Source organism: Lytechinus variegatus, chromosome 2 (assembly GCF_018143015.1).
Source record: "Lytechinus variegatus isolate NC3 chromosome 2, Lvar_3.0, whole genome shotgun sequence".
NCBI lineage: Eukaryota > Metazoa > Echinodermata > Echinoidea > Temnopleuroida > Toxopneustidae > Lytechinus > Lytechinus variegatus.
In genome coordinates this window covers 8,143,696-8,262,672 of record NC_054741.1, presented here as the reverse complement: position 1 = coordinate 8,262,672, position 118,977 = coordinate 8,143,696, and the positions used below count along the sequence as shown (strand labels likewise).

At 36.7% G+C, this 118,977-nt stretch overlaps 5 protein-coding genes across 9 annotated transcripts; 3 read left to right on the top strand and 2 right to left on the bottom strand.

The window, feature by feature from the left end:
* Positions 1-4,679: 4,679 nt before the first annotated feature.
* LOC121409425 (muscarinic acetylcholine receptor M3-like) lies at positions 4,680-7,013 on the top strand. Its single transcript, XM_041601360.1, has 2 exons — positions 4,680-5,985; positions 7,006-7,013. Exons 1-2 carry the CDS (start codon positions 4,680-4,682, stop codon positions 7,011-7,013), a joined length of 1,314 nt encoding a protein of 437 aa, XP_041457294.1.
* A 3,788-nt stretch (positions 7,014-10,801) lies between these two features.
* Positions 10,802-55,217, bottom strand: LOC121407220 (enhancer of mRNA-decapping protein 4-like). Of its 2 annotated transcripts, XM_041598186.1 has the most exons (25): positions 54,876-55,217; positions 52,439-52,460; positions 48,687-48,732; positions 48,014-48,081; positions 40,096-40,207; positions 38,993-39,092; positions 38,287-38,470; positions 37,281-37,428; positions 36,698-36,802; positions 35,862-36,058; positions 35,145-35,334; positions 33,837-34,011; positions 33,068-33,164; positions 32,177-32,277; positions 30,444-31,341; positions 29,408-29,530; positions 28,476-28,563; positions 23,762-23,957; positions 21,945-22,100; positions 21,075-21,190; positions 20,293-20,458; positions 16,654-16,840; positions 14,013-14,229; positions 13,414-13,577; positions 10,802-12,488 (listed from the first exon to the last, which is right to left on the bottom strand). In XM_041598186.1, exons 1-25 carry the CDS (start codon positions 55,033-55,035, stop codon positions 12,311-12,313), a joined length of 4,194 nt encoding a protein of 1,397 aa, XP_041454120.1. In that variant the 5' UTR covers positions 55,036-55,217; the 3' UTR covers positions 10,802-12,310. The 2 variants fall into 2 exon arrangements, with proteins under 2 accessions (XP_041454120.1, XP_041454121.1); XM_041598187.1 differs by lacking the exon at positions 29,408-29,530.
* An 8,877-nt stretch (positions 55,218-64,094) lies between these two features.
* LOC121407219 (phenylalanine--tRNA ligase, mitochondrial-like) lies at positions 64,095-78,017 on the top strand. Of its 3 annotated transcripts, none has more exons than XM_041598185.1 (6): positions 64,095-64,117; positions 71,802-72,446; positions 73,950-74,115; positions 75,691-75,822; positions 76,337-76,494; positions 76,902-78,017. In XM_041598185.1, exons 2-6 carry the CDS (start codon positions 71,829-71,831, stop codon positions 77,187-77,189), a joined length of 1,362 nt encoding a protein of 453 aa, XP_041454119.1. In that variant the 5' UTR covers positions 64,095-64,117; positions 71,802-71,828; the 3' UTR covers positions 77,190-78,017. The 3 variants fall into 3 exon arrangements, with proteins under 3 accessions (XP_041454119.1, XP_041454117.1, XP_041454118.1); XM_041598183.1 differs by lacking the exon at positions 64,095-64,117 and adding an exon at positions 64,153-64,406; XM_041598184.1 differs by lacking the exon at positions 64,095-64,117 and adding an exon at positions 70,637-70,668.
* A 2,332-nt stretch (positions 78,018-80,349) lies between these two features.
* Positions 80,350-99,284, bottom strand: LOC121407218 (zinc finger protein 37-like). 2 transcript variants are annotated; one of them, XM_041598181.1, is made up of 3 exons: positions 98,880-99,284; positions 84,606-84,770; positions 80,350-84,231 (listed from the first exon to the last, which is right to left on the bottom strand). In XM_041598181.1, the coding sequence occupies exons 1-3, from the start codon at positions 98,890-98,892 to the stop codon at positions 81,431-81,433; spliced, it is 2,979 nt and encodes a 992-aa protein (XP_041454115.1). In that variant the 5' UTR covers positions 98,893-99,284; the 3' UTR covers positions 80,350-81,430. The 2 variants fall into 2 exon arrangements, with proteins under 2 accessions (XP_041454115.1, XP_041454116.1); XM_041598182.1 differs by lacking the exon at positions 98,880-99,284 and adding an exon at positions 89,142-89,245.
* Positions 98,749-116,715, top strand: LOC121407217 (zinc finger protein 507-like). Its single transcript, XM_041598180.1, is given in 4 exon segments — positions 98,749-98,899; positions 109,889-109,965; positions 112,768-114,613; positions 114,615-116,715. Coding segments are annotated over 2 exon segments (3,060 nt in total). The 5' UTR covers positions 98,749-98,899; positions 109,889-109,965; positions 112,768-112,810; the 3' UTR covers positions 115,872-116,715.
* The last annotated feature ends 2,262 nt before the right edge of the window (positions 116,716-118,977 follow it).

Genomic DNA, 118,977 nt, shown 5'->3' with positions numbered 1-118,977 from the left:
ATGCTGCTATTAATGTTATTGGTTGTCGTAAACTGATAATGTGGTATTTTCTGTGTAATATCAAGGCCTTGGGTCTTTTCATAAAGAGCTTATGAACATGGTGACTCTGCCAAATGTTAAGTACCATGGTAACATGTTGTTGCAGACAATCACAATCAAGATTGATATTTTGATAAGCCTTATATTTATACTTTGATAAGCCTTAGAATTTAAATCTATACCAGCCAGAGTGTGTCTGGTAACCATGTACATTCGACCTAGATTCAATTATATTCAATTATATTACAGACGTAAACATATCATGTCGACTTATATACCTCAAATCAAATATCGTTAAATGATTTTACCTGAAAAATGTTTTTATTAAAAAAAACATCTGAAATTAGTGATCGGATTTATATACTTATATTTGCTTGTAACAGAATATGTAATGTAACATGATGAAGCTAGAATTTATTCCCCCGATGAATTTTGTATGTCATTGCCATTACCGTATAAATATATATATGAATATTTATTTCTTTATAATTTTCAACGAAAATTTGCTAAAAATTTATTTGGATGAGAAGCAAATAAAATTTGTACCGTTTCAGTAGAATCTTATTTCCAATTTATTGGTGTTCCTTATCGTCTTCGAAGAGATATGTTGAATATAAACTGAGTGGGTGAAGGAATATGAAGATGTTGATTACCAATCGGAGTGTACGAGAGATATCATGTTTCGGCATTTTTTGTCATTTTTTTTTTGTCATTTGCGAATTGTGATTTACCAAATTAAAAAAACTCAAAAGTTGTTTTTTCTGACTTATGCCCTGATGGCACTTTTTTTTACTCATTCATTTATCAAATTTTATTTTCATTTAGTACAAGAAGGAGGCAGAGATCTTTTTAATTATTTCTTGAACTGTTGTTACCAAAGAGGCCGTACGATAAACATACATGTACCTGTTCCGGGGCGGTCGGTGAGCCAGAAGAGACAAGGGTGTCGAACAGACTCGATTCGAATTGTGGTTTGTGCATTTAAGAACAACGATCACGATGATCCAGCGTAATGTTTCCCGATTCCATGGATACGTCATAAATATGGCCTAAAGTTCCATTATAATTTTCATTTCATAAAATGTTAATGCTTGTTTGGATAAGCCAGGCGATGGCAGAACTTAGCAACCACCAAATGCAAAAATAGAATGAGATCGATCGAAGAACAATACTACATCAAAATGAGAACCATTACAATCATTAGACATGTCAAGGGTAAAACAAAATAGACGCTTCATAAGTAATTGCCAATCACATTCACATCTAATGGACCGAAAGGCCTTATTTTTTGGTTCAAGGTTTGCACCGAACGACGGACTCGAGAGTCTCGCCCATCGATCTCCATGCTATGTGCTTTGTTTTTTTTTTCATTGATCTCCTTGTCTTCTTTTTCTCCCCTTCAAATTACTATTTTCTCATTCTCCTCATCATGCTCACCATGACCACCATCATCAGCATCATCATCCACATCATATTGTTCTCATCATCTTCACCTTCATCATCATCATCATTATCATCTTCACCATCATCATCTTCATCATTATCATCATTATCATTGTCATTAGCATCATTATCATCATCATCATCTTCATACGATTATAATCACGGTAATGATTATTTTGATACCATTCCTCATCTTCTCCCCGCTCCTCCTCGTCCTTGATAAAGAAAAATAATGCATGAAACAGAGTATGAAATTAAGATATATTCGCAATCTCGCCCTACTCATCCACCCTTCTTCATATCAAAATCTCGGTATCACCCGCAGATATCACCCTCCTCTGTTACGCACGCTGTCATTATAAATCCCATCTCAAATAGTCAACGATTTGATTGACTCGGATCGGATTTCATATCTCCCCTTTATAAATTGCAATATTATTAAGATCCGTTTCCACCAAGCACAGGCTGGCACCTATGTAGGGGGTCTTGATTTCTTTTGATACGCCTTTCTTTTTTATTTGTTGGAAAATAGGTCGAATTACTCTAGAAAAGCAAATCATATCTTATTTTTTAATAAAGTACGTTCGTCAAGAAAGCAGTTATAATAGTATCATTTACGTTATCTGAAAAAAAAAGAAAAGAAAATTGTAAGCTTTTCCTATTTTAAATTAATTTGAAGATAGAAAACTGTGCACTTGCAACAACGACAAACCTAGTGTACTAAGTTTCTTTAATAAAATGTTTAGCAACTATTGCGACATAAGAAAAGACTTTTCATTCGACTTAGTATCATTTACGTTATCTGAAAAAAGAAAATTGTAAGCTTTACCTCTTTCAAAATCATTGAAGATTGAAAACTGTGCACTTGCAACAACGATAAACCTATTGTACTAAGTTTCTTTTAAAAGATGTTTAGCAACTATTGCTATATAAGAAAAGACTTCTCATTCAACTTCACTGAAATTTCCTTTTCTTCTGTCCAAAAGAGCTGTTTAAGAACATTATCCCTGACATTTTGTTTTTGTTAGTTTTGTTCTCCACCCCCGTCTGACCTCATTCTCTTTATTTCCTTTGCTTTCCTCCTATAATATTGCGCGATTTTTTTTTCCAAATAGAAGGGTAATATTATGCCAGTCCAAGATCCGATTGCTTCATGTTAGATGGGGTTCCCTCCCATTAATGTATGGATAATAAATTCATGAAATATGACAAGAGGAATTTAATAATGTTGAGTTGAATGAAAGGGGAAGAATGTCAATCTCAATAAAATACATTTTAATGACTCTATCACTGTATTGATTGACATTTTTTTTATAATGTTATCAAGGGCAATATCCATTTTTTTAAATCTCTTTTGACAATGCTCACGCAACATCCTCTATTATCTGATTATATATTTCCAGAAAGTTCCACATGAACATCAGTCCACCGAAAGACACCCGATTATTGACCAAAAATAGAGGTAACGTGACTATTGTATCAAATACACAGCGAAAGATCGACAAAGGATGAACAATAAGGCGGGAAAAGTCAATGTCACCATTTACAAATGATGAAAATATTGGCAGATGAATCGAGATGATATAAGCTGAAACCTTTGCGATTGCTTCACAATATGCTCCAGTGATAGCGCCGGGTAGTACCGTTAATAATAATACTTATTTCATACTGACAAAAACATTTGAGATTGACTTTGAAAATTCTGTTGAGTTACGCGAGGGAAGATAGTTAATCACCTTGAAAGCAGAGGGTTGGTAAGCTACGATGCACACTGTATTTATTTAAACATTATTTTGTATACAATATATATTTGGTATTTCCCTTGTCTATTGAAAGAATTGACTAAGTGTCTATTACTTTATTTTCTTATAAAAGTATTATCATTTGGATAGATCTATGAATCATTCAGATATTATAAACCCAATATTAAAAGTAAATACATTTTTATTGTAGTTTTACTCACGAATGTTAGATTTAAGAATATATATATATATATATATCACTCAATATTTAGTTAACGAATAATCATTTAACCATAAAAACATGGAAGAGAATTCGTTTTTAAAAAATTGAGTCAAAGATACAATCTAAAATCTAATACGAGTTCAATCAAAATGTCTTTATACTTTCGGTTTTTCCCCCTTTTCTCCTTTATTCGTTTTTTTTCTTTTAGGTATAAAACCATTTCTCAAGGATACAATCGTCCAATATATCATTCTGATACAATAGTCAACATGGTTAAAGGTTATTGTATCAAGTGAAATTAAAATTGCCAAAGGTTTATGCTGAAACTGTTTAAATTTCGCAATCACATTTCCAAAGGACCAATAAGTGGAAAAGGGACGTTAGATTGACGGTCCAATGTATTTCATATTTGAGCCTCTACCACATGGAGCCTTGGGTTACGGCTGCTCTGCGACCGGGCGGCGAGAATTTAGCCAATTTTGCTCGGGCACCGAGCGGCGGCTGTCCGGTTACCACTGTTTTTTTTTTGGGGGGGGATCGCTCGGTCGCCATTCAAGATTTAGCGCGGAGTTCGAATTCTGGCGGCGTCTGCTCACTTTTCAATCGCCGCCCGAAATACGCCCGGGTGGTCACCGTCCAAGCGCCGGCGTAATCGAGCGGCCGCCGAACGATTTAGGTCAAAAATTGAACTCATGGGTCAAAGGCTTTCGAGTGGTCACCGGCTGCTTAGAGATCGGTCGATGATCTTCCGGCGAGTTCAAGATCGCCGGGCGCCAAACAGAAAAGTTAACCCGATTTGGCTTGACTTAATTGGTAATCGACAGGGCACTGCTATAGGCCACCGATAAGTCCGCTCGACTTCTACAAAAATCGTTGGGCGATGCCTAAATTCAGGCGGTGCCCCGAGCAGGCTACTAATCGGCCGGTCGCCACTCGTGAGTTTTGACTGAAGCCTTATCACACAAATTTTATATTCCAGTTCTGCAGAACATCTCATAAAGTCGCAAAATTTTTAGAATATTGGATCGCTGCCAAAGGCGTTCTGTGGAACTTATTTAACATTTGAACATTAGCATTTAGGCCTATAATATGACAGGTATATGAACTTGGTACATTTTGATTCAAGGCTCATAGGCCCTTATGATCATATTTTCCCGCATGCAGTTCGAATTTAATTTCTTTCTATTCTCATTTCAATTCCATTGTAGATCCGCCGTAAAATATTGATCAGAATGGATAGCACAACGTTTACATCGAATACAGATCATGGTCGACAAAACGTGACGATGACTACCCAAACAACGCCCGCCACAACGACGAGAGCAACGATACTGTTCAGTATCGAACTCTCCTTGTCAATCATGACAGTGCTCCTTAACGCCTTGATTTTACGAGCATACCACATCGAGAAGAAACTGCAGACCTACCCCAACCGATACATCCTTAATATCACCGTTTCTGACATGCTGGTTGGATTCATCATGGCGATTCGCAGTACTACCGTCCTCTACAACCAATGGATATTCGGACATGACCTCTACCACGTGTTTATCGGAGTACAGAACACGCTTCTTGGGATGTCTGTCCTCGGTATCATCGCCATATGCGTGGACCGTTACCTAGCAACAACGTATCCACTACAGCACTTTCAACGACGGAAAAGGAGCATTGCGGATATCGTCAATGTCATCACTTGGTTGGTGTCCTCGGCTTTCTGGATACCTCTGGTGATAGTCTGGAATTTAGTGAAGCCCACGGAGTTTACACCTAACGGCAGATACAAAATGAATTATAATGACAATATTTATATTGTGGGTGCTATCAGCGTCGCCAGGATAGGTATACCAGTGGTTCTCATCATTACCTTTTACGTGAGGATTCACTTCCGAATCAAAGCTGCTCGTAGCCAACGTCTCTCTGGTATGTTTGGCAGAAGGGCAAGAAATACTGGAGACATGCACACCAGTCAGAGCGATGACTTGGACAACTGCACCTCTTCAGCAGTTCGACAAGGAAAGAAGCACGAAGATGGACGTAATGAAACAACTCTATCACAGTTTGATTTGTCTTTAAGTGATCTGAAGGGAATGGAGTTTGATGAGAAGAGTCACCAGGATACAGATGGTCAAGAGAATGCCATCAATAGCCAAGATGTTGACTCAGATTCAAATCAAGGCAACATCAAGTATCATCACGATGGAATTGAAGATGGTGAACAATATCAGGATTCTAGTGATAGCCAAGTGGACATCGATACTGAACAACAAAACACCAAGCAACATCAATCTGATGATGTCCTTGAAGATGAAGACTATAAAAACAAGGATTTTGATGTTGAACAACCGGAATTTAGTGGTGGTCACCTGGACATTGATACTGACCAAGAAAACACCAAACAGCGCCTTGAAAATGAGGAAGTTGTTCTTGCAGACTTTTCAAAGAATTTGCCAAAGCAAAAAAAGGAGAATGTTCCTTCACGTCGAGACATATCGACTCGAACCATACCTTCAAAGCACTTGCAACCCAAAGGTAACAAGGGTAAGCTAAGACACCTAGAATCGTCCAATAACAATAAAGTAATACGAACTTTGACCTTTATCATACTAGCCTTCTTTGTGACCTGGCTACCAGGGACTATCAACTTGATCTTTTTTAAAAACAAGATATTTTCTGAAGTTTCCTTTTGGTTGACTTATAGCAACAGCCTCATCAACCCAATAGCATATGCCATAGCACAACCTTTATTCCGCTCGTCCATGTTAAAGATCATAAAATGCAAATAATGAACAAATAGGGGCATCACCTATTTAATACAAGGCAAATCATTTTCACCTGTGCTTCTTCGTACAATGAAGAGCATATGTTTTTGCTGATAATGAGGATTTATCTAAGGAAATTTGGCATCCCTCTGGCAATCATAATATTAAGTAGTTTTCCCCATATACAGAATTAATTTTCATGAATTAAACCTTCAGGAAAGTAATACTTGTATTTTGAAATTAAGGTTCCTAGAGTGAATCACTGAATCAATGTTTGATGAAACTGTCACAAGTTCAAAGACATGACTAAAGACATAGTTGCCATTGACAAACCCTTGCCTTTCAATGGAATTAATTTTTGTTTCTTTTAAATATACATAGCCATAATCAGCCCAAGTGCATAATTTGCAATGGACAGGATGGACAATCTAAGCAATATTAGATCTATGAAAGTCTTTGTTTACATGGTAATTCAGATGAGTCACTTTTCTCAGTCCAACTCAAAGATCTTATGCGTGATGTTTTGTGTATTATTGTGAAAAACTTAGTCTTTAGTCTCTACTAAATTTTCTAATACCATGAAAACTTCAGTATAATTCACAGGGAAATTGAAAAATCACCCCATATCAAATTAGTGTTGCTATGTCAGTGATTTATATTCAATTTTATCCAAGAAAACAATGATTATATTCTACGTTTTCATAGTATGCTAGCTTTCATCTTCTTTGTGCAATATCCATGACAACGATGTTTATAAAGATATAGAAATTAAACTCATATTTGTCTTCTTCTTTCATAGCAAAGTAAATTTCTGGGCATACCAATGACTAATTTTATTAGTCCTCTTGTGTTTTTCTTTCTCTCCTTCCATTTCCTGTTCTCCTTCTCGTATTTTATTTAACACGGATATTCAAATAATTATGTGAATGAAAAATAGGGTTATTCGATGTCCTAGAGATAAATGAAATAAAAATGTAATTGGGTAAAACAAATTTGTTGTGGATGCCAATATCAAATTGCCCTGCATTTCTTATACATTTTGTCCATATTATGCTGTATTTTGTAGAGTGCCTAGGATAAAGTTTTAAGCACTATATAATCTTCATTGTTACGTTTTTTTAATTATTATTATTATTAGTAGTAGTAGTAGTATTGATTTTTAAAGTGATAGCAGACAACTTGATTGGAATATGTTCATGTCTTTGGTAGATTTTAAAGGATAATTTACGATTCTTCACTGTCACAGGACCCCATCTCACAAAGGAATGTGATTGATTGATTGATTGAGTCAGTCCATCTCAAATATGGAGAGCAGGTATTACTATCATCTAGAATGGACATTCCCTTTCAATCATATCTTCTTAATGTGACTAATACTCATGCAATGTTATAATGGGGCTTTGCAAAAAAAAAACAAGTGGAATGCCTCTGGCCGTCTCACCTGCATCACGCAGTTTAATATAGCAGCAGTGCTGACTCTGTAAACTACTCTAACTTGCACAAGATGTTCAGTGATACATGGTTACTCTTATGTCCACTTTTTATGAACTAGACCAATAAACTTACAGAGATATGATGGTTATTCAACAAAAAAAACCAACATGGTCAAAGTTCATTGACCTTACATGACCTTTGACCTCGATCATGTGACTTGAAACTCGCACAGGATGTTCAGTGACACTTGATTACTCTTATGTCCAAGATTCATGAATCAGATCCATAAGCTTTCAAAGTTATGATGGTAATTCAACAGATACACCCAATTCGGCTAAAGTTCATTGACCTTTGACCTTGGTCATGTGACCTGAAATGCGCACAGGATGTTGAGTGATCCTTGATTACTCTAATGTCCAAGTCTAACGAACTAGACCAATAAACTTTCAAAGTTATGATGGTAATTCAACAGATACCCCCAATTCGGCCAAAGTTCATTGACCCTAAATGACCTTTGACCTTAATCATGAGACCTGAAACTTGCACAAAATGTTCAGTGATGCTTGATTACTATTATGTCCATGTTTCATGAATCAGATCCATAAACTTTCAAAGTTATGATGAGAATTCAACAGATACCCCCAATTCGGCCAAAGTTCACTGACCCTAAATGACCTTTGACCTTGGTCATGTGACATAAAACTCAGGCAGGATGTTCAGTGATAATTGATTAACCTTATGTCCAAGTTTCATGAACTAGGTCCATATACTTTCTAAGTTATGATGTCATTTCAAAAACTTAACCTCAGGTTAAGATTTCGATGTTGATTCCTCCAACATGGTCTAAGTTCATTGACCCTGAATGACCTTTGACCTTGGTCATGTGACATGAAACTCTAATAGGATGTTCAGTAATACGTGATTAACCTTATGGCCAAGTTTCATGAACTAGGTCCATATACTTTCTAAGTTATGTCATTTCAAAAACTTAACCTCAGGTTAAGATTTGATGTTGACGCCGCCGCCGTCACCGTCGGAAAAGCGGCGCCTTTAGTCTCACTCTGCTATGCAGGTGAGACAAAAACGAATGTTCAATTGTAAACCTCTGTGAATGAAAAATTGTATTCTGCTGTTCTTTTTTAACAGAAATTATTTCATAAAACAAAAAATCTACAATGCTATGCAGCGTGAAAAAAAATATTGGTCATAACACTCTGCCTACTCAGGGTGATTGGCAGTAACATGGGGAAAAAAGGTATCAAGACAGAGGAATGTTGTATGCTAGTATTTTGATCTTAAGATTGATAAAAAGAAGGTTAAAATTGTACTAGTTGATGGGTCTGACTTTGTCTAGTAATATAAAATATTGTCCACGGTGAAATTAGGAACAGTAACCAAACATTTTACAAATCAATAAAAGAAGATGACAACACCACATTTACATCATTGCCTTACCACTTTCCATAACTGAATCTCGAGCAGAAAATAAGAGAACTCTGAATACAGTACGAATAGTAATATTCTCAATATAAACATGTTTATTAAAAAAGAACACAAGTTTAGCAATGAACAAACAAAACTGTCAAGTCATTACATCAGAGCTTGGCCTGAACAACTAAACATAACTTGTATCAGCAATAACCAAATCGTGTATTGCTGAAACAACTAAACAATATGATAATATTCTGCTTATACAAAACACTTTACCTGAACTATAACGGTCTCTAAAGTGCTTTACAGATATATTATAACGACGGTCACTGGATTTAACTGAAGTTAAAATGATACAGCTTGCACACATTCTATGGGACGTAATGTACTGGTTAGTGTTAACCCAAGATTAATTAAAAACACTGAATTTGTAATTCACTGATCTCAACTATCAAATAAAACAAAGGTAATTTACATTTAATCAAAACATACCATGAGACTGTATTCAAGAATACCTTATATAAGAATGTGCAGGCCAGATGCCAACTATCAGTTTTAAGTTTTTCATACATATGCCTGCTTTTTAAATGGAGCAGTGCACATACAATAATATTGTTATCTATTGTATCATGTAGCAGCTTCAAAGGTATATATAATATTGCCATGATTTCTATCACATTGTATTAATTTTCTTGAAAAATAATCATGCTATCAAGATTTTTTTTTTAAGAATGAGAAAACCCTCTCATAAGCTCTGAGAAGAGAATGAGCAAGAGAAAAAACACGATTTGATTTCTCTGACTCTGTTCATCCAAAATACTAAGCCCAGCCCAAACAAAATGTACGGAATATTGGCAGCTTATCAGCATACATCCAAGATATTAGATTTATAACCTATTTTGCATGAACTCTTCATTTTCCACAAAAACCTTCAATTCTATGATTTTTTCAAAACATTCTCCTCATAGCTACCAGTAGTATAGATCGATACGGAAATGCATTGTGGGTAATGGCTGAAATAGAGCTTCTTTCACAAATCACAATTAAAGGCCCATCAGGTTGGTGACTGCATTTAGACAAGCTGTTTTGCTACTGTTACTTGATAAGGCACTTCAGAGCATAATGAATAATAAAAGAACAGGGTCTAGTGACAGTGATTGATCATACGCTTGATTTTCATGATTGATTGAACATAGTAGTCAATGGAATCAATCGTAAGAATATTCTTCTACGAAGATATGTGATACAGGCCCCCACGCTCTCAATATTCATTAGACCTTAATGTCCCGAATTCACAAATGTGGTTTTGAAAACCCATGTTCGATTCCATGGTTTATGGAGATTTCCTGTACAAATTAGGCATAATTCAGCTCATATCGGGCGCGTGTATAAAAAATGTCCAATGCTGATGCGCGCTTTTGTCACAGTGCGCCAAACCGACGCCTGCTACCATGGTTAGATAAGCTATTTTATTCATTAGTCCACTGTTTTGAGTAACGAGTCCACTCTTCAAATAGTGGATTCATGAATAAAATAGCGTGGATAACCACAACAGGCGTAAATTTGGCGCACTGTGACAAAAGCGCGTATCAGCATTGGACATTTTTATATACGCGGTAAAATAAGGGTAATTTATACAGGAAATCTGCATAAATCATGGACTCGACCGTGGGTTTTCAAAACCACCTTTGTGAGTTCGGGCCAATGTGTCTAGTAATCACCTGATTGTGTTAGATGTGATTAGACTTATTCAGCTTCATAAATATGGGCCCCGATAATAAAAAAAAAAGAATTAAAAAAAATAGATTAAAAATACTTAATGGGTGTAAAAAACATGCTTAAAAATATATATTTTTGCTTCTAAGCGCATGAATAAAAATTATCACACAATGCCATATACTCTTTCATGATTTATCAAGTGCTTTGTGAAGAATGCAGGACAATGCTTTGATACGTGATAATGGCACAACTAGATACGTATTATGTGGAAGCCTGAAGCAAAGCATACGGGCAATTCTCTAAAATATTGAACCTTTTTTTTTTAATACTTTCTGACCCCTACTTTCCTCAATATTTACTTATTTCATGAACTGGTCAAGCCATGATGATTGAAGAGCATGAAACCTATTCATATGACAAGTGGAGGTGAAACAATTCAGGAATGTTCCACATATAAGGGTAAGATGTTTGTATTATATGAAATTGCCCAAATGCAGATAGGATCGTAATAAATCATGCCTCACTCCAACAGCATTGTCTCCCTTACATTTCATTATAAGAGAATGAAACCCTGGGAACAAATTAGTTTGTGTGAAAAAAAATTAAAGAAACACCAACGAAAGTTTGAGAAAAAAAATGAACAAACAATAAGAAAGTTATAAGAATTTTAATGTTGACATCACTAATGATGTTGACATCCTCCCAAGGGCAATGTGACCAATGTGAGTTATATTCAATTTGTTGTACAAATCCTCAATTTCTTTTCTACATATTTCAATTAAAATTGCAATATTCATGAATTCCATCTACAGATCACAGGTTGCTTTTTTTTCACAGGAGATGTTAAAGAGATTCCATGAAATTATTGAAAAAGGGTTTGTAATATAAAAATGAGCAATTTGTCTGTTTGAAGGTATATTATCAGTGTTAAAAGGGGGTGACATCACAAATCTTGGTTGCATTGCCAAGGGGAGGATCTCCATAGCAGTCATGATTTTGACATTCAAGTGCTTATAACTTTCTTATTGTTTGTCCCATTGTTCTCAAACTTTCATTGATCTTATTCTTTGATCTTCCGTTTTCATACAAGCAAACTTGATCCAAGGGTTTCAGTCTCCTTAATAAAAATAAAGATCAGTGACAGTTTTGATAAAAACAGAAAATAAGCATGGAACTAAATGATTAGTCTTAAAAAAAAAACACATATTAGATGCATGCATCAGGTAGATATGTGTGATTGTTAGTGTTGTCTGTCCAAAATATAAAGCCACTTTGCAATATACCAGATACAGAGAGGAAAATGTGCATTACAGCTATACCATCACAAATCTTTTGAAATCCAATTTTCTTGCTATATGTTTTTATGTATTGGTGTGATAAAACAATTTATGTCTGGGGATAGGCACGTATCAGATGACTCCATTTTGAAATCAATAGTTCAAACATCCATTTTATAGCAGGGTTGCACAACTTTGTCTCAACTTCTAATTCACAGGACTATAAAGTAACAGTTTTACATCCTATTTGAGGGACTGGGCCTGCATGAGGACCCTCTTGAGCTGCTTAGTCTGGGGATGGTTTGGCTGTGTCTGTAGGACCATGGTGATCTGACGACAGAGTTCTGTGATGATACCAGATAGATGTTCTCTTGTTACTGGGAAGGTGGTGTCTACGGCAAGCAATGCCTCATCAATGTATCTGCGGGGAAGAGAAATATCAGAGGTAAATAGCTTGGGCCTGTTTCATAAAACTTTTTATAACAAATTTACAAAAACACTTCAAGGACAAGTCCACCCCAACAAAAACCTAAATTGAATAAAAAGAGAAAAATTTAACAGCATAATACTGAAAATGTCATCAAAATCTGATGTAAAATAAGAAAGTTATGACATTTTAAAGTTTCGCTTCATTTAACAAAACAGTTATATGCACATCTAGGTCGGTATGCAAATGAGGAAACTTATGACATCACTCACTCACTATTTCTTTTGTATTTTATTATATGAAATATGAAATATTTTTATATTCTCGTCATTGTCATGTGAAATGAAGTTTCATTCCTCAGCCTGAACACGTGGAATTCCATCATTTTAACATTTTGTGCTTCAGGCAAGGAGGTCCTAATCATCAAATTCGTAAAAATTGAAATAATGTATAATTCAAACAATAAAAAACAAAAGAAATAGTGAGTGAGTTACATCATTGACTCTCTCATTTGGATGTAACTGGCTCGTTCATACAACTAATTTGTTAAAAATAAGCGAAACTTTAAAATGTCATAACTTTCTTATTTTACATCCGATTTTGATGAAATTTTCAGAATTGTGCTTGTCTGATTTTTCTCTATTGATTCAAATCAACATTTTTCTGAGGTGGACTTGACCTTTAAAGTCTATTGAAATCCTTCAGTCTGATTTGCTGATAGTATATTTGTTATAGAAATTGTGCATTGTATCATAACAAGTTTTTATAAAAGCGGACCCTGGTATTCACAAGGATGTACAAACTTGAAATCACTCCCTACATGAACACAAAGTCACACAAAAGGATTCACCAGTCATTCGTAAAGTCGCGTGGAACTTACGAACAGCTTTGTGAAACACCCAGCAAGTGAGATACTTACGTGCACTTGATCTTGGTCTGTGAACCCAAGTCCTGAGAAAGCTGTTGGATGAGAGAGAGAAGCACAGGCTGCTCCAGCAGACATCCGTCGTCAGTGAAGATGGTGTCAGGGGTCACCTCGTTACAAGTGAACACCACCACTCGAAGGTCTGATGCGTTCAGAGCCTGGGATGAAACATTCGTCAAAAGGAAGTTGGCATGAAATGATGACAAAAGACAATCGAAGCATGACGAAATTAGTATCAAGCAGTTAAAATATGACAATAAACTTGAATACTCCTCCCCAATCTTAAATTCCCAACATCTCTCCTCTCCTTGGATCTCAAAATGGTGATATCTTCTTCTCCTCTTCTGCTCCCCTTTCTTTGTCCCATCCCTCCTTCTCCTCCTCAACCAACTCCTACTTCTCATTCTTCTTCTCATCCTTCTTAACCTTCTTCTCCTCCTCAACCTCCTTCTCATTCTACTTCTCCTCCTTCTTGACCTTCTCCTTATTCTTCTCCTATTTCCCCAGCTTATTCTCATATCTTGTCAATCTCCTGCTCCCCTTCCCCCTCTCTCCTTCCCCTCTATCTTATACTCATCCCCAGCATTACTCACATGTTGGAAAGCTGCATTGATGAGCTTCTGTTCTATCAACTGTTTAATCTTGGCCTGTATGTGTTGTACGTCCTGTGCCTGCGGTATGGGTGTGGCTGCCTGCGACCTGATGGCAGCCATCATATCCTGCTGGAGGGTTGCCTGATGAGCCTTGAGTGCCGTCCCGATCTCCTCCTGGACGATCACTTGAACCCTGTCCAGCACGTCTCTCTTTAACCTGTCAATGGGTAAAGTTCTTCCAATAGTTAATCAATTGTCTACTCACTGGAACCAGGCGGTCCCTGTACAAATTTGCAGAATTCAGTAGAGGGTATGTCAGGTGTTTGCTTTTTTCATCCAACAGTTACAGATTTCATGCTTACAAACATATGCGCTGTTTCATAAACGGTAAACCTGTTCATAAAGGCAGGAATGCCATGTAGGTTTGATTAAAAAGTTCTGAAAATCATCTAGAATGACCCCTTACCTGGATGAAAGAGGTGTTTCAATGGCTAGAAATATGTTGAAAAAGGCTGAATTAAGACTTTTGTCTGAGAAGTGGCATCTATGCATAAAGGTTACATATTCTCTTACCACCAACTGAGAAATGAATAGCCAAAATCTGACCCAAAATGCTTTTAACAATATATCAATGTCTCAATGCAAAAGAAAAATAATAAATAATAATTTGCCCTGCCATCAAGAGAAACAACATTTAATCAATATAGATCTGCAAACTGTAACTTCAGCTATCAAGACACAAACTTGGATGTATTCCATTCATTTGTAATGTTGTGCTTACTTTTTTGAAAAACAAACCATCTCTCACATAGTTAGGTCAAAGACCTAAGTAATGATGAGTAATGTCTCACTACCGGATACTAATACATAGTCCTGATTTGCCAGATTACAAATCTATGATAATCATAGTTTTGGGGTAATTTGATACAGGAAAAATTGAACAAAGAGAGGAAACCATAGAGCAAGGTAGAGGCATGATGAGAGAGCAGAAAAGCGCTTAAAGGACAAGTCCACCCCAACAAAAACTTGATTTGAACAAGTGGAATGCCTCTGGCCGTCTCACCTGCATCACGCGGTTCAATATAGCAGCAGTGCTGACTTTGAATACTACTCTAACTCGCATAAGATGTTCAGTGATACATGGTTACTCTTATGACCACTTTTTTATGAACTAGACCAATAAACTTACAGAGATATGATGGTTATTCAATAAAAAAAAACCAACATGGCCAAAGTTCATTGACCTTACATGACCTTTGACCTTGATCATGTGACCTGTAACTCGAACAGGATGTTAAGTGATACTTGATTACTCTTATGTACAAGTTTCATGAATCAGATCCATAAACTTTCAAAGTTATGATGGTAATTCAACAGATACACCCAATTCGGCCAAAGTTCATTGACCTTTGACCTTTATCATGTGACCTGAAATGCGCACAGGATGTTCAGTGATACTTAATTACTCTAATGTCCAAGTTTAATAAACTAGACCAATAAACTTTCAAAGTTATGATGGTAATTCAACAGATACCCCCGATTCGGCCAAAGTTCATTGACCCTAAATGACCTTTGACCTTAATCATGAGACCTGAAACTTGCACAAAATGTTCAGTGATGCTTGATTACTATTATGTCCAAGTTTCATGAATCAGATCCATAAACTTTCAAAGCTATGATGGGAATTCAACAGATATCCCCAATTCGGCCAAAGTTCATTGACCCTAAATGACCTTTGACCTCGGTCATGTGACGTGAAACTCATGCAGGATGTTCAGTGATACTTGATTAACCTTATGTCCAAGTTTCATGAACTAGGTCCATATATTTTCTAAGTTATGATGACATTTCAAAAACTTAACCTCAGGTTAAGATTTGATGTTGACGCCGCCGCCGTCGGAAAAGCGGCGCCTATAGTCTCACTTTGCTTCGCAGGTGAGACAATAAAAAGAGAAAAATTCAACAAACATTACACTGAAAATTACATCAAAATCGGATTTAAAATAAGAAAGTCATGGCTTTTTAAAGTTTCGCTTCATTTCACAAAACAGTTATATGTACATCTCGGTCGGTATGCAAATGAGGAATGATCATTCACTATTTCTTTTGTATTTTAATATATGAAATATTTTCATTATCTCATCATTGTCATGTGAAATGAAGTTTCATTCCTCCCTGAACACATGGAATTCCATTATTTTAGCATTTTGTGCTTTAGGCAAGGAGGTCCTAATCGTCAAATTCATAAAAATTGAAATATTGTATAATTCAAACAATAAAAAACAAAAGAAATAGTGAGTTACATCATCGACTCTCTCATTTGGATGTAACTGGCTTGTTCATATAACTATTTTGTTAAAAATAAGCTAAACTTTGAAATGTCATAACTTTTTTTATTTTACATCCAATTTGGATGAAATTTTCAGTATTGTGCTTGTCTGATTTTTCTCTATTGATTCGAATCAACATTTTTCTGAGGTGGACTTGACCTTTTAAGGAGCAAGAGATGTAAGTGGATGGAGGATATGATAAACTGAGGTATTTATGTGCGAGTGGATGAAATTGGATATCATAGACCCAATATTCTGTCTTGGTTTTGACTATCCATCCATTTTTTAAATGTCATTGTCCCTAAACTCACTTTTCTGTGGTTGTATGCAGCTGTTCAGAGATCTCTCCCTGTACATTCTGGAAGATAGATGCTTTGAGTTCATCCATGCTTGTCCTTTGCGTTTCAACCATTGATTTCAGTTCCTTCATGATGGGCTCCTGTCCCTCCCTCTGTTTCTGCTTCGTCTTGGCCAGATTTGCTTCAAGCTGATTCACATCTGACAAATAAAACGTAAAACAAAACGTGATACAAAAAAGGAAAGGAGCAAGTAAATGTAAACAAGTGGAATGCCTCTGGCCGTCTCACCTGCATCACGCGGTTCAATATAGCAGCAGTGCTAACTTTGCATACTACTCTAACTCGCACAAGATGTTCAGTGATACATGGTTACTCTTATGTCCTCTTTTTATGAACTAGACCAATAAACTTACAGAGATATGATGGTTATTCAACAAAAAACCCCAACATGGCCAAAGTTCATTGACCTTACATGACCTTTGACCTTGATCATGTGACCTGAAACTGGAACAGGATGTTCAGTGATACTTGATTACTCTTATGTACAAGTTTCATGAATCAGATCCATAAACTTTCAAAGTTATGATGGTAATTCAACAGATACACCCAATTCGGCTAAAGTTCATTGACCTTTGACCTTGGACATGTGACCTGAAACACGCACAGGATGTTCAGTGATACTTGGTTACTCTAATGTCCAAGTTTAACGAACTAGACCAATAAACTTTCAAAGTTATGATGGTAATTCAACAGATACCCCCGATTCGGCCAAAGTTCATTGACCCTAAATGACCTTTGACCTTAATCATGAGACCTGAAACTTGCACAAAATGTTCAGTGATGCTTGATTACTATTATGTCCAAGTTTCATGAATCAGATCCATAAACTTTCAAAGTTATGATGGGAATTCAACAGATATCTCCAATTCGGCCAAAGTTCATTGACCCTAAATGACCTTTGACCTTGGTCATGTGACGTGAAACTCATGCAGGATGTTCATTGATACTTGATTAACCTTATGTCCAAGTTTCATGAACTAGGTCCATATATTTTCTAAGTTATGATGACATTTCAAAAACTTAACCTCAGGTTAAGATTTCGATGTTGATTCCTCCAACATGGTCTAAGTTCATTGACCCTAAATGACCTTTGACCTTGGTCATGTGACATGAAACTCTAATAGGATGTTCAGTAATACTTGATTAACCTTATGGCCAAGTTTTATTAACTAGGTCCATATACTTTCTAAGTTATGATGTCATTTCAAAAACTTAACCTCAGGTTAAGATTTGATGTTGACGCCGCTGCCGCCGCCGCCGCCGCCGCCGCCGCCGTCGCCGTCGGAAAAGCGGCGCCTATAGTCTCACTTTGCTTCGCAGGTGAGACAATATATATATCACATGCGAGAAATGTCATAAACAATATGTTGGCAAAGCAGAAAACACACTCTACACCAGATTTAGTAACACCAGATCCGAAATCCGCAACTACAACCCCACCCCCAATCACAACACTAAAATTATCCCGTATGTCCTCCACTTTAACCTCCCTGACCATTCTATTAACAATGTTTCGATCATGGCAATAGAACAGATAGACAAATACCGCTCAATCATCTTACACCAAGAATCATACTGGATCACAACTCTACGCACCTTCGCCCCCATGGAATCAATGTTGACAATTAGAACCAATGATCCATCACGTACACCACCACACACTTAACTTCACTTGACTTCTTACATTCCCACCTTCAAAACCTTCTCTCACTGGGATATTAGGTAACTATTTCTGTTTTTCAACATCATCTGACCATATTTGATGCGCATATACTTGTATTATGTTTGGCATTTATTATACCCTTTACATATCTCTCTTCGACCCCTTTCGTTGTTTATTTTCACTGTATCACCCGTCCCAACTAGCGTAACAGGCCACAGCACCCATAAAGTTTAGCTATGTCTCCTTACCCCTACACAGTTTAATTTATTGCCGTAGTATCTTGATTACTGTTTATGATTATGTTGCTTACCGCACAATACTAATATGAATTATACGATTTTATTTACCTGTGCATGACCATGTATATTTTGAAATAATTTTATATTTATACATAATAGAACATTGAATTTCAAGTTCCTAAACGATATCTTGTACGACCATTATCGTGATTATTTGACTATTATGTAAATGTATGAATATATAAATATATTTATGTATCAATATTTGCAATACTGTAACTAGTTGTCTTTTTACATGAATCATTATCCTTTATTTTAATTGCATTACCTAATACACAAGACAAGCCACCCTTACCGATGCCCAGAAACTGCAATTAATCTCCTTTGCCTGCAAATACCTTGTCTTTCTTCGCAGTTTAAGTTACCAAATCGTTTTCTATTGTACATCTCGTTTCATTCATTACCCCCCCCCTTTTTTTGTTATTCTACTGTTACCTTTCTGTTCCGTACTTTTTGTAACCCTTAATTTACTTTGTTATTATGATTTTATCTGTATGGTTTTGTTATGTTTTGTTTTGTTTGTTTCAATACATATAGGCCTGATGAAGGCCGTACTGGCCGAAAGCTAGCCATTAAATGAGACACGATTGAAAGCTACGTCCATGCCTGGATTTTTTTACATCTACATAGAACCTGACATGCTGCAACACACATTGTTCAAAGCGGCCTCTTCATATATATGCATGTTGTCAACAGTTAACAACTTGCTCTTTTCCCCTGGATGGATTCTAACTTGTATTTCTGTAAATGTGCATTTCAAAACAAAAAAAAATATTTGTATATTTTTCTATTTTGTTATAGAGTATTTGTTGATCAAATCAAAGGGCTTCTTCCCCCAAAACAACATCTCAAACCCCAGTGGCAGTTTCTGGCAAGGGTGGAAGGGACATGCCCCTCTCTATAATCCATGAAATCTCTATTGATCATACATGCTTAATTTGACATATTTGTTATGAATATTCTCATTTTATATATGATAACGCCAACTCTTTATATTAATTTTGATTATACATGGATAAAAAAATCCTGTAACCATCTATTTAGGCAAGTTTGTTTTAAATATTTTAATTTCTTAAGCATTGTGTCACTATGCAACTGCCTATCATATATTCTTGAACTTGTATTGTAAAATATTCTGCAACTCAGCCTTTGGCTACAAATGAGTTTTCAAGAAACAATTACATATTACAGCTAAATCTAAGAACTGCTCATCTGGCCCCCCCCCCCTATATTTTCAAATTTGCTCTGGATCCACCACTAATCACTGTCATCTGTATTCATAATAATGTCTCTGATTGAATATCTTAAGATCACATACATGAGGCTCCACGGAGGGCGAGGGTTTGGAACCGAAGGTAAAAATGTAGCTACATATGCAGCATCTCTGTTTTTGGTCATTATTATATATTTTTTTTTTTTTTTGGGGGGGGGGGGTGGGGGTGGGGTAGGTTATATGAGGTTACATATAGGGTAATTTCAAATAATCACAAATAATCATCCACATGCATGTATATTACTTTCTCAATGCTGTTTATGCCTGTATTGCATATTTAGCTATGGTATTTATTTGTCAAAAAAATGCAAAAATTTACAATTGCAAACCTATTTTGGAAATATTCAGGAACTTACATTCTCTTGTGCCTGCATCAAAACTGGTATTAATCTGTTCAAACATGGATGAACACGCCCTCTCAAAGGCAGGAACGACAGTACTGTGGAAAGCTTCTCGGTAGGTGTTCTGAATGGTGGTTGAAAGGGTGCTCGCTGCAGCCTGTCCCATGGTATCTGCAACGCCCTGGAGAAAAAACAACACATGTGTATTAAAGGTGTATTATATATGTATGAGAGATTCTGACACACTCTTGGCATCACTGTAAAAAAAGAAAAATAACTGGATTATTCATGAGTAAGAAGCAGTGTAGGTAGATTGCAATCCGTAGAAAAATTAACTTTGGTTCTTGCTATGACGTGAAGTATTCTTATAAAAGGAGAAGTGCTTCAAAATTGTTTTGAAAATATTTATAAAACTTTATTGAATAGGTGTACGTTGTGATCTGAGTATTACTAGAAAAGAGAGAAATTGTCTCAAGTTAGAAGAAAGACATATATATTACAAACATATATCCATGAATGGAACTCAGATGTTCAGCCTCAGTCAAGACATGTTAGCTAATTTAGGTCATATCCTGAACATCATTTCATCTAAGAAGCAATCATTTGTAATGGACCTTTTTTCCATATTCTTCCTGATAAATATGAAAGCTCAAAATTGTTGCATTCATCTCTCTCAAAATAGTATTTTCCCTTTAAGCAAAAGTGATAGTGTCAACAAATCTGGGAATTAGACCAACCGCCATTAGGCCAACTGAAATCAGGTCAACCAGTTTACCAAGCCATGGATGAAATCTTACCTTTGACTTGACAAGTTTTTGAATATTCTCCTTCATGAGCTGGTCAGTGGCGGTCAGTTTCTGGCCTATACTCGTATTCAGCTGTTCGGTGACCGGAACAAGTACTCTATTAAGCTCTGGAAACGCAGATGCAAAATAAATAATAGATTTCTGATGATTGGTTTTAAAGGGCAATTCCTCATAATATAAAAACCACCTATCTACAGAACCTTCTTGAAGAGGTTTGTCTCTGCTCTATATAGACACACAATACAATTGTCCAAGTCAAAAGATTACATACATCAAGGCATTCCATGACACAATTACACATTCATATCCTGTAAATTCAATATCAACATTGTATTTGTTACCAATATTTTTAGATTTCATATATCTTATCTTCCTTTATATTACCTGTACTTTTGCATTTTAACTTTTTTTTCAACTTACATTCACAGAATCGTGGTTTATAACCTTAACATTTCTAGAAAATATAACAATTTTCAGGGAACAAAAGGGTTTTGTGAAATCAAACAGATTTAAACCTATATTGATTATCATGGCTTACTTATGTTTAAGATTCTTATCAGGATTTGTGTATTCTGGACTATACGAAAATAAAATGATTCAGATTGATTGTTCTTACTTTAGCTATGAGATGAGGTAATCATTTTTCTCATGCTGAATTACCCACCTCTAATCCCAGGGGGAGTTTCATAAAAAAGAGTTGTCAGTGATTTACACTGACTAATTGGCCAATCAGATGCAAGGATTTCAGTAGCTTATAGCAGTTGCCAGTGAAAATCTTTTTTTGTTTGCTTCATGTAAAAATCCCCTCCAAACCCCCTCCCCTCCACCCCCAATGTCTATCATGTGGTACAAAATCCTCACCTGGTACGACCTTGGCCTCAATCTCTGTACGTACTGTCTTGTCAAGTCTACTGGTGACCTGTTGCTTGAGGGTCTGGGTGACTGTCTCTAGGAGACGTTCCTGCTTCTGCTTATCAAGATTGGTCTTCTCCTGCAGAGCAAGGCTGAGTCTTTGGCCTGGATATATCAGTTAAGGAAAATCTTTTCTGATCTTGGTTACGTCTACTACCACTGATAATAATTCATGTACTAGTACTTGTTTTTGTAGCACTTCTTCACTTATATGCTAATAGTGACACTTAATTTAACGGAAGTCACTAAGCAGTCTACAATAATTACCGTGTTTACACGTGCATCGACTCTCGGTTCAGAACCAAAAGCCGATGCAAAATCGGCTTTGGTTTATCTTGCACCGCATTTACACGCTGTCACAGCTCGCGGTGCAGAATCGGCTCGTGTGGCAAAAACCTGAAATGATCCGCGCATCAACAATGTATGTCATAATAAAGACAACGCTGGATCCGTGCGCTTTGAAGTACGTCATAATGCTAAAGTAAATGAAATGCGCGCCAATTGCCAATGTAGAATTGGCTTCCTGTTTACACGTAGAAAAGAGCCGATTCTGCATCGACTAGCGGTTCTGAACCTACTACTTTGGTGGTGCAAAATTGCCGATTCTGAACCGAGAGCCGATGCTAGTAAATCGCGTTTACACGCAACAAAAAAGCCGAGTTTGCATCGGCTCGCGGTTCTGAATCGCGAGCCGATGCAGTGTATAAACATGGTAAATAGGGCATAATTTTTACCCTGGTCATAGCAGAGCAGCTGTTATCAGTATTATATATTCGACCAATATAAAAAGTACATACTGGCTTCTGCCCTTCAAGAAATAAATTTCTGCCAGGTACCCACTTATTTCAATTGGGATTAGTGCAGCACGATGGGGATACATTTTTTGCTGAAGGAAACCAATGCCTGGAGTAAGACTGGAACCCATAACCCTCTGATTAAGAAATCAGAGTCAGAACCACTACACCGTAAAGCCTCCTAATATTCCAACAAATATTAAGTTATCATTCCCTAAAAGAGAATGCAGATGCACCCTTAGTACAGTGAAAACCAGTAGAAATGTGTTTCATACAGCCCTCTCCCAAAAATTGAAATAATATAATCTTCAATTCAATTCAAGTAAAATTAGGGGCAAATGCTATAGACTAAATGGTAAATTTTATTTGGTGTTCACTTGACCAAAGACCCTTGTTTAATTCCTTATTTTCTCAAAATTGTACCTAGATGTTCCTCCAATCAACCAAAATGGAAAGTTCACACCAATCTTTCACCAGAACTATATCACGGGATTATTCTTTTGGCTATTTCATACATTACAGGTTCTTGGTACCTGCAATGAAATCATTGTGATTAGGCATTTACACAAAATATTGCACTACTCGCTTTCCATACAGTCACTCGTTTTTGCTGGCAAGGGCTCCAATTCAGTACCAACGTGACTGACGCAGTCATGAATATTCATATACAAATGTATTTTTTTTCAGAATCTTGCCACAATTTAAATATTTAAAAAAAATTCAAAAATCATTAAAGATGAGATTCGAAATGTGTCAATGGTATTGACTGCAGTCGACTTACTGATTGCACGACATCAATTGAGCTACACTAATGTCTCAGACATTACTCTATATCCTAACGTGTCATGTGCCACATGAATATTCATGAGGCATACTGACAAAATAAACCCTATTATATCGTCATTACATGTCAAGCGCGTTGCCAAACTGGAGGCCATACAGTCCATTCTACTTTTGCTTGATCAAGGATACGTTCTTGTTCCGATTGCTTGGTGAAGATGGTATCAAGCTTGGTGCCCAACCCCTTCTCAAGCTTGTCTATCCTAGCCTTGGTAGATTGTATGATACTGTTACTCAGCTGAGCTTTGTTCATCTCCTGTCTTAGATGCTTGATCTCCTGCTGCTGGGTCTGCAGCAGTGACATCATCTGCTCCAAGTTATTCATGATCTGTTGATAAAGAATTCAAATCAATCAATGAGTCAACGCACTCATTTGTCAAGCCATCCATCCACCACCTCACCCATCCATCCATCAATGCATTCATTCATCCAGTACCCTCTGTCCATCCATCTACCTAGGAGGCCAAACTCAATTTGTTCTGCGTTCTTCAAACTTTGGATGTTTTGAAAGGTTGATGGGTGTCATTATGTTCACAAAACTATCCTCAACAACTATAATAGGTTGATTCCCTTGACAATTTGCTGCTGAAAAAAGTGGTGCCTACTTTTTTATGAATGGCTGCCATGATAAATGTATGTTATTATTATTATTATTATTTGTTTGGCATCACCTGTGCCTGGGAGGCGAAAAGCGAACTGAATCACTATGACCCGCAGGTCTCTTCTCCCGATATAACTGATTGGGGGGAATGCAGGTGGACCACTACACCGGGGTTTCCCCCTACTCTTATACGAATAGTGCAGTGGGTTCTTAACGTGCAAAGGTGGTGACTCTCCTCTACACGGGGCCTCCATTTAACGTCCTATCCGAGGGACGGAGTGTTTACCATTGTAACATAGCCTGCATCTATGAAACATGGGAGAGACGTTTACACACAAAGCACTGGCTTCAGTCATCCACCCGGGGTGGACTCGAACCCACGATCTTTGGTTCGACGGGCAGACGCGTTATCGACTGAGCCAACACCGCTCTCGCAAGTATGTAACGTCATATCAAAAGGTGTTAAATTCTCTACATGCTAAAACCATAGAATTTTTTCCACATGGAAATCTATGGTCTAAAACATGCCTTATTATGATTTTTTTTAATTGTACATGATGAAAGAATATATATTTCCATACATATTATAGAGAACCCTTTGAAAATACAAATGAATCTATAATGGAAAAAATGTTTGGCAAGGTCACAATATGTAGCTGATGACAACGTTCTCGCCAGGTTCACTCTGACGGTTGTGGCCTCGGTGCGTGCGAAGCACGCACGGGGGGAGGGTTCGGGAGGGGGGTGTCCCCCCTCCCGCGCGAAAGCGCGGTAGCTATCGAAAATATCAATATCGACGAGCTTAGATTGCTGCTAAATGCACCACATTTTATGTCTGTTTAATGCTTCTCCGGCCACACAGCCGTAACAGTTGCGCGAATTGCGATTGAAGCAGAAAGGCAATTACCGGTACTGATAACTTAAAAAGGTGAAAGGAAATGTCAATCTCATTTTATACTTACAGTTAATTGATTTATTCACATTGATGGCATCGATAAATTAAGTCCATTATTTCAATGTTTAGATCGCTACATCATTGTAAAAGTGCGATTAATTTTGTGAATGCGTGTTGCTTATTATGTCAATGACCGACTAAATCTACGGACCGCATGCGTAGCCCTTTGAGCTTGCGCCGCGTCACGCCCTTACGAAATCCAAAGATTGTTCCAAATAATGGACATCGGTATTCATGAGACGGGGTCCCCAATTAACTAATATAATTTGCATGAATTTTTGTTTTGTTTATTCAGATACTCACTGAAACTAACTCTCATAAGATTTCTATTGATGATATTTACTCTTATAATCTTTTATCAAGATTCTTTTATCACTGTCAATTATCGCTGTGTTTGTTCGAATACTCACCTATAAAATAATGAATGTGCTCATCACGAGCGTGAGGAATATTTTTAGTCATTCATAAAACTTTAATATTACGATTTTGTTATTAATTGCGATTTATGTTTTGAAAGTATAGGTTAATTGATAGGAAAAATATTTTTAGGTAATTATGGAGGCCTACAGATACAGCGTATGTGAAAGAGAGAGAGAGAGAGAGGGGGGGGGGTGTAGATGTTCGATGGGAGAGAGCGATAGGGGAGTGGTCGTGGCCTGGACAATGACAAGGGGATGTTGAGATCGTGTGTGTAGGATTGGTGAAGAAGTCAATATTCAAAGCGAATATATTTTTTTAGAATTCTACTGATGATGATGGCTGAATAATCTTTCTTTACATGTATATTTTGGTGATTTTAAATTCTAAAAATATTTTCTTGCATCATGAGTGGGAAGATCGAGGTACGTGATTCAATAAATTGCATCACAATATCACTTTAGGTGTAGTTTTAAATTTACAGAAATTCACGTTTTAACAGTATTAAAATAAAAAGATTTTCTTAATTGTATAGCACTAAACCAGCGTAAACAACATGAAGAATATTTGAGGTCACGAAATCAGCTGATTCGCACTCGAACAACAGGTTAAAAGGTCACACACGGTGGCACACATTCCAGGGTGGGAAATCGGGGAAACCCGTTCAAGCACAATGATTGGCTCAAGCCCAAGATAATGAATACTAATTAGATCACGTGCCATCGGTTTTGGGGCGTCTCGTTCACATTCCATCTCATTTCATGAATATCATCCACTCGCAGTAATTAGGCTAACGACGTTGTAAAGCTAACTGTATAAAAGCACAATGCCGATAGAAAACATAACATCAGTGAAATTGAAAAATTCATCCAACGATATTCAAATTATACTAGCAACTCATTGTGTGCGTAAATAACGAAATACATATCCTCTAAAACGTTCACACAATTCGTGCTTCAAATGAATATCTGTGAATGAATTGTCAATCCTCTTTGTTGAATGTGTGTACTTCTATCGAAATCTATTGAATCACGTACCCCTCCCGACCCAAGTTGGATTTTTTTAATCGCCATAAAGATTATGCAGCCACAATGATCAATCACAGTAGGCACATCCGTAAATGAATATTAATTTCATTCGCTCCGAACATTGACTTCTTTTCGCCAATCCCCTCCGACCCCCATAAAGTCACAAACATCCCATAATTTTCATCTACATTGCCCACGACCACCCCCCCCTTTATTCTTTCTTTCTCCTTCACACAAATCAATTTTTTCAAATAATATTTTATTTTAAATCGTAGTTGTTAAGCAATTGTGCAACAAATTCATAAAGCATTCACCGTGATGATTAAAAACATTTCTCAGGACCGTGACAGGTGCGCTCATTATTCAATTGGCAGGCCATGAGTAATAAAGAACAATACAAATGAAAATACACTGTATACGTATAAGTCACATTAAAAAGATGAGTTGTAATAACAATTGTGAATGATATTGATAAAGATAATTACTTATGAAAATTGTAACAGATTCAATGAATATCTGAAAAAAAAACATTCAAACTGAATGTTTTGGATTCCATCTAATTCTGGAAGACTCGGATCCCCAGATCAAGGATTTTGATGCCATGTGCGATTTGTTTCCTGAATGTGGTCGTTACGAGCGCTAGTGCGGTGATACAGAACTTGGTAGGCACACCGTCGCGAAATTAATCAACACTTTCAAAAGATCGATGTAGAGATCAAGACTTTGGAAATTATGGAGTAAAATCGGAATATAAATGTGAATAAATCATTATGCTGTAAGTAAATGAGTTGGACATTATGTCAATCCATTCCTTTGGCTTCGTCATTATCAACGTGATCTTTGAATGATTTTCTCAATTCGCTCGATCTACGGGAGTGTCATCAGAAAAGCATTCAATGAATTCATGTAGTCGATGTAGCCCCGATGTAGCAAAGGCTGGGACGAGATAAAATTAAATTCCGATCGAATTTTGATATTATTTTTGACACTTTATTTTTGAAAAAGATAAGTGATAATATCAACTGAAATTCGTAATAATCTAATAATTACATTGCCTAACCCAGTAACCTACGGTACCCCTCTCAACTCACTTTATTTTTTAGCGTATTTACTACCATTTTAAAGACGTAAATAATGTGAGCAATGCGATACGCAAGCGAGGTAAGCATCTTCGCGCTTCCCACAAAAGAGATTGGGCCTCGAGTCGAGGTCGTATCGTATAGCGTAGCGTAGTGAGTGAGTCAAAGAAATCCCGGGAAGAAATCTTGGACGAAATAATCGTCAAGTTTATTTTAGGATCTGAAAAGCAGATTGTGTTATTAAATATATTCATTTTTTGTAGATCTAGGCCTGTTTTACAGTTGTCGGCCACGGTTGTCGGGGAAGTTCACGGTTGTCGGATTTCCCCTGAAAATTTTCAGGGTTGTCGGCGCCCGACAACCGTGACGCGTGGTAGCGAGAACGTTGGCTGATGACACAATCTATCATACACCATGTATGATCTACTTCAAGGCTAGGGGCATTCCATCTGGCCAGTCAAATATGAACGTTCATGAAGTTTGAGTTTCTTTGATTTGGGGATGAAATAAAAACTTCCCTCTTTAGGGATCTGTCAGGATTCCCACCCTCAATGCTTCATGACAAGTAAAGGGAAATTCTTAAAGACATTGGTGTTGAGAAGGCAGACCAGAATCAAACAAACCAATTGAACGAATAGAAGTTCATTGCCCTACCCATCACATGTGGACAAACAAGTGCCGTCCAAGAAAAAAGTCCTGAATTAAATATCTTGTAGTGTTTATTGGATAAGAAGTACTTGGTATCTTAAAAAAAACCCACATTTACCTGTCCAATATCCTGTTGGTATTTTCCTTGATCAATGCTGTGTTGTGGTTGCCTGTATTCACTCTGATGAAGGTCACTATCTTCACTTCTAGAAAAAGGAGAAAGAGATGCAGTAAACGTAAGTCGATTACCTGAACCATACCAAACAGAAGATCAAATCTATCATATTCTGACTTCCATTCTGTTAACAAAAAAAACTTGTTTACAAGCTTGAAATGTGGTATGCATGCAAAGTGATGGAATAGGTGAAGTAAGACTACTTGTTTGTCAAGTGTTAACAATATTCACTACATGCATCTGAAATGGAGGTTCCAATTCCAAGCTAAAACATTTTTTCTTCAGACCTGGGGAGTGTTTCATAGAAGGACTTGTCCAACAAGTTCTGTTTTTTTTTGTACAGTGAAAGCTCTTCTCAGCCAATCAAAAGCAAGGAAAGATTTTAAATCCGACAACTTGTCAGACAAAATGTTCATAAAACACTCTCCAGAACATGTACAACATGCGTTATTTACATCTCACAATTCAAACGTTGCCTTTAGTCGAATAGACTGTAGTGGTCCAAAGAGATTTGACTTGGGCAGATACATACTACTGTGGGAAAATCTTCCCTTCCTGCTCTTTACTCCGTATCTCATACACATAACCTAGCACCCATTTTCCTTCTGTTTCCTCTACCTCATTTTTACTTCAGTCTATCCGTCACTCTTCCCTACCTTCTATCTGTCTCACTCTCTCTCCTCCACCTCAAAGGCATTTGTTCTAACATACTGAACATTCTAAAATCCTGCATTCAGCCAGGTATTTATATTTATTTTATTATTAAGTCTTCTTCTAGTAGGGTGGCTCCATCAGTAATTGTCCTTGGAGGCCCTACCTTGGAGGCCCTATCTTTAAGGCCCAACTGAATGTAAAGTACAATCTGTCTGATGTACCTTAAAGCCTGATTTTGCAGTTGTTGAACAACGGGTTCTCCGAGTAACTGGGTGCTACCCCTCTCGTCTCTCACCTCACCGTGAGCTGCTGAGGCTTGTGACCCATCATCATCATCATCAGTTCTACACCAATACAACCAATTAATCAAAGAAATCATAGTGCAGGACATTCAAGGGCTGTCAAACCAAGATGATTTAGCAAGTGATTGCCAGTGAAAGTATGGCAAGCCGTTTTCCTATTTAATCATATTTCTTGATATTAAATAATTAGATGTTGTTGACAAATTGCAATTCTTATTATCAAGAATTCAGGATGAAATAGGAAGAAATGGCATGCCATAGTAAAGGACAAAATAGTTTGTCATAGATGTATTTATATATATGCTGACTAATACATCATACAGTGCAGTGAAATGCTATCTAAAGTTTATTTTTGTAAAAAAGGTGGTTTTTAAAAAAACAAAAGTTTGAAAAAACAAAGAAATACATGAAAATATAAAAACAATAAAATACATAGGAAATTAATTTTGTTTTGGCAATTTTTTGTAGATATTTGTAAGAAATGTAATAATTGATATTTTCACCAAAAATTAGCATTCTGCTAGCTAAATAAAGTGAGTTAAAGTTTAAAAAAAAATTACTGCAAATTTCATGCGCTTATTCACACAATTAATTTTTTGAATATTTTAAGATACAGTCTTGTAGTTTACATCTGGCTCTACACCCATGCACATTTTCGCGGTCAATCAGAAGGGGGTGGTAATTTAACCCCTCCCCCCCCCAGTAAATTCTGGTCTGAAATAGCCCAGTTAAATTAGGGTTAATGTGCACTTGCCCAAGTTCAAATTAATAATAAGGAACATCTCTTCTAGGACCTTGTCATCTTGTCATGCATGGTTCCATTTGACAATTTGAAAATTAGGGGTGTCAGAAGAAAATGAAATAAGTGATACATGCATAAAAATTGAAGTGAGATAAGGTTACTATTACTTGAACTCCAATGAATATATAGTTTGTATGAAGTGACTGAACATACCTTGAAGACTGTAAAATTCCTTCAGTATTCTTTTCATCCAGTGTATTTGTTTCTTGTGCCACAACAACTTGATTCTCCTCTTTACCATCATCAACATCCACTTTCCCTTTATCCATGGTAACAGGTGAACTTTGTCCATTATCTTCTTCATCATTCCCCTCTTGTTCAATCACATCATCCTCTAATTCCTCATCCTCTGCCTCTTCCTCTTCAACGTTCGTACCAAGGATCTGAGCCACTTCTGCGCTCGAGTCCGAGATGCGCTTCTCCTTGATCCTGGCGCTCTTCTTCAGCAGCTCAGCGACATTTTCCGACGACTCCAGTAACTGGTCACCCTGAAGATCCTGGATGTCGCCTCCTACAGGTGATGGGGGTGGTGACTTTGGTCCCTCATCCTCATCCTCTTTGATCTGTTCATATGTCTTTGGCATGTGGCCACCGCCAACAGGCGATGGCTTTCCCACCAGGGGAGATACATGATTTGAAGCAGTTGGCGTCGGGGTGAGCGTCACAGAGCTGTCCGGCGTGGCAGCAAGAGTGTTCATTTCAGAAGTCCCGCAGGAGCTCAACAGATCATCCACAGAGACATTGGTGCCCGTGATGTGGGTGAAACTGCTACTTGAGCTGGTGGTGCTGTCTCGGAGCAGGTTCTGGGGCGTGGTAGTCTTGGTGGGTGAGCGGGAGCTGTTCATGAGGGATTCTGGTGTCATGAGGTATGGCTGGCTAGAAGAGTGAGTAGACTCGGAGGTGAAAGAGCTGGTCTCTGCGGAGGGTGTTTGAGGATCTCTGTGGGGTGAAGGTAATGATGCTGTGTCCAGGCGAGGTTGTTCAGTATCAGTGGACCCCAAAGAGCGTTCTGTGGCACTGAAGCTCACATCAGAGAGTCCATCCAGTAATGCTTGAGAAAGAAGAAGAAACACACAAAAACCCCAATTAATCAGCTTTATGACATATTTTCAATAAAAATCCATCAAATAAATGTTTACTGAAACCTTAATCACTTTAATAAGTTATCAAGGAAATGTATGGTACTTTACATGATATGAAAAATCCTCATATACCCGCTTTTAAAAGTAATGGCTCAGCCTCAATGAAAATAGAATCAGATATTGCAAAACCTATTATTATCCTGACAACCTATGTTATTCAATAAACAGGAAATAATCTTTCCTTCCTGAAAAAGGATGAATTACACCTACATAATGTGGCCTACCTGGATGGAAACCCTCTTTGACAAAAATGTGTATTACCAACTATGACTTTTTACTATGTTTTTCGATTTGCCTGTTTTGATGGGGGGGGGGGGTGTCTGGATGTTTTGAAGGCTTGAAAAAGCTCACAGTAATCTGCCTAAACTATACCTTATAAAAGCTAAGATAAGAAATGTTTAAAAGTAGGAGATGTCATTACAAAGATAATTGATGAAATATTATGTTCCTACAAATTAAAATCTGTGACCCAAAGAAAATTCATACCTGTCAACATTTAGACATGCAAAATCTAGACTACCAATGGCCGGGGGTCCAGGAGGTGGATTAAGACCCTGAATGGACTGGGCTTTTTGAGATATATTGAGGGCATGAATGGGTCTATGGCAATTTTTCCTAAACATTTATTTTCTCACATGAAATTTCAGAGATTAGGACATCCTGATTTTGGGGCATTTTGAAAATCAAGACAATCTTGATAAAATCACGAAAGTTTGCTGGTCTGAAAATTGCACTCCAACTTACTATTATCTCCATGTGACGTAGTTGTATTAATAGAGCCAGCCAATATATCTTGCTTCACAGAGGGTGTCGGCTGGAAACGAATCTGTAGTTCTTGTAATGCCCTGAGCAAATTCAAAAAAGGTCAACCAGATAGTTTCTTGACTGAACAAAGTCAAATGTATGCATTCACAAAGATCAGAAAAAAAAATCATTTCACACTTAATTTTTAACAAATTTATACAGGAAATCTGCATAAACCATGGGTTCAACCAATGGTTTTAAAAACCACCTTTGCGAATTCGGGCCAAAGCCTCTGGCAACCACATGCAGTGGGCACAGGCATGTATTTCAGGGGCCCCGTTTCATAAAGAGTTGCAATTGTTGTAACTTTGCCATTATGGCAACTACCATGGAAACCACGATTGTGATTGGCTGCTGAGCCCTGTTGCCATGGTAGTTGCCATAATGGCAAAGTTACAACACTTGCAACTCTTTATGAAACGGGCCCCTGGTACTTGAACTTATACAAGTCAAACCCCAAAATGCTCACAAGCATGGTTTCAAGTACAATATCAATGCATATAGAGAGATTCAAGTATACCCCAGTAGAATAAGGGTTAATATCTAGCTGCAACAAAGTCAAATGAGATACGCTTAAAGAATCAAATGTTCACATATGCTGTTATGACATAATCCTCTTGAGGCATGTTGCTGTGGAAAATTCTGGACACTCTCACTTACAGCACAGCATAGTAATTCATCAATTTTGCTTTGTCTCATCACCCCTACAGTAAGAATGATATGCTACATGTATCTAAATATCAAAGTAATACACGTCTGTAATTTTGTTTCCTAATTGGGCGTGAAGACAAAGATTAAATTTTGAAGTATTCTTGGGTCAATTGAGATTACCTTGAAAAGACACAGAACATCTTGACTAGGACACTAACTGCTTGACCGTTGTCCACCCTATCACCATCCTCTCCAGGAGATACTTCCTCAAATTCACCTATTAATATCAATAGAAATTTGTGATGATATTCAACTAACCAATCAATACTACAGGACATTTATATAGCATTCACTTACATGTTTAGGTAGAAGTTTAAGTCACCTCTTCTCAACAGTAACAATGCACCCAAAATATTTATATCTTTTGGTTACTGAGCAAAGATACAACCTTAAGAGAAAAGTCTGCATTTGTCTAACACAGAATAAACAGGACAGGGCTTCACCAGAAAGGAAAAAGTTCATGCTTTGTGAATGATAGACTGATCAATCAATAAGATAATCTCATTGGACATTTTCTAGATGGATTCTTGTTTAAAAAATGTTGGACCTGCTTGAATCATTTTTCAAATTATGGGCAAACAAATTTAATAACATGGTGGTCTTCCTGTGTTAATATTTGTAATCTGTGATTGCCACTCACCACATTCAAATGTTTTCATATTTCCCTTATTCAGCGTTTCCCAACATAGCCTCTGCCACTTGAAGCAATGTCGTAAAAGTAGCCTTAGTGATGACAAACTTGAAACAACATCAAAGGGCCGAAAGGAGTATTTTGGGTCGACATTCTGCAATCTAAATGAATCCTAATATTTTGCATTCTGAAGTTTAAATGAAACTCTAACAGGTGGCACTGTGTAGTCTAAAAGCAATACACAGGAAAGAGACTAACCAGGTTGGAGCTCCTCTCCATCTTCAACCTCCTCTTGGGTTTGCTTGGCCCGGCATCGTCCAGCATCAACGATGGCGAAGCTTAGCATCGGTTGCATCAACAGGAATTCTGTTACTGAACTGAAATGAGCTCGGCCTTCTTCATGTTCTTGGTATAACTGGATTACATACAAAACCTGTAAGAAAGCATGAAAAAAGTTGGTTCACGAACCACGAGTCTCGCCTGATATCGCGATCACTGAAATATGCAATATGATCTTATTGAACTTATCATCCTCATGGACAAACGCGTGGCATGGTTATTTGTACCAATGTAAACACAACTGATGCAAAAATAAATGAGAGCAATTTGAACAAAAACTTGACCTTTTGACCCCTAGAAGATCTCTGACCCCATCACCCTCATTGACACACATGAAGTATTACCCAAGGATCACATGAACCAAGTGTAAACACGACTGATGCAAAAATAAAGAAATAAGAGCAATTTGAACAAAAAATTGACCTTTTGACCCCTAGATGATCTTTGACCCCATCACCCTCATTGACACACATGAAGTATTACCCAAGGATCACATGAACAAAGTGTCAACACAATTGATGCAGAAATAAAGAAATGAGAGCAATTTGAAAAAAAAACTTGAACTTTTGACCCTTGGATGACCTTTGACCCATCACCCTCATGGACACACATGTGTTATTACCCTAGGATCATATGACCCAAGTGTCAACATAATTGATACAGAAATAAAGAAATAAGAGCAAGTTGAACAAAAACTAAAACTTTTGGAACAGACATGACCTCATATCATTTGACCTTTTGACCCCTAGATGACCTTTGACCCCATCACCCTTAAACAAACTTTTGTGGTATTACCCAAGGATCATATGTACCAAGTATGAACTTAATTGATGCAGAAATAAAGAAATGATAGCAAGTTGAACAAAAACTTTAACATTTTGGAACAGACTAACGGACTAATGCGAGGTTTCTACCGAACTTCGTTCAGGCGAGATAATTAGATGGACCCAATGGATTCTCTAATGCTATGACCTATGGAAGTAATATATCAATCTCTTGACCTTTGACTTAATGTGCCATGAACACATATCTGTGCATCCACTGGAGTGCCACAAACACATTTGCATGCTCTCCAACTTTTCTCAACAAGGTAACATATATATCAGGGAAATTGGAATGCTTTCACAATGATATAAGCATGACTTAAGGTCATACATAACTCTCTGTGAATCATTCCCCCTCATCTCCACGAAAAATTGATCATAAGAGACGGGAATGACCTCTAACCTTCCTCCTGATGTCAGTAGCCATGAGGAAGCTGGCGCTGAGATCAAGCTTGACCTTGAGGCATGGCTGGATATCGTTTGGGGAGGATCCAAAGCGGATCTTCTGTAAGCAGGTCCACTGGACGGTGCACCAAACCTTCAACTCTCGGTTACGATCTGCACCGGTAATGAGGAACCGCCAGAATGGCAAGCTGAAGGAGAGGAAGAAAAAGATAAATAGGTTTTTCAATTCTGCAAGATGAAAGACCTAAAAAGAAAAAAACATTTTCTGAATAGAGTTAATACACTCTATTTTAGAGTGTATTTCTGCTACAGAAAGATGTTATATTAGGGTTCAGCTTACTATGCTGTCCCATTAAATTGAATCAGACATTCCTTACTAATGTTACTTTGCCATTATCTTAAAGTCTGTGACATCCTTGATTTTTATTGGTTGCAGAGCCTTGTTACCATGGTAGTTAACAATAATGCCAAAGTTACAATAGTTTGTAAGCCTTTATGAAAAGGTCCCTGTGACAGAAAGCTAATGACTTTATCATATGGGGCAAGGCAAACAATATTATATCAATTAAAGACTGTCTATAGGTCGCAAAGCTCTGTTTGCTGGACAACACAAAGTGCCTACACATAAAGTGCCTACCTCTATAGAAGTCAAGGTCCCTATCAAATGTTCATGCTAGACAAGTCCAAGTAAGTCTTTCTAACACACCAAACTCACCTTGCATCTTGTTGCTTGTGATTATCACAGAAAAGAAGAGACATGACCGGTTCGCCATCATGGGGAGCAAACTGATGAAGGCATCTTGGTGGGTCCTCAGGCACCTCCCAATACATCTGCCAGAATCTGACGGTGCCATCCATACTGGCACTGGCCAAGACTGACCCGTCGGGAGACACTGCCATGTCGGTGATTGCCTGGATCAATGAAAAGGGAGATTAAAGGAAGATAATTGCCTCGGGTGCACAAATCATATGCCTTGCTGCCCTAAAAAATTCCCCTATCACCGACAGTGATTCTAAAGATATTTTTCAAAATTTCTCTGCCGTCCTGAAGGCTTTCTGCACAGACTGTAAGGTGACATTGAAAGGTCATTATAAATCAAAATTCTGATCCCTGTGACTACATGTACTTTTAAAGACTAAATAGAATATGAGAGCAGCAAATGAAGAAATGAAGAGCAGACCAAGTATTTATATCAATCTATAATTCTGACATTGTTGAAAGCAGGTAAAGCTCTCAAACTTGTCTAGATAATTGCTTATGATGACAGTCCTACTTCTGCTTGATGAAACACGTATAATATAATTACATAAATTAGTGAAAAAATAGTCACCTGTTTTGGTTGTGTTTCAAGAAACATTTGTTAAAGCTATATCATTCACTATATATTATTCAAGATAAAAATGTACCTATTGTCCCACATGGAAGTTTTATTCTTATTGCAAATGTAGAAGAAAAAAAATAAAACAAAAAAAAATGTCAGAGTAGACAAAACAAATACAAACTTAAACATGCGTCGTACAGAATAACATACTAATAGACCATGAAAGTACCTTTGTATGGCCGTTGATTCTGATCAGTCCATTAGAAACCTGCTCATACAGGATTTCATTGGTGCCTAGCTCACTAGCAACTACTGCAATGTCCCAGAGCTCGGCCTGTAGATGAAATAAATAGATCATTTTCAATGAATCAAGTTATGAGCTTCATGCCCAGTCTTTATAATAAAGACCCTATCAAGTGATATTATAAAAAACAGAGGAATGGAAGAGGAGCAGGAAGAGAAAGAGAGATAGGAGGGGGAGCAGGGGCGGGAGAGGGACGAGGAACATGAGGAAAATGAGATGGAGGAGTAAAGGAAAGGGGAGAAGGAGAGGGAGGAAAAGAAGGGGAGAAGGAAGAAAGGAATGGGAGAAGGAAGAAAGAAAGGAAAGGGGAGGAGGAAAGAAAGGGGTAGGGGGAAAGGGAGGAGGAAGATGAAGAAAAGACAAAGGAAATGGACACAGGAGGAGACTCAGAAGGAGAATGAGAAGAAAAAGAAATAGCCTTTCCCTTGAAATTTATCTTTCGTGGTATGACTTTTACACATGTTGATATATACAACAAATATTGTTACATAGGGATTGTTTCCTTCACCTTTTCGCCGTGTGAGACGGCAAGGAGATTGCTCCACTCATTAGATAGCTCCTCGTCAGATAAATCATCCGGAAGGTAAGGGCACCAGACGATACGATGGTAGTCACTCGGCTGTAAGCTACGTTTCACCTGGATCTTTGGTTCGTAGCTGGAGAAAAACAATATGGATAACAATCATAATAACACAATTTTTGCATAACAAATATCACATTATAATGTAGAGTCCCTATTTACTTCCAAAGGACTTGGATATTATTATCCCAGCTTCAGCCAAGCAGTCTTTTACAGTATGGAAGCATTTCAAGGCATAAATTCCTGCCAAGTACCAACAACTTCACCTGGGTTAAGTGTAGCACAATGTGGATTAATTTCTTGCTGAAGGATATCATGCCATGGAAGGGATTCAAACCCACGTCCCTCTGTTTCAAAGTCAGGAGACTTACCACTGGGCCACAAGGACTCAGTTTCAATCATTAATACAGCTAACTTCAAGTAGTTGCAGAGACCAATGATTTTGAGAAATAGTCTTTAAAATTAAGGTCAACAGTTACCAAATTATCATAGATTACAAAATATATAGTTCAGGCAATTCACATGAAATTAATACAGTAAACCAAATGTTGTGAAATACACATGGGATGTCATTCCACTGGATTCACTTTGTAATTATGACCAAAAGCTGAAATATATGTTTACAATATCCAATAAAACAATTCATGATAATGTATCTTTCAGGGGAACATTTCATGAAATAAATAGTGATTTACACAACTATTGTTATAAGCTACTGTAAATCCTTGCATCTGATTGGCTGAGAGCAAAGTAGTCAGTGAAAATCACTGACAATTTTTTTTATGAAATGAACCCCAGGAAAAAGGCATGAATCTATAGAATAAAATAAAATCACATTTCACTTTCTGATATGAACATGATGGATCTGAAAAACATACAATGACCTCTAAACGTCTACATCTAAATGATTACTTCAAATCTTATTTTCACTCACGTTATTTTACCGCCTTCTTCCTTGATGTGCCAAACAGAGAGATTTCCACGCTGGTCAACGCAGCCCAGAATGTCCGCGTTGTGAAACGCAAAAGCAATGTCAACGATGATGCAAGAAAATCCTTTCAACAAGGCCCTGACTGTGCTGCGTCTGTTGAGAATCCTCAGGCCATAACCAGATTGTACTGAAAAGTGAAAAGGGAAAGGACAAATATTCAATATTGTGTAAGAAATATTCTGATTTAGTTTTCTATAAGAGGGGGATGGGCCTACACAAGGGCAGAAGGCACTGAGTTTGTAAACAAATTGAACCAATCCCAATAGAGTTTCAAATGTTTGAAACAAGATCAGAAAATAAAGGAAAATAAGACGACTAAATCTAATATTGGCATTTCTGTGATTGGTTGATACATTCAATCTCTTTATCATGCAAAAAAATACTCTGCATATCTTCAAAAGTATTTGCATACATGTATTTCATTTGTTTAACAAAGGATATAACTGTTAAAACAATATTTTGTGGAAAGATTACTGTAATCGATCAATAAGTAAAACACATCAATATGACATCAATATACATGTATAATATATATTCATAATTTTCAATACTAAAGCTTACATTGAATCAAATTACTGATTTAACTTTCCATTTAGCCTAACAATGAATATTCTGATGGAAAATAAAAGTTAACAAAATGTTGCCTTACTTCTCAGCACATAGACAAGGAAGGTATTGTTGACGGCTACTAGGTTTCCAAAGTAGTATTTGGCCTCCCATTCATAGTTCACAACAGGTGTAATCTTTACCTAAAGATATGAAGAATGGGAATTTGAAAATGTCAGAGTCAGAATATACAAAAAGTATACAGATCTTCAAAAATCTTAACATTGAGATGTTAAAAGATTGCTGTATTTCTGTACCAATTAGTTATTTCAAGAAACTCTACAAATTGAGCACAACATTGAGAACTATCAAAAACATCACCATCATCTTCATCATTCTCAGCAGCTAAAAATAACCATGAACATTACATTCATTGACCTCATCAATATCAAATGCAACATCACAATTACAGTCACATTTCCTATGAACAGCATCATCATCAAAATCATCCTAATCATCACCATTGTCATCACCATCATCAACATTAACATCATCATTGTCATTAACAATATCATCACCATCAATGAAATCTCACCATAACTGTCAATGCCATCAACAATAAAAACATCATTGTCATTTAGCAGGACCAGACCTGCCAACCTCTGGGAATGAAAAACAGTATTCTGTGATAAAAAAATGTATTTTTCCCAAAAAAGTGTATTTCATAATAAAATGCGTGGCGCACCCGCCCATCGCGGCGCTCAAGCTGAAATTGCTGAATGCAAGCTAAAATGTGCACTGCTCTTGCAGATGAAAAAAAAAACATTGAAACATGTGTATATCTCACCCTGGTTTTAACAAAATGATTGAAAAAAAAAAAAACAAGTAACACTGTACCTGAAATTACATTGATCTTAAACCATATTTGTGCAAGTTTTATGAAATAGAGACATATAGAGATTATTTTTCTCAATAAATTACGATTTTGTAAAAAAAAAACGTACTAAATACGCCAAAAACGTACTGGTTGGCAGGTCTGCAGGACCATCATCATTATCCTTGTCATCATTATTATCATCAACAATATCATTATCACCAACACCATCATTAATGCTATTATTGCCATCACATCAGTCACCTCAACCCTGTAAAAAAGTCTCACAAAGTCCATCAAGTGTCATGCAAAGGACAGTTCAAGAAACCCACCTTATTGCTACCTGGGATAGGGCTATCAACACATGATGCTGAGCTGGGTGTTATGTCAACCTCACGTCCATATATAGGAACTGACCCTCCACGATCATCACCTTCTAGGACACTGTACGACAGAGATAGACAGTACATTTCAAAAACAGAATCAGGCAAAGATATGTTGCGTAAAAGCTCAGCAACTTTCTTACAGTGTTCATGCGTACATGTACATGTTGAGACAAATTGCAATACTTGAAATACGTGTAATTCCATGCAAACTTTAATAAAGATGAAATAATCAAGAAATTTCCTATGTGTACAATATATTTGGCAAGCTGCAGATATCCAGTTAGATGATTTTCAAAGACTACTAATTTTTTTCATCCTGCACGTATGGCAAAGCGATTTTAAGACATTTTTAAGAACAAACAAATGACTAAAGATGCTGAAATGTGTGTAAGAAATCACAACATTTCTTGAAATTCCTGTCTACCTGAAAACACAAATCAAATTTTACATCTGGTGTTTTTTTTTTTATGAGTGACAACAATGGTAACTTTGTCATTATGGCAACTACCATAGTAACAGGGCTTGACAGATTTCCATGGTACATACCAGTGACCAAAATGGCAGAGTTACCTTACCATAGTTTTAACGGTTTGAAACCGGGCCCAAAATGCTTCTATACTGAACATTTCTGGTAAGGCTTCTTAATCAACACAAATTATGACTGTTGAGCTTCATAATTATTAAAAAAGGCATCCTCTGGAAATCATTTACATGTACAAATCTACCATGCAATAAATAAAATAAAAATAATAATTGTACATTTATACATTCTCAAATGCGTGTTACAATAATAAAAGGTAAAAATAAGACAAATACACAAAAGTATGATTAAGTTCTAATTTATGGAAAAGGGAAGCCTACTACTGTATCTCTATAAATCATGTAACAAAAATTGACTTATTTATTGACACTCTCTTGAAAAGGTAGTTTTTTTTGTTTATTTTGAAAAAGGTAATAGATAATGCAGTTCTCATTGAGGAAGGGAGACTATTCCAGAGTTGGGGGCAGCACTAACAAAGGCACGATCACCTAGTGTAATCATAAGGGGGGTGACTGTTAAAAGGTGGGTGACTGAAGAGCATGGTGTCATGAGAACTCTGGAGTCTGTATGACTGGGTGGGTGTAAGGTTTAGGAGTTAAAGGGGAAGTTCACCCTGAAGAAAAGTTTGTTGTAAAAATAGCAGAAAAAATAATAAAAAATATTGGTGAAGGTTTGAGGAAAATCCGTCAATGATTAAGAAAGTTATTAGAATTCATAGTTTTTAATTTGTGACGTCATATGCGAGCAGCACTCCTACAAAGCAAGTGGTAAAAAATCTTTTAAATGTCATTTTCTCAGAAAATTGAAAACGGTTTTTACTGTGCCTTTTGTATATCAATAGACAAATCATTTCACACCCGATCATAAATAGAAAACAAAATAAAGTCATCAGGAACCATACAAAATTTGAAATTCATTGATTTTTTACCATTCGCTATGTAGGAATGCTGCTCGCATATGACGTCACAAATCCAAAACTTTGAATTCTAATAACTTTCTTAATCTTTAACGGATTTTCTTCAAACCTTCACCAATATTTTTTATTATTTTTTCTGCTATTTTTACAACAAACTTTTCTTCAGGGTGAACTTCCCCTTTAATAGGAATTTACTGAGATATGTGAGATGAAATGCAACATCTTGATGAAGGCAACATCACATTGAGTGCTTTGACTGATAGTTTGATGGAGTTGAATTTCACAAGTAAAATCATTAAAAGAAAGACTGCATCACATGTTGCTACAGTACATCATGTACACATTTGTTGTAAATATCAACTATTTGTTGTACAGGTGGAAAAAAATAACACATTAACGCTGCATGGATTGTATGAAAAAATCTAGACATCTAGATTGAAATACAGATCCTCAGCTAATACATGTACATGTGCAGCATTCTGGATCAAAGTACATGTACAGATCCCACGTACAGATATAAAAAACTCAAAATAGTAACACCAATTACTAGTAGTGTATTTCAGATATGAAACGACTGGAGCTCCACAATTGTTTAGCACGACTGACAATTAGCCACTTTGCAGGAAAAATTTATTAATAAACTGACAGGTACCATGCTTGTGGCATATGTCTATTCACAAAGGATATAAACTAGAGCTCCATCAGGATTTGAACCCTAAATTACATGTATGTAAATCTATCATCTGTAGACTTAGCCACAAGAACACCTGTACACCAACATCAACAAACAAACATCAATTCTCTTGTCACATTACTGAAGTTAATCCAGAAGTTCTAGCAGAACAAACAAACAAAAAATGGAATTGAAAATTCCCAAACTGGCTGAATAACAAAAAACCTGCATCTGACTCTGGGAGATGTACCTGCAACGACTCCTTCCAGATTTGCGGAATGGTTTCGGAACGCCAAAGTATTCCCGAACAATTTTGAGCACGGTGGAAAGAAGGCGAAACCTGTGTGAAGGCATCGTGATCAATCGGTTCAACTCATTTTGACAGCTTATACTTAATATTTCACAACATTGCCACATGAGTCATCAAGCTAGGAATATCTAGCTTAGTCTTCCTATCACCATCCCTGATCTGACCCTCCCATGATACTTTTATCCCTTCTCTATACTCCATCTATCCCACTTTAGAACATACTTGAATGTATATTGCACCATCTGCAAGCTTTATTTCCTGACAAATTATCCTCATCATGCTCTATTCCCTAGATTAATATTATCTTTTCCTTTTTTTTTTGGGGGGGGGGCAATTGTGAGGGAGGTTCTATTATTGCTATTTTATTCATTGAAAAAATTGGTAATCTCGGCCTAACACGACAACTTATCCTAATGTTGATTGAAACACCCTTCTGTTTTACATTTCTCTTCACCAGCCATTTGCTTTCATTGATCTCTCTTTCTCTATTACTCCCACTCTCTCTTTTTCCTCCATCTTTCGTTCTCACATTATTCCCCACTGTCTAATTTCTCTCACAGCCTCTCACTCTGTCTCTCTCTCATACTCATGGCTACTTAAACATCAACATCCCCCCACCATTTCCTGAACTTCCTATACATTCATTGCATCCAGAGTGTCACTTGATAAAGCAAGCCTTTATGGCTCAGAATTAACACTTCTGGATTACTTTGATGGAAGCCTTGAGGAATCATCTCAAAGTGATGTATTCTGACAGCTACAAGAAAGTGATCATGCTTAGGGGAAGGGAGGAGATCTTCGGAAGGGAACAGAGTCTGGCCATAATTGATCAACGACTTCTTTGTCACCAAACGTTCTAGAAGTTAAAATCTCACTTTATTGTCAAGCAAATGACCCCCCCCCCCATCTCTAGAGACCTCTTCCTCTTGTAATGTTGCCTCTGATTCATAATTACAATTAGATTGCATAATCTATACACTGACTCTGAAATGAGATCCTGGTTCAACACAGTAACATGTCCAATTCTATCAACACAGAGGGTATTTGACAAGCGAGTCATGACCTACATGTAATCTCTAGAATAAAGTATGCCATGTACCCTGCTACCCAGTGAATATGATCAGACATTCATTTTCTCTTTTTACATGCCACAGGAGCTGAGAGACTCTTTATCAAGGAAAAAAAATAACCTGGTTTTCTGGGTGATTTCGCCCACAAAATGCTCATACGAGCATACAAGAACCCAAGAAATCCTCATACACTGCCTGCTCTTCATACCTGTAAAGTGTCACACCTTCCCTCCTTTAATTACAGCTTCTCTCATTTATTGTGCCATCCACGGGTCAACAGCCAATCAAAAGTTGTGCCATGTAAAAATGTCACAGGTAACCAAGGTAAATTATCTCAATATTTTCCACCTGACATTTTTACACTGAATAGGAATGGTAGTAGTACAGTAAGGGTTAGTTTGGTCACTTTGGTGCATACTAGTACTGGAACAGTGGAGTTCAAAAAGAGTAAGAAAATAGCAAAGATGGCCTGGGTCCATATTCATTTGCCAAATAAAAACATACCTGTAGATGGCCAAACTTTAACAGCAAGTCAGAAGCAAAAACTAAACTACATTTAATGATAATAGTACATGTATGCAAACATTTAGTGCTTGATATGAACACTTCAAAGCATTGCATACATGTATTATTACCCCAGCTTTGATCAGGCATTCAAGTACTCAAGATATTTCTTTCAAAGTGTATATATAAATCAAAGCATGCCACATTTGAGAGGTCATTCAGATTTCAAATCATCAATTCTGTATCTCTAAAATTACTCAAGACCATAGACTAACACCTTTGAACTCATTAAGACACTGGCACATTACAATAATCTCAGACAAATCATCAATTTGTAAATTATCAAAGCGATTTCAATTTCATTTCAACATCAAAAGTACATATAGATGTGAGATATTGGCAGTACTGTATATGCGAATGAACACATCCAAATATCAATATGTTCACACATGTAGATTTCGACGTCTCATGCAACAAATTAATGCTAAATGGCTTTAATGATCTTGATCTTGAGAAAAAAATAAGAAAATAACATTGCCACACCCATGAATTGATTAGCACTGCTAGTCTCAGGGAGGGTATATAATACCCATTCAAAGATTGTTAGCCTTGCTTCCAGACTACAAAATTCTATATAAAAATATTGCAAAATGACCATTCCTATTTTTACATCTGAACATCCGCACTGTTCTTATGAAATCAAAGTAAACAATGTGGTGTCTACCAGATTATGATAATACGGATGATACATGTATATCATACTGCAAGTTTTTCTCATTACCGGTAGTTAATTTGTCAGGACTTCAGCTGAAAGGATAGAAAATAATTGAACAAAATCTACAGAAAAGATATCCACACTGCCTGACTGTTGCTATTTCCAGCAAGCTATTGAACAACTTTTGTTTATAATACAATTATTGAAAAAAAAATTACATCAGTAGTATCATTGTACAAGCATGCTTACCATTTTTTACAGCACTGAAAAATTGGGATAACGCCCATCTTAAGTTCACTTTGTAAAAGTTCTGCAGAATACACTATGATTAAATGAGTATTTAACCAGATAGTGCAATTAATTTTAGAAGGCTTGAAGTATAAACAGTTCTACATAATGATCAATCTACATGTAATGAAGCACTAGTTTACAGAGGTCTAAATCAGTGTACTGAATTCTTAATGCAGATAAGATTAATCTTTTTCCATATATGGTATTCCATAAAATCATCAATTACAGGATATTTCCAATTAACATGCCATTTAACTATATGCAGCCAAAATGTCTCCAACACATGCATCTAATTTGTGCACTTGGAAGCAAATACTTAACTGCAAATTATATCTAGACTTGTTTAATCTCCTCAAAGAACCAGTCTGGATTATTTTCAAATCAGGGCAAAAACCATAGAAATACATGTACACTAACTTTTAAATATTGAGATACATATTTCTGTTTAATACTAAAGTTTGATTAAGTATTAACAGCTTTCAAACTAATTGACAGACAGACCTGCCAATACAAATATGAAACCATGTACATGTATATGAGCTCTGATTTATGAAGATGATATTTTCAGCAAATCAGAAGACATCCATATGTTCTACGTGTAGGTGATTTTTATTTCAGTTCACACTTGGTCTAAATGCAGTTGGTCAACATCTCAGATAGTCTAATGCCACATGTTAATTAATATTTGGTAAAACTGCCATTTGATATACACCACATTCGGTATCATACCCACTTATCATTTTAGTCTAAAAATTTCCAGGGGCAGTGATGTTTACCAATCTCATGTAGGATTATGACACCATTGGCATCTGGATTCATTCATTGCAGTCCTGCCTTTGGCGCAAGTCAAAATTTACATCACTACAAAGAATACCTATTGATAATCCAAGCGTTAACAAATTAATTGGGAGATGCTCTTTCAAGCCATAATGATTATGTGTCATGACATAATTTTCCTTAAAATGGGAATTTGTGAGGTGTCAAGGTTTTTTTTTTCACTCACACGGTATATTCTTCAGCCACTAGGCATTTAAAATAATGACTTAAAGGGGAATAAATCTTGGTAATAACATGGACGAGTGGAAGAAGAAATATTAGAATGGTGAAAGGTTGAAAGAAATCAGATTTGGAGTAAAAGAAATTATGAATGATTGACAACTAAGACCTGGCTTAGAGACTATTGAAATTTCAAATTGGCAACTTTTTAGTAGACTACATGTAGGACAAGTGGCAACAACAACTTTCCCCTTCGTCATGTTCTTCATAATCAGGATTTGTGGTTTTCTCCCAAGCCCCTGTTCTCTCAGGGCCTTACATTTACTACATTTATAACCTCATAAAAGAAAATATCGATCAAAGTGTATCTTATCATGGAAGAAACAGTCATTTTGTGAACTGAAACAAGTGGAGAAATTGTCCCTACCATCATCGCATCAATATCACAGATGGGAACAATTTGAAGTCCCCATACACATCTATTACAACTTCATTACTTTGTTTGTCATATTTTGATCAAACTTTCACATATCTGCTTCTCTGAGTTTTCTTCTTTCTTTTTTTTAATGATTTTCCACTTGGGTCAGATTCCCCTTCTTTAAAGTCACATTTCAATTTATGTGAAATACTCCCCAGGTGGTCCTTTCATTAAAGGTAAAAGACAGTAGTTGCATTGCAGCAAACAATTATTTCATGAGAAAGTCTTTTTAAATCAAGGTTATTGTCAAAATATTATCATATATTTAGATCTGGTACATTATTGTAAACTAAGTAAAATCATGAAATCTTAGCTCAAAATCAATAATTCCGATGATCACTAACACAGAAAAGCATATGTGGGACAGTGTATTACTATTGCTTCAAAATATGCCCAACATTTAATGGAATTCTGTGCTTATTTTGTTCATTTCTTCTCAGCAATTACGCATATTTTCCAATGCTTTTGGCATACATGTATATTTTTTACATACAGAAACTTTGGTAATTTCATTGGATTCTGTTCGAACTCCTGTTGAGATCGTTACCACAACTGGGATTTATCTTAAAGCATTTCGCAATTATGCATGAATTTATTGATGACTGGATTATGAAGTGCCACACGAGTTCCTAGGAATCCCTCAATTTTTAACCCATTGGCTGCTGAATTCTTTAATTCTAATACACTTTGTACACGGAAACCAATTCCAATCAGAAACAAGTTAACTGTGCCTGTTTTAACCAAAGGCAATTAAGGTGATCACTAGGCTTGGGGCACATCTCAACTGCCTTCCTGCCAGTGAAATTCAACAGAATATCATTAAAAAGGATTGCCTTGCCCTACTGAGGGATTAACTGCGAAGCCCTGGGCATTCCCTTCAGAACTTATTCATAAGACATCACAATCTCATAGTGCCCTCCCTCAGAGGACTTCAGATGGGGGGGGGGTTCAAAATAAAGAATAAAAACATTTTAAAAGGATTATCAAATGAACCTGGTGCATTGCTATATCAATGCAGACATTAGTTTTTGTTAGGTATACTTGAAGCCCTGCAGTTAGAAATTACCATAAAAAACAGCATCAAAATCAAATTGTTGTCAGGAATAGGCATAGGCAGAGTTGTCAGAGATGCTCCAGCTGCAGTTCACCAAGTAACACATGCAAGGCAATGGATTCAGTCTCTATAGATGTTGACGCAATGACATCAATTCAAATGGTCTATATCGACTTTGTGACTCAATATAAGGACAAGGGCAGGAAAATGTGGCCTGAACTTCATCACTGATATGTAGATGCGAAAACAATGTGTATTTTAATTACAACTATAATACAGAAAAATGTTGTTTTTTCACAAATAAGATAGTACTCACATGCTCTGTAGGACTTTCTTATCCATTGGCATGATGTCTGCTAGTGCTGTAGCATCAGGTAGTAAGTTCTGTTTACATAGAGAAAGATGAGCATAAATCATTTGAATTATTTTGTTTATTGGGAGGAATTTGATTACTGACGTGAGATATAAAAGGGCTAAACAGAATAACAGATAATAAAGCTTCATTATGTCCAGAATTCATGTACCAGACTTAATTACGGTATGTTCTGTTCTGCAAAATATTCCAGTTACTGTACAGTCACATTTACCCTACAGTGTACGGTGGCGGGGTGGCCCAATAAATGGCGAGACGGTGCTGCCCGGTGTCTGTTGAAACCAGGTACATTGATTATTGTGTATGATGAAACAGATCAAGCGTTAAAATCAGCCCCGCAGTCAATCACTGAGCTTTGTGTTATACTGGGGGGGGGGGTTCCACAAAGATTTAAGTATGACTTAGAGTCACACCTAATTGCCTAGTTGTGTGTGGTATAAAAGGCATGGCATTGGTCAGATCATGCCAGGAGGACGTGCACAACTGTGTATTGATCAATAAGATTGCATATCATGTACACGTCGGCATTTAAGTGCAACTTTAAGTCATTCTTAAATCTTTGTGAAACATCCTCCTAGTCAAATAAAATTCTACTTGAGATGTCTGTGTAACCTACCTTGGCAGACTGGCTGGGCATGGCATTCATGACAGCAGGGTCACCTCTGAAAATAAAAGCAAACTGAATTTAAGAAAACAAACTCGCTTAAGAGCAAACGAACCAGCAGCCTTTCATAGCCCACCTTAGGTCTTCATTTCTGGCCAGGGGGCTGTTTCATAAAGCTGTTCGTAAGTTAAGAATGACTGGTGAACCTTTATTATGTGCCAAACCACCACCAATTAACATTTTGGTGTCACAGCTTTATGAAACACCCACCATGTTTATTACCCATAATGCAACATTCTCAACAGTGTAGTCTTGTGACATAGGTCCACTTGAATGGTTAAAACACCAATTCAATGCTCAATACATTATATCCAAAAAATCATATTATCATGTGGCAAATCAGGTATATTTCCTCTCATATAAATATTTTAGTTTGTCTACACAGATAAAATGATAGGCTAAGTTATCATCTGTATCAATAACAGTTAGTTTGAAAGGTATAAGACCTAGCCATTTATAATAACAGTCAAGTTTGCTCCCCCCCCCCCAATAAATAGCTCGAAGCAAGAAAACATTGTAGACCATACCGATAATGCAGGGCTCCACACTAACCCATTTTTTCTACTGGTCCAACCTATTCATGTCGGACCAGTAGATACCCAGTTTTTCAAATTTTTACTGGTCCGAACCTAAAATCTACTGGTCCCAAAAAATAAAGAAAACATTAAGGCGCAAGTTTATTTTTCTAGCCTTTCGTTACCCCCCCCAAAAAAAAAATGAAGGAAATGAAGGACAAAAAGAAAGCAAGACCGAAGCGAAGAAAGACAGAAACAAAGAAAGAAAGAAGGAAAGGAAAGGAAAGGAAGGAAGGAAGGAAAAGAAAGAATAAAAGAAAGGAAGAAAAAAAGGTAAAGAAAGGATAGATGTGAAGGAAGAAAAAAGAAAGAACTAAAGAAGGAAAGGAAGGAATAAAGAAGGAACAAATATAAGAAAGAAAGAAAGAAAGAAAGAAAGAAAGAAAAGAAAAGAAAGAAAGGAAGGAAGGAAATGAAGCAAGCAATAAAGAAAGAAAGAACAAATCCAGAAAGTAGTAAAGGAAAGAAAGAAGCAATAAAAAGAAAGGGTAACAGGAGAGATGGAAAGACAGACAAAAGAAAGAAAGGAAGGATTGAAAGAAGGAATTAAGGAAGAAATGAAGGAAAGGTAAAATGATAGATAGAAGGAAGGAAATAAATAAAGGAAGGAAGGAAGGGAAGGAAAGAAGCAAGCAATTATAAAAAAAAGAAAAGGTAAAAGAATAGATGAAAGGAAGAAAAAAAAAGACCGAGAGACAAAGAAAGGAAGGAATGAAAGAATAAAGGAAGCAAGCAGTCAAAAAAAAGAAAGGAAGGTAAAAGGATGTAATTAACAAAGGGAAAAAGGAAAGAACAAGACAGATAGAAGAAAGGAAGGAATGAATGTAATAAAGAAAGGGCTGGGAAGAGAAATAAAAAAAGAAAGGGTAAATAAATGATGGATGGAAGAAACAAAGAATGAAGAAAGGGGTAAAAAGAAGGAAGGAAAGAAAGGAAGAAGAAAAGAGATGAATATAGGATGGATGGACTCAAAAACTAAAGAAAGAAAATATCAAAAAGAAAGAAAGAGAAAGAGAGAGAAAAAGGAAATAGAGAAAATATTTTATAAAAGGATAGAAAGAAAAAATGAATTAAAGAAAAAAGGGAAATTAAAAAAAAACAGTAACAAAAAAATCGAGGGAAGAAACAGAGAAAGATGAAGAAGGAAAGAAAGATAGGAAGAAAGCTAAAACTATAAGAAATTTATCAGTTTCTTTTTGGCTCAATTAAAATAGCTACGAAAGAAAGTCAGATACCAAGTGTATCAACACACACATAAATGCATATGTGGGGCTATTATGTATTCAGACGATATCACCCGAAACCCGATCTGTTTGAACCAAAACAGAAGTGAAAATTTCTCCTTTTACTGCTTACGAATGACAGAGTTGCTCCAATTTTTAGGAAATATGGACATTATAAGAGCCTTTCATGAGTATGAACCTTGAATTTTGACAGTTCTGTGAGAGATTTCTGCCAGAGTTTAGCCAGGCTTCGTTCGTGCGGCCAGTGGAGAATTTACCATGTGAGCTGTGTGGCTGACTACATGTACACAGCTGTATGCATGCTGTATAGTACTCTAGTAACACGTGCGATTCATTCTGTGTGTGAATGGCTGAATTTAACGGGGGAATGGTTTGCTGTGAATTTGACCATTTCTGGAAAAGTTATTGGCCCAACAATGGTTTTTATTGCTGGTCATGTCGGACCCTTAAAGGGGAAGTTCACCCTGAAGAAAACTTTGTTGCAAAAATAGCAGACAAAATAATAAAAAATATTGGTGAAGGTTTGAGGAAAATCCGTTAAAGAGTAAGAAAGTTATTAGAGTTCAAAGTTTTGCATTTGTGACGTCATAAACGAGCAGCTGCCCCATGTGTTATGTAATATAAAATGCATGAATTTCAAATTTTGCATGGTTCCTGATGACTTAATTTTATTTTCTATCCATGATCGGGTGTGAAATAATTTGTCTATTGATATACAAAAGGTACAGCGAAAACCATTATCAATTTTCTGAGAAAATGACATTTCATTGATTTTTTACCATTTGCTATGTAGGAATGCTGCTCGCATATGACGTCACAAATCAAATAATTGAAATTCTAATAACTTTTTAATTATTTGATGATTTTTTCTCAAACCTTCGGCAATATTTTTTATTATTTTTTCTGCTATTTTTACAATAAAGTTTTTGTCAGGGTGAACTTCCCCTTTAAATCCTGCTATTTTTGGAAAAATTACTGGCCCGACAATGATATTTTTTACTGGTCATGTCGGACCAGTAAATCTTCCAATTTCCGAAAATCTACTGGCCCGACAGCGATTTTTACCGGTCTGGGACCGTCGGACCGCCGCTAGTGTCGAGCCCTGGATAATGTAAGAATTATAACAGGAACTGATCTTGATACAAAATTGCATGTTGGAATGTTTGTGCCCTTAAGTAGAAAGGCAATGAAACATGTACCTCTTTGCAAAATACATGTTTTTATTATGGCAGCTTTGCCATTAATGGAAAAGACCATAATGCCCAATCCATATTAATGATTTCACTATTTTATGAGACAATTACTATACATGACTTTTAAATGTAAAATTAGAAGGATGAAAACCTGGCTCCACAAATCCTGTAATTTACCCACATCAAGAAAATCCAGGTTGTAAACAAATAACGAATCGAGCTGAATGCATCAGTGTAAATGCAGACATATGCAGTACATGTACAGTGAATACATGTATATGTACATATACAATACATGTAAGTGATTTTATGTTGCTCATATATAAGTAAGAAGTTCTGAAAAAAGTACTTTATTACTACCCATTCCAATGTCAGAAAGAATGACTGTGAGATACATGAATTGTGCAATCTACCAGATATGATTTATCTGGGGATTCCCCTTATTCCTGGTACTACCTGTACAGGATAACAGGAAGTGCAGTAGTCCACTTGTGTAAACCCAGCATTCATGAATGCTTCAACCCATTTCCACCTCTGTGCTCACTCACTGCTCATTCTGCAGAGTGCAGACGGAGTGAACCATGTATTTTATATTCAATGCATTGCTTGTAGTTGAGAAGCACATACATGCAATGCATTTTCTTGATGAAGTACAAATAAAAACATACATACATGTAGCACTACACACTTACCTGTTGGCTTGTGATGACAAATCTGTACAACAACGGAGGGAAATGAAAGGGAGAAAACAGAAGGAATAGATGGTAATTTGGTAATTCAATTAAATTCAAAGTGGGAGTTGAAAGTTAATCTGAAAATTTACCAGTTTTGGAAGTATACAATTTCTTTACAGAGTCACTTGACAATGTAAAAGCATACAGCATTCATTTTTATTTTAGAAAAGCACTTTAGCAGCCATTTAGAATTGCAAAACTATTTATGGGATAGAGAAGGTACACTGGAAAATTCTTGAATCAAGTTAGAGTTTTCATTACAAAATGTAAGGGTCTGGTCAGAATTAGGAATAGCTCCCTCTTTCCCTGAGTTTTGTACAATCAAAAACATTCATTTATCACAATCTTGGACTATAAATCCCCTAAACACCCCTTTCAGACTTTTTAAGTGTCATATAATATAGTTCTCACTCATACATGACTTGATGTCACCTTCATAGAAAAGTAAGTCACTGAGGTGTCACACCTGTAATTATTTCCCCACAGATATAGCACTAAAACAAAATTCACACAAAATAAGGATTAAATTTTCAACTTTTACCACTAGACCAATTGATGTCAAATTTGTCATTCATGTGCTCTAGATATTTACCTCCACTCTAGGTTTTTTTTTTCTAACCCTGTTTTGCATCATATATATTCTTGGTAAGAATCTTATAAATTTGAGGGTTACACGTAATGCGCATATTAGTAGCTATTAAGGGCTTTTCTGGAGACACAGAGAGTAGAATGATTTGATAATGTAAATATTAATGTGGTGCGCAGGTTCCCAATACTTTGTTGAGTAACTATAATATTTTTCTTTGCACATTGTTCTCCAAAGCTCCTACAATGTACAATGTACAATCTACATCAATATTCCAGTGCAAAACCAAAGATGTAGCCTTTAAGTAGACAACACTTAGACCCCTACTCCACTTTTATTAATAGACATTTTCCCTGTAAATTTTTCTTTGTTGATAGATATTAAACAAATTTCTTGTTTCTTTATGTCAACATCCATAAGTGTTTTTGGAGGACAGTTACGGTATTACAAAAATATAAAAGTAAAGGGTTATTGGCAGTTCTTCTATTCTGATCATTCACATGAACTACTAGCACAAAGGCCTATTGTTCTTCAACATCAAGAATTTGTTCATATCTATCCATACTATAGCAATGGCACTTCAGAACAAAAAATATGTAAAATTCTAAAAGAGGAATTAAAAAAGAAACACTGAACTTATAACGCTGAATTCCATCAGAATTTTTTCCAGGATGGGTTTGATCCACGGCCTGTTCAAACTTTCTGTATAAGATTACAAGTGCTTCATTCAGCTGGTACTCTGACGCTAGAACATTAAATTCCTTAGAAAAGAATAATTATAATTTTTAGATGCATGCCATGGTGGAACGCTGTGGAGACTGGAGAGTAGACCAATTTATGTAATCTTTTTAATTTAAATCGAGGTGCATCAATTCTGTTATTTTTACACAAAGCAGGTTCAAGGAATATTAAAGTGCACACCTATAGTCTTGACCTTAACAAGGACATGTTAAGATGACAAGATGTTAAGAAGATGACAAGAACACTTCATTAAAAGTAAACTTCTAAAAATATGATCAACATTTCACATGTTCTGACAAACTTTTCTCTGCGAAGTGCTATTGCTAAACCCAATTTTGTTTTTTTAACTGCCAATTTATGGCTTGTTCTGCCAAATGACTTCTTCAGTTGAGGCGCTAGTGAAAGACTTCCTTATGTCGTCTCCACTAATTAAAAAAAATACTTCTCCAATACCCCCTTCTTTGTCTTTCTATTTTTTTCTTCTTACTTCCGGTGGGAACCTGGAGTGAAACCTTTGGCTGCAGAACGAAGCATCTCCAGTCTGTCGCCTTACTCACTGAGCTAGCAGGAATTGTTGAGAGCCATTGGTTTCATAACGGTTATCAACCGATATTACAACTAGTCTTCTCTTCAAGAGTATAGGGTATTCATGGTATTTATTTTTATGACTAAATAAACCGATGCCATTGGGAATTACACACACCCGAATTTTTGACGGAATAAAGCCATATTTTGGTATGTATCCAACTCTTCCTTCTTAAATCTCTTAGATATATGTTAGATAATTCTTGATAAACCTCCATATTTGTTTGTTCAATTTTAGTGGAGGGGACATATGGAAGTCTTGCCGTCGCGAGAAGTAGAACTTTGCGCAATAATACCATACATTTCTAGTTTCTTTCTACATGAAACAATTATTAGTCAATATCGACTAAAACATTTTGTCCATTTCATGTTAAGTTAGTGTTAAGTTAGTGTTCGAGACCATTTCGGGAGCACAGCTCACTCCCCCCCCCCCCCCCCCCTTCTCCCTAAGCCGGCTTCATTCCCTGCATGCTCCATTCATACCCGACACATTTTGTGGCGATGCTCCGGATCCAGATCCAACTCCCCCGTTGTTTGACTGATTTGGTTTTCCAACATTCAACATGTCCTTTAAAATTTGTGAGGCATCTCCACCGCTAAGTAGCCTGTTTAGCTGACTCCCACTAGTCGGGCCTGGCTCCATGATGAAATCAACCCCGATTTCGTCGATGCAGGAAAGCTGTTAAACAAACCCTAAAACTCCTCCGAAAATTAGAGAGTCTGACAGCAGGCTAAAGTTATGTGTGTAGTCGTCTAGACCGTACCGACCATGCATAGCATGCATAGACAGTGCAGTACAGCCTTGAGTACAGCCATAGACAAAATACACGCGCGCAGCTCGCTCGCACGAGATAAACTGACTGAGCAAAGACACTAATATGACTGAAGAAAAAGTATCATGGTATCCTATTACTCTATTTTCCCTTTTTTCCGCTGTAGAGACAAGGATCGGAATGGGGGGCCGGGGGGGGGGGGGGGTGCAAATTAATCAGATAAGAGAGCAAGACAAAATGGTCAAATGTCCAATTTTCAATTTTCCCATAGCGATCCCTTGCTAATTCATATTAGATTCTCATAGTCTCCATTAACCCCCCCTTATTCTTGGTGCAATTGGGCCATGAAACGCGAGGGGCCATGATCAAGCGATGACCCCCTCCCCTTCTGATCTCCTCTGGATCGCATTTTCCTTATGATACAAACTTCAAGTCTGCATTAAAAATGTCCAAATGTGTCTTTTTTTTATAATATATTATTTGTTATGATTGAATGACCTACTTTCACCTGACGATATCTATTTTTTTCAGTTGCCGTCTATGCATCATTTTGTTTTCATGATAATTAAGATTTTTTTCTGCGAAAGTTAATATTATCCCTATGTTTTTCTAAATTATTAAAATTCATCATATACTGCAAAGTATTTTCACCCCCCCCCCCCTTAATAAAAACAATCATGCCAGACCACTTAAAGAGACAAATTAATGGAGTTCTTAAAGGGGAAGTTCGATATCACTCTAGAGAAAACTTTGTTAAAAAAATAGCAAAAAAATTAATATGTCTTTGGTACCGCAAAAGATTCAATATGTCAATTTTTAAGGCTTTTTTAAGAAGGAAAAGATAGAAATATTGGTGAAGGTTCGAAGAAAATCCATTAAGAAAAGAAAGGGTAAAAAATGGGGGGGAGAAGAGAAAGAAGAAGAGAAAGAGAAAAAAGGGGGAAGAAAGAGAAAAGAAAAAAAAGCAAGGATGCCGAATTGATGTTCTACATAGGGGGGCGCCAAATCGCTGTTTTACCATGTGCCGAATTTACGTTCGACCAAGGGGGCGTCGAATTTATGCTCGGCATAGGGGGGCCGAATTTATCTTCAACCCAGGGGGGCGCCGAATTTATATCCGACATACATGTAGGGGGCGCAAACTTAATGTTTCAACTCGGGTTGCAGAGTTGAGGTTCGACATAGGGGGGGGGGAGCCGAATTTAAGTTCGACATATGGGGGGGGAGCCGAATTTAAGTTCGACATAAGGGGCGCCGAATTGATCTTCAATTAACAAGGGAGGTGCTGAATCGACGTTCTGTTAGGGGCGCCGAATTTATGGTCGACCTATGGTGCGCGCCGAATTGATGTTCGAAAAAGTGGGATGACGCTGAATAAGAGCACCAATTTAATGTTTGTCCTGAGGAGCCAAATTTATTTTTATCCTAGGTAGAAGGCGCCAAATTCTTATTCGACCTTTGTGGCACAATTATTTGATGTTTGTCCTGGGGCGCCAATTTCACTGACCAAATTCAGAAGTGCTTAGAAAGTTCAAATTTTAGGTTAGAATATCAAAAATTTTCATATCGTTCTTTGTGTTTGAATCAAGGTGACGATCAATCCTGTTAAAGATTAAATAATGATGTTCAACTTTGGTCGAAACATTAAAAAAATATTTTAAAAATCAATAAATCAATCATGATTAGCAATAGTGCTTATATGTCAAAATTTTAGGTCAGAATATCACCCGGGAATATCAAACATTTTCAGCTCGCGCTTCACGCTCGCATGAATAGAGATACACCTCCTGTTCATGATTACAAAAAGTGCTTAGAATGTCCAGTTTTCATTGGGTCGGAATATTTTGAAAATTCTAAACTCGCGCATTGCGCTCGCATAAAATGATTTTTTTAGATACCCACCATGTTCTTGATTACCAATAGTGCTTTGAATGTCAAAATTTTAGGTCAGAATATCAAAAATTTCTTGTCCGCGCTTCACGCTCCCATCAATTACAAAGATACCCACCCTGTTCATGGTTTAAAAAAAAGTGCTTAAAATGTCAAGTTTTGGGTCGGAAATAAGAAATCCCTATGATAAGTGCTTAGAACATGTAGAATGTCCAACTTTGGTCGAAATATAAAATAATTTAAGCTCGCACTTCGCGCTCACATAAAATGTTTCGTTAGATAGGCCTACCCATCATGTTCATGATTACCAATAGTGCTTAGAATGTCAAAATTTAGGTAAGAATATCAAAAAATTCAGCTCGCGCTTCACGTTTGCATGAATAAAGATACACATCCTGTTCATGGTTACAAAAAGTGCTTAGAACAGTTTTGGGTCGGAAATTCAAAAATTCTCAGCTCGCGCTTTGCGTTTGCATAATTATGTTGAGATAAATACACATCCAGTACTTGATTACCGAAAATTATTATATACGTATACCCATCATGTTCACGGTTTTAAAAAGTGCTTAGAATATCCGATCGGGAAAACATATATATGAAAATATTTTTCCACCCCAACCCTTTAAGTGAAAGTTGGATCCGCACAGTGGCGTAGCTAGGATTTTTTCCCCAGGGGGGCACAGGGGGGTCCTTGCTTTTTCAGGGGGGGCACCGGCCATTTTTCCGGTGTGTGTGTCCACAAGGGTGGATCCGACTTTCGCCAATAGGGGACGGGGCCCGAAATTATCTTCACCTATATCAGTCACTTGTTAGTTTTATTCTTATAAAACAGCATAAACATAAAATAATCTCATAAGCCTTATAAATAGTGCGAGCGCGAAGCGCCAGCGATTTTTTTTACTTTAATGTATTTTTTCCTGAAATTTAATTTTCTGGGCAATGTTATGTGTGACCCTGAACAAGATTCGTATGTACCCCCAAGCGCGAACAGAAATTTTTATCAACTGTTCTAGCATTATCGAAAAGGGACCTGTTAAGGACTGCTTACAGTTACCCACGAAGACGGTATATATTTCAATAATGCGAGCGCGAAGCGCGAGCAAATTTTTTTACATTCCGACCTAACAAAAAAAAAGGTCATTCTAAGCACTTTTTGTATTTATTAATGGGATAGGTATGTAACTAAACAATTTGTAAGTCACAAATAGGATAAAGTCAATCCTGTCAATTGGGTGTCATTAATAATGCGATCGTGAAGCGTGAGCAGACAATTATTGATATTCTGATGTAAAACTGGATAATTTAAGTACATTTGAAATAAAGAACATGCACGCTATTGCGCATGTTTTATATTTAGACCTAAAATCTGGGCATTCTGAATACATTTGTTTAATGGAACATTATGGAATACACGTAGACAATATGAACTTGGCAAATCAAACAATGTGACCACGCAGCGTGAGCTTAAAATGCTGATATGTAGACCATAAAACGGACATTTTACAGAGCACTTAAATTTGTAAATGAAAAAAAATAATAATGAAAGCTCGATGTCCGAGCTAAAATATGTTTTGCATATTGACTTCAAAACTTGCTCCACATCAGCCTATTGAGCAAAATCTGAATCCCATCGAACAGGCAATTATGGCGCGAAGCGCCAGCAAAAATTTTATATAGTAACATGAAAAGATTTTTTTTTTTATTGCAAGTCTTCCCCTCACATTATTTCATTCACTCGTCTTCCTCCTCTTATTTTCCTCTTCTTTTTTCTTCTGTCTTTCTTCTTTTCCTTTTTCTTTCTTCTTTCTCCCTTTTTTCTTTTCTTTTTTTTTGCTCTGCCAATTTTTTCTGGGGGGGCACCTGGGGGGGGGGGGCACCCCAAATCTCAGGGGGGGGGGCACGTGCCCCCCAGGCCCCCCCGTAGCTACGCCACTGGATCCGCATCTGGTAAAGAAATACAGCTCCCTTTCACACAATTTTAGTAGGGCCTACTCTGATGAAAGTTGAAACCACAAAGTGCTTAAAATTCTGTGTTTTCATGGGACCGTTTAATACAAGCTGATCGTAAGTTAAGAGCGACTTAATAAGAACGACTGGTGATCCTTTCTTTTTTACACAGTAAAAACACTGTTTAAGATTAATACAACGCTGTTTACTATATGAACCTTACAGTAGTTGTTAAACAGTTTAAACAATCATGTTTAATTTATTGAAGATTATATATTGAAAATTAAACTTTGTTGTTTAAGATTTAAACACTTGTTTAAACTGTTTAAACAATTAATGTAAGGTCCATATAGTAAACAGCGTTGTATAAAAGTTTTAAACAGCGTTTTTACTGTGTAGAGCGTAAGAAAGGTTCACTAGTCGTTCTTAAAGTCGCTCTTAATTTACGAACAGCTGCACCTGGACCCCCTGGACGCAATTATTATTTTTATTCATGGATATTTTTTTTATGAACACATTTTGGTCTTCGATTACCGTTTTTTCACGTGATTTTGAAATAAAATAATTCAACATGGATTTAAGCATGGACCTACTTCGATTGATTTTATATATATATATACATCTCACAAAAAGTCACATTCGTGTTTAGCGTATTGGGCAAAGGGAAAGGCCCCATACCCCTTCCCCCATTGGAAAAAAATCAGGGAAGCTGGGAAGGAGAAAAGGAGGGGGAGAAAGAAAAAATGTGAGGAAAAGGGAAAATATAGAAATATCTTATTACCAAATAAGAAACGCTTCATTTAGACGCATCATTTTAAAATTTAATCAAAAGTTGCATGTTGTTCCATGTGTACACTCCGTCGTGGTATTGGGTCGACCACAATCAAAATCAAAAACTCATGTTTGGCTACACTAACCGCTGCTGCTGCAAATCGTCTTCTTACAAGTTAATAAAATTCAAAGTTTCCATTATTCTTCCATGGGGGAGGGGATTCACATCTCTATGATTCATTGTCATACCTCCACGATAGACATGTGCGTTGATTGCACCAGGGGCGGATGCAGGATTTTCCAAAAGAGGGGGGGGGGGCATTTTTGTATAGGAACAAAATAACAAGCCCCCAAATTTTTACTCTCATGGTGATTTATATCATGAAAAATTTGACAAGCAAAAAAATAAAAAGGTATTCACTAGTGCATGCACGACATATTCCCTACCAAATGTTTTTTTGGCTCTCAAAAAGAGCATACTGAATACAGTGGCGTAACTACGGGGGGGGCATGGGGGGCACGTGCCCCCCCCCAATCGGCTGGCCAAGAAAAAAAAACGGGGAAAAGGAGAAAAAGAGGGAAAAAGGAAGAGAAACGTAGTGGGGGAAAGAAGAAATTGTTATTTATCATAGTGTTATATTATATTAAGTTATATAACATAAGAAGCATTTTTTCACAACTTTATGAAAACATTATTTGCTTAATTGTGTCTTCATTGTTCCTGGTGCTCGCATAGACTTTTTAACGAGATATGTAGACCTGCTGTAGTAAAGCCTCCCGTTTTCAAATCAATATACAACAAAATAATATATTTCCTCGCAATTAGAGTTATTATTGTTTTAAGTAGTGATATATTCATCTTTTACATGACTACTAAAAGTTATTGCCCTATTTTAAGGTCTTAATATAAAACACTTCCTGTCCGTGCTAACGTTCGCATTAGTGGATTGGTGAGATTTCTGCTCTTCATGAACTCCTAAAATCAGTCCTTAAAATATCAATTTTTCTGATCTGAATATCAACAAATTTTAGCTCGCGCTTCGCGCTCGCATCATTTGGTTAGTGAAATACGTGGGTTTTAGTAGTGAATTCCTACAAACAATAGCCTTGGAATGCCCCTCTTCATGTCTGAATTTCCTATAGATTTTCAGCTTGCGCTTCGCGCTCGCAGTATTTCATTAGTGAGATGCGTATAATAATCATGATTACGATGACTTCAAAAAGTGCTCCATGTGTTTAGATGTAATTCTAACAAAATCAGCAAGCGCTTGGCACTCGCATTAGATGACTATGGTGAGATATGTATACTCTGACTTAATGGATTTGTAACTATAGTCCTTAAAATATCCATGTTTGTGGTTAATTATATACAAAAATTTCAGCTCGCGCTTCGCGCTCGCATCATTTGGTTAGTCAAATACGTAGGGTCTTAGAGAATTCCTACAAACAACCCTTAGAATGCTCCTCTTCAGGTCTATATTTCCTAAATTTTCAGCTCGCGCTTTTGCGCTTGCAGTATTTGATTAGTAAAATGCGTATGATAATCATGATTACATGACTACAAAAGGTGCTTCATGACTGTGTTTAGATGTAATTCTAACAAAATCAGCAAAGGATAGCAATAGCATTAGATGACTATGGTGAGATATTTATACTCTTAATGGATTCTAAAATATAATCCTTAAAATTTCCTTGTTTAGGGTCAGTATATACAAAAATTTTAGCTCGCGCTTCGCGCTCGCATTGTTTGTTTAGCGAGACAGTTAAGTATCATGATTGCAAAACAATTCGCTTATAATGTCAATTTTTAGCCCTCAATATCAAAAATTTTCAGCTCGCGCTTTGTGCTCGCATTATTTAATCAGTGAGATACATATCCGTTTGATGGCACTGCATGTCCTTAAAATATCTCTATTAGGTCAGTATACCTGACAACTGAGCGCGCTTCGCGCGCTCCCTAAGTGACCCGAAATTTTTGCTGGTGCCCCTCCCCCCAATGCCGTGACCCACGGTACGCCACTGACTGGATATGCCCCTACATGGATCCGCCACTCCGTTGCATCCACCCTTTCTCTTTTTAGTGAGATCGATACATATTGGGGGAAGCAATTAAAATTCATAGGTCGTCCATGTGGTGAATTATCGGGTCCATGCCCATGCGTGGTTCTCTGGGGATGGTTTGAGAGATTTGAGCCACCCTCCAAAAACAACTGACGATTATTTGCAACTCTTACAGTGCTTCTGTATAACAACAAATAAAAAAAAAAGTTTCAAGAAAAGGGTATGATTAACCCAGGGGCGGATCCAGGATTTTCCAAAAATAGGGGGCATCTTTGTACAAATAAAATAATCAGAACTTCACTCCCATTTATCGATGGTGATTTATGTTTTATGTCTGGAAAATTTTGATAAAAAAATCCTCCCTTGCGTATGAACGACAATTTGACAAGCAAAATAAAGGGGAGGGGGGGTCTTCACTTATGACATATTCCCTGGATGTGCCCCTACCTCATCCGCCTCTGGATCAATTCTTTTAAAGTGATTGATTAAAATTGGTTTGACTTTTAAAAAATCTGAGCTAGAAGGTCACACTTGTCACCTGTGTCTGTGATATGTTAAAAAAATGAAGCCCAGAAAAAATTGCGTTCGAAAATAATTATTTAGTGCTTCAAAAATTGAAATATAAAGTTCCCGGAAACACCATCTTAATTTCATCCCATACACTTCTATTTAGGCGTCTATAAGACGCCTATTTACAAAATCGGGGTTTGCCTTGTAGTTTTAGCTTTTCATTCTCAATAATGGTTGTTTTCAGGGTTTGTTAGTTCTAATACGTGCACTTATACACATGTTTCATATTAGTTTGAGAAACTTTAAATCGGCTGCTCACAAAGTTAAACAATACCTTTAAATACACAAAAAAAATGTTTTCTCACTTGCTAGCTGCGCTAAAAAAAATCGTAAAATCTGTTATATTTTTTTCCTTGAGATTAGTATATCTATAGAACTCACTATCTCATGTTGGAGGTTTCAAAATTCAAATGTCTGTGTACTGATTTGGGCAGGCGTGTTTTTTTTTTTTTTTGGGGGGGGGCTTCAGTGGGGACTGAAGCCTCCCCCCAAAAAAAAAATCGACCACAAAAGAAATAAAATATCAATTCAGTATGTTGTCAAGTGCTCTAAAATCAGTTTTTACTACTCAAATTCGAAATTTTTCTCGCTTCCTAGCAAAATAGCATCTAAATGCAGAATACATTAATGCACTCTTAATTAAAGGGGAAGTTCACCCTGAAGAAAAGTTTGTTGTAAAAATAGCAGAAAAAATAATAAAAAATATTGGTGAAGGTTTGAGGAAAATCCGTTAAAGATTAAGAAAGTTATTAGAATTCAAAGTTTTGGATTTGTGACGTCATATGCGAGCATCATTCCTACATAGCGAATGGTAAAAAATCAATGAATTTCAAATTTTGTACGGTTCCTGATAACTTTATTTTGTTTTCTATTTATGATCGGGTGTGAAATGATTTGTCTATTGATATACAAAAGGCACAGTAAAAAACATTTTCAATTTTCTGAGAAAATGACATTTCATATATTTTTTACCATTCGCCTTGTAGGAATGCTGCTCGCATATGACGTCACAAATTCAAAACTTTGAATTCTAATAACTTTCTTAATCATTGACGGATTTTCCTCAAACCTTCACCAATATTTTTTATTATTTTTTCTGCTATTTTTACAACAAACTTTTCTTCAGGGTGAACTTCCCCTTTAAAGTGCGAGTATAAGAAGTCTTTGAGGCTCCTGCAATATAGTAGACTGTAGACTGCCTTGCATTTTTTTTTTCAGATTAACCTCCCTATATACCCACCACGAATATACTCATGCCATAAAATTAAAGTTTCAACTCTAAAAATATATCCACGTTTTCGCTCCAAATTTCTCATTCTTCAGGGTATACATTTTTTAATGGATATACTTTTTTTTTAATGTCGGAAATCTCTCAAGCCCCCAGAAGCTTACCCCGCCCCCCCCAAAAAAAAAATTATAATTGCGCGGCTGGATTTGGGGTCTCCTTTTTATGAATTCTTCATAAAGGCCGGTGTTATTATTTTTCAAAATCATAGTTGCAGCCTTCTTTCCCGGTCTTCGTCAAACTCCGTACGTTTGAAGGCTTATAAAGATTTTTTTTTTAAATATGTTGTTGTTGTTGACCATAAGGGGTTGTTTTTTGGGGGGTGGTGTATGGACGACACCGTAGAAGTTTATAGTCGGTGATTTCAGTTATTAATTTTCCCTTTTTTTTCTTGAAATTGGGCTTGGCTGAAATGATCAGAAGCGAAGGTGAGATTTCTTAAATTATAGCCTTTGGTTTTGATTGATTTCAGATGCATTCGGCATACTACCCTCAACAAGATGAATTACTCTAGATCGATCATGACAAGACCACGAGCTGCATGTTCTGCCTTCTGGCGCGTATTGCGCTAGCTGGGGCCTGGCCTGGGCTTGGGCCAGGGCTCCGCCCGGGGAATCCCCACCTGTAATGCCGAGCGAGCGCGAGCGAAAGCGCAGTCAGACGTTCAGCTCGCGGCGCGGGTTCCACCGTATTTTAACTCTATGGGTTCCACGTATTGTGAGCATTTCGTGAATATTCTCATTCATTGGTTCATCCGACGAGTTGTCAGTTGCACTCAGAGTCAGATCTTGACAAGTTTGTTATGTTGGCATTATCGTGATCCAAGTCCCCGGTGACTCGGATCCACGGACAATTTTTCACAACGTAAAACATGTCCTACCTGTTTCTACCAACCTCCATCGTAGTTGTGTGTGACTTGTCTCTTTTCAGTCTCCACCAAAGATTGTAGAGCGCCGCGTACGCGCGCTCTACAATCTTTGGTCTATCTTCACTTTATTGGCGTTATAAATCAGATCGAATTGCATCTATATACTCCTTTTCAATCTCTATTGCTTTAGTTGGTAAATTATACTTTTCATATAAATAAATCATGATTATATTCATCTTCTTATGTTTCTCACACTATGAAATTTGCTTTATTTCGTTTACATTTTTACTAAATAAATCGGCCCCGAGTATATCCCTCGAACAGTCTCAATTGCTTTATTTCGTTGATTCCTAATTTACTAAATAAATCAGGATTGAATCATCTTTTCAATCTCCATTGCTTTATTTCGTAAATTAGTACTTTTCATATACATAAATCAAGATTATATTCATCTTATGTTTCCCACACTATGAAATTTGCTTTATTTCGTTTACATTTTTACTAAATAAATCGGCCCCGAGTATATCCCTCGAACAGTCTCAATTGCTTTATTTCGTTGATTCCTAATTTACTAAATAAATCAGGATTGAATCATCTTTTCATTCTCCATTGCTTTATTTCGTAAATTAGTACTTTTCATATACATAAATCAAGAGTATATTCATCTTCTTATGTTTCCCACACTATGAAATTTGCTTTATTTCGTTTACATTTTTACTAAATAAATCGGCCCCGAGTATCCCTCTTCTGCAGACATTGCTTTATTTCGTTTATCCCTAATTTACTAAATAAATCAAAATTGCATCTACTTTTCAGTATATATATAGGCTTTATTTCGTCGTACTTTTTAATTATACTATGAATAAATCTCATTATGTTTGTCATGATTATGCTTTATTTCGTAAGGTACGTAATTAGAATGTCGGTCTATCATACTCCTCGTGATTCAATTCCCCCTTCATCCGAATTAAACCACTCTGCCACTTTTAGACAGTTTCCTAGAGATGAAATATTTTCGATAATAAGAATCATTAAAATCAATGAAAATCACATTAAAGACACTATTTAACTGTCTAAAGAATTGAATTAAAACAGTATATACTACTCCTCGTGATCCAAGTCCCCTCTCCTAAAAATACAAAACGGCAATTAACCCGTTGATATTCATCTACCCCTCATTTCCCTCCTCTTCAAAACCACTCTGCCACTTTTAGACAGTTTCCTAGAGATGATTAATAAATATTTTCGATAATAAGAATCACTAAAATCAATGAAAATCACATTAAAGACACTATTTAACTGTCTAAAGAATTAAAACAGTATATACTACTCCTCGTGATCCAAGTCCCCTCTCCTAAAAATACAAAACGGCAATTAACCCGCTGATATTCATCTACCCCTCATTTCCCTCCTCTTCAAAACCACTCTGCCACTTTTAGACAGTTTCCTAGAGATGATTAATAAATATTTCGATAATAAGAATCATTAAAATCAATGAAAATCACATTAAAGACACTATTTAACTGTCTAAAGAATTGAATTAAAACAGTATATACTACTCCTCGTGATCCAAGTCCCCTCTCCTAAAAATACAAAACGGCAATTAACCCGCTGATATTCATCTACCCCTCATTTCCCTCCTCTTCAAAACCACTCTGCCACTTTTAGACAGTTTCCTAGAGATGATTAATAAATATTTCGATAATAAGAATCATTAAAATCAATGAAAATCACATTAAAGACACTATTTAACTGTCTAAAGAATTGAATTAAAACAGTATATACTACTCCTCGTGATCCAAGTCCCCTCTCCTAAAAATACAAAACGGCAATTAACCCGCTGATATTCATCTACCCCTCATTTCCCTCCTCTTCAAAACCACTCTGCCACTTTTAGACAGTTTCCTAGAGATGATTAATAAATATTTTCGATAATAAGAATCATTAAAATCAATGAAAATCACATTAAAGACACTATTTAACTGTCTAAAGAATTGAATTAAAACAGTATATACTACTCCTCGTGATCCAAGTCCCCACTCCTAAAAATACAAAACGGCAATTAACCCGTTGATATTCATCTACCCCTCATTTCCCTCCTCTTCAAAACCACTCTGCCACTTTTAGACAGTTTCCTAGAGATGATTAATAAATATTTTCGATAATAAGAATCATTAATTAAAATCAATGAAAATCACAATAAAAACACTATTTAACTGTCTAAATACTCCTCGTGATCGGAGTCCCCTTCCCGTGTTAAGTTCGTCCAATTTCCCATAGGAGGGGACTTGGATAACGAGGATTACTATTACTCGTGATCCAAGTCCCCTCTCCTAAAAATACAAAACGGCAATTAACCCGTTGATATTCATCTACCCCTCATTTCCCTCCTCTTCAAAACCACTCTGCCACTTTTAGACAGTTTAATAGACATGATTAACGAATATTTTCGATAGTAAGAATCATTAAAATCAATGAAAATCACATTAAAAACACTATTTAACTGTCTAAATACTCCTCGTGATCGGAGTCCCCTTCCCGTGTTAAGTTCGTCCAATTTCCCATAGGAGGGGACTTGGATAACGAGGAGTACTATTACTCGTGATCCAAGTCCCCTCTCCTAAAAATACAAAACGGCAATTAACCCGTTGATATTCATCTACCCCTCATTTCCCTCCTCTTCAAAACCACTCTGCCACTTTTAGACAGTTTAATAGACATGATTAAGGAATAATTTCGATAATAAGAATCAATAAAATCAATGAAAATCACATTAAAAACACTATTTAACTGTCTAAATACTCCTCGTGATCGGAGTCCCCTTCCCGTGTTAAGTTCGTCCAATTTCCCATAGGAGGGGACTTGGATAACGAGGATTACTATTACTCGTGATCCAAGTCCCCTCTCCTAAAAATACAAAACGGCGATTAACCCGTTGATATTCATCTACCCCTCATTTCCCTCATCTTCAAAACCACTCTGCCACTTTTAGACAGTTTAATAGACATGATTAATGAATATTTTCGATAATAAGAATCATTAAAATCAATGAAAATCACATTAAAAACACTATTTAACTGTCTAAATACTCCTCGTGATCGGAGTCCCCTTCCTGTGTTGAGTTCGTCCTATTTCTCATAGGAGGGGACTTGGATAACGACTAATAGTACTCCTCGTTATCCAAGTCCCCTCCTATGGGAAATTAGACGAACTCAACACGGGAAGGGGACTCCGATCACGAGGAGTATTTAGACAGTTAAATAGTGTTTTTAGTGTTATTAAATTTGTCTTATTTAGTGTTTTGATCATTGTTTCATCAACTTGGAAGAATATACCGCCACAGGAGTGAAAAGAGACTATTTTTGTCGTTTGAAAAAGTGTCCGAGTCAGTTGTTATTGTGTCAATGGGAAAACGTGTGGTGGAAGGAAGTCCCCGCTCAGTGAGAAGCTTCGCACCGTTTCGCATCGCGAACAATACATTTCTTTGAAAACCTTCCAACCGTGGATTCTATTGAAAGATTGCTGATATTTGAGGTGTGTCTCAAGTTTGTCCCCAGTGACTTGGATGACGATAAGGCCGTTATGTTTACTTAACCCTAGGTAGGAGCCCAGGACCTTGGCAATCCTGTATTTTAGGGGTCTAACTCTAAATTATTTTAGGTTGCCAACTTCAGGCAACAGCTCCAAGACCATTGTTATTGTTAACGGTAGTTATGTAGTGCGTACGTACGTGCCGGGTAGCAAAATTTGCTGATGTATTCTGGATCTGCATGTATATGATGCATCACTCACACAACATGCGAGGTTAGTAATACTAACCTCGCACAACGCATGTGGTTTCATAGTGGACTTTGACGTTTTCATTCATCACACGAATGTGAGGGAATGAAAAACGCCAAACATTTCAGTATTTCTCCACTTTGGAATTTTGTTTTAATGATTTAAGTTTGTATTAAAAATGAATTGGAAATTATTTATAAAAGTGTTTTTATCGCTTACCTCCAAGTCTCAACCAGGATAATCCGTTCGATCCGTCCTTAATACTGCGGTGGAAAGTACGCAAACAACAATCGAAAAGCAATTTTTCGTATCGAACATTCTCAATTCAAGTCGTCAGCGCATAATAGGAAATTGTACCAAAAATCAACAGGTTGCATCTCATGTATATACTTATTGGTAAAGTACGCCATCTTTTGACAAGATGATGATGAAAGTGGATTGAACGAGCAAGAAAATAATGCTGATCGCCTAGAATGCAGCTAGCTTGCAACACCGTAAACAAAGGTACGGTAGGCACTTAAGAACCAAGTTTGAAAGGACACTCGTAAAATTACGTCACTCTCGCGATGAATATTCATTAGATCGTGGTCGTGCGTGTTCAATACAAACTCTCTGCATGCATGCACTCAGTGTGTATGTCTAATGAATATTCATCGGCGAGAGTGACATAATTTTACGAGTATCCTTTCAAACTTGGTTCTTAAGTGCCTGCCGGCTTTGAAATAATATCGCGCGCCCTCTTTAGGCAAAAGTTGATATCAACGCTGATCAAGAGGCATCTACGTGAAGATCACGAAAAATGCTCTTATTTTATTAAAAAAAACAGCAAAGAGAATTCAACAAACGATCCATTTGGTTCGGTAAGTGTCATAGCATAAATATAATGCTTAGCTACGATGTAAAGTCATAGTTATTTTAGTAAAAAGGGTGTGAAAGATTCGCGTGCACCAGGTGCATATGAATCCTTCACACACAAGACGATTTGAAACCATGAGTGGGTATGGCGGGCCGTTAATGCATATAGGACTAGTATACAGCTACACGCCAGTCGCCTATGTAGTAGATGTAAAGTTGTATTTACCAATGGGGTATCATGCGATATATTAGGGGGGTGATATAGAATAACGGTATACCTAAAGCCGTCGGGGTGACCCGGGACTAGTCATGGCCAGGCCGGGGGGGGTATGCAATGAAGAAATACGGCCCGCCATAACCGGCACGTATGTACGCACTACTGAACTATCGTTATTAACAACGGTCTTGGAGCTGTTGCCTGAACTGAAGTTAGCAACCTAAAATAATTTACCGGTAGACCCCTAAAATACAGGATTGCCCAGGACCTTACCGTGTAATTGACCATACTAACGGGACTAGCATGATTTAAGGTCTAAATATTTCTCCAAATGAATTGTGAAAAGAGAAATTATGCACTTACCAATACCATGATTGTGTGGATGAAGGTCTAACGAGTGGCAGTTTTCCTGACATCTGGGCACAGACTGGAACCTCAAAAAACGAAAAGTTCTCTCCTACCCCCGTTTCGATCGGCCATTTTGTTGCAATTTTTAACAAAAATGGCCGATCGAGACGGAGGTAGGAGAGAACTTTTCGTTTTTTGAGGTTCCAGTCTGTGCCCTGATGCAGAGATGCCAAGTTCAAAAAAATGTAATGCGTGAGATTTTCATGACTCGACGTCTCTGAGCGCGCGCGGCCAGTACTTACACTCGTACGTTGCGAAAAGGTGCGCGCGCAACGCGCGCGCTCATGAGATATGGGCTTCAAAACTATGCGATGCACGCACGCTAGTCATCGTATCACGTACTAGCTGTGCGCTGACTGCACTTTTGATTCGTCTCGTGTGCCGGGCTAGACGCGAAGGCGGTCAGCCAGTCGTATAATCTGGCGAATAATGCTACTTTTCCTCTTTTTTTCTGTTGGGTACCGATATGCGTGAGAAAAATGGGTGCCATGCGTGAGATCGTGAGACGGACCCTGAATGCGTGAGTCTCACGCACAATGCGTGAGACTTGGTAGCTCTGCTGATGTCGGGAAAACTGCCACTCGTTAGACCTTCATCCATACAATAATAATAATAATAAAAATATTTATAAAGCGCAACATATCCATCTCTAAGATGCTCAAGGCGCATACAATCATGGTAAGTGCATAATTTCTCTTTTCACAATTCATTTGGAGAAGTATTTAGACAATAATTAAATCATGCTAGTCCCGTGAGTATGGTCAATTACACGGTAAGGTCCTGTGCTCCCGCGTAGCGGGCGGGAGTTCCCTGGGTTAATGTTTACTGTGCTCTTTCCTGATTCATCGATGGTGAAGACAACCTTTTTATACTTCCAAGACAATTATGAATGATTTTAGAGCAAAATGAGTTGAAGTATGATATCTCTACTGTAGTTTATGTAACAATCGGCTCGCCATACTTAAACCACAACTTTAAACCTGAGTTTAAGTTAAACCCGACTTCAGAATACGGGCCATTGACAATAGACCAAAAGCTTCAGTCTGTATTTTGGTTTTTCCGCTGAACTGCGTTGGCTCACTCAGTAAAATGTCAGAAATTGTTGAATAAATTCCCAGAAACGATGGTTATTGTTGAATAAATTCCCAGAAACGATGGTTATTCCTGTCTACACATACATCTGCACGTATCGCCCAAAAACCTGAAAGAAACTTTCGCTCCGAGATTTCTACTTTCCTTCTAAGTGATCTAGCTTTAAATCATGGGATAAAGCTTAATTTCTGACATTTCTGCGCTTTCGATTTTATTTTTAAACAAGAATTCATCAAAAAAATGAGAAAACTATTGTGAAAAGACGGAAGAGACTTGCCCGATGTTTACACCGCCTTCCTGTTTCCAGATGCGTGCACAAAAAAGGCAATATGGACTTTGGCAGTAAATTTCAAATTATATTGATCCCAAATCAAACAATGTAAGCCTTGATTTGACTCCTGAATGGAAGTTGTAAAATCAAGATAAGTAAATATATTCAATTAGAGATCCTTATTATCACATATAATAATAAAAACAAATATTTTACTCTTCATTTAATACAATACACAAGAAATAGTGATGTGATCAGCTCCCCCATTTGTATACTGACCAAAACAAGAAATGTTATGAAAGTAAATAACCAAAACCTTTCAATTTCTTACATTTGATCAAATTTGATAACATTTTTCAATATTATGTTTTTCCAGTAATCTCTCTATAATTTGTTCAAATGTACAGTTTAATGTAAGGGTGGATTGATCTTTAAGCATTAAATTGTATGTTTTGTGTAGTTTCAATTTAGATTTATACTGATTATTTATTTGTAATTTTGATTAGTTTCTTCACCTCACATTTCATTACTATTCTTTTCATTGCAACTGATGCCATTTTATAACAGAAATATCAAATTGCTTCTGATTATAAACTAGAATTTTTCTTTTTACATTTTCAGCTCCCCAATCCGAATGAATTTTATGCGATGGCTTCGAGAACTTTGATTTGTGCTGTCAGGACATTGCATTCTAAACTAACACTGCATCGATCATACAAGAGGTGCCTTGTGGGAAATCTGTCATCCACAAGCCATTATTCAACAAAATCAAATTTCACCCAGACAAAACCAAAAGACTCCGAGGTCACTATTCAAGACAGAACATTCACCCGAGATGCCTTCACGACCATCACGCCAAAGATCATCTCCCGGGTCGGTACCAACCTGCACAATAAACCCCACCATCCACTCTGCATCATCAAGGAGAAAATCCGCGACCACTTTTACAGTAGCTTCCTCAATCGTCGTGGCAACCCACTATTCTCCATCTATGACAACCTAAGCCCCATTGTAACCTTACAGCAGAACTTTGACAGCGTGCTGGTCCCAAAGGATCACATATCGAGGAAGAAAGGGGACAATTACTACATCAATGAGGAGTTTATGTTGAGGGCGCATACATCGGCTCATCAGCATGAGCTGGTCAATGCAGGGCTGGATGCATTCCTGGTGGTTGGCGATGTCTATCGTAGGGATGAGATCGATACCAGTCATTATCCTGTCTTTCATCAAATGGAGGGAGTGAAGCTCTTTACGCAGCATGAGGTGATTTCAAAATTCACAGTATCTGGTATATGTACCCCCCTTTATCTCATTCATTTAGTATTTGTTAAAATTTGGATAATATTTAGTTTAGAGCCTTGAAATACATTAGTAGAATTGTTTCTGCATTGTGCGGGACACTTCTCAAGATCCAGTATATTTTTTGTTTACTCTGTTGCATATGTTTAATGGCACTAGTTCCTCAAAAGAAATATAATAAGTATGAACTGAACATACTTGAATTGAGAAATGAAAAAAAAAATTCAAGGATTGCCTACATGACTGTGAAGGTAGTGCTTGGTAACTTCAATAATGACTGTGTCACATTTCAGATGGGAGGATGGATATGACCATAAGTGTGTTCAAATTATTTTCTATAAAGGAATGATTATATTTTCAGCTTCATGACTAATACCTTTGTTTCATTTGCTCTACGGCGGCCGTACGGCAAGTAAAAAACAGCCGTTTTAACATTTTTTGTACCAACTACATATAGATGGTTTGAATTAAAATTATTAAAACGGCTGTTTTGGACTGTTTTTGCCGTAGAGCAAATATGACCAAAGTATAATCCTCCTTTCCATACATACTTTTTTCCCTATTTGTTTCCCTTCCATTTCTTGTTGTATAATAATTGCAAATTATAAGCATGTGCGGGGGGTGGGGGAAGTTGCTGCCCCCCCCTCACCATTGCATCACATCTGTTCTGAACCGTATTCATCTCTTAATAAAATTTCAAAGGGGATGATGTGACATACAGTGTCATGTTGACAAGCTCAACATTCATTACTTAAAGGATAAGTCCACCCCAACAAAAACTTGATTTGAATAAAAAGACAAAAATTCAACAAGCATAACACTGAAAATTTCATCAAAATCGGATGTAAAATAAGAAAGTTATGGCATTTTAAAGTTTCGCTTATTTTCAGCAAAATAGTTATATGAACGAGCCAGTTACATCCAAATGAGAGAGTTGATGACATCACTCACTCACTATTTCTTTTGTATTTTATTACATGAAATATGAAATATTTTTATTTCCTTGTCATTGTCATGTGAAATGAAGTTTCATTCCTCCCTGAACACGTGGAATTCCATTATTTTAACATTCTGTACATCAGGCAAGGAGGTCCTAATCATCAAATTCGTAACAATTGAAATATTGTATAATTTAAACAATAAAAAAACAAAAGAAATAGTGAGTGAGTGACATCATCGACTCTCTCATTTGGATGTAACTGGCTCGTTCATATAACTATTTTGGTGAAAATAAGCGAAACTTTGGAATGTCATAAATTTCTTATTTTACATCTGATTTGGATGAAATTTTCAGCATTGTTCTTGTCTGATTTTTCTCTTTCGATTCAAGTCAACATTTTTCTGAGGTGGACTTGACCTTTAACACACAACAAAAGTCAGCAATAACCTGCTCGTCTACGAACTGAATACATGAATTCATCCATTGAAACCTGTTTTGAATTATCTTGATGTTTATTTTCTTATCAGCTGTTTGCAAATTGCAATGATGCAACAAATCTGACTTTGTTTGAGACCCGGCCTACGACTAGAACCCCTGACAGGCAAGAGTGCCACACCTTGGAGGCTGCCAAGCTGGTGGAGTTTGAACTTAAGAATGTAATCACCTCCATGGCTGAGATGCTCTTTGGGAAGGGTAGGTGACCATGTCCTAGACAGAAACCCTCAGTCTCTGTTTCCTCTCGGTCGTTCCTCTGAACTATGCCTTGCTTCATTACACCTTCTCCTGAGACTGAAATCATTCTTACACTTTGTACATGGAATGTATGCCTCCAAATTGGTTTTTACTATTGCTTGTAAAATATAGGTTTAAAAACTGAGAATGAAAATACATGTTGGGAGTAGGTAAACATTGCATTGTTGTGATAATAAATATTTGAAAGGTTCAAATGAAATGAATTCATGAAATGGTTCATGAATATTCACCTTCATTATTCATGAATCAAAGAATGACAATCTTTTTTTTTTTCAATCTCCATTACTTTTGTTCAAATATTTTTTCTTTTACACAGCAATGCCATTTCCTTTCCCCGTTTTCAAATTGTTTTGTTACAAACACTATGTCAATGGCAAAACATGATTTTCAATAGTGAACCTGTTCTTTAGAGAACTGTTATGGGATAGTCCAAGTTACCAGCCCATTGAAAAAGATTTGTATGCGGCAAAAAATTGGTGGTATTAATGTTGGGATGAATTTTTAAGAAGCAACATGTAATTGTAAACAAAAAAACGTGCACATGCTGCATGTGGGGCTATCAAACATTTGCAAGTGCAAACGTGCCCTTGGTATTTTTGTGATAATAATAATACATATAATTTATATAGCGTCTTTTCCATTTTGATTAAATGCTCAAGGCGCTTAAGAGAGTAAGACATAAAAGTAAAGAGAACTAAGAGAAGTACAAAAAAAAGGGCAAATTTAAAAATGAGGAAAAATGACTGTCTTCAAACCTAGTACCTGCTGGTGAACAAAAGCGATTTTAGGTTGCCCTTAAAGGATGTTGCAGAGTTTGAGTTCTTCAGCTCCTGTGGTAGTGAATTCCACAGGGCTGGTTCGGCATGAGCAAAGGCTCGATCGCCCCAGGATTTTTTAGATAGTGGGATATGCAAGAGACTAGATTGGGATGATCGCAGTGTGCGTGCAGGTTGATAGTGGTGTATAAGAGATTTGTTGTAATCGGGTGCGGATCCATTGATGATATGATGAACCAAAAGTAGAATTTTGAAAACTATGCGATCCGTTATGGGCAACCAATGGAGGTCAGGATTATAAATTGGATAGACAATGATCATCAGGATTTTCAGATAAATTAAAACATGGAAAGGTAATGACTTCTGTTTATTGCATGTGCATAACTTTAAAAACTTAGGTCTTGTCCGAGTTATGTCTTGTCTTACATAGACCTATCTCTATCCCTCCAGAAAATGATGCACGAGTGCTAGCACCTGTTTTGGCACCGCAGAATGAATTATCCCCCACTTAAATTTTTGGGTACATGGTCCCCACCTATTTTGACCACTTCACCCCAGGCTGGGTAACTCATGCTGACTCACGCCTAGCACATATCTTGCATATTCTTGTCCAAAGATTGCTCCAACTTAGAGGTGAATATTTGAATTATGCAAGGTCGCCTAAAATGCAAAATTTCCTGTATTTAAATGAGCACCTACATGTTAACAGTTAAGATTTTTTTTTCTTTCTCTTTTTTAGACATTGAATGTCGATGGATTGAGACAGATTTCCCTTTCACTCACCCTTCCTGGGAGTTGGAGATCTTCTTTCAAGGAGATTGGTTGGAGGTGCTAGGATGTGGTATCATGGAACAAAAGCTATTACAGTCAGGTATATAGTCAGATATTATAATGGCCACTTGGTCCATGTAATCCTAGAGGATGTACCAACATCCACAAATGTGGGTACGGTAAATTTGTTTGATCTGCGGCCATACTAGTCTAATTGCCATGATTATTCATGTTATCGCTTTGTCCAATGTCCCACTTTGGCCAATTATCTGATGATCGGAGAGTTTAATTCTCACTTTGCTTCCTTAGTTTTTGTCAGTTTGCCTTTTTAGCCATTTGGTCTATAACTAGACTTAGCAATGTTAGTCCGTTAGCGAAAACAAGTATAGAAAAGAGCAACCAGACAAATTGGTCAAAATGATCTGTGGCAATTAGCATGTACTGTAAATGGTATTTTATTTTGTAATGATTGATTTTTCATTTTGGACAGTAGGCCTACTATTTGTGGATAGAGCTATGTATATCCACTGATATGTGAACCACATGAACATTATTTAACTTCCATTAATTGCCAAAACATTTGTACATTTTCCATCCTCATTCCTTTTATAAAGCTGGTGCTGGAACTTCTATAGGCTATGCCTTCGGTCTTGGACTAGAACGCCTTGCAATGATCCTGTTTGACATTCCAGACATCAGACTATTCTGGAGCACAGACAATCGGTTTCTGGACCAATTCAGGGACCAAGACATAAATCAGGTCAAATTCAAGGTAGGCCTCAATTACTCAAGATCACCAAATATAAAATCAATGTAAATGTAGAGCTGTATCAAAGAACCTTAAGTGTTCATAGCCTAAAGTTGATATGAAAAAATAAAATGCGACATCCATAACACAGACTTGTTTTAATGCAACCATATTGTATTAATCTAGTTTAATTTTTTTATGTTCTATTATTCATTGGTAAAAGTACAAGTCGGGTTAAAAAACCTTTCTTTTTTGTTATTGGTAAAGCATTTTTTAATTGGAAATAATCACATCTGAAAAATAACACATTAGGATTTTCAGAATAATCTTATTCTTCCCGTCTACATATTCGTTATTAATATTTGTTACGTACCACGTATCAGAACAATACCAAGCAATCAATTATAGGGCCTTCTTTTATTTTACTTCAGCCATTCAGCAAATATCCACCTGTCATCCAAGATATGTCGTTCTGGTGTCCTGAATGTGACTACGAATCAAATGACTTCTATGATCTAGTACGAAATGTAGGGGGAGAGCTGGTAGAACAGGTTGCTATGATTGACGAGTTCACGCACCCAAAGACTCTGAGAACCAGCCATTGTTACAGGATAACGTATAGGAGTATGGAAAGAACACTTGTTCGAGAGGAGGTTAATCAAATTCATGACTTGATCAAAGAAACTGCAGAAAAACAGCTGAGAGTGGAGCCAAGATGATTTTACTTCTGGAATGATTAGAATTTATTTTCCAGTAATAATGGTAAAACTTCAGGATTATATTGAAAAGAAAAATCTGAATTGAGAATGAATTTACTTGGATGAAAATATGGGGAGTACCTTACTGCAAGTTTGAGTAAATTTTGATAAGCACCATACTGTCCCAGTGTAGTTTGGTAAATATCTGGCCAATGATAATGTGAAAGAAATCATCAATTTCCCTATTCTAATGCCTGCAAGGTTGGCAAATATATGAGTTTTTAAAGTTGTCAGTTTTCAACAGGAATATGTAAGTTTGTGAAATATCTTTTGAGCTCTCAACTTTAATACCTTTTGTTATTGATGAAATAATGCATGCAGTTCAAACGAGATCTATAGGACATTTCCAAATTATTGATATACTGTAGGTGTAAGATTTAACATTATCTTAAGAAAAAAAAGAACAATGAATTGTGTGAGTACCAAAAATTATCAAAGTTTGACCTTTTTGAATAATCGAGCAGAGTTTCGATTTCGTGCTTATAATCAACAGAATACAATTCATTGAAAAATTAACTGCTATGTTGTGGCTTATGCCATTGATGACAAGCATGGCGATTTTCAACCCCATTTTATGTTTGACATTTGAGTGGCTTTATGATCTACCAAAAGAACCTGGCCTAGTTAGTGTGTTAACTAAAGAAAAAAAAAGAAAGGAGATAAAGGCCCAGTCACATTGTTCCGTGCAAGCCTTGTGAGCGACGACTGTTGCTACGCAAAGGTCGGCAGCATTGACAGTATCTCGCACGCAAGTCTGATTTGCAAACAGAAAAGTTTTGAACACTCTCACACATTTTTGTGGGCTTTCTCCCATAGGGCTTGCACGGAACGATGTGACAGGGCATTAAGCTAATGTAATATTTTATGGAATATAATTTTAATTTATGAAAGATGAAATTTACTAAAAAAAATACCATTTCATGTGTTTGTTATTTTCTAATGTCTTTACAATCATTTTTTCAAGTGAGTTTACTTATTGTGTGAGAGAAGCCGGCATCCAGACAGAAAACCATGAAGAAAGACAAAGGGTTAGGGAGGGATAGAAAGAGAGTGGGAGAGATGAAGATGCAAGAGAGAGAGGGAGAAAGAGGAAGCACAAAGAGAGAGAGGAGGAATAAAGAGAAGGAAGAGAGGGGGGAAGGTAGAGAGGGATGAAGAGAGGAAGGGGGGGATAAAGAGAGTGATGAAGAGAGAGGGAGGAGTATAACGTGGGAGAAGGCGACCAGAAGAGAAATTTGGTGTTATGGATCAAATCATTAAAAATTTAATTATCAAACACACCATTTGGGTTGAAAAAAAACTGAATACGTGACCACCCCTTCCAATCCATCTCCTTTTCCATTTGCTCTGCATCTTATTTTTATCACTAATCTTTAATAAATTTTCTCATTTTTACATATTTCTCACTTTTCTACTCGCCAGATTGGCTTATCTTTTCACCTTTCACTTTTTTACTCAATTCTTTCGCCCTCTCTTATCTCCCTCCAATGCTCTCATCTTTAACCTTTCTTATGTTCCTTCCATCTCTATATTGGCGGCGGAGCAGAGGATTATCTTTTGTGTTGGGGGGAGGGAGACGCAACAATAGCTGTCCCCCCCCCAACACAAAAGATAGTCCCATGTCCTCTATTTCCATCTCTCTACCACCCCTTCTCTCCTTATTCCTGTATCTACTCTTCCTTCCTAAACTCATACCTGCTCTTCAATTTCCTTTTCTGATCACTCTCTTTTTCTTTACCCCCCCCCCCCCTTATCTATATGTCTTCCCACTTTACTCTTCATACTTTACTTTTCAACCCTTTTCTTCCTATACACTATGTGTATCCCTGAAATTAGAGAAGTATAAAACTCCAATGTGAAATTACTTCAGAAAAAAATAATCTGGCAGTGTTTCATACAGCTGTTTTACACACAACTGGTGAGCCTTACTTGAGAAATGCCAAACACAGATTCTCAAACATTTATGTTTTTCCACTAAAAAAATTCTTACTTTCATAAATACAAATGCACATTGCCATCAAACAGATCATGGTTATAGGAAATACTCTCATTATAACACAAATTTGGGGCATATCTACAAGAGTCACCAGTCGTACGTAAAGTCGTGCATAACGTCTAAACAGCTCTATAAAACACCAAGCTGTTCTGAAATAAAGCACACCATACACATGATTTTGAAGGAAATATTTTATCATTGAACATGGGTGAAGTGAATAATATACACTGTCCTTTGATGTAGTCAATCAAATTCATAATAAAGCAATCAAATTTTACAAATTTCTACATCTATGAATCAAATCCATCTCCTGTACATATTTTTCTTTTGTACCAGATATGAAATTCAATCATTGGTACATCATATTTTGTTCCTACAAACACAATGGATTCATCGTTCTATAATCACACTTGCAAAACTAACTCCAATTGGACAAGGGTGTTAGTTACATAATTATCAATGGCATAGTGTTGGTTGGTCTGAAGTCTGTTTGCTGTGGTTGTGACTTGAGCATTAGGACTATGGTCAGTTCAAAAACATATACATGTAATATTCTTTAAGGAAACTCCTCAGAACTATTCAAGGACATTTCATCTCGATGAGAACAAAGATGTTGAGATCTGAAAGTCCCATTTACACTTCAGAAAAAGCAACTTGACCCAATCGTAACACCTCTCAGCTCTTACAATGTACCAATTTCATAAAGAAAGATTAAAGGTCTTTAACCTATCAAATAATGATTTTGTCCTTCAGATTTCCACAAATTGAATAAAAACTAATAAGGGGTGTGGAGATAACAAGCTTTAAAAGAAATACAAATGATGATGGATTCGAATATCTACAGTGTAGATCTGAAAAGTTCCATCAAGATGAAAACACTGTACAACATTTGTTTAATAGGAAGCCATATTATTTTATCTGTGCAGTATCATATTTACATTTCAAAGCTGCAGAGTGTGGAAACATGATTTTAGCACTGCAAAAAATGATAACTCCATAAAAACATAAAGAAACATAACATTACTACAGTTCTACACAATAACACACAGGAGGTAAAGAGGATGGTCAATTTCACCAGGTACCCCTTATGGGGTGCCTGGATACTCTACCTTTTTTCCTCTCTCCTTTTCTACTTCTTTCTCAAGTGCACTGTGGGAATTACCTCTTCATGCCCAATATTTTATACTCTTTCTTGTTTAATGTCTCAATTTTGTCTATTTGTAATTCATTTTCATTTCAGTTTGTACTGCTAGACATATTGTTTTCAATATAATCCATTTTTCATCTTATCTAATTAAGATAAATTAATAAACTCAGTCTCAAATTTCCTTCTATCATTGTCCCCCCCCCCAAAAAAAATGATCATCTGATTTTTTTAAGTGTATGAACTTGGCTAAACTCTTTGTCCTTTGTTTGTTCTAAACCTCCAAAATATCATACATGCATCACTTACAATACTTCAACCAAATAAATCAATAAAAACAGTTGAATCATAATCTAACAGTTCATTGTCATTCAATACAATTCTAATTTCACACAATAATTTAAATGTACAAATGATAGAGTAATAATAGTAATTATAACAATAAAACGTATTTTAAAAAATACAAATATAGTTAGTTAATCATCAATGCAAGTTTTTCTTTTACTAAATTTTCCCTCTTTATCATAAGTGACCTTATCAAGGACGTCAAACTTATTTTTTATTTTAATATCCAATACAAGTATTATCAAAGAACATTGTTGGACAGCCACTCTTATTTTTCACATACATTTAAAATGATATTATTTCATCACCATTTTAAAAAAGTTTTGTGAACGCAAAACAACTCTGTGTCTCAGATTTTTTCATCCAGGCAATGTCATTTATGTGAGTTACAACCTAAAACTCACTGATATCGAAGCAATACCTATGGAAATCTTAACCAGAGTAAATCTCAAAAATTTATTTCATTTTTGCAAATTCAGGTCAAAAGGCATGATGAAAATGGAGACAATTTGCAAATAGTCATACTCATCATTACTCATACATGTATAAGAATAATCTGACAATTTTTTTACTTCTTATTTCTTCCTTTCTGGATTTGTTTGTATCTCTACATCACCCATATTTTACATAACAGGCATCTAAACATGAATATGAGACGTATTCATTGTTAAACTAGTTTCAATATCAGAGGAGGGATAGGTTCAATGCTATTTTTAATCACCCTTGAACTACTTCTGTTGCAGCTTCTTCTTGGATCTCTACAGTGACATCCTGAACGTTTCCCATGGTTTGAAGCCAGGTAGCTGCTGCCAAGTCTTCTTCAGTCACCAATCGACCTTGCTGATCAAACTCCACTACAAACTGAGTTATACCTTCCCCTCCCTCCCCTGCAGGTATCATCACCTCGGTTGTTTCCGTCGTGCAGACCTCCGTTTCGTTCTCCACCTCTGGAACAATGACGATGGTCTCCCCGTCTGTACCCAGCCCAAGCTCCTTGGCAGCCAGGCTGACCAAGTCTTCGAGATTACTGCCTGTGACAGGTACAACAGTTTCCACCTCCTGTGAACTGTTACCTGCCTCCACTATGTTTGTTTCCTCTGCTTTTTCTGTTGCCTGAGATTCTTCTGCTGCCTTGGCCTCTACCTCAGCAGAATGATCTTCAAGGGCCAAAATCACCTGCTCCAACTTCTTTTGAACTTCTTCTCTGTCATCCATGATGGTTACATTTCTTTTCCTCCCACCTTTCTTTCCTGGCACAACAGTCACTACCGAGAAAGACTGCAGATCCTCCTCGGTCATCATTTCTTCCGACTGTATCAAATCTGTTGCAACATTCTCCTCACCTCTCAAGGCTGCAGCCATATTTTCATTTTTCCTAGTCACACTCTCTGCTACTTCAAAGTAACTGATATACTTGTCATCATCGGCATGGTTTTGGCGAATGTGGTAGACATAATCTCTGAAGACATTGGTTTCATAACTTGGGCACACCTTGCACCTATACATTTTCAAGCCAGAGTGTGATTTTGTGTTTAGCAGGTGCTTCCGCAAGTTTTGCTTATTGTTACATGAATACAAGCAGAAGGGACAGTGATAGGGCTTAAGCCCTGTGTGAATGATCTTATGGCGACTGAGATGCGTCGATAGACGACACTTGTAATTGCAGTTTGGGAAGTCACAGTGGAATGGTTTCTCCCCAGTATGAAGACGAATGTGTTTTGTGAGACCGTACTTGGTGGAAGCTTTATATCCACATTCAGTACACAGGTAAGGTTTTTCTTGAGTATGCATACGTTGATGAGTTACCAGTGATGATTTGAACTTGAAAGCAAAGGTACATCCTTCAAAGTCACATTTAAATCGTCTCTCAAGGTTATGTTTCATGTACTTGTGCTGCTTCATCAAGTACTCTTCGCAATACCCTTTGCCGCATATGTCACAGATGTAATCCTTGGTGCGAATAAGATGTGTTCTCATGTGCCTCTCCATGCCATGCTTGGTCAGACTTTCAGCCTCGCAAAGGCCACACTTGAATGGCTTGATTCCCATGTGACGTAGCTTGTGCTTCTTCATGTCCGCCCACTGTGCACAAGAATAATCACAAATATCACAAGTGTATCTGCAGTCAGGGTCGTGTATCCTCATGTGGTATCGAAGATTACCCTTGCTGGAGAAAGTCTTGTCACATGTTGGACAACGATGCACAACCCTGTGTCCTGATTCTTCCAGATGTTCTTCCAAGAGTTCCTCCGTTTCAAAAGTTTCTTTGCACTTTCCACATCTTGGAACGCTGTGAAATTCTTGATGATTCTGAAGCTCCTCTTCGGTTTTATACTTCCGGTGGCACTTATTACAAGCATGAAGATCCACTTCGCTTTTCTGAGCATGACTGATGGAAGCAAGATGCCTAGCAAAGTGGCCCTCATTCTTAGTTCTGTATGCACAAATGGTACATTCAAGCAAATCCTGGTCATCAACTTCAAGAGGTGGTTTTTCATCCTCTTCAGGTGCAACAATGCCCAACTTAAACCTTTTGATATGCTTTCTGGTACTACAATGCATGTCTATCTTCTTCTTTGAGGTGCAGTAGATCCCACATACTGTGCAATAAAATTTTCCATTTTTAATGAGGATCTTTGCTTCTTGTTGATTCGGTAGATCAGCTTCATTGGTTATTGCAGCTTCATCATTCACTGCAGCTACATCTTCTAGGACACCACCCTCATTGCTATCTGATACATCTGTGTCTTGTTCTTTATCTTGTTCTTTCTTCTCCACTCGTATACTCCTTTTCTTCTTCTTTTCTGCAAGTTTCTTCTTTGCTGCTGCCTGCAATTCCCTTCTATTTTTCAGGGTCTTCTGATTTTTCTCTTTAAATGCTCTAAGCTTCACCATTTGACCAAGTTTTTGTGTGCCCCTTTTCTTTCCTTCACCAACCTCCTCTCCGGCTGGCTTCAACTGTTCTATATTCTCCATCCATCCATCTTCATCCACTTCCTCTTTGATTTTCTTTTCTACTTTTTCTGCTTCTGACCCTTTTCCTTTGATAATCTTCCTTGGCCTACCAACCTTCCGAGGGGGACTTTCCTTGGTTTTGGCCTTTCCAATTACCCCTTTGCCTTTGGAACCCTTGACCTTGGTATCCTTATCTTTAGATTCCTTGGCTTTAGATTCCTTATTTTTCTTACTTCCCATTTTTTCATTCTCTCCTTTGCCATCATCGCTGGACATTCTGGCTTCGCTCCTGTCTTTTCCTGCGACTAGATCCACATATGATATCCTAATTCCCCTACGACCAGACCTCCTTGGAGAATCGATAGTACTCTCTTCCATTTGCTTCTGCTCAGGAGTTTTCTGAGGGGTAGCTTGTGGGGACGTTACCTTCCGTTTCCTGCCACGTTTCACTGGCGAGCTTTCAGGGGGATGTGGAGGGTCTATTGCCATAGGTTCTCCATCAATCACAGCATATTCTGCATTGGCATCGTTTACCACTGCATCTTCCTGAGGATCACCCTTTCCTTAAAATTGAAGAAAGAGGAAAAATAATCACTTACTAAAAGAAAAAAAATCATAATTTCAACAATTTGACAATAAGATGTTGAAATAGAAAAAAAATTAGAATAAAGATTTTATCAGTTCATAAATAATTGATATACAAGAATTTTAAGGCATATCTGAAAGAGGGGTTAAAGGGACTAATACACCCATTTCATGTTTAATTAATAATAGAAATTACCCATAATGCCCATCTTAGTAATAGATATTTAAAACCTCATGTTGAGATTCTATCAGTTCACTTGCTTGCACAATTTGATCATGTAATAGGAGGGCTTTGTTTTTTAAACATAATGGCATGAATTACACATTAAATTTGCCTCCGTGGCAGACATACCTTTATCTTGAGCATCTTGAACGTCTGTAGATGTATCATCTGGCGAGCATCCAGTCTGACAGTGAGATACGTAAGCCATCAACCCTTTAATCTCTGTGTTACAACGAAGGCAGAAATGAGCATCTTGTTCCGTCTCCATGGTGATGTGTGTAGCCTTGAAGCTTCCTTTAAAGAAAAATATAATAATTAAATATAATAATTAGATATACTGTACATGTTCAGAAAATATTCAATACAGAGATCGTAACCACAACAACAGTCAGTGAGCACAGCTAATGACTTAAAACTCAGTTTAGCCCTTTTGTTTTTCATTTTTGTAATGTCTCCGACAACCACCTACTGTTGGCACAGGCATAACAACAATGGAATTTACCGGTACTTATTCTGTTTTTCCATCAACTCTAATTCTTCATTTGTCAATGAATTTCATTCTTCAATTCATCTATTGCCCACTCTTAATGTTTCCCATCAATTTTAATTCTCTCCCCTTCACCCAAGTATTTTTTAAATTTCTCAACAACATGGGCTGAGAAAACCGGAGGCCCCCCCCCTGTAAAAATTATCCTCTGATTGTTTTATGGCCCCTGAATAAAGCACCTTTTTCCCTACTGGTTTTAATGTTATTTTAAGTGTTGCATATCAAGATAATGATATAAAAAAGCATAGAAGATAGAGTAATGGGAGAAGGGGACAAATCAATGTCGAATTTCCTAATCAATTAACAAGTGGAATGCCTCTGGCGGTCTCACCTGCATCACGCGATTCAATATAGCAGCAGTGCTGACTTTGAAAACTACTATAACTCGCACAAGATGTTCAGTGATACTTGGTTACTCTTATTTCCACATTTTATGAACTAGACCAATACACTTACAGAGATCTATACGATGGTAATTCAACAAATACCCCCCACGTTGCCAAAGTTCATTGACCTTACATGACCTTTGACCTTGATCATGTGACCTGAAACTCGCACAGGATGTTCAGTGATACTTGATTACTCTTATGTCCAAGTTTCACGAGTCAGATCCATAAACTATCAGTTATGATGGTAATTCAACAGATACCCCCATTATGGCGAAAGTTCATTGACCTTTGACCTTGGTCATGTGACCTAAAATGCGGGCAGGATGTTCAGTGATACTTGATTACTCTTAAGTCCAAGTTTTATGAACTAGACCAACATACTTTCAAAGTTATGATGGTAATTCAACAAATACCCCCAATTTGGCCAAAGTTCATTGACCCTAAATGACCTTTGACCTTGATCATGTGACCTGAAATTTGCACAGGATGTTCAGTAATACCGATTACTATTATGTCCAAGTGTCATGATTCAGATCCATAAACTTTCAAAGTTATGATGGTAATTCAAAAGATAACCCCAATTCGGCCAAAGTTCATTGACCCTAAATGACCTTTGACCTTGGTCATGTGATGTGAAACTCATGCAGGATATTCAGTGATACTTGATTAACCTTATCTTTAAGTTTCATGAACTAGGTTCATATATTTTCTTAGTTATGATGACATTTCAAAAACTTAACCTTAGGTTAAGAATTTGATGTTGATTCCCCCAACATGGTCTAAGTTCATTGACCCTAAAAAGGCCTAAATGACCTTTGACCTTGGTCATGTGACATGAAACTCAGGCAGGATGTTCAGTAATACGTGATTAACCCTATGACCAAGTTTCATGAGCTGTCATTTCAAAAACTTAACCTTCAGTTAAGATTTGATGTTGACGCCGCCACCGCCGCTGTCGGAAAAGCGGCACCTGTAGTCTCACTCTGCTATGCAGGGTGGTGTTTCATAAAGCTGTTCGTAAAGTTATGCACAACGATAAGAACGACTGGAGCATGTTCTTATACATAAGTCAGCTACATAGGGATATATCCTATAGCACAAGAAAGGGTCACCAGTTGAGCGTAAAGTCATTCGTAACTTATGAACAGCTTTATGAAACGAGCCCCTGGTGAGACAAAAACATCTGATAAGAAAAAATAAATCACAAATCAATACATGATGATGCACAGCATTTGTATAGCACCATATATCTGTCACAGACATTCAAAGGCGCATTATTTCATTTTTATTTTTTTACATACATGTAGATGACATCAAACTAAAAAGAAGAAAACTTAAGTGTTGTGCCAGAAAATCTATGTGAAAAAGCCAAGATATGACTTGTATTAATACACCAGAAAATTATAGATTGAATGAAAAATAGACCTAATGTTAACAATTACATAAGGAACAAGATACACAGTAAGAAGAAAATAAAAGAAATTTATCAAATGCAAAATGATAGAGTGAGGTTCTAGATCTTTAAGGACAAGTCCTCTTAAACAAAAAGTTGATTTGAATAAAAAGGGAAAAATCCAACAAGAATAATACTGAAAATTTCTTCAAAATCGGATGTAAAATAAGAAAGTTATGACACTTTAAATTTTCGCTTAATTTCACAAAACAGTTTTATGCACATCCTGGCTGGTATGCAAATGAGGAGACTATGACATCATCCACTCACTATTTCTTTTGTATTTTATTATATGAAATATAAAATATTCTAATTTTCTCCTTATTGTCAAGTGATACAATTAATTCCTCCCTAAACATGTAGAATTAGCAGTTTAATACTACAGGTATATGGTTCAGTCAAGTAGGTCCTTATTGTCAAATCTATAAAAAATGAAATATTGTATAATTCGAGCAATAAAAAAACGAAAGAAATAGTGATGGACATCATTGACTGACTCACCTAGTTGTGCATATCACTGATTTGTGAAAAATAAGCAAAACTTTAAAATGTCATAACTTTCTTATTTTACATCCGATTTTGATGAAATTTTCAGCACTATTCTAGTTTGATATTTCTCTATTCATTCAAGTCAGCATTTTCCTGGGGTTGACTTGACCTTTAAGGATATCATACACGAAAGGGAACAGGAGTTAGGATAGCTAGTGTGAAGGGGAAATAAGGGATATAAAATCTTAAATTGGAAATTTCACCACTAGATTTTTAAGGGGTCCTGATGAAGCTATGTATTTCCTTTTTAATGCAAAGAAATAAGTTTCCTATGCCTCAATTTCTAAAAATAAAGACTGAAATATGTTCATGTTATTATAGGAAAATATGAGATTCAAGATAGTGAATTTAAGTGTTTAACTATTCCAGGTCATGTTATGAGGTCTCCTACTTTTGTGTTATATGGTGATTCTTGCTTTGCATTGCCTTTTAACTTCAAAAATCTTTATCTCATTAAGTACAAACCCTATGATAGTAAAAGTATATATTGTTTTCTGAAAGTAAATTGCTCAATGAACCCAAATATGCACTTAGAAATACCATTAGGTGTAAGGCATAAGAGTTATTTTCGTTGAATAGAAAAATATTTTTTTTCTCACATTTGTGATCACAGTATAGGCCCCCTATGACCAAATTATCATATTTCTGTAGAGTAAGACATTTCGAACAATGTAGGCCTATAATTTTTTTAAGGGTTTTATGGTTACAAAATAAATTCAAAATCAACCAGAATTTTTTTTTCGAAAAAAAATAACGAAATGAATGTATAATTGCCTGCACAACCATTTCATGGTCGGTATATCTGCTGTGTTCCTCTGATTTAAGGTATTAAACAGTTAAAAAGAAATTTATGAACTAGCAAAGTAGCATTAAACCAAATAAGATTCTTCACATATAGTTGGCCTGAATCTCTGTGACCTGTGTCATTTGACTTTTAATATCAGTAACAAAAGTATCATTTACATGTACGATACAGACACGTGCGTTGCGTAACGTTGGCGAAGAAGATGGCGGCGTAAACATCGGGCAAGTCTCTTCCGTCTTCTCATATTTTTCTCACTTTTTTGATGAATTCTTGTTTAAAAATGAAATTGATGGCGTAGAAATGTCTGAAATAAAGTTGCATCCCATGTATGATGTAGGGTAAATGATTTACATGATTTAGGCTCAATCTTTTAGAAGTAGAAATCTCACTATTCTCACGCCTCAGCCTCAGCAGGGGGCAAAAGTTTCAGGTTTTGGCGGCCTACATGCACATGAATGGATAGGATTTGGAATACCGGTACCTGGCTTCATTGAGAGTAAGCCTATGTTAGTAAATGATTTTTACTCTCTAGAAGCCTCCTGGCTAAGTGTGGCCAGGCAAACAACGCGACGCCATCGCGCGGCCGCCGAGACAAGTGAGACCAAGCGAAACTCGATGCTGTCTAGTAAGTACCCGGGCCGGGCAGTGCCCCGGCACGACGAGCACAGAGTTCCGTACCGCTGTGCACTGTTGTTCCCGTTGCAGTGCACTTCTCTCTCTCTCGCGTACTTTACTGTATCCTGTAGCACGCGCACAATATACGAAAGCACTACTTCAATGCATTTAGAATATGGTAAAGTACGAGCGATTTCTTGGACAGAAAAAAGATTAAACATACTCAAATTGTTCCTGAATATCTAATTTAGATACTGATTACATTCACTTGTTAAAACATAAGAAAAACAGATACAAATTTTCTTACCGAATTTGCAACAATCTCGGAGAAAAAATTGGCGCTTCTTCAATTATCCGCTACCATAATGTCGGCTATGGAAAGCTAAATTTCGAGACAATCAAAATATCGATGGTTGAGTATAAAATTCCCTGCATTAGAGGCAGAGGTGCAGTCCGGGGTGCAGTGGCCGAGTGGTCTAAGGCGCCTGGCTCCATGGGTGTCGATCACGGGGGGGATATATCCCCCCCCAATATTTCAAGTGGGGGGGATGGCCTGTATTATCATCCCCCCCAATAATTTAGGATAGAAAAATTATAATAATGATGATGAAAAAATGAAGTTTGATCATGATTATAGTGATGATTATAGTATGCCATCAATCAGTTTGTTTCCCTCGCAATTTGTGTATATTGTTATTACATAAAAACATTCTTTTTTAGGACTATTAAACAGATGGGTGGAGGTTCAAGATGAAAAAGAATGAAATGTTTATGTATATGATATTTTTAAAACATGACATAAAAGGACCCCAATGAAAAACAACTTTTGTTGATAGGGTGTTCCATCCCTCCAGTGGTGAATAAATTAAATTTAATAAATCAATTAATTCAAAAGGGTGGAAAAATAAACGGGAGTGAAAGGGTGGCAAGATAAATAGTCTAAGGAATGACCATATAGCTATTACTGTGATAGCTCTATGGAATGACGGTAAGCCCGATGGCGCACGAGAAGCCACACAGTTTGTAATTTGTGCTAGTCTTAATTGGTCCGAATCTGCATGTTATCATCATGCATTAAGAAAAAAATATAACCAGTCGGGTTAGATTTAAGAGAGAAGTTGTATACACAGAGGCGTTGATCCGGGGGGGGGGGGCAGGGGGGCGATCGCCCCACCAATGAAAATATTTGGGGGGAACATATCGTTTGGCCCCCCTCCCAATAATTAAGCATGTGCAACTAAAAAATAAAGTAAGATTGTAATGCTACACTGAAACCAGCAAGCGAGATTGAGATACCAACTCGATTTTGATTTAAAATCGTGCTCTAAATGTCTGCTTTTCAGATTGGAATATAAAAATTTTCAGCTCGCGCTTCGCTCTCGCATCATTTCTCGACCAAAACCCCATACTTTTTATGATTAAATAGGTGAATAGAATGTCCCGTTTTCAGTTCATTACCTCAAAAGAACTCCCGCTTAGATTTTCAATAATCTTTTGTTGGATACATATCTTGTTCTTTATTAAAAGCGTCCATTAAACTGTCTTTTTTTTTCCAGATCGAAATATCAAAATTTTCAGCTCGCGCTTTGCGCTCGCATCTTGTCTTCTAGATACCCATCTTGGTACCAAAAATGCTTAGAATATCAAGCTTTTACGTCAGAATATAAACAAATTTCAGCTCGCTCTCTAGTGAGATACATGTACATGTATCTATCCTCCTCATGAGTTACTACAAACAAAACTAAACACGTACATTTTTCCTGTTTTCATGTCATACAAAAAATTTCAGCTCGCGCTTCGCGCTCGCATTGTTGGTGAGAGTGAGATATGTGTCTCTTTTTCATGAGTCATATATATATATATATAATATAGTCCTATGTGTGTGGGGGTGTAGGGGTGTGTGGGTGAGTTTGTTCGTTTTGTGTGATCGAGCGCCTTTGGAACGTTGATTCATGATTTTGCCCCCAATCTGAAAAATGGATCGACGCCCCTGTGTATACATCATATGCTCAATAAACAGATCACTTGTACATGGTCCAGACAATTTTTGTCATTTTTTTTCTTTCGTATGAGTTTAGAATAGGCTTACTTGTAACACAAATTGAATTAAAAAAAAAACTATATAAGTACAGTATACAACACCATGCATATCAATCACTCGCAAATGTCCTAACCTGTGATTTTAATGGGGGTAATGTTGAAAGATCCCCATCCACAAGAACTTTTGTGTCGATCATCCCCCCCAACCAAGATTACTGATCGACACCCATGCCTGGCTCTACATGAAAATTCCTGGATTCGATCCCCGGCCGCGGCACCTATGCCCGTGAGCAGAGCATTTAATCTAATGCTCTTTTATCTTGCTTTCAAATAAATGGAAATGCTATATGTATTATTGGTAGATGTGCACTTGTTTTTTGCTTTGTTTTTTTTTCAAATAGTCTATAATGATAGAAAAAATGAAGTTAAAAATGTCCGTTGAAATTAAAGAAAAAGAGTGTATGGGATTTTATGAAAATGGAAATAAGGAAGTTTAAAATTAAAGGACAAGTCCACCCCAACAAAAACTTGATTTGAATAAAAAGAGAAAAATTCAACAAGCATAACTGAAAATTTCATCAAAATCTGATGTAAAATGGCATTTTAAAGTTTCGCTTCATTTCACAAAACAGTTATATGCACATCTCAGTCGGTATGCAAATGAGGAATTGATGACATCACTCACTCAACTATTGTTGGCCAGCCTACTGCTCTTGCTGGATGTATAGATTTGTCAGCCTCTCAAAGACGGCAAAGATCCAGAACCTATTAAAACCTACAGATATATTTTGCCGTAGTGGTATCTGGAGGCACTTTCAAAGAGAATACAAAAGTTTTTACCGAATACTGTAGTTTTTTAAGCAGCTGCATGGGCATGATGACCAAGTTATTCTAAAGAAAGAAATATTGCATGTAGAAGCAATGAGAATACACTTCTTTCTCTTTAGATTCGGGTTTTTAGTAGTCATTTATTTCTAAAATCATTTGACTCGGCTATGTCACATCATTATTTAATAAAATCATTTAATTTTGGATCAAGGATTCGTTAATGGTTTAATACATGTATCTCTTAAACGGAAAGTTGTGTTATTCAATGGATGCGCACATCAACAGGTTACTTTAATTAAGGTTGGAAAAGGAGTCAAATAAACTAAGAAAGTCATGACATTTTAAAGTTTCGCTTATTTTTTTTACAAAATAGTTATATGCACAATCACGCTAGTGTACCTACGGGGGGGGGGCAGTCTGCCCACCTGATGTGTCACAACCCATGCAAAGGACGTATCCCTGCCCCCATCTTTTTTTTAGCTTGTCAATTTTTTTTTCTGATACGAAATCCTATGTGGTTGAAGCCCCCCTTTTTTTGTCAAATTTTTGGGCTGACGAATTTGTGCCCCCCCCCTGTGGAAAATCCTAGGTACGCCATGCACTGTGCACAATTTAGTCACATGTAAATGAGAGAATCGATGATGTCCCCCATTCACTATTTCTTTTTTTGTTATTGTTTTAATTATACTATATTTCATTTTTTACAAATTTGACAATGAGGACCAACTTGAATGAACCATAAAATGTTAAACAATGTTAAACAATTCCACATGTTCAGGGCAAAATAAAAATTTGTGTTACAGGACAATGAGGAGAAACTTAGAATATTTCTTATTTCATATAATACAAAAGATAGTGAGTGAGTGATGTCATCAGTTCCCCATTTGCATACTGACCAGGATGTTTTGTGAAATTAAGCGAAACTTAAAAATATCATATAACTTTCTTATTTTACATCCGATTTTGATATAATTTTCAGTGTTGTGCTTGTTGTTTTTTTTTTAAATTTCTATTCAAATCAATTAATGGTTGGGGTGGACTTGTCCTTTAAGAGCGGATCCAGGAATGGGACAGGAACCCCAAAATTCAACTGAAATTTAGGGGTTGATCTTGCGAGAGAGCGAATGAAGATGATCGAGAGAAGGTGGTCCCCCACCCCTCCATGCACGCTACGAAGCTTTTGCAATTTGTGCGATCCCGGGGAGCGATCATTATACCTATATATATGTAAATTTCTGTAGTCTGATTCTCATTTCATAAGCTTCATTTAAAAATGTCCTATTTTCCTCCATATGTTACATAGATTATCATTTGCTTATATACCTATCACAATACTACAACCCGTACTCCCGCCCGTACAATCGCGTTTAGCATGTTTAGTGGATCAGTTGTTGCATAATATATAATTCGGAATGATCGAGTTGATGGATATGTGGTATTTTTTTAGATCAGCACAGCACTTATAACAAAAAAAAGTACCATGGTTTTACCATAGCACTTTTACAATGGTAATACCATAGTATTACCATAGTAAATTGACGAAGATGAAGGTAGTACATTTACCATGGATTTGCCATGGTATTTCCCACCATGGAAATACCATTGTATTACCGTGGTACCTAATGGCCCTTTTTTTTTTACTAAAGAATATGGTAGTACCTGCTCTGACTCATGACATGAAAGTATCATGGTAATGAATGGTATATTATTATACAACCATGGTAATACATGGTAACTGGCATTACCATGATATATCTACCATGGTAAATCCATGGTAACCTGTACTGCCTCATCTGTCAATTTACCATACTAGGGTAGTACCATTGTAAAAGTATCATTATGCATGGTAAGGCCATGGTACTTCTTGATAGCCATATTCAAAACGTTTATAGCAAATTTTGACTCCTTGCTATAAAACTTTTCTCCAAGTATAGTCTTCAATCTATATTGTATCATCCTCAACAGATCATGTATGCAACAAATGCGTCATTATTCATCGATTGTTTCATGTTCCCCATAAAAGTACTTTGCAAGGTTATGGTAGTAACATGGTTATTACGGTTGCAGTACCATTTACCAGTCAGGTATATGAGGAACGTAAAAGTACCACGAAGTGCAATGAAGACGGTCCAAGAGAACTATGAAAGTTCCGTGCACTGTAAAAAAAATATTGGGTAAATTAAGTTTTTACCATCAAGATGGTAATTATGTGTCCAACCAATGTAGGGTAGTATTTTACCCAATACTGGAAGCATATTGTAAAGTATAAGGTTAAAAAATAAGCAGCAATTACTTTAGAATGCGCAAAATTTTCATCACACTTTATAGATAAAAATGCCAAAAATAAATGCCCTGTTGGTGGACACGTATTTCATGGAGCACTTTTTATTTACCCATATAGTTTAGAGTGTGGAGTACTATGAAAGTATTGCCGAGAACGTAAAAGTACTATGCATAGGCAGATCCAGGGGGGCCGCCCCCCCCCTATTGGCGGAGCAAAAAAAGGGGGAAGGGGGAGAAAAAAAAGGAAAAAGAATCAGAAAAGAGGAGAAAAAAGGGGAACATTAAAGGAGGAAGACGAGTGAATAAAATAAGGTGTGGGGAGACTTGGAAAATGATTTTTAAAATCTTTCATGTCACTATATAAAAGTTTCGCTTGCGCTTCGCGCTCACATTGTGTTTTAGGTGATTTACATATCTTACTCAATATGGAACTAAAATTACCAAATTTTGAAGTCAATATATAAAAATCATATTACAGCTCGGAAATCGAACTTTCATTATCTTGTTTCATTTACAAATTGATTTGCAAAGAGTGCTCTGTAAAAATGTCTGTTTTATGGTCTAAATATTAACATTTTCTGCATGCGCTGCGCCGCTCGCAAAAATTTAATTCATCAGGTACCTGTTTTCGAATAAAGTTCTCAAAATATCCCTATTCAGGCCACATTCTCAAAAATTATTAGCTAGCGCTGCACGCTCGCATTTTGATTGGAGAGTTATATATATCTCAATATCAATTCCAGAACAAAATCTAAATTTCATGACATTTATCAAAAATTTCGGCTTGCGATTTGCGCTCGTATTAATAATGTTGAAAATATATTAACTCATGCATCTTATTCATAATTACAAAAGTGCTTTGAATATCCAGTTTTCAAGCCATAATATTAACAGATTTCGCGCTCTCATTAGGCTTATTAGATTAATAAATAAGAAATTAATTTGATAATCAAACTGCCTTTTTCAGAATGGAATATCGAAAAGTTCATCTCGCGCTTAGGAAGGGAAATATGAAGATAGTCATCATGATGACGTAAAATGTTCTTAGAACGTTTCAGTTCTAATTCACAACTCAAGGAATATTATTGGAATATATCAGCTTTTTTAACTGATCCATATCCACCTCTCAATTTTCCTTCAAAGTGCTTGAAATACAGAGCTTAAACTTTACCCTTTTTAGATCGGAACATCAAATATTTTAAGCTCGCGCTTCGCGCTCGCTTCATTGGTTTTCATGATAAAATAAGGTATTTAGAATGCCCAGATTCTAGATCATGCATGTTCTTTTCAGATACGCAGCTTGTTCTTTATTTAAATCATTATCCAATATATCAAAAATTTTCTGCTCGCGCTTTGCGCTCGCATTAGATTTCCAATAATTTTAATGATTTACAAAACATGAATAGAGTTTCCCAAATATGGTATAAATCTTAAAATTTTCCGCTCGCACTTCGTGCTCGCATCATTATCATTTAGTTATATACTTATCTCTATCACGATTACAAAAAAGTGCTTAGGATTTCCTCAGGTAAAAATGTCATAATTTTAAGCTCGCGCTTCGCGCTCGCATTGTTTGATTGTTGAAATAATAAGGTCTCCAACTCTCCATGGCTAACTGCAAAGTCGTTAACAGATCCTTTTGGGGTCAGGTCAATACATATATTAATAATTCAATTATTTAGGATCACAAACATTGCCCAGAATATCTAAATTTTAGGACAAAATAAATGAAATAAAAAATAGCTCGCGCTTGCATTATTTAGATAAGGCTTATGAAATTATTATATATTTATGTTAATTTATAAGAATAAAACTAAGTTGACTATTAGGACTACCCCTTCAAGGAAACAAACAACAATCAACTTCGAGCGGCCGATCGGGGAAATACGTGGCCTAAAAAAAATCCGCCCCCCCCCCTATTGGCGAAGGCTGGATCCACCCCTGCTATGGAGTACCATGAAAGTATCATGTGCGAGGATGGCACTCTGTTCAGTATATTAACATCAACCATATAACAAGTAATTTCATTGTAATACCATAGCATCTATGGTACATTCTATGGTATGGTACTTGTATTTTCAAATAGTATACTTTCCTATTCCGCACTTACTTCTGCATGTGGTAGTCCGGGGGGGGGGGGACTTCCATTCACGAGTGGATACCATGCGCGACCATGCATGGGTCTCGAAAAGCACCCTATAAACACGTAATTTTCATATTCTGAAAATGCACCGGCCCTTAAGTATTGGCGTGTGAATTACCCTACCCTTAACAAGTATTGGAAACAAAACGATACTCTTGACAAATATTCACAGAAATGAACCCCTAAACAAGTTCAGGAATGTTTTATTGTTACGACAGTCCTTCGGTCGTCGGCCGTTTACCTTATTTGGTTTAGTACGACCCCACGTACAGTCTACCCCTCGAGCAAATCGGACTCTAAACACGAAGTGTTGGGGCAAAAAGGACATCCTTTATAAAACATTTTAAGTTTGTTTTATCATCCCTGCAATTTCGACCCTAAACACATAATTTTCCTAGCGAAATAGATACCCTTTCTTCATTATTTTTGTGTTTTTGACACCCTTATCACATCACGTACTTAACGTGCCCTATCGTGAACATCCTTTTTTTTACGTGTATTTTTGGTCGCGCGTGGTACCACTCGTCAATATCAGTGCCCCTCCCCCTACCCCTCGGGGTGGTAGTACTATGGTCAGTACCATTACCAAAGACGTTATATGAATTTACCATGGTTACTGGCGCTTGCATCAACTGCTACTTTAGATATATCTTGTCCACGATTACGACAAGTTTTTAAAGGCCAAGTCCACCTCAGAAAAATGTTGATTTGAATCAATAGAGAAAAATCAGACAAGCACAATGTTGAAAATTTCATCAAAATCGGAATAAGAACATTTCAAAGTTTCGCTTATTTTCAACAAAAAAGTTACATGAACGAGCCACTCACTCACTCACTATTTCTTTTGTTTTTTATTGTTTGAATTAAACAATATTTCAATTTTTACGAGTTTGACAATTAGGACCTCCTTGCCTGAAGCACAAAATGTTAAAATAATGGAATTCCACGTGTTCAGGGAGGAATGAAACTTCATTTCACATGACAATGACGAGAAAATAAAAATATTTCATATAATGAAATACAAAAGAAATAGTGAGTGAGTGATGTCATCAGTTCCTCATTTGCATACCGACCGAGATGTGCATATAACTGTTTTGTGAAATGAAGCGAAAATTTAAAATGCCATAACTTTCTTATTTTACATCCGATTTGATGAAATTTTCAGTGTATTATGAAAGATTTTTGCCTAAATGAGACAGAAAATCGTGTACAACTCTTGAACGCACACACAGGTCACGGAGTGACCCTGAGTGCAAACAGCTGACTGTGTTACAACTTAGGGGTGATACATTTTCACAATAGGGGTGAGGCAAACTCACTGGAGGGACTTTAATTCACTTATAACAAAGAAATGTGTACTACAGTACTCATGTTGAATGCTCTGATGGAAATTATATGAGTTTCACATTCATTTGAACGGGAGGACAAGATTATTGTATATATCGAGTGCATTATGCATAAATCATATACCATTGCGACCCCTGCCTGGCCGATGGTCCAGGCATGACGATCCTGAGTGACGTCACCGATAGAGACCTCAAATGCCAGGAGAGCCTATTCGATAACTGACTTCGTTTAAAAAACACGTATTGAAGATAACATCCAATGGGGAAATGGCTTTCATTTTCATGAAATATACATTCCATTCTTCAATAAATCTTTAACCCCGTCGTTAACTGCCCATTTATTCTCGAGCAATGGGGGAATGAATAATACAGAGTGTCTCAAAGTTTGTGGGGAAAAAGGTGCATTTTCCATAGAACTTCTGCCAAAAAGCAATGCGTAAGGGAAAGATTAGTCCCAAAACACGAATAGATGAGTTAATCAAATGGGATGAATCATGAAAATCAGTGATATATAGTTTCTCCTGTACTCATTACTGAATACCCCGACTTGATACGATTAATTTTTCCCCCTCTCCATCAACTTTTAAGAAAAAAGTGCATATTTTCATAAAAATATTATGTGTTATATCGACGGACGCCCGTGCGTACGAGCAGGAGGAAGTCAAATGTCTCGTATTTTTCATAATGAGTGAGTGTGCTTGTTGAATTTTTCTATTTTTATTAAAATCAAGTCAGTTTTCGTTGGGTTGGACTTGTCGATCCTTTAAGTGTTCCATTTCTTAGTCGAGATTTTTTTTAAAAATCTGATCGTGCCTCTTTCGTTTTATATTTGTTTTATTTGTGGGTGAATATATTTATATACCGGGACATAGTCGAACTATATAATTTCATACCCCATTCGATGAAAACTTTTAATAATGGTCCATTAACATGTGTTTTTTTTCGGAATTCTGATTGCATGATATTGGAAAGCTGCTCTTGAGTCTTGACGTCAATAAAACATATTGTAGGGCCCTAACTTTTTCTTGTTTGGTAGATTTTCATAAAAGCTTTTTTTTCCGCATGTATGAAGTTGAAAACCAACTGATCAACAGGGTAAGCTCCCTTTTGGAGATGAAATAAGCAATACTATGTTCTTCATCTCTGCACAACAAATTAGAGGTGCGCTTGCTTTCGTGTTTGCCTTCGATCCAGAGATTTCTTCAAGCGGGTTTATAAAATGTGGCTTACCATAGATCTCTTAAGAAAAAAAAATTGCGCTTCGTTTCATGTCACGTGATATTTTTGGAATGACGACAATGTCACGTGACCTGGGAATACAAATTTCATCTCGATCTCCGTTTTGTTGGTTAGGAAATCCCCAAGTAAAGTTAGAAAAATACTGCTCGTATACTTGGTAACTTACCTTTCTTTGTCATTTACAAGGTGAGCGAAAATAATTCTTTCTTTCACACTAACTGTTTGATTAATTCAGTTTATTTTGACCTGCTGCTGAGCCTGAGCTGAGCTGAGTGATCATGATGTGTGTGGAGAGTGAGTGACTGCGTTTGCACGTCTGCGAGCTCGAGGTGACGTGACGCGACCAGCATCGCATCATGCCCATTTCGCCTGCACAGCATTAGAATTAGCCAGGCGTGGCATTGGGCATTGCCATTGCTTAAGACTTAAGTTCAGTTACAATATAGTTAATACCCTGTTAACTGTTGCAGTTGTTCTGTGTCCGGACAGGTTGTCCGACAATCGATTTAAACAGCCAGTATGCAGTGTATCCTATTGCCGGACACTTTCATTTCAGTGCTTTAAAAATGACAACTAGAGGAAATACAATCAAGAAAAATCACTTGCTATTCCAAATATTCCAAAAATTATGAATATGATGAAATTATTTTATAGTTTCCAACCGTTTTCTTTGCACCGCACTTGCCGCATACCCCTCCGCGAAAAACAATTATTTTCGTGCGTGACAAATTATATTGTAATTCCGGACGCGCCCCGGACGGGTAAAAAATATTCTTGATTATAATGATGTAAGAAAGAATTGGTGTTATTTTTTCGGGATTAATCATCTCATGAGTAAATTCTAAGTTTTTGTTTGCTTTCTTATAACGATTCTGAGCAGATCTTTGATATAAATTTGCGTTTGCTAACTAATTTCCTTTTTTTTAATTGCGCGTTCGATATTGCACTTCCAAGTGTTAATGCTCGTTCATATCGTAAGACACGGTCATCAAGTTCTATCGATGCGCTGTCGATCATGACGGCTCTCCATCACAGTAAACCTGGCGCACGGCCGGGGTATACCCGGTACATTGAGAACTAGCCGTCAACGATTTAATCGATGGAGCATACGAGATTGAAATTCGGCAAATCAGGTCCGTATTTCCATCAGAAAATAGATCAATTGGGATCAATTGTTAATGCCAAAACTGTGTTGTATATTATTTCAAGCATTTTCTGTCATTTTTAGAGAAAAATAAGGTAAAAATTATATTTTCGCCTTGTTTTTGCATTCTCGTTCTTTGAATTGATCTGTGATATTGAACTGCGGAAGTCTTACGGTACGAAATTGATTTCCTACGCAGTTATATGCGCGTCCGGAAATATGATAGTGTCCGGTAATACAATACGTCACTATATATCGCGTGAGGGCGTCTGTCATCACAGAGGATCACGGGATGCGAAAGGGGGCAAACACGGAATTGGCTTTCGGGAAACCATACAAGTACAACGCCATATGTTTTGTGTAGTGTCACTCAAAATCCAGGGTTTTTTTAAAGTCTGATTTCTTTGTATCTAAATTAGAGGATGATCTGTCTTTTATAATAAATTTTGTTTCTAAAAAGAATAGTTATGAAAATTGTTGAACTTTCTTTTGTTTTAATCTTTAAACAAATAATAAGTAATTTCTACTTTCATTTTTAAAATGAAAATTAAAAAAAATCAAAAGAAAAAAATATTGATATAGAGAGAATCAGGACAGAAACAGAATTACAAAGATCAGAATATTTTTTTTTTCATGATTATTTCATGTAGCTATAATCATGATCGATTATGATGTTATTGCCAACGCAGCTTCTCAAATTGGAAAGTGTTGATCGGGAATGTCGAAACAGTAGACAAACGACCTCCACTCAACTGTTATTATACCGGTAAAATTCACATTCCAAAGAATATGAGTGTTTTAGAAAGTCCCTATTTTCTGAAAAGTGGTAAAATCTGGTCAATGAATTACTTTAAAAAGATAAAATATCAGTCCATTCTTGGTCCAGAAAGATCAACGCTTCATGACTTCAAACATATTTCCAACACGAAAATGAGTACATGGGACTGTACTGTGTATTTTAGTGTTGTGAAATCACTCGGCGTTGATCGTCAGAACTAAGACGGAACTGATAATTTATCATCTTATTTTCAGTAATTGACCAGATTAAACCACTTTTAAGAAAATATTGACAACGGAAAAACATTTCAAGTTCGGAATACAAATTTTACCTGTATACATGTAATAGCGACCGAGAGCAGGTTGTTTGGACTTCCTGTTTCAACTTTCCTTACCAACCATTTCCGGAACATCGATCAGGGAACATGCGTTGATTTGGTTTGAATTTTTATCTTTTCTGTTTTTTCACCCTCATTCCTTCATCTCTTATTTATCTTTTATATTAATATGGAAATTTCAGAAGGTGGAATATATATACTTTACCATTACTTTGTCAGTCACAAGGAATTAATTTATGTCTTGTCTTTTTCTTTTTGAATACAAAACAATTAAATGTATGTCCGATTACAGCAATACGTAATTCAACTACACTTTTTAACTGAGTTAAGCTTAAAATGTCCCCACATTTTATAAGGAAAAAAATATATTCATGTTTATAAAAAAAATTGAAAATGATAAAAATTTAATCAAACACGAGACCGAAACTGTCATACTTTGTCATTTACGAGGAATGAATTTCTGTCTGGTACTTTTTCTTTATTAAATACAAAATGATTAGGTCCGATTACGATCACGATCGATTAAGGCAATACGTAATTACACTACACTTTTATACCGAGTTTAGCTTCAAAATGTCCCCTAATTTTATCAAGAAAAAATATATTTACATGTATGCTAAAATATTCTTAAGTTGATAACAGTTCAATGAAAGACGAGATGGGAGCTATCATAGTGGATTTTAAAAATATATTGAGTGGAATTCTCTTTGTGCACAATCACCAATATTTTCTAAAATAATTTTATACTTAAATCTGTGTAGTCATCGCACTGGGCGTTGTGGCGTGCGCCTGTAATCCAAGCTGTAGGGAAGTTACAAATTGATGCAGAGGTTCGAGCCCTGGTCACGTCTTTCGGATGGTGACGTTAAAGGTCGGTCTTAGACGTAAATAATCATATCTGATTGATACACGTCTGACAAAACTCAAATACACACACTTACGCATTGCAATGAACATACTTTTTTTTTTTACCGAACTTCCGAACCAGGCCTTTGCGTTCGGTTCGGAAGTGCCAAGTTCGGCGAATTTCCGTTCGGTTCGGCTGCAGCACTACTTAAGACAAAAAAAGAAGGCTTCAAAATTTGAAAGTGTAACGTTAGACGTCTACGTCCGGACACCCTTCCCCACCCCCCCCCCTTTCCACTAGTTACTTCATACTACATGTAAGTCCCCACATAAAAATTCAACTAAAGATTGAATATGAATTTATTTTTACTCCACAAAGAAATTCAGTTGATATTAATGTTCTACATGTTCTATATAACTGAGTAGGTCCTAATTGTGACACACATCTCGGTATGAGTTCCATATGCACCCCCACTAAAATTGAAAATAAAAACATGGAGAACGTTCAGAATAATATATCTAGCCCTAATATAGAACATATATGATGGGGGAGTGAAAATACATACCAAAATATGGCTTTATTCTGTCAAATTTCAAGCAGGATCTAGTGCGTGTAATTGTCCATAGACATCGGATTATTTAGTCAGTCAAGGGTCTGTGAGTCAAGACTACTCGAACTATCGGATGATAATCGTTAAAATACCCCTTCTGGTATCAGCGCTTCTCGCTAGTATAGCGGGAAAGGTCTTGACTGGAGATAAATCGAGGTGAGTTCAAGTCCCAACTAAGGTAAAAGCAACAGTAAAAAAAATGATAGAAAAATCTGAAGTGAATGAACCGGAAGTCTCAACAATCTTTTGCTATTTTTGATGGAGGGTGCATATGGAACTCTTTCCAACATCTCATAAAATTTGAAAGAAAATCTAGCTGCCCAGGCAGAATTCGACATGTTGAGCTTTTGTGCAATATTTTTTGTTCTTAATGTCTATTCAAAAATGGTATATGCATCAATGTTTGTTGAATATATTTGTCCATTTTTAATGGTAATGCTTTGATTTTCACCTATCTCAATAAAATCTTGAAATGTAATCGCCATGTTTTGCGCCTGCCATTTGACAGCCCCTGCCCCTCTTTGACATACATGTACACTAGTTACCACTACCAGTCAGCTAGCTATCTTTGACTCACGGTCTGTGAAAACCAGAGAACAATACTAGATTCGGTCCGCTTAATTTAATTTTAGAAAGTCAAATTCTGCCCTATTAAGGGGTACTCCAGGCTAAAAATGATATGATGTGGGAGCATCATGGTCTAGTGGTTGAGACTTGTCTTTCAATTTCAGGGACATTGGTTCGATTTCCAGCCATGACGTGTTTTCCTTCAGCAAGAAATTTACCCACATTGTGCTGCACTTGACCCAGGTGATGTGAATGGGTACCCAGTAGGAAGAAATTCCTCGAATGCTTTAGCGCCCGATCAAGGTAGCCATGCAAAAGCCGGGGTAAGCAGAAGGGCCCGCTGGGAGAACTCTTTTCGGAACTGAAATCGCCCTCCTAGGTTAAACATGACATTTTTATGATTATTATGATTTCACCAGATAGAGAAAAATCAGACAAACAAAACACTGAAAAATATCTGACAAGGAATAACAAACCTTTTCAAGACCAACTCATGCCCATGAAAGAAGTGAAACCACTACACTCTTCTTATTTGCCATGGAAACCTTTAGAAGTTAACATGTTTTATCCTGTCATTGTTTTTTTTTATTGGGGGGGGGGGTCAAAGTATGCAGAAAAGTTTATTAAAGATTGAAATAAAAGCTGATTTTTTTTTATTAGCCTAAGACATTAGTAAGAGTTCTTTTGGTTCAATTCTATGCATATTTTATGAAGTTTTAAGGTATGAAATACTTTAACTTAATACATTGCTCTTCTGAGTCCAGTTCTTTATGGCTGCCTCATTAAATCAAATCCAATTGATTACTCAATTGGTGAATGTATTCTGTGAAGTCTCCTCCTCCATCATTTTCACCCTCCCACTCTTTTCCACATAGTCTGCATCTTCCGTGATCTTCCTTCATGGCCGCTTTCTCTGAAACTGATATGGCTTTGGTATGTGTAGTTGTATAGTGTAGTTGGTACTTGGTAGGATTTTTTCCCAAAGGATTATGTACAAGATACTTTCACACTCGCTATTAAAATGAATGGCATTTTCTGATCAGGAAAGGAAACTTAATCAGAAAAAGTCCAGAAATTTTTATTTTCCTAATTTGCAAGGTGTGAATCTGCTGGAGATTAATTAATCATATACATGTACATGTAGTCTATCTCTTTCATCAGCTGCAAACTCATGGTCTGACTCTGAATTCTTAGACTACCAGAGGGGAATCGGAATTCAGTAGACTTTCTGAAACCCCCATTGCATAAAAGTTACTATTATAGTAACTTTGCCAGCCAATGATAATTGTCATAAAGCAGCCAATCAGAATGAAGGATTTACCCAAGGCTCCACACTAACTTTTTTTCTTGGTGGCCCAAACAATCTACCAAAATCATCAATTTCATATTTTTGGTGGCCCTAAAACAATAGAAAACATTACAATTTATCAAAACTTTGGTATCCCAACCAGGCCACCAAGTGTTGGCTTTTACAAAATTTTGGTGGCCCGACTCTCATTTTTGGTTGCCCCGGGCCACTGGGCCACTGCTAATGTCGAGCCCTGATTTACCATACATGTACTTTTATGCAACAGGTCCCTCTTGTTTTTCTAAGTAGAAAGTTTGAACTACTTGTAGCACTAAACTTTTCTAAGATGCAAATATTCACTTTCTGATGAAAAAATAGGTATGTGTCAGGGAAAAAATTAATAATTTATTTTCCGGGGCTATTTTTTAGCTCACTAGCCCAAATATCCTAATTTGTGTTAAAGTTTACATTATGAATTTCAGGGGCTCCATTTTAGTTTTCCAGGGCTCTTTTGGGCATTTCGGGGGCAAAATCGCCCCGAGCCCCCGTGTATTTTTTTCCCTTGTATGTGTCTGCAGCCTAGACTAACATGTACAATATGTACATATATGTGTATGGAATATGAAATTGAGTTAGTGATTGGTTGCAATAATGAAAGTCACCTGACAGTTTCCATAACTTCTACCCATCAGGTGATACATTTCATGGTCATCACATGATCACAGTATTTAAAGCCCAAGCCCACCCCACTAGCAAGTTGATTTGAATGAATTGAGTGAACGAGTGGAAAGATTGGATGGAGCTTGGATATATGGAGAATGAGAAAGTTGACATTTTGAAGTTTATAAAACTTCACAAAGGAGGCAAGCAATGGTATCTCTACTAGAATCTCCACTAAAAGACAGGTAGATCATTGTATGGGTGACATGACATTTTCTCTGGCTACATTTGTTCCAGTCTTGATATCTCAGAGGGCATAGGGTTAAAGTTAGGATCGTATTATAGTTTTTGGTGCAGAACAATAAAGGGGTTTATTTAGTTTTGAAGGTTAGATTTTATGTTTGGCTTGACGTGCAGATTTTCTTTCAGAGCAGTTATTGCTGGAGCAAATGTCATGGCCATGATGTATTCCATAAAATTTTGTGCTTGGTTTTTCAGCTACGGTCTGTTTTATTGGTTTGTATCTAGTTCAATTGTTTCCTGTTCCTTTATCTTCAGGTAACTATGTAACTAGTCAAGGTGATACTTTCGCTATTCTCTGCTCTGCTTTCAGATGTAAAATTTAATTGTTTTTCTACATGTACTTGTTCATGTACATGAAGTCTTTATTGAGAGGAAAGGTTGACAACAACTGTCCTGATGACCTAGAGACTTTTTTACCTATTAAGAAGGAAGTTCACCCTGATAATTGAGTTGGTTTTAAAAAAAACAGAAAAAAGTCAGAGAAATTATTGATGAAAGTTTGACAAAATCTAGCAGAGAATGATTCAGTCAGAAATATTAGATGCAGGTACCCAGGTGACTTGTAATACATGTTATTTCATTCATTTACATGGACTGGTTCAGGATGATAGAAAATATTTTTCTCAGAATGGCTATCAATATTGAATACATATTTTTGTTCTGTTTCGTGATAAAATGGCATTTTGTGGAATAATATGATATTTTGGGGGTTTTAACTTGTATGTCTCATCACAATTTAAAACTGTTAAACTTTTCTTATCCAAAGCTCTGTTATTCTTTGATTGGTTTTTCAGTTTTGAATGAAATTTAGCATTTTTATGCGTATACTTTGCATGTTTAATTTGTCTCGTTTAATTAAAATTTACTTGTTGATAGGGGTGCCTTGGCCTCTAATGATTATCTTTATTGTCTAAAATGTTCAGAAGTGAAAGAACTCGTCCTACATCACCAATATGTAAAATGTTTCTGATGATATTCATATCACCACCTGATTGACCTTGCCTTAATAGTGACAGATCTCTTATGTATTTTTCCCTTTCAATTTGTGCTGGTTGTGATATACATACATAGGCTCTCTAGAACCAATGAGAATCATCTGTAGCTGTGACATGCTGTGTTGATCTGTTAAAATCCCAGTCCACTATTAGATCTTGGTGACATTTCATTAAGACAACAAATGCACGATTAATAACAAATTTACCATTAGTCAATCAGATTGAAAGGTTTCAATAGCTTTTAATTGTTAATGTAAATTTACTTATGATCAGGGGCAGATCCAGGATTTTTCAAAATGGGAGTTGGGGCACAATTTCCTGGGAAAATTTTGACAAGCAAGGAAAAAAAAAGGGTTTTAACCAAAAATTAAGGGGATTTCGTCCATAAAAAATTGACAAGCAAAAAAAAGATGTTCACTTTCAAAGGGGGGGGGGGCACTCTTCTGTTTTAACAGCATTTTGACATTACAAATTTTGATTGCGCCTCTCTAAAGGGATCTGCCAGTGGTTATGATAACTAGTTTTATGAAGTGGACCTCTGATAGTGACCGTATACAGTGTCAATTTGTTGTTAACAGGATCATACATGTATTAATATTCCAGTATAACGCCAGACAAATTCAGTGTTTTCCTGCATGGGGGTACAACATTGACACTTTATGCGTGCAAACGAATGATGATTCTTGTACTGTGACAAGTTTTTTCGCCTGCTCATGCCATCTATGTTACCTTTTTAGTCTATTTTTTTCAATGGGATTGTTCTATTTTTTTTTTTTTTTAAAGTTTGTTTAGGGGGGGGGGTGTTTTTAGGCAAACCAATGAATGTTCTGTTTGCGCCTACTCACAAATTGAGTCGGCAAATCATCACTACCCTGGGGTAGGCTTGGATCAGTGTGTTGAGCAGTTATTTATAATCCTTTGAAATTCAACAAAAATCATGAGTGGATCAAGGGATCTCAATCTTTTGAGGCAGGTTATTTGAGATTCAATATCAAAATTCTTTTTATAAGCTAAAGTTATAATAAATTTTAAGGGGGGGGTGTCATTTATTAGGTCAATTACACGGTGGGTCTCCTACTATCATCAATATTAAAGCCAGTGTACCAAAGTGACCAGAAGTCAGAGCTTTTGATACAAGTACAAATTTTCGTATTTTTAATTTCTAAATAGTTTTGATGGACAGGATACATGAAATTTGATCTATTATCAGAAAACAAGAATATTTAGTGTAGTGTGCTTTCATTGCTACATACTGTATTCCTTGGCAATTTGTATCATACTAGTTGTAATCATATTTGTTGTAAAATCATGAACACGTACTGGGGTAGCAGTCTAGCAGACAATAGAAAAATTTGTTATCGTATTCTACAATGTAGAAAATGATGCATTCTGGGTAAGGATTCCTTCATTCAAGAGACTGATCTGCTCAAAGTTGCCCATGGCATTGTTGCTTAAAAGTGTTTCTTGAAAGACTCGAGGATGGATTCGTATATTTGTCTGGGGTCATGACCCTTACAAATACTGCCCAACACATCCACAATCACACGTCCTGTCAAACCCAAATAAATGGCTAATTATAACTTGTTCCTGTCACCATCTTCTTCATCAGTCTTTCCTGCTGCTCGCTTTGGCTGTGTTCACATCTGCTTATATGTACTGTACTCTGTAACCAAGAATTCTTCCGAGGGCAGAGGATGATGCACCACCTCCAGCCCCCCCCCCCCAAAGAAATGTAAATAAAAAAAAATCTTGGCAGAAGGTAGCCCCCATGGACTTCCATTGGGTTCATTCAAAACATCTTTTCAAAGTTAAAACAAAAGGCTGGAACAAGGCCCCCTTTATTCATCTGAGAATATTTCAAGTGTTTCATGTTAATAGTAAAAACTAACTTGATACTTGCATCTTAAATGTAAAAAGGAGAATTACACTGTAGGTCCAAGATGGTCACAGAAAATAGACATTGAAACCCAAGCCAGAGACTGAGATATTGTGTCCAGAATCATTTTGAGAGCATGATGAGACACACGACACACAATTGTTGTCTTTGAGATGCCCTACACTGTTACAGAGCTACTTTTTTTTAGTGTCTTACCTAAGTTGCCTCAGCCAAAGATACCCGAGACATTTCCCTTTGAGACCAAGATGAAGATACATGTAGAAAGACAGATATATAATTTGTTCATATTTATACATTTTCCACAGACATTTGAATAAAAAGTTTGGCTTTCATTGTTGTACACTACATAATTGTTTTTTATTAATTGATATTTTTCTCCCATCAAATGAAGCATAAAAAATGCTGAATCAGCATATTGTTACAATTTAAAGAATAAATTCAAAATTTATATAGAACTTTGAAAAGTCTTATATGGCTTTATGTGGGAAAAGAATGTCTGTCAAACAAATAATTGTTTGAAAATGATCTCAGCATTGATTTATACATTTAGATCACAAGAATTTATCAAGGTTTATATGAATAAATTTGTTTAAGGTGGATCCTTTTTTGCTTTATATTGACAAAGTAACTATCCCGTTCTATGCCAAACAATCTCTCTCAATAAATTAAACCTCTGTAGTCTGTACAATGTCAAATGGGAGCATTTCCTTTTTAAGTTCAAGTAAATGTCATGCTGGCCAAGTTTTTTTTTCTACTCCAGAACATGACTTTTGTCAGATACATGTACATGTATGAGGGTTTGGTTTTGCCCTAGCAGCAATATGTATTTTTCCTGTTTACTCAATTCTTTTGAAACTTTTAGACCTCAGAGAGAAAGAGACCTATAAAAGACCTGTAAAACAATTGATCGTCTTGCTGTGAATAAAGTATTCTATAATTTGTGTTCTTTTCAAGTAAATATGTGCATTCACATGTTTACATGAGAAATAACACTATAAACAAAACCAAATGTTGTTTTGCTTTCATTATCACTTTATTCTGTTGCTTGAATAGTCATGTTCTATTTTATCATTGAAAAATTTGCATTTAGAGTTGTGTGCATGTTTTTATTTGTCTCTCTGTTCTTTGAGCAGTTGGATTGTTCATGCTTTTATGTATCATACATGCTATGGTACTTTATATTTTTTTGGTTCAGGCAAAAAATAATTTATTTTTTTACTTTTCCCGACCTAATGCCTGAATCTGCAACATTTAATAAGCTTACCATTACAGAGAATGGGGATTTTCAGGGGCTTTTTATTTGTTTCCTGGGGCTCTTTTCAGCAGTTCGAGGATGAAATTGTCCGAGTCCTCTTGTATTTTTTTTCCTTTTTGGTTAAACATCCTTTATTAATTATGATCCTTGTTAAATTTCTACTGAAAGTACTATTACAAGCTGTTGCCATGTAAATTATTTCCTGTATTTTTCCAATATTTCCCATATGTGAACAGGGTTTAATGGGAGTAGGGTGAGGGGGCTACTGCTGAACGTAGTGACCTATTTCCTCTCCCGTAATAGCAACCGCATGAAGGAGAAGTCACATGATGCGCTCGAGAGTAACGTGCTTGATCAAGTGACTTCTCGTAAGTTGATTAATAAGTTTCTTTCCTCCCCCTTTCCACAGACTCTCAAAAGTCTTGACTCTGATCAGAGCCGTTCCTTTCATCATCATCTTAATCTAGATTCTTTGTTCTGTTTTCTTCTTTCAGATTAATCTTTGTTTCTTCCAATGGAATGTTAGATGGACACGTGAAGTGGATTATTTTGAGAAGATATTCAGATGAAGGTGAGTGTTTTTCTGTCTGAAATGAATTTGTGCATCAAGGTTGGTAATGATAAGTTTTTAAAGATTTAGAGGTTTTTTTGAGGGAGTTATGTTGCAAATGGGTTTTGATTAGTTTATTTTAGTTTTAATTACTTCACAATATGCATTTTTCAAACATAAGAATGGTGATTGATTTTGACTTAAATCAAAGAGTTTGTGTTCAGTATGTGTTTATAATTTCAAACAATACTGAGTTACTCTCAAATCATTACATTCACAATATATACATGTAGGAGAAAGATTGTCGTGAGTAAATTGTTTGAACAAGTTTGACAATCCCAAACAAAAACTCATGGATTTGTTCAATGCATAAATTGTGATTATATTTCATATTTTAAATTTCATTTCATAATAGAAATGAGAATGAGGATGACAGAAAGAGTAGTTAAGCGCTTGAGCTATTTGTACCATATTTATTGATAAATAATTACGTCATCCACAATATAATTTCCCTTCATTTTTTTTCCTGCAATAAATCGTAAAGATGTTTCCTATTAACCAAATAGCCCCTGAATCGCCCGCCCTTAACCGCCCGTACGTTTTATCTGCGCTATAGTATCTCGTGTGTATGATTCACCGTGCTAATATTGCGTGTGCATACTGTATACAGTGTATAGGTTGGCTGCTGTATAGATCTGCAAAGAAAAGTGTATGCTCCTATTGAGTATAATAGAGAAAAACCAACTGACACGCATGAGGGTGTAGTAAGTTCCAGACTGTTGCGCAGTCGATCTCAGCAAAGATGGCGGCATCCACGTCTGGGAAAACCACTTACTCTGTCGAAGAGTTTTGATGAAGAGTTCATCAAAACGTTGGATATCACAGAGTGACATCGAAATCGATATGGACGATTCAGATTTGAGTTGGAATTAATTTTTTACATATTTTATCCCTGAATTGGCGAAAATTTTAGTTTTATTTTAATTCTGTCAGTAATACTTATATTTTTTTGAAGGCGTGGGATTGGGGCGGCTGAAACCTAAACTTTTACTTTTATTTCTCAAAGGTCAATATTCGTATATCTGAGGAACTTTGCCATGTACCAGTTTATTCAACAGGTCCTACGCTACAAAATAAATATAACTTGTAATGAACAAAAGTAAATTTATAAAAACTACTTCAATTTCTTTGGAACAATGCCTACTAATTACCAGACTTATTGTTTCCTCTAGTGAGAGATTGCCTTTATGCATATAATCTGTAGGTGCTATAGGGTTAAAGTGATTTTAAAAATGTTTGGAGCTAACATTTACAAGTAGTCACAGATGGAGCAATAAAGTTGTATCTATGTTTCTCAAAATGTTCAGTGTTCAGAAGAGTTAAGAATAAAATTTGTCATATAATCTTCCCTTATTATGTTATAGAGACTTAATTTTGACAAAAAAGTCACTTCATATAGAGAATAGATTTATAGACAAAATTGATATAAAGTCATACAAGGTCTAAGTCATGTCACCAAAGTGCCACATAGACATGTACATCTAGGCTCTAGCATTGGCAGATTTGTCTTTGATAATACAACATTGCATCAACAAGGTTTCATATTGATCAACAAAATGCCAATAACACAATAACCTCATACCTTGTCTTGTGATCACAGTGTTTCTCAGCTACAAGATTTGGTAGATTTTTCATCCATATTATGTTCTACTATATATTTATCTGAGGTTGTAATAAATTAACCTCAGATATATAGTGTAACTAATCCCAGCAACATTTTTTTGTATTGTCCAGAGAAGGTGAGGCAAATCATACCAATTGGGCTATAGTTGCGTACTTTAAAGTCTGAACAAAATTTTTCCAAAAGTAGCTTGGCCAAGCTCATGACATCCTTTCAGTTTCAATCATTGTATGATGTCAAATGTGAGATTTTGAATCATGTTGAATTGTGCCATTACCTAGCTTGCCTGCACGATTCTGGATAAAGGAAGTTGGGTTATCCTCTTTTGTTGACATTGTTAAAGGAATTTGGGTTATCTTTTTTTTTTGAAGGAATTTTGGTTATCATTTTTTGTTGTTGCTTTGTCTAAGCAACATTTTTATGCCTCATATTCCTTTTACTTTGTACAAGAAATGTTGATAAATGAGAAAGAAGGTCTGGCATTGATACATTAATATCGAATAGAGAACATTATTACCTACAATTTTATGTATCGGGCACGTCTGTAGGCTCCCAAATAATAAAAGTTATTAAACTTTTAAAATGCAATCATTGTCTGCTACATGAGGCATATTCGATCTTCAGCAAGCTGCCATTTTGTCTGGGATTCCAGCAGCCACAAGCGAAGAGTTTATTGTATAGTTGTAATAGTGAAAGTAGGCCAATCACACAAGAAGGGCGAACAAACATCACACCCCCCTGGGAGTCCAAACAAAATGGCAGCTTACAGCTTCATGTAAGATCACACTTATTTGATTTCAAGTAAGATATTCTCAGATATGTAAAATAAAACATACTGTGTGTTTAGTCTAGTTAAAAGATATAAATGTCGGCTGTACGAAGCGTAAACATGTATTTCAACCTTTATTCTCCTTTAAGCATTGTCATATCATAATTCAATCTTTGCCATATTTCTTTTTCTTAAAACATACTGGGTGCATTCATTGGTTAGCAATGATAATAATGTGATGTTTTGAACCCAAAATGCACAGTACTCTCTTTAATTGAAAAATAAATCAAGGGGTTGGCCATTTTGATTTGAACTTGTTACCCTGTTACTGCAGAAATCATATCATTGCTTTCTACTTTTTTGTGTGCTATAGGTAGAGACGTGACTGGGATGGACTTCAAGAAGCATCTTCCACAATGAAGGAGAATGAGGAGTCAGCCATTCCCGGAAGGGTTCTTGTGGAACCCATCGAGTTTGTTGACTTCATTGAGATTGCCGAGAGAAAGCATGGCAGTCATCGAGCTAGCCCAGAGAGGGATATGCCTATGAAGAAAGGGTTGAAGGATGCACAGTTCCATCAGGACCACTCTTACAATTGCCTACAGATTGCTCTGCAAGAGAACAAAATATCCCCTAGGAGAGATGGGAGTGTTCACAAAGAGGTATCTCCAAGAATTCCGACTTCATCAAAAACTCCAAGCAAGGATGAGGTGTTGTCTGTGGTCATCCAGAAACTTACTGAATTGGTGAAAAACAGTGAGCAGAAGCAGAAGGATGACCTTGACTCGAGTATTGAGGATGGTGAAGAAGATGAACATAGGTCGGGAAAGAGCAAAGAGGATGGGAGAACTAAATTGTACCAGTGTCCCAACTGCCCTTGTCTCTTTGCTGTCCGAAAACACAATTCAGGTCAGCTGTGCTCCTGTTGTGTGCGAGACAGCAGATGTACCAGTCCTGAGGAGATTGAAGAAGAAGACACTCCTGAGGCTCATTGTCTACGAGATGGTCAAGACCATGGGGGAATAGCATGCGATATTTGTATCTTCAAGGCACAAACATATGATGAACTCCTCTATCACCTTGCGACACACAATGCAAATATCTTCCGCTGCAAGTTCTGCAACTTTGTTACCACAAAGCACGCAGCTATTGAGAGCCATCAAAGTGTCCATATGGCAAAGAATGAGAAGAAATGTGTATGTAATATATGTGGGTACAAGACTAGTGAATTCAGCAGCCTTCAAGTGCATATAAAGAAGGAGCACCAGAGTGTCAAAGAAATCCTTCTGAAATGTTCTGTATGTGGATACAGTACCAGAAGTGAGAGTGGTCTCCGAGATCACATGTGGGGTCATGTCAATGCAGACAGAGAAACACAGCCACAAAGTCAGAAAGAACTTGAGATAAGGAGACGTAAGTCCTCATCCCCTTCCAGATCAGAGACGGAGGAAAGGAAAGAACTAAAGAAAACTGTCCAATCTGCTGTTGAGCAAGATATGAACACCAAGTTGTTTAAGTGTTTGCTCTGTGGATATCTTTGTGAGAAATTGTCTACCCTGAAGGCACATGCCTGGAGACATGCAGGTCAGGAGGGATGTTCATATCCTGTCATGCACAAACTACAAGATGCTAGTGAAATTCTATCTGGGGAGGTTTCTACTAATCACAACACTGAAACTGGTTTCAGCTATGTTGAAGTGACTGAGGAGGTTGAAATTGCTAAGTTTGTCAGGGAAAGTCCAAGAAGAAAACAAATCAAAGAAAAGGGTAAATGCCAATGCTCTCCTATCATGCTGCCAGAAGAGGAACATGGTATCGTGCAGAAGGTGTTTGCAGATGCCACCACAGTAGATCCTGAAAAAGAGAGCAACACCTCTCCCACAACATTGGTCCCGCAAGATCATTGTGCAGCTTCATCAACTGTCAGTGTGATTAAGAAGGCTCCTGAGGTAGCGAAGGATTGTTCCCAGGAAGAAGCACCTTTGTGCAACTCTTTGGTCATTGAGCATCAGAATGTCATTGGCCATGAACAGGTTTCTGACACTTCATATTCACATGTTATGCCTCTTTCAGTGTGCGATGTTTTGATAGAAGAAGTTGTGACCACTGCCAATGAAGAAATTGCTGTTAAGGAAGAGGATATGATTCTTGCACAACTTGGGCTTTGTGATGCAATTACAGAAACAGAAAAGGCACAAACTATAAACACACTGCGTTGCTGCACAGGAGCATGTTGAATCAGATGGGGAGGAAGGTAAAGGAGAAAACAGACAGAACCAGAAGAGGAAAGCACCATGCAGTTCACCTGCCCTGGATAGTAAAAAGATATGTACCAAGCCAGGTATCAGCAAGATGTTACTAAGTGCGGTAGATGATGCATTGCAGGTGAGAAGAGAAATGGAGAAAATCAATCAGGACAGATCAAGCAGTGACCCTGTCAAAGCCAAAGAAAGTATTAAGGATGCAGTTGCCACTGCCACATCTATGCAGAATTCAGAAAACTCATCTGTCCAAACCCATGTGTGCTCCCAGGGATCAACACCAGTCTTGAAGTGCCAGAGATGCCCAGCCACCTTCTGGCATCCTCAAAGACTACAGCACCACATGGACACCCATGAAGCTATTCTGAAATGCAGTGATTGTTCCCTCAGCTGCAGTAGTGAAATAGCACTCAGGGATCATGTCAAGAAAGTCCATCTTACTGCCAAATCCACCATATGCCCTACTTGCCACAAAGAGGTGAATAATGAATCCCCCAAGGACCATGAGCAGACCTGCGTGCTGAAGTGCTGGTACGGTTGCAGAGAATGCGATTATGTGGTCAGCTCCATGGAGGAACTGCAGGCCCATTGTCAAAAAACCCATCAGAAACCCTACAAATGTGGGATGTGTAACTATTCCTCAGCCACTGCTAATGGCATCAAGAACCACATGAAGTTCCACAATGCGGACAAGCCTTACAAGTGTAACTTGTGCGACTTCAGTGGTGCCTACCCTCAGAGCCTCCGTTCTCACATGAAGAAGCATTCAACCAGCAGTCCAAGTCTGTCTAGTGAACAGTACAAATGCAAGTTCTGTCCCTACATCAGTGGACATCTCCCGTCAATGAAATCTCACATGTGGCGCCATACCAGTCATCCAGGCTATGATTACGATGGACAAGACATCATCAAGATGGTTGTCAAAGTCGAGAAATGCAACTCCAAGGGGAAGGACCAACAGGAAAAGTTGTCAGAAGTCCCTACTAAAGCAAGTATCGTTGACACCCGTATGAAAGATAAAGCTGAAGGAAGAAAAAAATCAGTAGTAATTCCTTCACCTGACAAACCCAAGGATCCTCCAAATTCTAAGCAAATACAGTATGGTTCGGTCATTTTTCAATGTTCTCAGTGTGGTTATAAGAGTAATGATCACAGTTGCCTAGTAGAGCACTTGAGAGAACATCTAGCAAACACTGACAATTCAGGAAAAAGTTAATGATCAATTCTCTTTTATATCTTTATAGGCAATTCTTATTGACAAACACGTGTGGGTTTATAGCAATGTAAAATACTTATTGGATTTTTTTTCATTTTGTTGCATTGCTGAATTTTAATAGATCTTTTGCTGCAAAATTTTTTAGTACCATATCAAATCTGTAGAGAATATTCAATTTTTTTCCAAGTTGTTTTTGTCCATTTGTTTTTCTGTTAGAGAGAGAGAGGGAGGGGGTAGGATAAGTAACATGCCGATCATTTCTTTGTTCAAAGTTGATGTCCTGCGTTGATGTAGCATTCCATTTTTTAGGGTTGGAGAATCATATTTACAAGTCATTTATCAGCTTTCAAATTGAAAAAAGAAAAAATTATAGATTTTATGGCATAATTAGGCAAATCCAAAAGTCAATGTCAATTCACATCACAATGATATGCAAATTCAGATTAATTTCTTACTAGGATTCTTGTCGACTGCAGATGTATACATTGTACATGTACTTTATTTTTTCAGTGTGCTGTGTAAAAGTCGTATATAGTATGACATCTGTTGTAGAACAACAATTCACCTTGAGTTATGCTACATATTGGAACAAGATCAAAATGAAGTGAATAATTGGATTTATGTGTATTTCAGTTGTTTCGGTAATACCTCGTTTAATGGATGGGGCGCTCTCCAAGGAACTGAATTTCAAAATTGGAATTTGTGTGCTACTGCATCTAAAGTTTTTTTTCAATTGTTACATGTTATCACTCATTTTAAAGACAAACTTCATTTTGAATTTTACCATATTCTATTTCAGAAAAAGAAATATACAAGTAACATTCCCTGATAAATGGCTGTAATTTGGCAGACTTTCTTGAGACTTAACCCTCTCTTTTCATAAAAATCATGAATGCATATATCCACGCCTTATAGTTACCATTGTTTAAGCTAGAGTTATTTGTCTATGGAATGCCACATTTGTATTGAAGTGAATTAGTAATTAAGATTTCCTCTCCCCTCATATTTATTGATTAAGCCAAGTCTACTAACTTGCTAATTTCAAGAGAAATGCTATGTGAATTAAATTTTCCCAAGGTGTACGTAATTAAAAACATCCTCTTTTTTTTTTCCTCTTCAAATTATCAAGGTGAATTTGATAGTGTAAATTGTTAGTTCAAAAATATTAGAAATTGATTAGTAATTTGTCACTAAATTTTCCCAAATTGACAACATAATATTTTCAAATAAATTGAATATAATTATATTCATAGTGTGTGAATTAGTGAGTTTTTGACATTTGGCATACAAGCAAACAAAGTTAGTTCACCTCATTTACCGGTCGATTAGCTGGTAAATGGGGGTTCCAACGCCAGAGGGTTAAAGTGTCCTCTTTTTTTCTGGTTTATTAAAGGTATGGTTTGGGCTGAAAATATTCATATCTAAATAAATAGAGTAAAATTCACAGAGCGAAATGCTGTAAATTTTTATTAAAATCAGATAACAAATAACAAAGTTATTGAATTTTAAAATTTTTCAATATGTGAAAAGAGTTACATGCACATCGTCATGAATATTCACTAGGTGGGCTGATGATGTCACCCACTTTCCCTTTTCTTATGTTATTACATGAAATCATGAATGTTTCATTTTTTCATGCATGTGTAAATGATGTTTCTCCATTATGATGATATAAGTTGCGGCAGTAAATAACTAATGCACTTAATCAGTTGTCAATCCAATCGTTAGTTCTTGGTAGAAAAAATTTGAATAAACCTAATGTCATATAATAAAATAAAGAAGAACAAGTTGAGATATGACATCATCAGCCCACCTAATGAATATTCGTAAAGACATGCCTAGAACTGTTTCACCAGAATAATGCGAATCTTCAAAGTTCAATAACTTTTTTATTTGATATCAGAATTTGATCAAATTTTCTGCATTTTCCTTGCAAATTTTACGCTATTTATTGAGATATAAATATCTCTAGCCTGGACCATCCTTTTAAAAAATTTGCTTTCTGACCATTCAATATAAATTGGATAGTGCTTGGAATTGTCAGGGTTACCTCATTTCAGTCTGCCAAAAATAATGTGCAACTTCATATTTTAATCACTTTTTAACATGTGTAAATTTACATAAGTTCTTATTATTTATTCGGTAGTATATTTTCATTAGCTTTCTTGTGATAACTTTGTAAGACATGTGCCCTTTTTTGCTGACCATTGAAGGTAACTTTTATTGGATTATCATTGTATATTACTGAATTTGTTTGGGCATACATGTTCACTGATATGCATGATCATACATTAATCTCAATTTGGGCTTGTTATAAAAGGCTGTGTAAGTTGCACGTAAGTGTCGGGTATTTTTTTTATGGGTAGCCCTAAGGGCCAAAATTAAAGGAAACCAAAACCCAAGAAGAGAAGTAATCTTATTGGAAAGAGTAAAATGAGAGGAACAATTCAAAAAAAAGTTTCATCAAAATCGGTTATGAAATAAGCAAGTTATGGACGATTAAAAAGTCTTGTTGTACTTAATATGTGGATCCTCAAATTGGCAAACATGCTTCAAAATGGCTGATTTTGCGGACAACTCTCCGTTTGTTTTGTACACATATTTTCAGATTTTCCCCTTTATTTTTACATATTTCACATCTCCTCCTGACCTTGACATATATGGTGTGGATTATATTTTCCCATGACATGTTGTGCTCAGGAGGAGGCAAGATGCAATTTGAAAGATAATGCGGAAAATCTGAAAATTTGTGTACAAAACAAATGGAGAGTTGTCTACAAAATCAGCCATTTTGAGAATGCCCATAGAAAGTCCAACAAGAGTTTTCAAACTCCCATAACTTGCTTATTTTATAACCGATTTTGATGAAACTTGTTTTAAATTGTTCCTCTCATTTTACTCTTTAAAATAAGATTACTTCTCTTCTTAGGTTTTGGTTTCCTTTAAACATCCATGTTAGTGGAGTGTAAGGTAGCTAATAGTAGGCTAATCATAAGCGGACCACATGCCACAGCGGTGGGGAGGGGCTGTTCGGACACATTTTGGTAAATTACCTAATACACAAAAAATGTGCCGTAAACAGGTCCGAATTAAGCATTTTTATCTC

Coding starts and splice junctions, on each gene's coding strand:
- LOC121407218 (XM_041598181.1), bottom strand. Junction 84,232..84,605: donor TCAAGATGCTCAAGATAAAG/GTATGTCTGCCA, acceptor TTCAATTTTAAG/GAAAGGGTGATCCTCAGGAA.
- LOC121407220 (XM_041598186.1), bottom strand. CDS start 55,035: ATGGAGCCAGGCCCGACTAGTGGGAGTCAGCTAAACAGGCTACTTAGC. Junction 29,531..30,443: donor GGAATTTTACAGTCTTCAAG/GTATGTTCAGTC, acceptor GTATTGGTGTAG/AACTGATGATGATGATGATG. Junction 16,841..20,292: donor TGATGCAGGCACAAGAGAAT/GTAAGTTCCTGA, acceptor TTTATTTGTCAG/ATGTGAATCAGCTTGAAGCA.
- LOC121409425 (XM_041601360.1), top strand. CDS start 4,680: ATGGATAGCACAACGTTTACATCGAATACAGATCATGGTCGACAAAAC.
- LOC121407219 (XM_041598183.1), top strand. CDS start 64,317: ATGCCGAGCGAGCGCGAGCGAAAGCGCAGTCAGACGTTCAGCTCGCGG. Junction 72,447..73,949: donor AGCTCTTTACGCAGCATGAG/GTGATTTCAAAA, acceptor TTTTCTTATCAG/CTGTTTGCAAATTGCAATGA. Junction 75,823..76,336: donor ACAAAAGCTATTACAGTCAG/GTATATAGTCAG, acceptor CCTTTTATAAAG/CTGGTGCTGGAACTTCTATA.